General features: G+C 42.4%; 3 protein-coding genes across 10 annotated transcripts in view; 1 reads left to right on the top strand and 2 right to left on the bottom strand.

Moving 5' to 3' along the window:
* Positions 1–47,598, top strand: part of LHFPL4 (LHFPL tetraspan subfamily member 4) — a 57,851-nt gene extending 10,253 nt beyond the window's left edge. The window contains exons 2-4 of the mRNA XM_063292823.1: positions 37,995–38,231; positions 44,381–44,400; positions 47,530–47,598. Of these exons, the coding sequence (XP_063148893.1) occupies positions 37,995–38,231; positions 44,381–44,400; positions 47,530–47,598 (326 nt within the window). The remainder of the gene's footprint in view (positions 1–37,994; positions 38,232–44,380; positions 44,401–47,529) is intronic.
* Positions 47,599–59,800: 12,202 nt separating this feature from the next.
* Positions 59,801–126,059, bottom strand: SETD5 (SET domain containing 5). 8 transcript variants are annotated; one of them, XR_010067069.1, is made up of 25 exons: positions 125,887–126,059; positions 101,502–101,676; positions 98,516–98,621; positions 97,496–97,707; positions 96,562–96,620; positions 96,063–96,250; positions 90,250–90,288; positions 89,540–89,782; positions 89,160–89,308; positions 88,761–88,878; positions 88,223–88,332; positions 87,774–88,014; positions 87,513–87,593; positions 85,725–85,988; positions 84,809–85,135; positions 83,146–83,388; positions 80,650–80,779; positions 77,672–77,931; positions 74,080–74,136; positions 71,288–71,743; positions 70,533–70,807; positions 63,592–63,725; positions 62,427–62,512; positions 61,083–61,942; positions 59,801–60,183 (listed from the first exon to the last, which is right to left on the bottom strand). XR_010067069.1 is itself a non-coding variant. In XM_063291382.1 (24 exons), exons 3-24 carry the CDS (start codon positions 101,125–101,127, stop codon positions 61,370–61,372), a joined length of 4,251 nt encoding a protein of 1,416 aa, XP_063147452.1. In that variant the 5' UTR covers positions 101,128–101,166; positions 101,502–101,676; positions 125,857–126,059; the 3' UTR covers positions 59,801–61,369. The 8 variants fall into 8 exon arrangements, 7 of the variants coding, with proteins under 7 accessions (XP_063147452.1, XP_063147448.1, XP_063147447.1 ...); XM_063291382.1 differs by lacking the exon at positions 98,516–98,621 and adding an exon at positions 101,122–101,166 and having other exon boundaries at positions 59,801–61,942; positions 125,857–126,059; XM_063291378.1 differs by having other exon boundaries at positions 59,801–61,942; positions 125,857–126,059.
* Positions 126,060–133,315: 7,256 nt separating this feature from the next.
* Positions 133,316–143,212, bottom strand: LOC134488994 (probable peptidyl-tRNA hydrolase 2). The gene is made up of 6 exons (XM_063291376.1): positions 143,071–143,212; positions 142,899–142,973; positions 140,252–140,353; positions 139,363–139,460; positions 136,004–136,118; positions 133,316–134,854 (listed from the first exon to the last, which is right to left on the bottom strand). Exons 1-6 carry the CDS (start codon positions 143,164–143,166, stop codon positions 134,765–134,767), a joined length of 576 nt encoding a protein of 191 aa, XP_063147446.1. The 5' UTR covers positions 143,167–143,212; the 3' UTR covers positions 133,316–134,764.
* Between the last annotated feature and the right edge of the window lie 967 nt (positions 143,213–144,179).

Below are 144,179 nucleotides of genomic sequence, written 5' to 3'. Positions count from 1 at the left end.
CCTGGTGTTACCTAGATACTGTACAGCTTTTCTCATTTCATCTGCAATGAATTTATTTTGTGGGAAGGGAAACAAGATGGGAGACCACAGCTGGGCCCTTTGAAATGTTGTGCATGAGGCAGAGTGATGGTTGTTTGCTTGTTCAGTTCCTTCTAATACTTCATCATGTGATGGACATCGTCTCACCAGGCCAGTAGCTGCTTCTTTGAGTTCCTGTAAATTCATGCTCGGGTCATCATTAATAATACCTAGCCCTCTTGTTCTCAGCCCTTTTATTTATTTATTTTTAATTACCCTTGATTTTACAAGCATGAGGATATTCTCCAATGACTCCTTTCTTCACATTATGTATCCAAAATGTTTAAGCTTTAACTTCATTGCAGACCTTCCAGTTTGGCTTTGCTTCATGTAGTACTGAATGCTTCTTGCAGTCCATGATATTCTCAACATGTTTCTCTAGCATCACTATACAAAGGCATCATTTTTTCCTTCAGCCTTTCTGATGATCCAGCTTTCACAGTGCTGTGTTGTTGCTGGGAGGACCGTGGCCTTGATAACACCTACCTTCATCAGTGCACTTTAATAGTAATCTGTCACAGTGACTCATGCCCTCATCACTACTCAACTAGACTACTGCAGTGCATAAAAATTGTACCAGCCCTGAGTGGAGATTTTTTTTCCAGTAAAGCTGGGAAATAGGAACTTGTCCGTATTACTTTATGCAGTTGACTTGATTAGGTCCCGTTCCCAGATGGGCTTGCACAGACAGTTGGACAGCTATTGCTCTTCAAATTGTCTAATCGTGAATGCTGAAAAAACAAAGGTAACCAAATACAGAAATAACCAAATTCAGAAATGAGGGAGGGAGAGCTTGCAGTTTCCAGGATCCTCTCCATCCCCTAATAATCACCCCACTTGGAGTCACATGACCAGGAATTAGGTTGAGTTCAGAACAGAGCAGTGTTTCTCAACCTTGGCAACTTGAAGACATGTGGACTTCAACTCCCAGAATTCCCAAAACCACAACTGGATAATTGGGGAACATAATATAAAGCTGGTTTTCTCTTACAGATATTTGGGCATCCTTTCTACTGCTCCAGGTGGTTGGTGTTCTCATTATTAGGCCCCCAAAATAAAAACTGAGAAAGCTTGGGCAGGAATAGTAAAATTCTGGCATATGAATGGTGGCCGACAAATTCCCCCAATCCTAACTCTCCTAAAAACTAAGGGTTTTTTAAAAATCTGTTCAATTGTGTCCAATTCTCAGAGACTGCCTGGACAAGTCCCTGCAGTTTTCTTGGCAAGGTTTTTCGGAAGTGGTTTGCCATTGCCTCCTTCCCAGGGCTGAGAGAGAGTGACTGGCCCAAGGTCACCCAGCCAGCTTTCATGCCTAGGGCAGGACTAGAACTCACAGTCTCCAGGTTTATAGCCCAGTGCCTTAACCACTACACCTGTCCTTACTCATGACAACACCAAACTGGCTCAAAACCCAAGTTAGTCCCTTACTTTTCATGTTATGGAGTTATGGAGTTATGGAGAATTTCAACCCCTTATGATATGGAATTCTTTCAAAATAAGCTCCCCAGAACTATTTTAGGTGTACCCAATGGTACTCCTATTTCCATAAAACTGAATATTGAATGAATTTAGACAAGGAGACTCCACTATGGAGGTTAGCAAGCTTTGCATGGGCTGCTGCTAAATAGAAAGATGATTTTATCAAAAGTTCCTAATGCTTTTCTACTATTTTATCTGCTGTTTAAAATAACAATGTTTTAATGTTCTTACTGATTTTTGCACATTTTAAGGAATTTTATTAATGTTTGGCCATTTTTATGCAGGTTTTATCTTATTTGTTACAACTGGTGGTCAAAACAGTGAGAGAGAGAGAGAGAGAGAGAGAGAGAGAGAGAGAGAGAGAGAGAGAGAGAGATTGACAACTGCAATGCACTCTACATGTGGCTGCTTCTGAGACTCTCTGGAGCAACAGCTGGCCCAGAATTCAGCGGCCTTGTAATTGGCTGCTGCTTGCCACTCTGATCACATTACACTAGCATTTCAGGCCTTGCATTGGCTTCTGATTAACTTCTGGTGCAATTCAAAAAGTTGGTTGTTTCCTGTAAAACCATATATGGTTTGGCACTGAGCTACTTGCAGGACCCTCTTCTTCAACTGGAATTGACATGCCCAACATATGTGCTCTAGGAGAAACTACTGGTAATCCCCCACTTTTTAAAAGCATGAGGTGGAGCCAAGTAGGTACTGCATTTCAGTGGTGGTACCTATGTAATGGAATTGTTTGTCCCTATGTTGTTAGCTTTCCAAAAATTATTTAAAAACTGGACTTTGGGGGAGGGTTTATGGAGAGAGATAGGATATCCTTGATCGAATGATTATTGATAGCTTGATTATTATTACTGTTTTCATGTTTTCAGGGTTTTTAAATTTGTATTGTAGATTAAAATGTCACTGCTGCTGTTGTTTATGCTCTTACTTGTAATAAACTGCAGAGAAGCTGGTTGATTGTGGCAGATAGAAATTTAATAAACAAATAAGTCTTTCTCCCAAGCAGTAGAATACTTCATGGCTACGGTTGCCATCCCTCTGAATGTTTGAACTTAGGAAGAATTACTACTTCAACTTCTTCTCTGCCCATCTGCTGTGGCTTGGTATTGTTTGCTGACATAATCTTAATTTTTTAATTTTGAGCAACAGAATTCCTTTTGCACCCTCTTCCTTGCTTCCAGCCATCCAAGTGGGATCATTGTTTTTCCCAGAGGTGTCCATAGAATCTAGAGTTTTTGTCAGAACGATGATTTTTGTGTTGTGATGTTGCAAGTCAAGCCTCTGATCCTTGTGCATATGTGTGCAATGTCTGAGGCACATGGAGAAGAGGCAGAGTTTGCAATGCCATGTAGCCATGCATGTTTTGACATTTGTCCCCTTCTTGCCTTAGCAGTGTGATCTCAGGAGCCCCTGCTTCTTCTGAGCCTAGAACTGGCAAGTCATGTTCTATGTATTGTTGAGCTCTGGATTGCAAAATCTCAAGCATCATCTTACTGATATGGGAGATGAGTGCAGTTGTTCAGGAGCACAAGCATTCTTTAGCACTAGCTTTTTTGAGGCCACTGTTGTGTTTTCCATATCTGCCTACAAACTGCATCTTCAACAGTTCTGCTGACATTTCATCAACTCCTGCAGTTTGTTGTTAGCAATATGTTTCAAGCCCCATTTAACTTTACTTTCCAGGATGTCTTGTTCTAGTTCAGCATCCAGACTTTCATCAATATCATCAATTTTGTGGTCTTCTTGGTACAGTCCTTCTGTATATTGGTGTCATCTCTTATTCCTGTCTTCTTTCTCTGGCTGAACTTTGATTCCTCTGTCTTTTCTAGCATCCAAATTTACAGAAAAAAACTCCCTTGATTTCTGTACGCTTCTTAAATGTCTCATCCTTCCTATTCAATTGTCATCCTCAATTTCTTTGCACTGCTTATTTAAGTTTAATTCTCTGTCTCTTCTGGTTTTGGCTGGAACTCAGAATTCAGTTGAGCAAATATTCCTCTGTCTCTGTTGCCTTTTACTATCTGCTTTCCTTCAGGTTTTCAGCAGCAGACAGCCGTTTCACTTTCTTTGGCTTTCAGGGATATTTTTGTTTGCTTTATGTTTAATGATGTCATGAATTTCAGTCCCACGTTCTTCAGTCACTCCATCAAATCTATTCTTTATCTTCATCACATCATCATACCTAAGCCTTATTGGAAAGCATTCAGAGATCCAGTTCATAGGCTTGCCTCTTAGTCAATCTGGCTGATGATGGACATGAGAAATGGGGCCTTCTTGGGGGTTGCCTTAAAACTGCAGAACTCCCTGACCTCTAAGCTGTCTTTGCATCCAACTGTACAAATGTGTGAACTGGAAAACATAATGTATTTTTGCATCAAGTTTAAAATAACATAAAGAAGTTGCTTGAAACATTTAAGGGCTGTTCTATGTATTGCTCCTTTTTAAAAAAAAAATAGTGTTTATGTTTGTGTCAGATAATTCAGTGATTTTGGTTATATATTGTACTGCTATATGTTGCATGGGACAGCTTGCAAATTTATGCCCTGAAAGTAGCTTGTCATGTATATATAAATAAATACTGATGTGATATTTGTGTGTGAGATATGTGTTCATCCATTCATTCATTCATGCATTCCTACCTACCTACCTAGTTAAGGATGAAAATTGACTGGGAGACTTCGGGATGCTCCCATTTCCATCCTTAATCCTTCCTATTTTCTCCCCCTACCCATCAACCCAACCATTATTTCAGTATGGTTTATTTTTGGCTTTTTAAGGATAGAGATGAGAGGATGAGGTTTGGGGTCATGGGGCAAACCACTGGTCATCGTCATTTGTAAAGCTTCCCAAAGTTCCCCCAGATGGACTGAAATCATTCCTAAGGACTATAAATCTGAGTCATTTGCCAGGATTTGGGGGTGGTGGGGAGTTAAGTTGGAGACAGGAGTGGTTTCTCAGAGGCTTCTTGCTCCCACTGCCACTAACCTCCATCCTTAACTTCCCAAAACAGAAAAAACACGAGTGGAAAATGTCAGCCCCAGCCTTCCAGTGATGTCACTGGATGGTCCCCAGCATTCTCTGGAAGATCATGAGGCTGATAGGCAGCCCCTACCCTTGGATCTCCTGCAGGCCCTGGGCCAGTTGTAACATTTGCAGGGAGATTAAAGGCTGCCACAGAAGTAGGACCACTATTATGATCAGGTTTTTTTCCTTGTGTTTTTTTTAATCTGTGAATTGCTTACTGTACTTCAGGACTTGGATGAACTTTTCATCTGTTTTCCATCTCAAAATGGGGAGATACTGTATTGTTAGTTTTCAACAATCAAAACTAGAGGAGAGTCCTAGGGCCCTAAAGGAGTCATGAGCAGCCTGTTACTGGAGATGATTTGCTTCAATAAAATGGTTTGGTTTGGCTCAATAAAAATGTGGATTCCTAAGAAAACCACAACTGAAAGCTTCTTCCCCTTCTCCTAATTTATGCAACTTGGAAAAAATGCTGGGGGTAAATCCAAGAGTGGATTTTGTGGGAAGGGGTGGTGAGCATGTTCAGAAAACATTCACAAATTTCCTGGCTGAGCATGTGCCCAAAGGCACCCTGCTCCGTAACCCTGGGGCCTGTGCTGTGATGCTGTTTGTGGTCAGCTCTCATTGGTGCACATCAGTATTCTGGTAAAAAAAACCCAAGTTAAATTAAAATCCAGACACTCATAGTTTAAATAATTCATGCTTCACTTTGTCCAGATCTATGTTTTCATTCTGGTTTTACTGTGAATCATGTTTACTGTTGTACTTACGCTGCTTTCAGGGTTATGCTTTCATTATTCTTCATTTGTTGGCATTATGTTTATTATAAGCTACTCAGGTGAGTTTAGAGTTTGGGGTAGAATTCAGGTAGTATTTATATTAATACATCTTTTAATACATACTTGTGTATTTTTTTTAACTGCTGGAAATGAATGAAATGCTAATATTGTTGTTGTAATTGTATGGATAGTGTTCATAGCATTCATTTTTATTAACTTTATAGTATTTTGATAACAGGCCACTTGGAAAAGGTTGGTCCTGAAAGGTGACATATTAGTCTTTGAAATAAATGATGGTCTGGGGCAATCCCCATCTTCAGCATGTTCTCCATATCTAGGGAAAGACAAAAGCTTAGCTGCCTTCTCTGGGGCTCTCTCCAGTCCTTTCTCCAGATCTGTCCTGGGAAATTTGCTGATGTTGGCTTGAGGTGCTCCAGAGTGACTGCAACTGCCTCCAGCCCAAAGGCACTCTGAAGCTACTAGGTGGCTTTATGCAGTCAGCAGGCCATGGTTTGTTGAATAAACCGCAGCTGGAAAGTTCACACGGAGCCATGGTTTATAAATTGCAGTGGCTGGGCTTCCACAGCACTTCTGCATAATGACTTAGCATAATGCATGACCTCCATCAGTCTTTGTGATCCATTTTTTATTTGCTTTCTTGTTTTTGGCTGAGTATACCCTGAATAAATATACCTGCAGCACTTTAAATTCAATAGGAAAGGCCAAGCTACCTCCCTGCAGCACTGGATGGGAGGAAAAAGAGACAAGATGGCCAAGTGTTACTCTTCAGTGCTCTAGTCATTATATCCATCTGGTTAAAGCAAGGAGAGGAAGACAAGAGGAAAGACTGGATGTGTGTCCTTGCTTGTAAGGCACACTTCCAATACTGAGACTTGCGTACGGATGGCAACGCAGACCATCGATAGTGAGCGTGCTCTGCGTGTAGTGAAGGGAGGGCCCTGTCAAAACCACAGTTGCTATTTACACTGCTAGTCAAGGCACAATGTTCTCTTGCTTCCAACCTCTTGCCATTCATTTGTTCTCCTGCCCTTGGCATCTCCCTTCCTCCCTCCCTCCCTCCCTCCCCCCTCCCTTCCTTCCCTCCCTCCCTTCCATTATATCCTAAGAAGCTCATATCGCTGCATCAGGAGGAGATTCCCCCTCATTTTATCTTCCCAAGAACAAATGCTGGTATTTAAAAGTGTGGAGAAAAAAACAGCTGAGAAATGATCACAAGAGCAGAGAACCTTGAAGGGAGTCTCAGTGAAAGGCTGATGTACTCAGCTTTGTTTTCCATTTTTTGTTCTATCAGCAAAGCGATGCCTAGCAGATTGCCTTCATCTGTACAAATGTCTTTCTGAACAGAAATATTGAGTACAGATGATTGAAACAATTGTACCTTTCCTTCACACTACAGATACATTTTGATGTACTCCAGATTGCATTACTTTTCTCCTCTTTCTCTATCCATTTTTACCATTCCCTTCTTTTTTTAATCAAATGTTTTACTGATATACTGTATCCTTTTACTCAAAAGTAAAAGACCTCCACTTTATGACTTTGAGATGGATTCAAGGTGCTCTATAGTTAAGTGGAGGCTTGAACCCAAGTCTCCCTGGCCCCTGTCCTTGGCTGTTTCCCACGCTGGAGCAGGCATGGCAGGTGGAGGGGGCTGCAGAACAGGAGGAGGACTCTGGAAATTCCTAGTGGGTCTGTATTTAGATGTATTTCTAAGTGCGAAGATTACTGCAGATGCTGACTGCAGTCAAGAAATCAGAAGACGCTTAATCCTTGGGAAAAGAGCAATGACAAATCTCGATAAAATAGTTAAGAGCAGAGACATCACACTGACAACAAAGGTCCGCGTAGTTAAAGCAATGGTGTTCCCCGTAGTAACATATGGCTGCAAGAGCTGGACCATAAGGAAGGCTGAGCGAAGGAAGATCGATGCTTTTGAACTGTGGTGTTGGAGGAAAATTCTGAGAGTGCCTTGGACTGCAAGAAGATCAAACCAGTCCATCCTCCAGGAAATAAAGCCAGACTGCTCACTTGAGGGAATGATATTAAAGGCAAAACTGAAATACTTTGGCCACATAATGAGAAGACAGGACACCCTGGAGAAGATGCTGATGCTAGGGAGAGCGGAGGGCAAAAGGAAGAGGGGCCGACCAAGGGCAAGGTGGATGGATGATATTCTAGAGGTGAAGGACTCGTCCTTGGGGGAGCTGGGGGTGTTGACGACCGACAGGAAGCTCTGGCGTGGGCTGGTCCATGAAGTCACGAAGAGTCGGAAGCGACTAAATGAATAAACAACAACTGTATTAAGAATGGGCACTGGCAGGTGCCCAACAGTACCAGCATGTGGCATTGGGTTAAATAGCATCTTGCTTCAGTCTAGAGTGGAAGTGGGATAGTCTTGTTTCAGATTAGGCCAGATTAAAGTAAAGGTAAAGATGCCCTAGAATTGGGCTCAACTTCTGGGGACCACATTCTTGCAGAGTTGTTGGCAACATTACGGAAGTGAATCACTTCTGGAATGTTTCTTGACTTCCCAGTATAATCCCAGAATTCTCAGGTGTGAAAATCCATCCAAGTGCTACCCAAGCCCAACCTTGGTTAGGTTCTGGGATCAGCCAAGGTCAGCTAGGCACTGCCACTTCTTCAAGCAGGCCAAAACAGCTATTGAAAAGAAGGAAACAGGCATTAAAACAGCTATTGAAACCCTCAGGAAACAGGCATTATATAGGCTCAGTGCTTGGGACAGAAGTCTCTGCACACTTGGGATTGCTGTGGGGGCTGATCCCCTACAAACATTTCCCTCCCCCTTTCCTCATAGCACCCAAGGATGGGCTGAACAACTTGCCTGAGATCTAGAACTCCTTTGCTCTGCAGAAATCTAGAGCAAGTCTTTGCTCTATTCTGCAGTTTGCAGACACACTGAAGCCCAGAGAGCATGGGCTATTCTTCTTTAGATTACAGCTTGGTTAGACTAAGGCAGTGTTTCTCAGCCTTGGCAACTTTAAGATGTGTGGACTTCAACCCCCAGAATTCCCCAGCCAGCATGGGGAATGGCTGGCTGGGGAATTCTGAGAGTTGAAGTCCACACATCTTAAAGTTGCCAAGGTTGAGAAACACTGGACCAGGGAAAGAACCAAATTGCTGAAGCAAACAATGGATAAAGTCATCCTCTAGCTGGGTTCATACTAAAATCAGGTTTAAAAAGTACAATTGCTGTGTAGACGTAAGTCCCTCCGAATAAACCATATTATGGCTTAATATGATGGCATAATTCTGTCAACATGCTAAGGCAGTGGCTGGGTCCCCAGATCATACTGAACCACACCCATTTTACACTAGTTTAGCAGATAATGTGAATCTTGCTCTTCTTTGTCTGCATTGCACTAACCCATCTCTCTGGCTTTGCACTATCATTAAATCATAAACTAAACAGGCTGAGTTCGCACAACATGCTAAGCTACCGAAATGTTCATAATAAACTTGTTTTGGATGTGGCTCAAATGCATCTGATAGGTCCTTAACCAGCCTGTCAAGCAGGCTGAGGAAATAAGGTCTCTCTGTTTTTGATATTCCCTTTTTTAGGCCTACGTTTTCTCTTCCCCCACTCTTTCTGAAGCTGCTTCTTTTGGTATCTTCATCCCCATAAAGCGGGTGGCCAGGGAAAGGGTAGATCATTCTACCCAAAGGTCTGGATCAGGGTTTCCCAAATTGCACCCTTGGGGAGGTGCAAACCGAGTCCAGAGGAGGTGTGAAGAACATTTTAGTTGTACGTTGTTACAATAAATTCACCTTTCCCAAACTTTCATTGCATTGTTTTCATTGTTCATTTTGGTGTTTGGATTTTTAGGGGAGGTGTGCACACTAAGATTACACTAAAGGGGGATGTGATGGCAAAAGGTCTAGGAATCCCTGGCCCAGAGTGATCTTTTGCAAAAGGTGTTTGAAATTAGGTTGTGCATTATGTGACGTTAAACTGTAGGATGCATGTTGTACGAGGGGTATAGATTCTTCACCTTGCACTTCCAGCCAGACCAAGACCCATCTGTTTCTCTGGACCAAGACAGCTGTTCCAGAATGAGGCTTCCAGGGCGGCATCTAAATGCTAAAATCGTAAGAACTATCTGGCCAGAGTATGTCACAGAATCACTTATGGCATTCCACATAAGCCAACTCAGGTGTGACCACATGATGTCTGTGTGGTTTTGAGAGCTGCAGGTATTTTTTTTCCTGGGCTCTGAAACAGAACAGTGCTGGGTTTTCCTTGCCATGAACTCCAGCCTTCAACTAATCTAGCAGAACTCTCAAAGGGAAAGGTGGTTTGGCCTTTCTTCATAGGAACCTGTACTGATGTGTGGGAATGACCGTGGGAGACAGGCGGGAGAGCCACAGACTGGACGATCAGCATATAAAAGATATCTCAGCCCACAGAGGGACGGCATAGGAAGCGTTTCAGAAGGGACCCTCCCCAGTTTTCTGGAGAGTAAAAGGAGGGGAGGGGAAGGGAGGGGAGAAATACTTTCAGTCTTGCAAGATTGATGTTGGCCTTCGAGGAAGTCCAGACAAGAAGCACAGCTCTGAGTACTATCCTTATTGTAAGGTTACATCAACAGAATCTTGCAAAACTGAAAGTATTTCTCCCCTCCCCTCCTTTTGCTCTCCAGAAAACTAGGGAGGGCCCCTTCTCAGGCACTTCCCACACTCCCCCTCTCCTTCTGTGGACTGAGATGTCTTTTACATGATGGTTGTCCAGTCTGCTGCTGTTCCTCCTGTCTCCCAAGGTCATTCCCACATACCATTAGAGAACCACTCAATTTTTTTTTCATATGCCAGACAAATCTACATAGCATGAAGTAAGAATGTGGATTGTGTGTGTGTGTGTGTGTAATAGAAAGTATGCATACATGCATCCAAGCAATTATTTTTGAATGGGTGAGGGTTGTAGATCAACTTCAACCCACTTTTGAAGGACTCAGGGATGGAAGCAGAGGAGCTGTGGCAACATGGTACTGCCTAGTTCAGCACAATACAGGTAGTCCTCACTTAATGACCATTTGTTTAGTGATGGTTCAGACTTATGGCGGTGCTGAAAAAACCAACTTGTAACCAGTCCTCATACTTATGACCATCACAGTGTCCCCACGGTCACGTGATCACATTTTGGGCACTTGGCAATCAGTTTGCATTTATGACTGTCGTGGAATCCCATGGTCATGTGATCACCATTTTCAACCTTCCTGGCCAGCTTCTGGCAAGCAAAATCAATGGGGAACTGTGTGATTCGCTTAATGACAAAAAAGGTCATAAAATCGGTTCAGATTCGCTTAATGACTGCTTTGCTTAGCAACCGAAATTCCGGTCCCAATTGTGGTTGTTAAGCAAGGACTACCTGTATAAGCAGCTCCCCATAGTAATAAAAGCAGCTGCCTTGTGCCAAATCGGATTACTGGTCCCTCTTACCCACTGGGCTCTCGAGCAGCTTTTCTAACCAGTGATGTCCTGGCTAAGCAAAGACCACGTCGAGATGAGGAGGAAGTCTCTAGTGTTTTATTTAACTGCTATTGTAGACAGAAAATCCTACCAAACTGGAGAAGTGTGGGAAAACCCAGACAGATAAACCCCAGAACTCAAGGTGGGTCTGTTCTGGGTGTCTTTGAATGACAGCTCAAAGTCTCTAAACTATGCATGCGTTTTCCCCCCTAGATAATGGCCTCCTCCTGCTCATCATCCATACTCATGACAGGTGATCCTCCAAAGGCAGATGCTGGGGAGAATTGGAGGTTAGTCCAACAATTCCAGCAGACATCAGGTTGGGGAAGGCTGGTCTATACTGAAGAGCTGAAACTCTCGGGGCTGGGGGGGAGGTGTTTCAGTGAAGCCTTTCCCACAGGAAGGCCTGTGCAGGAGACATTTTGCACCCGAAGCACGTGTGGTCTGGCCTTGCTTCTGTTCCCAGGACTGACCCATCTGAAAGACCTGCTGCCTCCAAGGATGTTTGGAGCGACAGATGAAAAATTTCAGCTCCACGACTGGGGTCTTTCCTCTCCTTTTTTTGGAAGGAGTGGCTTCCTTGCGGTCTCTAAGGAAGTCAGGCTGTTTCTTCTGCCAGAGAAGCATAAAAGGCTTAGATGGACGTGGCTGGCAGCTGGACCTTGAAAAGGAAAGCGGGAGGGTGGAGGACAGCCAAAGCTGGGCTAGTTTAGCAGAGATTTCTAACTGCTTGCTTCGCATCTGTGAAGCTGCTCCCGTGCTGAGGAGGATGCTAAAGTTGGGGCCTTTGTTCAGTTAGACCAGGGTTGAGGGTACATAGACAGGCAGGAACTGGAGCGTATTTTTGGGAAAAGAGATTGGGGGGGGGGCACACAGCAGCCACCACAACCACAGCAGCAACACACAATAGAGCAGTGTTTCTCAACCTTGGCAACTTGAAGATGTCTGGACTTCAACTCCCAGAATTCCCCAGCCAGCATGGCTGGCTGGGGAATTCTGGGAGTTGAAGTCCAGACATCTTCAAGTTGCCAAGGTTGAGAAACACTGCAGTAGAGAATATCATGTTCTACCACCCACCCCAGTAACACTGGAAAAAGCCACCGGCAATTCTTGCCTGTTCTTAACCTGCTTTAGTCTCAGCAGCCACTTTGTCGAGAGATGCCGGGGGATGTATTTATTGCAGGAGTGGGGAGGCAAATAGATGCACAGACTCTCTGGGGATCCAGGGAATTGCTGGCAGCGCAAAGGAGCTGCAGTAAGAAAAGGAGGGGGAAGATGGTGTATGTGCGTGAGAGGTACCCATGCCCAGAACTGCTGAGTTGCACATTTTTCTCAGATTTCAAAGGTATTATTTACAATCTAGTCTCAACTGAAGCAGAAAAAACTTAATGTCCAGGGGAGAATAAGGTACGAGGCTGCCAAAGCCATCTTCGTCAAACAGAAGTAATATTTGTAATGATATTCTTAATATCTGCTTAGCATTCTCACAAATGGGACCATTATTTCCCTGGCTCTCTTTTAGACCATTTTTTTTCCCACCAAAGTATTTTGCAAAGTGTCTCATCCTTGGAATAACCAAGGCCCTGTAATGCAGCTGTGACTGAAGCTGGGATTTTAAATGGATTTAAGTTAAATAATGGGCTAATTTCTTAGTGAAGAAGTAGAATCCCTCACTGTTGAGGCTGGTGCATAAATTGCATTGATTTAGGGGTAAGCAGTGAGCTGGCCAAGTTTGCAGATGATACCAAATTATTCACAGTGGTGCAGTCCAAAAGTGATTGTAAAGAATTCCAGAAGGATCTCTTTAAACTGGAGAACAGTCAATCAAATGAGACACTGTTCAGTTTAAATAAGGTTGAAGTTATGCACATAGAGGCAAAACAATTCACTGTATACTGATGAGGTCTGAACTATGTCCCATGGACATTTCTGGTCATCACATCTGAAAAAGATACAATAGAGATGGAAGAAGTATAGAAGAGGGCAACCAGAATGATTGGAGAGGGGCTGTCGTTCACCTTCCCTAGGAGAAAAAGAATATTCCCCCTGACACAGCAGAGACACTTCCTACGTTTTCATGTTCTCAATTTGTTCTCTTAAACCAAAGTTAATGTCCTGTCTCAGTTCTGGTGAACTGGGTTAATTTGTTGGCATGTTATTAACTCAAGTCTCCCTCAAGCTTGATTCCTGATGATTTCATGGATACAGTATGTCCACTAAATTTTCTTGGAAACAGTGTAGATGTTGTTTGGCATAGTTTCCTCCAAGATGTTTTTCAACTTATTAGTTTAATCAAGAGCTTTTGCATTTCTTAGTGCTCACCCATCCAAGCCCTAACCAGGTCTAATCCTGTTTAGCTCCCAAGCCCAGACTAGGGTGGGTTACATGCTGGTGCCTGCTGAGCCTGTTGGAATATATAAGAGCCTTATATATAGGTCCTATATATTGAAAGGCAATGATTGAGTGGAATTCATCCTAATTATGATAAACCATTTTAAACCAGAGATGTTCACATGACAATAAGTCACCTATACATCAGAGTTGTTGTTGTTTTAATTCAGTGATGTCCAATTCTCAGCAACTGCCTGGACAAGTCCCTGCAGTTGTCTTGGCAAGGCTTTTCAGAAGTGGTTTGCCATTGCCTCCTTCCTAGGGCAGAGAGAGAGTGACTGGCCCAAGGTCACCCTGCTGGCTTTGTGCCTAAGGCAGGACTAGAACTCACGGTCTCCCGGTTTCTAGCCCAGTGCCTTGACCACTACACCAAACTGGCTCTCACATTATAGATTATGATAGTGTAAACGTTTTCATAAAACAACTTACCATTTGTAAATGCAGCCTTAAAGGTCTGTAGTCCCCAATCATATTTCTTGACTATAGGAATAGTGGTTCTGAGCTGGGTAGAACAACAACAGATTTGCCACAATCTAGGTGCCTTCAGTTAAACAGTGTCATCTATTGGGATCCAGGAAGTATACCTTCTCTGTCATGGCACCTGCCTCTGGAGTGCGATTCCCCCTGATATCCATGTGGCTCCCACCCAGAGGGCATTCTGGAGAGCCTTGAAGACCTGGCTGTTCAACTTGGCCTTGGGCTTTGTGGGGTTGGGGCCCCTTGTGAGTTCTCTTGTTGATTTGCCTTGTTTTTTATCTGCTTTTATTTATCTGCTTTGTTGGTTTTGTTTTGAATTGTTGTTGTCTTTTATCTTTTTTGTTACACTGTGAGCCACCAGGAGTCATTTGGAGTACAGTGGTGCCTAAACCAATGGGATGGGATGCAATGGGATGCAATGGGATGGGATGGGATTAAACTAAACACTAAACGCTAAACGCTAAACAAAATCTAATTAAATGTTGTGCAAACCTAGCCATTGTAGTTTGTAAGCCATTTTTATGGCCAAGCAAGTTGTGTGAATGTGATCAATTGTGCTTTATTCAATAAACTGTGGTTAAAACAAACATGGTTCACTGCAATAAAAACTGAGTCAGAAAGCCAGGTACTGGTTTGGAATAGTCTGGGAAGATGCAGGCATGTTATTCTTTTTTTCTGGAAGTGCTGTATGGTTGGACAATCACAAAGACTCGCTTAACCAAATTTTATGGATGGGGGAGAAACTCCTTGATCTCCCTGCTTTGCCACTGCTTCCCCTGCCCTTGTTTCATTCCACCAAAATATTTGCCAGGAGGAAGAGCGGAGTGGCTGCCCAGTGTCTTTTGACTGGTAGCATTAGGAATGGTTAGTCTGGAAGCATCCAGGGATGTTCAGCTCTGAAGTGGTTCCAAGTTGTTATTCATTGCTATTATGCATGCTGCATGTTGATGAGGAACGGGGCGAGTGGGAACTTCAAATTCAGCTTGCTGGGAAAGCCAAGATCTGTATTTAGAACGCACAAGGAGACAAATGTTTAATTGCTTAATTTATCCTGCCTACACTTTGTAGCTTGGGCCTTCTTTGATTCCAGAAAGCTTGAGAATGTATTGAGAGAGATGGTGTGGTGCCATTTATTAGGACTGTCATATCTGGGCTGCAAAAATCCAGAGAACCACTAGATGTCAGCAAGGAATAAGAGTTTTCTGTATCTCTTTCTTGTATCTAATGGTCATCCAGATGCCTACAGCTAGTCCTGTCTTTACCTTGAGACACTGTATTCCTTTATCATTCTATAAGGTAAGTTGGGGGCAAGATAATGGCTGGGTTTTGATACAACAGGCCAGTGTTTCTCAACCTCAGCAACTTTAAGATGTGTGGACTTCAACTCCCAGAATTCCCCAGCCAGGTTGGCTTGGGAATTCTGGGAGTTGAAGTCCACACATCTTAAAGTTGCTGAGGTTGAGAAACACTGCAATAGACGAAACCATAAATTGCTAGGTAAATGTATTTCAACCAGCAGTCATGCAAAACCACCTCTATGGTTATTTCATCATTCAGTGTCTTGTATGGATCAAGACAACTGGATTAATTTGGTACACCATAGTTCAGTTAATCATGGTTTAACTTGCTGGGTGCAAATAACCAGTTTGCCCAACTTCCTCCTGATAGCTTTAAAGCTGAGAAAGGATGTACAGATGAATCTGCCTACTCACACTTCAACATTCTAGCCCAGATATTTGTGTTCCCTTCAGGATGTACCTCAATCACCGTTCCAGGCATCATGGACAGCAGTGGCCATGCTAGTGGACATTGGGAATTGTACTCCAGTCACCCTGATGGGAATTGGAGATTCCTAGGTCACCGTGCAACACTAATGACTCTCAGGAGCTTAAAGCGCTAGTTTCCAAAGATCACCACAACCAGTTCTAATCATTAGCATGGAAGAAACCAATGTCAGTTCAAGGGCCCCATTGTGACCGCTTTCATTTTCAGGTTCCACCATTTGTTCTGATGGAGATTATGGGTGCGGGGGGAATGACAGCTCAGGGAAAGAATGCTTGGACAGCGTACCGATGCTGAATGCCAATTCACGCGTGTCTTACCAGACAGATCTAGTATTCAGATGCGTTTTCCTTGGAGGCAAAATTGTGGAATCCCAGAAGCAAGGGGAAGGCTTTGGAGGGAGCCTTCACTCGGCTCCTCTCCAGGATTCCAGCTGGAGGACACATCTCTGCAGAGGTTTCCCCACCTTCTCTGCCACCCCCAGATACAATTAGATCAGGCTGAAGCTGGGCAAACTGTTCAGCCTCTTGTTCTTTTTGTTTTCTAAGAACCCCTGTGTCCCATCTGGGCATTCTCTGAACAAAGAGGATGCTTGCAGCAGAGCAGCCTAATCTGCAGCTTTGAACATTAAAAGGATCTTCTGAAGCGTTGCGTTTAGCTGGGCATGGAACGTGGCAGACCCCAAGGGAGGGTTCTGCTCATATATTGGTTTTCGCTGCATCGTGATGCCCACCCCATTTCTGAATCCCGGCGATCAAGCTGTGGGGGCCGCCATCGCTGTCCCCGTGTGCCCTTGTCACCTCTTGAAGGCGAGAATGACTGGTGGGTTTGCCTCTCCCCACACTGGATTTGTTCTTTGAATTTGTAGTGAGGAATGAGGAATCTTGTCTTTTTTCCACTAGCATACAACTCATTTCCCCTCCAGTATCAGCAACTGATCTGGTTGTATAATGATGCAGGTTGGAGTTTTTCCTGTTTATAAAGCAAGAAATTCCCTGGATTTTTAAAATGTTGTTGCCAAGCCTGTATGCAGGTCATTCCTCCCACCTTAGGGCAGTATAGAATCACTGGACATCAGGCCTCCGTCATTTGCAGGAAGATGTGGAGGTGGGCAGGTCAAGGGGTGAAACAGCATTGTGGTGCTGTGATGCAAACCCCACTGCTTATGTATTTGCATAAGATGTCACGGGGCAAGTATTTGTGCTGTGATGTTACCATGTACATTTCCTCAATTGGGCATCATTGCGGTTGGGAATGGATGCCTGTGCTTTATGCTGGTAAATGGGCATCCCACGAGGAGCCTGCAACGTGGCTGCATTGTGCTTAGAAGGCTGGGGGTTTTTTTATCCACTCAACTGTGTCCGATTCTTGGAGACTGCCTGGACGAGTCCCTGCGGTTTTCTTTTGCAAGGTTTTTCAGAAGTGGTCTGCCATTGCCTCCTTCCTAGGGCTGAATGGGAGTGACTGGCCCAAGGTCACCCAGCTGGCTTCGTGCCTAAGGCAGGACTAGAACTCACTGTCTCCTGGTTTCTAGCCTGGTGCCTTAACCACTGCACCAAGCTGGCTCTTAGGTGGCTGTTATTCTCCTGCAATCTTGCTTTTTATTTATTTTTATTATGTTTATTGTTTTAAGAGTTTTAATTGTTGTGATATATTGTTTTAATTGTTGTTGTAACCTGCCCAGAGTCATGTTCAGTGAGATGGGCTGCCATATAAATTTGCTAAATAAAAATAAAAAATAAAACTATATCATGCAATGTTACTTCTTTTTTTTTTTTAATCGTATGGCATAGCAGTTTGGTGTTCGTGCTGCTTTTTTCTTGCTGGGAAATCCTTGTGAGGTCCAGCAGCCAGATGTGTAGACTATTTAGCTGTGACAAGTCACGTTGCCCAGGGTGCACCATGAGGAGGCTAGTCTACATTGCACCGAGCTGGGCTGAGAGAGCGTGACTGGCCCAAGGTCACCCAGCCGGCTTGCATGCCTGAGGCGGGACTAGAACTCTCATACCACGCCTGATTGGCTCTTGGGCTGAGAGGGAGTGGCAGGCCCAAGGTCACCCAGCCGGCTTTCGTGCCTAAGGCGGGACTAGAACTCTCAAACTCCTGGTTTCTAGCCCAGCACCTTAATTGCTAGACCAGACTGGCTCTCATGCAGTGTTACTGATTCAGTGAGAGTTGCCTTTTGTGCAAATTGATCAGTGCTGGAGGGCAAGGGTCAGTGAAATAGCCATGGTGGCAGGACACTTATGGGCAGTGTCTAATGTGCCTGATGTAAAGACACATTCGAGTGCATCTTGGGTCACATGCCTGCCGTCAAGCAATTGAATCTACCTTATATTACAGTCCCATGCACACTTACTGGGACAACATCATGCTGAACGCAGTGGGACTTACCTCTACATAGGTATGTATAGGTGTCTACTGGCAAGGTTCACACATCACACTAAACTACATGCCATGGGTAAAAACCATCAGGTCTGGGTTTACATGGTAAGCAAAAAGGTCAAATTATAGCCTACTGCAGTGTTTCTCAATCTGGGGAATTTAAAGATGTGTGGACTTCAACTCCAGCAAGCTGGCTGGGGAATTCTGGGAGTGGAAGTCCATACATCTTCAAGTTCCCAAGGTTGAGAAACACTGATCTACTGTGATCTGTGACCCAGCCTAGGTGTAAGGATAGATGACCAGTAGTAATCTTCTTTTGGCTTGCATTAGAATAGTTTTGGATAAGAGGGTCAGGATGGGAAAATAATCTGTATTTATCTTAAAGTTTCCATCTGCAAAAAGAATGTTATAATTGTACCATAATTTTGATTCTGTTTTTTCAATGAAGTACCTGTGAGCATTTCTTCCTCTAAAACAGTTTTTTCCATGGAAAGAGGCTCTTTTTTGCATTAGAGCAGGAGTGCCAGATGGGAAGTCAGGGGAGATCAGAGTCGGAAGTCAGAGAAGCCCATCTCATTTTATTGGGAGACATAAAATGTGATAAGCTTTAAAAATTCTGGGCTTTTGCCATTTCATCATAGCAGGTGACACTACCTGGTCAATCTTGCTGATCTCAAAATAAAAAATAAAATAAAATAAAATAAAATAAAATAAAATAAAATAAAATAAAATAAAATAAAATAAAATAAAATAAAATAAAATAAAATAAAATAAAATAAAATAAAATAAAATAAAATAATAAAATAAAATAAAATAAAATAGCTAAGTGAGACCAGAGCTGGTTAGTACTTGGACAGGAGACCTCTGGGAAATCTCAGGATTGTCATCTGTATGGGGATGTTGAAATAACATCTTGGAAGAAGTCAGTGGTCTTTTATATGGTTGCAAAGAAAACAACATGGATCTATCCACTAGGACTCTGCAGGGCTCTAGATCTGAAGGCAAAAATACCCAGTGGTATTACATGTAGCACCCCTCTGCAGGTCATTAAAACAGCTATGTCTTTTCTTTGGAATGTTTGGCAGATGCCTTGTGGTGATAAAAGCAGCAAAACATTTATTTCTCTGACCTTATTGGGTCCACAGAAAGCCAGCCAGTGGCCCTGTAACCCAAGTAACGCCTTCCCCAGGAGGGACCAGGGGATCCTCTGCAGGGTTGTTGTGAGGATTATTCTCAGCAACTGTTGGATAAAGTCACTCAGATTTGTTCAGAGTTTGTGACGGTACAGGTCCTGTGAAATTTACTGAGGCACAGTCTTGTCTGATTATTTGGAGGGAGTTCAAAGTAGATTTTTATCTTTGAATACAATGTGCTGCACAGGTTTGTCCCCAGGAATCAGCTTGATCTGAGGAAAGGTTTACTTTTACCTTTGGCATTTAGGCTTGAATATTTCAAAGAGCAGATTCTGTACTTCTCTCCCTTAGCTGATGCTGGTGGTGTGAGTAGTGACATACAGGTAGTCCTCGCTTAATGACCACAATTGGGACCGGAAGTGGTCATTAGGCAAATCCAACCCATTTGATCCATTCGCTTAATGACCTTTTTGTGGTGGTTGTTAAGTGAACCACATGGTCATTTAACTGAATCATACGGTTCCCCTTTGATTTTGTTTGCCAGAAGCTGGCTGGGAAGGTCAAAAGTAGCAATCACATGACCACAGGGAATGCTGTGGGAGAACCCTAAGTGTGAGAACCAATCGTAAGTCATTTTTTTTCAGCACCATCATAAGTCCGAACCATCACTAAACGTATGGTTGTTGAGTGAGGACCACCTGTAAAATGACATTCCAAGGGGAAAGTGATTTTTAGAGCCTAGGTATTGCTGGGTGCAGAATTAACTGATGTGTCATTTAATGATCTACATTTTCCACACGATGAATGTTGATCTTGTCTTAACAGAGCGTGGATCAAAAGGCCATTGTGGCAACATGGACAGAAGAAGCTGGGTAGGGAACTTGGAAGCAGGGGGACAAAGGAGAGAAACAGTCCAATTCATTGTGACTCAGAAGATATATGGAGGGCACGTGATCTAATCTTCCTTCAGTAATTATCACCACATTTCTCTTGACTGAGTGAATCTACCACAGCCACAGGGCATGCAGCTCTCCCGCCAACAATGTCTGTGGGCTCTTGGGCAACATGCTGGTTTTGTGCTCACAGATAGATTCTCTCAATGACATTTGAGAACTGCATGCTACTGGGTTTTTTTGAAAGGCACCCCTTTAATAATTAAGGAGCATATTTGTATGTTTTCTTACCCACTTGAACCCAGCTAACTGAAGATAAAATATACTCCAGCTTAGTTAAAGAGGAGAATGTTAGGATCCTAGAATCAGAAGGCACCACTGAGGCATCAAGTCCACCCACTGTTCAGTGTAGGAATCCAGATTAAAACATCCCTATCAAAGCACCCTTGTCTAGCCTTTGTTAAATACATTCAGTAAAACAGGACACACACACACACACACACACCACCTCTCTGGGGAATTGGTTCCTCTGTTGACTTGCTTTTGCTGTTAGGAAGATTTTCTGTCATTTAAATCCCTTATTCCACACCCTGCACTCTGGAATGAGAGAAACCCTGAACGTCCCTTGCTGCATCATTACAAGCAAACTGGAAACATGGCTTACCATCTTTTACTGCACTTTCCTTCGGAATGACTACTTCAAAGGGTTTGTCAGACACAGGGTGCCATCCAAGCCTTTGCGGACTTGAAGCTTTCGATGCAACCTCCCTTCAAGCTCCTTTTCAGAACAGCCAGCTTAACACATGGCCCTAAGCGATAAGAAAGTTGATTTGGTTTTGGCTTAGTGCAATGCCTGAAGCTGTCCAATGTAAATTAGAATTATGTACAAACCTGGCCACTGTCGCTTCTTCACAATTCTTGGTTGTTAAAATCCTGGCTTAGCTTTTTAAGCGAACAAAGCTACTCTGATTCCCACACAAGGCTGATTTCTCTACATTGGATTACTGTCAACTCAGTGTCTGATTGGTGAAAATTGAAAATAACCTCAGTGAAAAACACCTCCTGTAAGTGGCTATGAAAGTTCTCCACAGTGTTCAATCTCTGTTCGCCCATTCATTTACACTAAGAAAAGAGTACAACGTCAAATGCTGTCCTGCGTTTGTGAATAGCTGATTATAGATGGGGAACATTAGAAATAAGTTTCATACTGTCTTCTCCAGAGGGATTGAAAAGAAAACCTCCAGGTGTCCTTGGAGAGTGTGGTGGTATAGAAATGCAGTAAATTGTTCAAACCGTTTTTCTCCAAAAAGCATACAGGTGTACTTCCCTGCTCCCACACCAACTTATATCCTGTAAGCATGGGAGGGAGCCATTTTCTTTTTAAACAATCGGATGGGTGTGTTTAGGAGAGAATTGGATTCCCATTCCATGCATCGTGGTCCAGATACAGATAAGGCTACCAGCTGATTCAGCAAAACAAATAAAATGGGAGTAAGACAGCAGGCAATTTGCTTTTCATCCAGTTTAGCCCTAAGACACTTTGACTGAAACTGGCTCGTGGTTTTTAAGCTGATTTGCTTACTGAGAGAGCTTTGAATTGGTGAGTGTTGTTTATTTGTGTTGAGTGTGTTGCTTTCCTTTTACTCAAGTCTGTATTTATGGTTTAAGTACAATGCTGAATGTCATTAGTGTTTTGTTACGGTTAATTGCCTGAAGGATTGGCAAGGTAGGTCTAAATTCGTTTAATAGCTACACAGAAACATCGTACTGTTTTCTTAAGAGCAGACATTTCAGTCTTGTTCCTGTGTTTGAGTCTACATGGGTTCTTGGTGTGGTCTTTGGGAAGTCATTACTGAAGCCTCCATATCCTGAAAAGGAGGGAAATGGGGATTAAATCTCTGTTAGGAAGGAAGGCCAGAGAACCCACAACAAAGATTCTAGAAAATCTTCTTTAATGAGCCCTAGCCAGTTTGGTGTAGCAGTTAAAAGCACCAGGCTAGAAACTGGGAGACTGTGAGTTCTAGTCCCACTTCAAGCACAAAGCCATCCGGGTGATCTTGAGACAGTCCCTCTCTCCCGGCCCTAGGAAGAAGGCGGCAAGGGCAAACCACTTCCAAAAATCTTGCCAATAAAACTGGGTGGACATGTCCAGGCAGTTGCCAGGAGTCAACACTGACTTGAAGGTGAAAAAAAAAAGCCAATTATTTATAGGTGGAAACTTTACAAAGGAGGGCAAGAAGTACGCCACAATGATGTGTGCGAAGAAAATATAACACAAAGATGTAATACCAAAGGCTCGGAGATGACTTTCTTTTTAACTAATGTAGATGCATTCAAACTGCCTCATTTGTGTCCCTTCATCAGAGGAATTTGGTACAGATCTACCTGGAGAGTATGTTGTGTTGGGGTAGAGTGAGAGCCCAAAAGCCTCTAGAGCAGTTTCTCAACCTTGGCAACTTGAAGCTGTGTGGACTTCAACTCCCAGAATTCCCCAGCCAGCAAAGCTGGCTGGGGAATTCTGGGAGTTGAAGTCCACACAGCTTCAAGCTGCCAAGATTGAGAAACACTGCTCTAGTGGGTTGGGTCCTGCACTGAACAGGGATTTGGACTAGATCAGCTGGCTGGGGAATTCTGGGAGTTGCCAAGGTTGAGAAACTGGACTAGATAACCTCTATGGTCCCTTCCAAGGGATCTGCAAATTAAGGCTGCTCACTATTGCTCCAGATGTGGCTCAGCTTTGTGAGGCCTGACCCAGAACTCCCTTAGCAGTTCTGGTAAATGCCGTAACACAGAGAGACTTGTTTGGTGGCTGATAAAAGAGCAGCTTTCAGATCATACCCTGGATCTTAGTTCAGGTAGTCCTCACTCACATTTGTCTTTTATTATTACAGTATAATGGGCCATTTTAAACTCTTCAATCATTAATTTTTATAATTGGTCACTCAGAGAAACTGCAAAGGTTGCATATGTATGTCTTACAAGTCCTTTTCTTTAAAAAACAAAACTTTTGTAAGGATTCAGGGGGGGGAAAGATTCATTATGTCAAGCATGGAAAAAAAAACACTGAAAATTTTGAAATCCACAGGAGGGATGACCATCATTAAGACCAATCAGAATGTCATCAAATAGGGAGCAAACTTTTATGCAAGATGTTGGTGTACATTTTTCTGTAGAAGTTGCTCCTATAGTGGCCAAAGGATGAGGAGCAGATGATGGTTCTGTCTTCTTCATCTTTGCTCTCCATTGCCAAGATCTGAGTTCGGTTACTTTGAATTAACTTGGAGGAGCTATCATCATGCCATCTCTCACAGCTCCAGCCAATAGCACCCAATTTCAGGCTGATACATCAAAGAACCCCAGAGCAAGGAAAAGGGGGCCACATTAGGGACCCCCGATTCTACAGTGGCTCAGCAGATCTTGGATAATCATCAGAGTTTTCTTCTCAGAAAAAGTACCAAGTTGGATTTAACCTCTTGCCTAAGATTTTCTCTTGCTGTTTTCTCTCTGAAAACAGAATGGAATAGAGCATGCAGAGATCGATATGGCAAGATTAAGGAGAGCTCTAAAAGTAATTCCAGGCCTGTGGAATAGCAGACCAGAGCAGTCAAAGAGGCCACAGTGGGAGAGATCCAGATGCTGTGAGCTAGAGATGTAGGCAGCACCTCAGAAGAATGTGTTGCTTGCTTAGCGGGCAAATTCTGACTCCTCCAGACTCCCCAGGGTGGAGATTCATACTGCTCCCCCTTTTCTGATCTTTCATAAATTGCTTAAGACCTAATTGTTAGAATGGGGGTTGAGCCCCTTATTTGGTTAGTTAGTTACAGACAGTCCTCATTTAGTGACCGTTTGCAGTTATGACGGTGCTGAAAAAGTAACTTTGTGATCAATCCTCGCATTTACGACCTTTGCAGGCCTGTAAAGCAAAAGGAAAGCTGAAATAAGATCATAAGCACAGTTGTTTCACTTAGAGGCTGCTTCGCTTAATGACTGAGTTGCTGGTCCCCATTGTGGTCACTAAATGAGGACTACCTGTATTGGCTCTTTGGCTTTTGGGGGGTTGGTTCCAGTTAGCTGCCTTCTCTTGATGTATTTTGTTTTAATTTTTATCTGTAAGCTGCCCAGAGTTGCTATGGAGTTGGGCGGCCTCAAAATTGAAGTAATAAATAAATAAATGTTCCAAAGGAAGGAACCTTCAAAGAGTGAAGTGAACACAGTCTCCTGAAATTCTCTACATGTTTGCTGGCTGTGAAATTTGGGCAACTGTTCTTTCATGGGAAGAAATAATTTTTTCAACAGTTTTGTAGGAGCTGAGCTGCAAATTAATAGAAGTCAACAAAAGGTCTGAAATTACCTCTGTTCCAAAGTTGAAAAGGCTTGTTTTGCAACCAGGCCACTCAGAATGGCTCATTCCAAGGTCATAAATCTTGCACTTCTTTGCCCACTGGCACCGGTACAGCATTTTTCTTTTTCCTTTTCCTCCCTCTCTCTTAAAATGTTCTGTTTTTTTGCTCTTATGCAAGCAGGGACTAGGTTGACTCCACCATCATGCATCATCCCTGGGCACTGCAGGAGAAAATGGTTTTTTTTTAAAAATGCAGTAATACACTGCAAAGGGATTCTTTTTTTCCAGGGAAGGAGCAGGGAATAAAAAATCCCTGCAGAAAAATGGTATTTTGGAAGAAATTTCAGTTTTGCTTCATGAGAGAATAGTGAGCAGGATTAGGGAATTCAGTGGAGGCTTGGCCTGGCCTTTCTTAGGTTTTCATTTATAGGCAGCTGCCTAACATCTCCACGGTTGGGGCCATCCATGCATTGAAGCCAGCAGATTTGAGAGCAATGGTCTCTTGGAGGACGGAGGTGGCACCATGTTGCAGCGGTTGTGCTGCCTGCATGCCGTTGCCATGGAGAAAAGGATTAAGAGGCCGTTTGCCTGAGAAGTGTCTCTTTTTACTGACCCAAACCTTCTCTGCAGCCCATTGGAAGCACCAAAGGAAGAAGAACTGGCTAGTCACTACCATCATTAGGCCAACCAAACATTACGGAAGAGTTGCACGCTTTTGAATTTCCAAGCACACTTCCCCCAGCAGCATCAACAGTTGCTAGTTTGGATGGCTTTTTAAAAGGAGATGAGGAGGAGGAAAACATTTCTTGCAGGGGTAGAGCCAGCCGTGCTGATCTGCAGCAACAAAAAAAGAAAAAAAATTGAATCTAGATCAGAATTGCTCATAGCGAAATGGCAGATGCCGGCTTTGCGTACAAATGGTCCTTGGTCCAAGTCATCAGTTGACAGAAATGCTGAGTGAGACTTGATTCAGGGCCAGAGAGCTGTCAGAGCAGGCTGGGCTGGGCTGGATGGGCAAAGATTCCGAGCTGGAATGAGCCAGCTTCTTCTCAGTCTTGTCATGATCTTTACTGAATGACAGCCAAAGTCCACCTCTTTCCAGGAATGGCTGGCCTGTTGAGTAGCTCACACAAGAGTCATGAAGGCCCATCTCCAGTACCTTCCCTCCCCCAATACATTCTGAGAGGTATGCTTTAGAAAATTTTAAACTGGGGAAGGCAGCTGGCTGCCCTGTGCATGCTTACTTAGAGTTTTGGTTGCTCTCAGTTCCATCAACAAGCCAATGGTGAGAGATTGTCATGCCCTGAACCTTCCTGCACTAGTGACCGGTAACAACACGCAACCATCATTGGAGTGATACCACACTAACAAAGAGAGATTTTATATTGCTGCTATAAAGGTTGAATGATGCTATAAATTGCTAATGCAGAGAGGAGCTATATAAGGGAACTCATCTGGAGGCACCCAGTTACTTATCTCTAATCTTAGATATTCTCTTGCAGTCAATAATGCTGGGAAAATGGAAAGAAAGAGAAGAGGATGACCAGCAGCAAGGTGGATGGATTCCATTACAGTGGCAATGGGTGCGATGTTGGAAGATCTGAAGGGTCAAGTTGAGGACCAATCATCCTGGGGAAAGTGTAGCTTGATAGCACATACTCAATTTAAAAAAGTCTTAGATATATTGGTCCCCACTAAAGGCCAGATGCCCCTGCAGTTCACAAATACGGTATCAAGTTGTCCACCTGCTCCAATTATCTCCAGCATCAGATAACTAGATAACGGCTTCTCCACATGGAGGGAGGAGTTGCCTTTATAGAAACCTGCGATGCATTTGGAACACTATGTGCGCTTCTGATTGACCCATCTCTAAAAGGCGATTCCTGAGCTTCAGAATATGCCGCACAGAAACAACTAAAATGCTGAAAGATGCTACAGGCTGTGGTGCAAGAGAAGATAGAGAAAAAGAACTTTTTCCTTCCCTTCTCATAAATCTGGAGCTGGTGACTATGGGCTGTTTTTTTCTTTTTTGCAGCTTCAGGAGCAGAGCCGAAGATCGAAGGGCACGAGGCAGGTGGGGGGTGAAGGCATATGCCGGAGGGAGAAAGGGCTAAGGGTGAGCAGGCAGCCCAGGAGACAGAGAAGGGATGCACAGCAGAATCGTCCCACGTTTGCCCTTTTGCTGATGCTTCCTTCCCAGAGAACCAACATCAATAAACCCTTTGATGGGAAGAGGTGTTCTGGCTCAAGCCAGCTGCTTAAGAGGAGGGGACAGGCTTGCAGGGAGCTCCAACCTTGGCTTCATATTTCCTCTTTGCGAAGGAGATGGTCTCTTCAGCAGGAAAGAGCAGCCCCTTGAACCTTTAAGTCTCAGGTTTATTTATATATTTAGAAATTTTATATGGCCGCCTATCTTAAATATGTAACTCTAGGTAGCTAACAACCAATTTACAAAAAACAATATAAAAAGACCCCCCCCACACACACACACCATAACCACCCAAAGTCAAAATAATCCAATACAAAGAACACCAAGGCACCAGATAACAATTTACAGAACCGCACATGTAGATTGGGCTCCTCTAACACCTATATGGGGCCTTACACCTGGGGAAGCAGCTGAGTCTGAAAAGCCAAGAGGGTCAGGGCCCTCTGAGTTTCAGGGGGAGGGTGTTCCTTAGCGTGGGAGCCATGACAGAGAAGTCTCCTCAGTCCGAGCAGATGACACAGTTTAATAGAGGGGATCTGGAGCATTCCCACCCTGTTGGAACTGATGGAATGGGCAGAAACCCTTGGAGGTAGGTGGTCCACCTGGCCCCATGCCATGTAGGCTTTAAAAGTGATAACCAGCATCTTGAATTGCACTCAGAAACCTGCTGAGAGCCAGGGCAACTTGTATTGCAATAGCCCAACTGGGGGTGGGGGTGGCTACTGTACAGCATGAGCGGCAGAGAGTAGAGCTTCCCAATCCAGGAATGGGCACATCTGGTGCACAAGTCAAATCCGTGCAAAGGCCCTGCTGGCCACAGCTGCCACCTGCACTATGAGCAGGAGGCATGAGTCCAGGAGGACCCCCAGATTGTGCTCTAACTCTGTTTGGAAGAGTGCAGCCCCATGAAGAGTTAAAGATGTAAAATCACCAGATCCAGGGGGCCAGGATCTGAGAGGTACTTGGTTTTGAGCTGCAGCCCATTCTCTCCCATTCTGATTCTCCGGGCACCGAGTAAAAAGCTTGACAACAAAGCTGCTAAACCTCAACAGATTGGGTTGCTGCCTGGCCTCTTAAAAAGCAAGATGGGTGGTGGTGAGCGAGATTTTTTAAAAATAACAACAACTATTGTAAACCTTATTAATCTGCAGCACCTAAAATTTTCTGGCCCTGTGCAAAAACAGACCAGAAGACAATCCCTGCTTGCTAGGCACAGGATGGTGTCTCAGAATGGAGGAGCCAGAACGGACAAGAATAACTTGCGATTTTCCCTGCTGAATGTTTTAAATAGCTTTAGCTTTGATTAAAAAATAATAATTTGGCAATATTGCACATTAGGACTCAACCACAGATCTTTCTTCCTGGATACTGATTTATGGCCATCGTGCCAGCTTCTATGGTTGATGGTGAATTTTTAGCCATCCATATGCTCCCTGAAGGAGCAGGAGGAGGAGGTGGGAGGCGGGGGGGGGGGGGAGGCAGTTGAAATAAAGTCCCTGTCTCTTTTTCCAGGCCCTCCAGAGTTCAGAGGCTATTCCCTGTCCTGGACAGCTAGCCCTTCCACATTATTTCCATTCTGCATGCTCAGTCTCACCTCTTATTGCAAGGAAACTGTGAATGTGCTTTTCATGGCAACTTGCTGGCTATAATCTCTCAGGGAATATGAATATATTTTCTCTATCCACCCCCCCCCCAACTATTGAGAACCAAGCTTGAGAAGGAACAAAGAAAAGCACAAAAATGATGTATGCTGAGGGACAAAAAAAAAAAAAAGCGGGGGGGATGGAGAGATACTACGGCATTCTAAGAAGAATCATCAAGAAGTCAAGCTAAAGATGTCAAAAAGGGTCAAACAAAGCAAAGTATTACAGCACAATACTTGCATATAAGCAACAAAAATTCAAATCTTCACACAGAGTTCTTTACTGATACAGACTTAGCCTTTGTTAGATAATTGTAATAGCGATGCAAACTTAACATTGCAACCAACAAAAGCAAACATCAAATTTCTCTTTTGTTGTTATACAACTATTTAGAACCACAATTGTCTAAATAATTAAGATCATACAAATTCCATATCTGTTGTAAAATGAAAAGGAAAGGGGGAAAAGGAGAAAACAATGCCTAGGAATTTATATCACAGGCAAAACACCCAGAAAACCTGAGCAGATTGCTCAAAAGTCACTTTTCCCTCTCAAAGAAAAGAAAAGCACAACAACCCCAAAACAGAAGAGACACGTGTCCAATTCACCTGCTGATAAACAGCACCCTGGGTAATCCATGGCTGCAAATCAAGTGTAAATTGGTGTGTCTCCTGGTTCAGGAGGCTAGCAAAGCCATGAGGAGGAGTTTAAGTAAATTAACCCCAAGTCACTCCAATTCAAGGGAAATATTTTTCAGGCCTCACTGACTTCTTATCTGCCCTGCCTCCCTTTAAGATGTAGCCCTTTCATTAACTGGCGACTCAAAATCAAATGATTTCCCCAAGCCTCTGTGGGTTTCCCCAACCCACAGAAAAAAACCATGGGCTCTGAGTTTAGAGAACAAGAGGCAGATAAGTTTCTATAAGGGCCTCTTGGTCTAGCCAGTCTTGCTTATCTAGGGACAGATGCTGGAGCGACCGTTCTTATAGGGAGAATTAGCCTAGCCGGTACCTTCGTGTGCTGAACTATCCAAGGTCCTGAAAAGTGTTTGTTCTGCCAAAACCCAATTCTTCCACTCTCTGCATCAGCCTTTCTCGACCTTTTGACCCTGGAGGAGCCCTTGAAATATTTTTCAGGCCTCAGGGGACCCCTGCACATTCAGGCTCAGATAGAGGCCAGAAGTTACAAAATTATTATATTCGTTTCATGTGTAAGGTAAAGGTAAAGGTAAAGGTTTCCCTTGGCATTAAGTCCAGTTGGGTCCGACTCTAGGGGGCGGTGCTCATCTCCGTTTCAAAGCCGAAGAGCCGGCGTTTGTCCGTAGACACTTCCGTGGTCATGTGGCCGGCATGACTACACGGAACGCCGTTACCTGCCCGCCGAAGCTGTAGGCCTGTCTATATTCATTAACCGTGTTCTTAAACTAAAAATAAGGAATAAAACTTACCTCTTTAATGTGAAGTTGCTCAAATCTGAAATAATTTTTAAAATAAATTGTGATCTCCCAGGGAACCCCTAGTGACCTCTGGCAGAACCCGAGGGTGCCAAGGCCCCTGGTGGAGAAACCCTCGTCTGCATCAATCCTTATCTAGGTACTTTGAGGGCCTCAGCAAGGCAGGATATGAAGTCATCTTTTATGTGTTATATGGTCATTATTTTAGCTTCTCCTACTGTATGAAGCATCTATACTTCTAGACTCTTTAATAGATTCCAAATACTGGGATTACAGCCACAAAGAATCTAGCCATCAGGTAGTAGTCATGTTGTGGGTATGAATATTAGACCAAAATATGATAAGGGGGAGGGGGGAAATATATAATGCCAGATAGCAAAAGGAGCAAGTGAAGAAGGTACAGGAGGAAGCAGAAGGGTGTAGGACAGCATCCACTTTGTATACAGATGTGCTCCTTTCAATCAGACAGAATTTCCTCATGCAGGCTATTGAAGTAGGCAGAGGTTTGCTTGTTTGTTTACTTATTTATTTACTTAATTAAAGAGGAAGTATATAGGTGGCTTAGACTGGGGGAACCTGAACTTTTCCTTCCTTTGTTTGAACCTTGTTTCTGTTGATGGTTAAGTTCTTGTAGATTGCTGGGAAGTCAGAAGTCACTAGTCTAATGAACGGTGAAAAACTGCTTGAGACACGATTACAGCATCACTGTGAGAAAATCAGGTAAAATGCAATAGACCAGATTCTCAACCAGGGAGTTTTATTTAACCTGAGATTCACTGGGATTGGGGCTTGGACTTAGAACCTGGTTTGGGGGCTGATGCTCAGTTATGCAATCTGTAAAATAATACTTACAAAAGAACCTCTTAGAATGTGCAGAAGTTGACTTATATTTGAAGCTTTTCATTCAGAAGGTAGAAAATGCCACAAGAAGGGGTACTGGCAAGGCATGGTGTGAAAGCTTGCTGAAGTGAGCCGGGTATGGAGTGGCCAATCTCTGGATAGTAAAGGTGGGGACCTAAGAGATGCCACTATGAATTCCTTTCAGGAAAAAAACACCGCAGGATATAAATGCAATAAGTGAAATAAATTTATTTATCATTTATTTATTATTCACATTTAGCCACTGCCCATCTCCCCCAAAAGAGGGACTCTGGACTCTAGAGCACATTTGAGAGTGTGTGATAATGTGTGATGGAGTTTGATGTAGCCATGAATAATCAATAGAACTCCGAGTAAGCAAGCCTGGATGTAATCTGAATGAAGGTGTGAAGATGGGAGGGGGAGTAAAGGTGTAGGCATAATTTTGAATGAAAAGATTAAGAAGTACACCAGGAAGATAATGAATTGGTATCACTGTGTTGTTATTCAAAAGTAAAACTGTCTAGGTTGGTGATAGTTGCATATTATGTTCCTGTGAGGGATGATAATAGAAGAACCAGTAGTAACCTATGGGGAAAATACCGCAACATTCTGAATAAATGTGATTTAGGATTTTTTTTTTAAAAAGCATGCTAGGTAACATTAATCAATAGATAAGAATGAGAAGAGAGTGTACAGAAAAAGAAACTGTGCCATTTGTAGATCCAAGAATGAATGAGCATTATGATCATTTGGTGAGTATCTGCTTAGAAAATAGTCTGTTTCCAATATATGGATTAAGCTTAAATGTGGTCATGTGTAAACATGGCAGAGGGATGGATATAACTCTGAAAGCATGATTGATTTGTTTATGATGATCCTTTGAAAGAATTAGTGAAGGATATGGAAGAAAGAAGGTGAAAGAAACCTTAGGAAGAGAAAGTATGAGTCTTGTATGAAAAAGTATTACAAGATAGATTAATTGCCCAAAGAATGAATGGAAATGGGGGGGAAAGAGCATGTAGAAGCTGCTTGGAACAGAGTAAAAAGAATTATATTACTGCGTGCCACAGTACGGTGTGGAGTTTTGATATGAGAAATATCAAAAAGGATACTTAGGTTAGAAAGGGCAATTTTACATCATTTTGACCCACTCTGGAGAAGAGCAGTGGGGCCTAGCAAGGTAATACATTATAGCTCATCCTTATCCATAAAATGTAGCAAATCTACCAGATGAGGAAAGGAAGGAAGGGTTCTTTTAACTTAAATGCTTATATGTTGATGCACAGATTCCAGATCTGAAACAATGGTGTTATTCTAGAACTTTTCCTGCTGAAGATACTAAGAGGTTTGAGTTTACAACAGAACATAAAAACAACAGAACCTAGTATTGAACTTGCCAAATAAATGCTGTGCAGTAATGATCTTCAACAAGACATACTCAAGAAAGTGATTAGCATTTTATACTGATGGGCTGCTGGTTGTATAGGTATGTAAGTTATATGTCTCTGGGTCTTTGTATTGGAACTGAAATAAAACTATACATATTAATGGCATCTGATGAACATTTCCCACAGAGTTCCTACTGGCAAAACGGATGGATGAATGTTTTCATACCAGCATCTCTTTAATATCTGCACTTTTGGGGTGAAATAGGGAGATGAGAAGAAAGATTTATGTGCAAAATACCTTCAAATCTCTCAAAACCTGCCCCAAATCATTCTGAATTTCAGTGCTTAGCCTACCATTCTTATTTCTTTCCTAATGTTGGGAGGAAAAAAAACAAAAACACACACATAAAACTTGTACAGCCCCAAACTCACCATTTTGACACCGAATTTCAGCAACACCACCATTTGGTTGCCCACTCCTTAGGTTGCCCACTCCTTGTCTTGTAAATTTTAGATACGTTCCTCATGGCCAGGGATGTAGTTTAATAAAAGAGTCAGTTGGACATGATCAATGGTTACATGGCTTTAGAATGGGATTAGGACAAATTCACATTCCGTCTATTTCTGATCTTCATGGTAAAACACTATGTTCAAAGGCAGTAGATCTTTCAGGACTAGACAGCAATGGAGTGTTGCTGTATTTATGCCTGGCTTATGACTTTGTCAGATGTATGAGGTTGATCTGATGCAACACAGCACCTCTCAAGGTCCTACCATGCTGTTGCACGTGGATGGCATGATAATTAATCATATTGTTATTGAAGGAAAAAACACAGCATCCCCTTATATTGTGTAAGATAACATTTCCAGTCCCACTTCTGTTTCAACCCCAGTTCACCAAAACTCTCACTGTCACTCATGCCCTCATGACCTCCTATTTGGACTATTGCAATGCACTCTACATGGGGTTGCCCTTGAAGAGCATTCGGAAGCTTCAGCTGGTACAGAATGCAGCTGCCTGGGTTGTAAATAGTGTCGGCTACTCAGCACTTGTAACACCACTGCTTTGGAGCTGCATTGGTTGCCGGTGTGCTTCCGGGTGCAATTTAAGGTGCTGGTTGTCACCTTTAAAGCCCTTCATGGTTTGGGACTGGGATACCTGAGGGACCATCTTTTCCCATTTGTGTCTACCTGTCCAATCTGGTCTGGCAGGATAAGCATGCTCCAGGTCCTGTCAGCCAAGGAATGTTGGCTGGCGGGGACCAGGAGACATGCCTTTTCTGCTGTGGCACCTGCCCTCTGGAACATCCTCCCTCCTGAGATTAGGATGGCCCTGACCCTTTTGGCTTTTTGGGAGATCTTGAAGACCTGGCTTTGTGCCCAGGCCTGGGGCCCAGAGTGTGTGAAGGGCCCTGTTTCATGGTTGTGCTAGCACCAATGGCTTTTAAGGTCTCTCAGCTGTACTTATATTTATATTTAATTTTTTGGTATTGTTTTTATTGTTTTTATTATTGTTAGCCACCCAGGGTCACTGGTTTGAGATGGGCAGCTATAGAAATTGAATGAATGAATGAATGAATGAATGAATGAATGAATGAATGAATGAATGAATAAATAAATAAATAAAAGCTTCTCGTGTTAAAATTGCTGGCAAAGTCATAATCTCAAGAGAACAAAATAGAGACCGGTGGAGCAGAGGAAAACAATATATCTCAGGGCATCCATTTTGCATAAGGAAAAACTGGAGCACATCACTGACCATTGGTGTCATCTGTAGCAGAAAAAACTAAGACAGTCTAAAAGAATGAGCACTACAGAAAAGGATAAAAGAAATCAAAGCAAGACTGTCATCTTGTCTTCCCCGCCTCTGCCCAGAACTTCTTGGAAAAGATTTCCTTCCTCTTCCCTTTGTTGTACCTGAGAATATATATAAGCATCTGTTCAAGGTAAGAATAGCTGGGATGACTCATAAAGCTGCCTGGTTGAATCATAAGTGTGCTCTCCCCCCATCCCAGGTAGGTTCAATATGCCCAAAGCCAGTTCTGTTCCTGCCTCCTCATTCAATCCAGACAGGAATTCCACAGCTAATCTGTTGCAAAATAGTGGTGGTGCTATCAGATTCAGGAATGAACATTGGCCTAAGAGTCTGGCGTAAGTAAACCAACCTACTGGAGACCTCTATAGTGTTCTCAATTCTTTATTGTTGATTTGACTGAGGGCTGAAAAAGATCAAGCCTACTTATAATTACCAAACAAGCTGGCTCTATTTATAGAATTATATAAAGTGAGAAAGGGGTACAGCCCATCAGCTAATTCAGGGAATGGACCACAGGCCTATTTTCTGTGACCCTGAGATCCCTTGGACATTATGACACTGAAATCTGGTGACAATCCACCAAATCCTGAAGGCGCATTAGATGGCAGATTTGCAAAAGAAATGCAAAAAAGGGGGGGGGGCAAAGAAAACCCATCCCCAAAATATGAAAAACCCCAGCCCCCCCTATTCACTACAATGTCATTACATTAAAACTGTATCCATTGCAGCCTCAGGTGCTAAAAAAGATTAAAAAGTGGGACTTCCAGTGACCTAGAAGCTGATCACCCAGGTCTAACCAAAAGCACAGTCCTGAAGGAAATAGAGGACTGAGTCCTGTATCACCTAAGGTAGGGATGAGGTTGCTATGGTCCTCCAGATATTAGAAAACAGCTCAACTTATCCCTGAAATTTGGACATGCTGGTCAGCATTTTGACCAGCATCAATAATCTGGGGGGACACAGATTCCCCACTCTTGAGAAACATTTGACAAATACTATTGTGGAGTGAGAAGCCTGCAGGTTATTGAGCAGCTCTTATTTATTCTATAACCCACTGTCTCTCCAAGGAGATGCCAAAGGAAGGAATTCAGGGAGAGAAGGAGTTAAAAGTTGCTTGGTCCCAGGCAGCCACCAGCTGGAGGTTGATGTTCTGCTGAGCTCCAGTTGGCCTGGCAGAGCTGCTGTGGGACTGCTCCTCCCATCTGGACACCGGGTTCTGCCCATCCATGGCCATTTTCGCTATGACTGCCAGAGAGAGTGGATCAGTAAAGTCTATTTCTTTCTATTTTTTGTCATTTGGATAAAAGAATATCAACCTTATGGAATGCTAGTCTTCTATGAGATCAATATTCCCATTGATACCCCAAAATAAAGCGACCTTTATGACAGCTCCCCTCCCCCACGGTGCACCAAGTTCTGGCTTTATTGTGGCACTTCTACTGAGACTAGAAATCTCTCTCTCTCTCTCTCTCTCTCACACACACACACACACACACACACACACACACAAGTTCTATCCGTAGGAAAATCATTATGTGATTTTCAACTCCCAGCTTGGCATCAAAGGGATGCTGAGTGCCCAGCACCATATAAACATGAGGTCATGGCAAAGGATTTGCAGAGCGGCACCAAGTAGCTCCACCAGCAAAACACCAACTTCAGGGGCTGTGGCAGAAATAAATATTGACAATACTGACCAGGAGATGTCAAACTGATTTGTGGGTGGCCTGCCCTTAGCAGCTTCCTCTTTACTCCTGATGAAGTAGTTCATGCTGAGATTGAGTTCTTGTCAAAGGTGAAGGAAGAGGGACTGGGCTGTGCTTCCTTTTTACACTGGAGCAAACTAACCTGAGCAAGGAGCCTCTGAACAACTGCCTTCCAAGAATTAATCACCAACCACTTGTCCTCCCTTCCTTGGGGCAGCACAGGAGGCCAGTCTTGTTGCTAGGCTTGGCAGTGTGCAAGGGCATGCAAGTAATTGCCAGTTGCATGAGAAAATGGGTAGTGGTGCCCCAGCTGCAATGATGTAGAGGATGGTGGTACCACATCATGTGAGAAGCCCAGGTGGAATCAGCATTGGCACGTGGATGGGGGTCTGGTAGGAGGCCATCAGGTTGGTGATGCGGGACTTGGGTGATGGCTGGAGGGGTGGATGAAAATATGGGGGTGGAGCAGCAAAAACCTGGGGCAGCTGGATGGGGTCTTCAGTGCAGCACTGTTGAAAAATATAGGCTATTTCTGCCAAGGGGGTATCAACATCTGAATCTTCTTGGAGCCTGAGAGATTGATATTCCTGTGTTGATAGATTGACAGATAGACAGACAGACAGCTGGACAATGATCCTGTGTTGTCAAAAAACCAAGCAAACCAAACAGAAAATGCTCCACTGACTGTCTTGAACAGTGTTTCTCAACCTTGGCCACTTTAAGATGTGTGGACTTCAACTCCCAGAATTGGCTGGGGACTTCTGGGAGTTGTCCACACATCTTAAAGTGGCCAAGGTTGAGAAACACTGTCTGGAGCATAAAAGGGATAGTGGATGAAGGGGTGGGAGATGCCTGCAGTTCCCCATCTCCACCATACCACATTCAGGATAAGAAGTGGGGGGCAATTCTCCAGCAGGCAGGTGATCCTGGGAGGGAGGGGAAAGGGCAGCAGGGAATCCACCAATCGCTGCCTGGAAATGACTTCCTGGCTATAACACTGCACAACACACAGGAAAGAGGCTGTGAGTGTGGGGGCAGAGCTTTCCATACCACCAAATTCTCCTCTTGATTTAAGGACAGGGGGATAGCATGATGGTCTAGCAAGGCTTACCCTATACTCCTCTTAAATGGTTATGAAAGTTTCTGCTAATATTTAAACCTGGCTAAAGAACAAAACACACTGTATGAATGTGGTAGAAACAAGGATGGTTTGCAAAAGTAGGAAAGTATGCACTGGATTGAACAAGATTTAAGTATATTTTCTGTTATCTTGTGCCCTTAAGTTCTCTGGCTGGCTACTTCTTACTCCTTTTCTGTGTTTTACAGAATGTTGTTTACCCTAAAAGAGGATAGCTGATGGATATTTGCTTGTTTTTGCTTTTTTTCATTAAGAAGCTCAAGATTATACAAATATATACATGTGCATACATAAACTTGGCTTCTTGAGGTTAAAAATAATCACTTCTTGCCCTAAGCTTATTTTGGCATCTGCTGTCTGGCAAACTTTTGAAATATTAGAAAATTATTGACATGTATTTTCCTGTTAAATAGCTTTCTTCTTAAATAAGTAGAAACAGGTAGTTCTCATTTAGTGACCGCAGGGCCTTGGCCATTAAGTGAAGTGATTGCTAAGTGAAAATCACAAGACCGCAACTGTGCTTACAAATTTACTTCAGCTTTCCTTAGGAGGCAAACAAAAGCCTTCAGTGTGAAACTGATTAGAGTCTTGTCAGTTTTAGGGAGTAGCCCAGCCCATAAGCACTTTTTAGGGACCTGCTGAGCTGCAGAGAAAAACAGCTCAGGAAGAAATTGCTTGTTTAGGCAATCTCTCTGCCCTGCGAGGGTTGGGGAGGGGAATAAAAATGGGTCAGGCATAGGACAATGTGTACTAACTGACTGTAATGATGAACACCTGACTGAGAGAGCGATAACACTGCAAAGATAATAAATACAGGCATGGGTTGCAAAGTTATTTTTTTCAGCACCATCATAATTGTAAACGGTCACTGTCTGAGGCAGTTGCTAAACAAGAACTACCTGTAATCTTACCTTTTAGTAACTAAACATTTCCATTTTTACATTTCAATGATCATTTTCCAATTAATCCAAAGACACTTCCACACAGTATTTTGAAAAGTTAGCAGCAGCAGCAGCAGCAGCTGTTGTTGTTAAAATTATTATTATTGGCAAGCTTTCATTAATTTAAAGGAAAGCTTTAAAACACAGGAGTGATGCTTGAGCTAACTTTGCAGCCTTCAGATGAGGCACACTGCAGCTCTCCAAACTTCATGCCAGTTGGTTATGCTGGCTGAGAGTGATGTTGGTTGTAGTCCAGCACCCTGAAAGGCAACAGGTTGAGAATGGAGGGGAAGGGAATACTGTGCAATCTCCACCACCCCCACCCCAAGACAACATGAGTTGAATACATGTTCTTTTTGCATGGAAAATGCATTGAATGTGCATCATGGAATCTTTGGGGAATGAAAATCTCCCTCTTTGGAGGGTAGAATGAGTTCAAGCACAGACTTTGGTTTTTATTTAGAGACACTGTGCTAGGCTCTCTTCCATCTGCAAAATAGATCAACTGATGCAAGCGGTGCCTGGTTAACGACCCGTCTTCCTTCCTCTTTTCTTTGTCCAGCTCTCTGCCTGGTGCTGGGCTGCATGATATTCCCAGATGGCTGGGACTCAGAGACCGTCAGGGACATGTGCGGGGAGAAGACAGGGAAGTATTCGCTGGGCGACTGCTCTGTGCGCTGGGCTTATATCTTAGCCATCATTGGCATCTTGAATGCCCTTATCCTCTCCTTCCTGGCCTTTGTCCTCGGCAACCGGCAGAATGACCTGCTTCACGAGGAGCTCAAAACAGAGAACAAAGGTGAGTGTGCCTGCTTTGCATACACAAACACACACAGACACACAAGGCAAAGCTTCCCCCTGTCCCTTCTGCATGTGGCTGAGGCTGTGAGGCAGCAATCCTCACCTCAAATATTGGAAAACAAAATATTTTAGGGGTAACTATAATAGGCTCCCTTCATATCTAAACTATAAAATACATGTCTGGATGTGGAGGGACTGAAATTATTTTCTATTGCCTGGAATTACAAGCATTTAACTCAGTACTAGGGAGCAATGGTAGAATCCTATATATTCAGCTTTTACTCTGGGAAAAGGATAAGGTTCTGGCAGGTACGAATAGAGGATGACATTGATCCTAGATCCCAGTCTGTCTCTCACTGCTCCCTTCATTTCTGAGGTTTTGATGGAATTCTTGTCCACCCATTCTTCAGTTTGCAAAAAAGGGGGAAAACAGCTATTGGGAGATTGCTGCAGTTTCCTTTATTATTGCATTTATGCCCCACCTTTCTGTTTGTTCCAGTGCTCAAGGTGGCTTACCGCAATAGCAAAAAACATGAAGCATAAAGCAAGACAGAATGAACACAATTATAATCAGAACTCAAGTAACAATCAGTCATAAAAATAGCTAAGAATTAAATTCATGGCAAAGGGGATGTGTTTTTGCGGCCTTCCTAAATACTGGGAGCCAAACCATTCTTCTGTGGGAAGAATCATAGCCTGGACATCACATAAGAGAAGGGTCTTCTGCAAAGGGTCAAGTTTCTGCCAGAAGGAGAATCTTCAGAAGAGCCCCCCTTTGCTGTTTTGAATAACTGGGCATCTTCATACGAGGAGAGGCAGTTCTGCAGATAATCAGGCCTGCAGCCATTTGGGGCTTTAAAGATTAATCCGATGTTTTGAACTGTGCCCAGCAGGCAATTGGTAGCCAGTGCAGATCCTTCAGTACAAGAATCCCTGTTCCTTGCACTGGTCAGCAGCCTGGCCATCACATTTTGCAACAGTTGCAATTGCTGGGCACTGCCCAAAGGTAGCCCCACATAAAACACATTGGAGTAGCCAAAGAGGTGTAACCAAATCATGGGTAGTGGTCATTACATCCAACCAACAAAGAAAGGATTGCAGGTGACACACTACCTATAAGTGTGCAAATATGCTTGTTACCACAGCTGTCGCTTGCAAATCCAGGGTCAACTGGGGGCCATGGAACACTCCCAAACTGGGAACTAGTTCTTTCTGGGGGAGTGCAACCCCATCCAGAACAATCTTCATCTCCACAACAGAGTACAGCTTTTTCTTTACTAATAGCAGTCTATCTTGTTTGGGTTTAATTTCAGTTTTTTCTCCCTCATCCAGCCTATTAAATTGATTATACAGCATTTGTTTCCTTGATGTTAGAAGGTTGGGATGGTTTCATACAGAAGTCAAACAGCAGAGGATACAAGGGAGAATGCAGTAGAACATTGTATGTCAACAACCTAGGTATTGAAAAAGGTCCCCCACCACCACCTTCTCAGCCTAACCCTGATAGACAGCCAGGAAGATACCATGGTCAATGGAATCAAAAGTTGCAGACAGGCCCAAAAGAACAAGCAGGGTACATTCACCGTTTCCGGTTTAGGTCCTCTACCAAAGCAATCAGAAGCCTCAATACTATATCTGAGATGAAACCCCAGTTGAAATGAGTCCAGAAAATCAGTTTTATCCAAATGTATCTGGAGCTGTAAGGCCACCTTCTTAATCATCTCACTCAAGAATGGGATATTTGAGATTGGCATACAATTATAAAGATCTTCCAGGAGAAACTTTTTCAAAAAATGTCTTTTAATTACTACCTTTAAACATGCAGGGACACACTCTCCACTCAAGAAGGCATTAATCATCCCCCTGGTCACATGATCACGATTTGGGCACTTGGCAACAGGTTCACATTTATGACCATTGTAGTGTCCTGTGGTCATGTAATTGCCATTTTCTACCTTCCTGGCTGGCTTCTGGCAAGCAAAATCAATGGGGAACCACATGATTCACTTAACAACAATGTGGTTCACTTAACGCCCATCACAAAAAAGGTTGTAAAATCAGGTCAGATGTCCGCTTTGCTTAGCAACCAAAATTCTGGTCCCAATTCTGGTTGTTAAGCGAGGACTACCTATAATGAAAACTGCTCATCGCAAGTCTGTGTTCTGACTCCCCTCTCCTGACATCTTCATGGAAGAAAGGCTGCGCAGAATGGAGAAATACTGTTGGAGGCAGAAAAGTAAGACCTCTTCAGTACACCCATGGTTGTGGACTAGGATTTGGTCTGATGCATCATGAGAGCTCCTTCCCTTGCACGCCGACCCTCTATTAGTCAGCTCCCTAGTGCTGACTGAGCTTTAGAGGACAGAGATAATGTCATCTCAACCAGGTCAGCAGTACTGCTTGCAGAAAAGAGGTACATTCCCCAAACACATTTAGCAAATGTTCTGGATTCATCAGGCATCTGGTCGGGACCATTTTATTTTGTCATCCACCCTGCAGAGGTTTATAGCAGCTGCCAGGGTAAAACTGACCAGAGAGTTATTTGTGCAGGAGTTACAGCAAGTAACTCTGCCATTTTCATATCCCTTGGCCAAACGGAATACCGAATCCACCACATGCCATGCTGCCTGTGTGGAACCAGATACCAACTGGGACAGGTCCATAGTCATTGCTGTGAACATGAAATCTTGAGCCATTCCTGAGTGGGCAAGCTCCACAGGGATGCCGAAATCCCCCAAGAGAAGAGTCTGCTGTATCCAGTGTTAATTCAGAGATTGTTGTGCATTGGGGTGGACAATGCCTTAAGTATCACAACCCTGTCCAGTCTATTGTGCAGACCTCCCCTGCCAAATGAATAACCAAGTTGTTTGGCACACCCAGCATCTTCTGCCCCCATCCCTGCTATCACAAAAGGCAAAGACTCACCTCTAAGATAAAATCACATTCCCTGTGCATCCTTTCTTTTCTAATGGTGCTCAAATGAAGTTGTGCCTCACTTGGGGGAGTAGATAAAAGTGTTGGATAATGAAGAGACAAGTCCAGATTCAAATGTCCATTGAGCCTTAAAGCTCATTGGGTGACGCTAGGTCAGTCCTATTTTTTCCCACCTCAGAGAGGAAAAGTAGACACTACCTGCCTTTACTTGTGCTTCTCCTGGTCCTGCCAAGACTTCGATGAAAGCCAGAGAGCCAAAGGTGCCTAACTGAAAATTTAATTAATCAGAATAAATCTCCTGGCCTCTGGGTATGGTCCATCTGTTTGTATTAAGGAAAGGCAGACTTGCCAGCAAGAACCAACTGCTGAAACAGCAAGAAGTGATGCTGGGGCGGAATAAAGAGCTAAGCAAATCCCCTTTCCATTCATATGTGGAAAGACATCCAGAGATTCTGTTTGCAGTCTGACCTCGTGCATTATACCAGCATTCATCATTATGCAATTGCCAAGCAGATACATTCCACTTTTTAGGTCATAATCATAATATGATTTAAGGGCAACAAGTCAACTCCTACTTGCCACTCCCAAAAACTGGCATTTAAGGACATCTGACCAAATTGCCAACATCCACTGGATAATGGAAAAAGCCAGGGAGTTTCAGAAAAACATCTATTTCTGTTTTATTGACTATTCTAAAGCCTTTGACTGTGTGGACCATAACAAATTGTGGCAAGTTCTTAGCGGTATGGGAATACCCAGTCATCTTGTCTGCCTCCTGAAGAATCTGTATAACGACCAAGTAGCAACAGTAAGAACAGACCACAGAACAATGGACTGGTTTAAGATTGGGAAAGGAGTACAGCAGGGCTGTATACTCTCACCCTACCTATTCAACTTGTATGCAGAACACATCATGCAACAAGCTGGGCTTGAGGAATCCAAGGCTGGAGTTAAAATCGCTGGAAGAAACATTAACAATCTCAGATATGCAGATGATACCACTTTGATGGCTGAAAGTGAAGAGGAACTGAGGAGCCTTGTGATGAAGGTGAAAGAAGAAAGTGCAAAAGCTGGCTTGCAGCTAAACCTCAAAAAAACCAAGATTATGGCAACCAGCTTGATTGATAACTGGCAAATAGAGGGAGAAAATGTAGAAGCAGTGAAAAACTTTGTATTCCTAGGTTCAAAGATTACTGCAGATGCTGACTGCAGTCAGGAAATCAGAAGACGCTTAATCCTTGGGAGAAGAGCAATGACAAATCTCGATAAAATAGTTAAGAGCAGAGACATCACACTGACAACAAAGGCCCGCATAGTTAAAGCAATGGTGTTCCCCGTAGTAACATATGGCTGTGAGAGCTGGACCATAAGGAAGGCTGAGCGAAGGAAGATCGATGCTTTGGAACTGTGGTGTTGGAGGAAAATTCTGAGAGTGCCTTGGACTGCAAGAAGATCAAACCAGTCCATCCTCCAGGAAATTAAGCCAGACTGCTCACTTGAGGGAATGATATTAAAGGCAAAACTGAAATACTTTGGCCACATAATGAGAAGACAGGACACCCTGGAGAAGATGCTGATGCTAGGGAGACTGGAGGGCAAAAGGGCCGACCAAGGGCAAGGTGAATGGATGATATTCTAGAGGTGACGGACGCGTCCCTGGGGGAGCTGGGGTTGTTGACGACCATCAGGAAGCTCTGGCGTGGGCTGGTCCATGAAGTCACGAAGAATTGGAAGCGACTGAACGAATAAATAACAAAGCCTTAAATATGGCCAACAAAAGAACTCCATGAACTTGTGAGCAACTGCTGTCCAGTCCTTAGCGCTCTCTGAACTTGGTTGTTTGCTTGCAGACATTTTGTTACCTGACTAGCTAACATCTTCAGTAATCGAAGGGAGTGAGGTTTGCAGCCACAAACCCCACTCCTTTCTAGCACTGAAGATGTTAGCTAGTCAGGTAACGAAATGTCTGCAAGCAAACAACCACGCTTAGAGAGCACCAAGGACTCCACAGTTCAACCCTGAGCTACAGAGATTCTCTTCTATTGGTAACTGTTGTCCAGTTGTCTTTTACAACCATCTGAATTTGTGCCCATCACCACCTCTGATAGTGGCAAATTCCATAGCTTACTGTGTCAAGAAGTACTTCCTTCTGTTCATCCTGAATCTGCCCACATGTAGCTCCAGTATGGCCCTGGATTCTTATATTTTATCAGAGGAAGAAAAACTTCTCTTTTAACCCAATGCATGCTTTTATATACTATATCACATTTGTCCCCAACCCACTTTTATTCTAAACTGAGAGGCTCCAAATACTGTCACATTTTCATGAGGAGACTATTCTTACTCTGTTCAAAGGTTAGGGATTGGGACCCAGATGGTACCTGATAGCCCATAAAAAGCAAGATGCTTGTAAGACAATACCCAAAGGATAAACTCATGGCCTAGCCATGCTGCTGATTTATTTTTTTTTTTAGAAACTTCCACAAATGCTACTTTTTCCCCAACTAAAATAGCATGATGCCAAGCTGGCCGGTTTTCAGCCATTGCCTGCTGCAGTTAGTTGGCAGCCCTGATTATTCCTATGTTTTGCAAAACTTCACTCCTGCAGATTAAATTGCTGTTAAATTCACACCTAAAACAACCCACTGAAGAGCTGACAACTCTGTCTAGTCCATCTGTATTAGATTTTAAGTAGCAATGGTGGAGAGAGCTTTATGGCCTCTTAACAAGAGAAAGCATCAATTTTAGGAGAACAGAAAGGCAAAGGGGTTAATGAAAGAATGGTGGATTGTTGCTGTGAAGAGAGAACACTTTGCTTCACTTTTTAAGGACTAGAGATAAAGGGACCCCTACTTGAATTCTAGATGAAAAGTGGTCCCCATCCAATGCCACCTTAAGAGAACACTAAACTAAATGAGACTCTGTGGTCTTAAAACACATTTGCAAAGAAGCACATCCCATTAAAAACTACAGCCCTTGCTTCTGAATAATTGCTGTTTAGGATTTGATTGAACATCACAGAATTCGCACAAAGCAACCAGCGCTGCCACCATTGGCTGTCCCTCAGGTTACAGGCAATATTCAATGCATACTTCTAGCCCTCTTACAATCATGACAATCCAAAGGTTCTGAGTAAGGAATATGGGCCCAAGACAACGGTAGGAAAACAATCCTACCCACCACAATCCTAACTTTCTTTTTTTATATTTTCAGCAGATTTTGTTGGCACTGCGGTAAGTTCTCTGTGTTGGTGTGGCCTCACTGAGGTCTAGTCTGTGCTACCTGTGTTAATAGGGGCCTAATCCAGTCCTGTCTTGTCCTTGTTCACTAGTATGTAATTGTGTTAGGAGGGTATTACGTTGCAGTTTGTCAAATCCTTCTTAGAAGAGGAGGATTAGGTTGCAGAGAGGAAATGTGCAGGCCCACATTGATGTTCTCAAGCTCTCTTGTCTAGCTCATTCCTCTTTCCGGGGAAACGTTTGTTACATATTTAGGAACATTCATTCCTGTTCAACCAACCCCGTCTCTATGAATACAAGAATGGGATCTTCATGGCTGCAATTCCCCAGTCCCAATGCTTCCTTCTGAGACAAATCCTGAAATTATGGTCAGCCTAATGTCTTCAGAATATGGGGGAGGCCATGTTTTGGTCATTGTTTCTTTCCCTGGCCATGATTACAGGAAGTCTCCTACACTACTAGCATCCTCACCAAAACAAGTCTGAATACTTCACTTATAGCATCCTCAAGATCCTTGAGTCTGTTTCTCTGCCCTCTTTGGCTAAGAATCTCTGACTCACAGAACATCTTGGCCATTTCACTGCTGCCCAGGCCATGTGTCAAATCTGCTCTGCCACAAACCCTCACTCTGCTCTTGGGAGGCCAATTTAAAACCTAGCCAAGAAAGAAACAAACTCACACTGGGTGCTAAAAGAGGATGGATATTTGCTAGCCAAACTGCTCCAATATTCTGTTACTATGTTTGAAAAAAAATGAGGATGATAGTATAGTCATTTTTAGCTTCCTTGAGGAGGACCCTTAGGGCTCTTTAGCAGCTTTCCATTCCCTGTGGTGTACCCATGGAAGAAACCCATGTTCTCCAGCCTTGCCCTCAAGATTTATAGGGCTCCAGCCAACCCAACCCACAATGTTCACAGATGCAGCAACGTGTCGCAAAAATTATACTGTATATTGTATGTACAACTATAAAGAATTAAGCTCTCCCTCTGATTGAGAACATGCATGGTCCTTTCCTGATATTTGCAGGATGCACTACTGTCAGGTAACTGGGTTAGCAGATGTAACCTTATCTTCCCCTCCATCCTGGTGCACAGAGAGTGAAAAACTAGCTCGCTGTTTGTTATTCAGTAGCATGCAACCAAAGTGCTAATGTGGAACTGGGATCTGTCCATGGTTTTGTATTAACTCAGGATAAAACAGTCTTTACTGTACTAGGAAATTGCAGTCTCCTGGAATGACAAAGGACCTAGGATGTCCAAGCATGGGAATGGCATCCCCCAGGGAAGGGGGTCAAGCTGTTTCACACTCAGAACTGCTCAATCCTGGGGCCTTTTAGATGTTGCATTTCTACACTCAACATCCCCATGAAGTTAGAGATGCCTCAAATCAAGCAGCTTCTTTGGTGAGCAGTTAACCACCCTCAATTATGTCTGTGTGAATTCACACTCCTCTGGCAGTCACTTTTGGGGGTCTGGAAGCTGTTTAAGTGCAGATCCTACATTGGTGGAAAATTTCTTTCCATCTGGGAGACTTCTAGCAGGTGGTATCCTTGTCTTATTCCCAAACATATCTGCCTCAAGATAAGAGGACAACAGGACTCCCTTGAGTTTAAACCAATGTTCCCCAGAACTGTAAGTTTTGGAACAGGTTGCAGAGTTGATCTGTGTGTAAGTTGACATATTGTGTGTGCATGTGCAAGGACTCTCCCCCCCCCTACTTTTGCATTAAACTAGGGGTGGGTAACATTTAGTTCAGTTTTTCTCAACCTTGGCAACTTTCAGATGTGTGAACTTCAACTCCCAGAATTCCCCAGCCAGCCATGCTGGCTGGGGAATTCTGGGAGTTGAAGTCCACACATCTGAAAGTTGCCAAGGTTGAGAAAAACTGCTTTAGTGGCTGGACAGTTCTTTTCAAAACAGCTGAGATTTTCAGCAGCAATGATTAGAGCAGGGTTTCTCGCTAGAGGTTCCCTGGGAGATCACAATTTAATTTAAAAAATTATTTCAAATTCGGGCAACTTCACATGAAAGAGGTAAGTTTCATTCTTTGAGTTTCAGAACACTGTTAATGCATCTATACAGGCCTACCCATGAAACAAATACAATAATTTTGTAACTTCCGGCCTATATTTGAGCCTGAATGTGCAGGGGTTCCCTGAGGCCTGAAAAATGTTTCAAGGGTTCCTCCAGGGTCAAAAGGTTAAGAAAAGCTGGATTAGAGGGAGCCTGAAAGCTGAAAAACTGGGGCCCTGGGGTCACATGCAGCCCTAGGACCCCAGATTGCTCAGCCTTGAACTAAAAATTGGCACTCAGGGGGCACCTATTTAAAACAATCAGCTGGCGGGGAAAGGATGGGATACATTAACCCCTCCCCTAGTCCATTAAGATGTTGATTTTCCTCCAGCTTTCTCATCCCACATGTTGTATGCAGCAAGTCATTTATTTCAGCTTTTATACAGAATAGCTACCAGCGAGGGCAAATGCACACGCACAGGCTCTGGGGCTACTTGCACAGAGACTCCCAATCCCCCCCCCCCTTTTATTTTCTTCTTCTTTCATTTGAGTGGGAGCTGTTCAGAGAGATTTTAATAAAGGACTCAGGAACAGAACATCCTGCTCTGAACGGGCTGGGAATGGGACATCACCCCGCAGTGAAGAATGGAGGAAGAGCCACACTTCCAAGGCCCCTGAGCCGAGAGGCAGTTTCCCCCTTCCGTATGACTGGGGCTTCAGTCTCCAAGGACATGCCTAGTCAATGAATCTGATTGTAGGCACAGAATAACATTATTAATTTCAGTTTCATTAAAAAGAAGAGAGTGAACTCACGCGTAGCATGGCTTCTGGAATTCTTACCAATTCCTTTGCCAGCAGTGGCCATGGGGGGAGTCTGTATTTTCTTTGGTGTAATGAAGTAATATGTTGCGTGTGTGTTTGTGTGTGTGTGTGTGTGTGTGAGAGAGAGAGAGAGAGAGAGAGATGGGGGGGAGAGAAATTCATCCCAATTGTCAAATCAGGGAATGGGTATACCTGCTGTGTGTGGGTGCACGGGTCTATCTGTGATGGTCTTATCAGGACCGATGCTTATGGGCTGCTTCTGTGTTTCTGTTCTCCCCTGATGTTGCAGCCGTGCATGTCTGAGAAGCACCTGGAGAAGCAGGCAGTGGCTGCGTACGCTCTGCTCTGGGTCATGTGACCAGGCAGGAAGAGCGCTTACCATGGAGAAATCAGCAACTCCCCCAAGACACAGCCCAATTGCCTCTCCCATATATTAGGGAGTTTTTTTTCTGGATATTTTTTCAAACCCCAGCAGGATCCAACCCATTTTTTTTAACGCAGTCTTGTTTTGCTTCTCCTCTCACCCTCAAGTCAGTCCTATTCCATTCCTCTTGAGAGAGTTAGTCTGCTGGTGGCCAGAGAAACCACGTCTCTTTGCATAGTTTGCTTTCCAATATTCTGCTGGGTCAGAAAGACTAACCCCCCCCCACTAGCAGACTTCTAGCCCTTATGAAGGAAAACTTGAAAGACCCCCCCCAATAAAACCTCAGAAGCAAGAGGGGACCATAGTCCCAGTTTCTTGTCCCCTTTGGGCAGTAGCCAGAAGCAAGACCTCCCAAACTTTGCATGTTTTAACCTACGCAGCACAGTACAACTATTTATGGAATTCAGCATTTCCTGGACCAGTTAGGGTTATGTTGATGTAGACTGTGGACCCTGCTTCCTCCCGCCTCTGTGCAGATTATGTACACATAATAATAATGCCTATTACAGGTAGTCCTTGCTTAACAACCATTTGCTTAGTGATGGTTCAGACTTACAACAGTGCAGAAAAAAACGACTTGTGAGCGGTCCTCACACAGCAGAATCCCCAGTCATGTGATCACGATTTGGGGGCTTGGCAACCAGTTTGCATTTATGAGTGTTGCGGTGTCCCATGGTCATGTGATTGCCATTTTTGACCTTCCTGGCCAGCTTCTGGCATGCAAAATCAACAGGGAACCATGTGATTTGCTTAACGATCACATGGTTCACTTAACGCCTGCAGGGATTCCCTTAACCACTGCAAAAAAGGTCGTAAAATTGGGTCTGATTCGCTTATGACTGCTTCACTTAGCAACCAAAATTCTAGTCCCAATTGTGGTCGTTAAGTGACAACTACCTGTACGGACAACTGTGCAGTTTTGCGGAGAGTGTCTAATTTTTTTTTTACTGACACACGTTTTCTTCTTCACAGAGAATATAATGTAGAAGAGGCAGGAGGCCCCCTTTCACTGGTACCTGGACTGGACTCTCATCCTTCCCTCATCTCCCTCATGGCCTTTCTTTTGCGGCTGCCAACTGGGGGGAAACCCACCCCAATCCATGTTCTCAGAATTCGCCCACCTCACCTGCGTGCCGTTTCCAGAGACATGGTCACCCCTCATGATTTGCCAGCTTTGACTCGTATTCCTTCTGCTGATTGGCTGCTGATGGAGGGAAGGCGGGCCGAGAAACTCTTCCCCAACCTGCACTTACAGCTTCTAGGGAGAGGAAACATGCACATTCCAACTGTATGTTGAAAAAGGAATGACGTCCCTGGAATTTTTAATATTCCCTTTTTGAGATTTCCTCCTTTCTGGGAGAAGTGCCCAGCAGGGGCCTCAAGGCCATTCTTCCCGTGAAGCAAGAGCTGATGCCAAGATGTTGCTGCCGCCGCCACCACCGCCGCGAACCACTAGGGCGCCTCTGTGCCCCATCTTTCCCCATTTTTAACTTTTTGGCCCCTTTGCTCATCCCTGCAGCCGTTCAGTACCATGCAGTGCCCGAGGCTGGCCCATTTGATACTTTTGTGTGTAAATGAAATTGTCTCTGAACAGGGTAAGGTGAGCCCAGATCCCCTCTGCTTGGGGGATTTCAGCCACCAGAACTTTGCATTTTCCACTCCTTCTGCCCAGGTAACGCAGCCGCACCTTGAAGTCTACAAAAAGGGGAATAGGGAGAGGTCTGGTTTTTCTCTGCTCATTGTGGGATCTCTCCAATCTCAGCTTGCAGGATGAGTCCTTGCACACCGAATGTAATTCTCGGCTAGAACCCCCCATACTGGACAGTAAGCGAAGGAGCCAAAGATTGGGCCGAGGTTAGGGATGTCACCTGTTGGCATCTGGCTGGCCATGGCAGCAGCTCAGGTGTGAGGCTCATGCCAAACACTATTTCTCTCAAACATGTGGTGCTTCATCCCTCTGAGTAAAAGCAACGTTGTGACTCGGGGAGCCATGAATGGAGAGAGGAAACGGGGCATGCTACGATGACAGCTATGCCTCTTGTGTGGGCTGAGCATTCAGAGAGACAAAGGCTAGCTAAGGAAATGACCCCCCCACCCCAAAATCCAGCCACCACCCACTTTCACAGTCCCAACATCATTTAAGAACTAAGACAGAACTGTGCTGTCCTAAATGTCTCAACAGTTGTGCCTCCCTCCAGGAAGCAGGATAGCAGCTAATCCCTTGTAACTTGAGCTGAATTCTGAGATAGTTCCACAGAAGTAGCCATTTTGTCCTGGATTAATGGAACAAAGGTTCCCATCAAAACTAGGCCTCAAGCCACTTATCAGAGAGATTTCCAGAGTAGGAAAATGATCCAAGTTGGAGTCATAGAGACACATGTCATTTTAGCCCATCACACCCCTCTTTCTCACACTTCCAATCAGCATAGAGTATATTGGTACTATAAAGATACTATGACCATGAAACAAGCAATAGCAACCTTGACAATAGTCCCAAGAACATCTTGTTTCACAGCTAAGACCACCAAGGGCCTGAAGAGGGCCAAAATCTCAAGGCAGGTAGCTAGAAGTCAGAGAGGAGAAGAAAAGGAGTGTGGATCACAAAAACAAAAAGACAGATGGGCATGAAGAGATGAGCTAAGAATTTCTGGTGTCTGAGACGTAACACCCCAATGACATCCCCATGGCTGTCAAAATATCAGTCATGTAGCTGAGCATTTGATCTCCTTAAGGGTGCTCCACTTTCTGCAGTTTTGGTGGGTTGGCTGGCCCTCTTAATGGCAGAACTGACACTGAGCAAGTGGAATGAAGGTCCCAGTTGAGAAGTATGCTTAGAACTTGGTTGTACAAGAGTAAAGAGCACAAAGGAACCCATGAGATAGAAGAAAAAAGTGTGTGCAGGGGGGAACGTGTATCATTACAGATTTTGAAGGCACAAAAAGAAGTAACAGCAGATCTGTGGTCACATCTCCCACCACCTAATAGCAAGATGAGGTGGGATTTTGAATTAGGATGGTGGCATCTGAAGGGGGTTGGTCTTGATGAGTTTTCTCCCAAGTTGTACTTTTTTCCTGCAGAAAGAAAAGTTCCCTTTCACAGGGTAAATAACTTCAGGGAAGTGGTTTTCATCAGGGAAAAGACAATGGGTAAAAAGTTGTATCCCTGCCTCTCCACCCAGCATTATGTTTGTGACTGGAGTCACACAAAAAGTTGCTTTTAACTGTTAAAAACAGCAATTAAGAGCACGTCTAGCTTTACCCTGCGGGTAAAACAGTAAAGTGTGATAAACCGTAACTAATGGAGGCAGCCTACAGCCGTGATTGTGGCATGGTCATATTGTTGTTTTTGCCAAAGCATAACACTATGAGGCTACCAAGAAGCTGCCAATTAATGTAAGAGTGCTGCTGCTTGATAAGCAGCCATCAAGTATTGTGATGTAACTCAAATGTTCCAAGGGAATTAGCAGGTTCATTGAGGTACTGAAAAATGTTTTTATGGGGTATACCTTCCTCTCCAAATCCCCAGCCAAATTCCAAGATAAGGGGAAAGACAAGCAAGCAACAGACAAAACGTGGGAAGTCAATTCAAAGGTCATTCATCCAGAGTTAACTGGTCAAAGGCCAGTAAATAGAATGGAGTATCTTAGAGAAGAAGCCCAGAGCTCCATTCAGCTGGATTAATTGGTGGGCTCCCACACATAGCTGTGCCAGCTTACCACATTTCTAAGCGTGACAACGTAGTACACATTGCCATTCAACCCAGCTCCCACCATAAAAGCATCAAGTCCAGGACCTAAAGTTATTTAGCTGCACTGGCCTCAGTTCTTCTTGACATAAAGGAATCATTGCCAAGAGAAAAAACATTTAAATAAACCAGATTAAAGGCTTTTGTGCCTTGCGGGCCCAGACACGCATATTCTATTGTATTTACAGATCTCACTCCCACTTTCTTGTTATTTATTCTAGAAAAATAAAAAGTACCTTAGTAAAGGGTTTAGCAGTTGGGAACAACGAAGCAGCTTTAGTCTGCAACTCCACAAACTGCAAGGCTATTTAGCACAGCGCGAGCCATTGGAAAAAGATTATCCTGCCCTGGGGGTGGGGTGGGGGGGGGTGGAGGGAGGAAAGGCAGACAGGATGCACATGTCTACATGTTCTACAGCCATGTGCCAGAGAAATGGAATTGCTGTTAATGGGAAATGGCTAGATGGATGGAGAAAGGAAATACAGTAGCTGTAATATATATCTGTATTTTAGTACCAAAAAAAAAAAGAGTTTGATACAGTGTTTCACAAAACTTTAACCGGAAAACATAAAATTCAAGTTGGATTGGATTGGACCAGAACCTGATCGGACCAAGATCATTTTGCCTTGTCATCTGGGGGTGGAAAACCTTGGTACACATTGTGTACTGAGCAGCTGGATTAGGGAGGGTATGAGAGTATTTAGAATGTGGTGTTGTGTATGAGTACACACACACACAAATGCATGTGTACACACATCTTTAAGAGACTGCAAGTAGCATAAACATGAATAGTGAATGCTGATCAAATCTGCAAATGACACAGCCTTGGGTGGAATGATTAGTACTCCAATCTTGATAGAGAAATGGTCTGAAAATACAGGAATAAATTTAACACAGACACGTGCATTTGTTTCCTAAGGGCTCTGCACACAGACATGTGCAGAGTCCTTAGGAAACAAAAATCAAACCCACAAGTATAGAATGGGACATACCAAGCTTAATAATGAAAAATAGTCTTGGAAATAGCAGTTGATATGATGGCATGAGCCAACAGTGTGATGTGGTTGCCTAAAGCAATTTGAGGTTAACAACAACGGTATAATGTCCAAATTGTGGGAAGTAATTGTTATGGTTTATTCTGCTTTAGTCAGACCTCATCTTGAGTCCTATGTCCAGTTCTGGGTATAGTACTTGATGAAAGATTCTTAGAAATTGGAACAGGTTCAGATAAGAGAATTAAAGATAAGAAGAAGATTAGAAGCGAAGTTATAGAAAGAGGGAGCTGGGTATGATTAAGCCTTGAGCAAAGACTGCTGGGGGGGATAGAGAGCAGTGCACTTTTAAAGTATCCGAAAGGTTGTTGCATAGGAGGAGGTTGGGATCTATTCTCCATAGTGCAGAACACAGAAAGGATGGGGTTGAGTTAAAGGCAGTTTCCAATTGAACATTAGAAAAATTTCAGAAGTAAAAACCAATCAACTGCAGAGTGAATTTCCTCAGAGAGGTGGTGGGCTTCCCTTCCATCAATGTGTTCTAGCACAGGCTAAATAGCCAGCTGATGCTTCAATTTGGATTTCTGTACGTACTGAGAAGACTGGACTTGGCAGCCTACACATAGTCCCTTTCAACTCTAGAACGGCATGAACACGTACTTGGTCACAGGTTGGAGTGTACTCTCTTTGAAAAGGCAAGTGCAAGAAAATTCCATATTCAGCTACTATATGAGGATGACCTAACTGGTATATTCTGCTGTAGGTAAGTTTAGATACCTTTAGCACTTAGTCCACAACTTTAAACTTACATTATCCTTTGGTGTCGTTAAACCTGTAGCTATGCAGTAAACAGGAAAGCAGATGCCACTGGCCTAAGTGGGCTACTTCACTTCCATGTAATTCTGCATAGGGAATTCATTCTTGCAATAACAATTAGATGCTGTGAATTAGGATTAAGGCAGGGATTATAAGAACATGCAGCCATATCTTTCAGTTCTTCACAAGTTTTATTATACTGATGAAATCACCATGATGAATGAGAAGTGAAAAACTAGGCCTGCAATACATAAGCGTATGTTACATATTACACCTGTCCTGTGACTGGAACCCAAGTCCTGAGGAGAACACCTGTTAGAGGTAAGTTGGCAGTATAGCTTCTGGAAGGGAATTCCTGTCTCATTAACTTGTTTCTTTAAAGCCTCCACAGTACTGAGATAGGAGTGATCTGGTAAATACTCTGATCCTAACTCTAACCCCAAGTTTTTATCCAAGTCCCTTGCCTCACCACAAACTCCTTGCAGCTAAGGTAATCATAAAGTAAGAGAACTCAGCATTTCATGAACTGTTTAAGAATAGAAAGCAAAGAATAAGAATTAATAGTTCTCAAAACAGATATATAAGAAGGGACCCTGGAGGAATGAAATTGGAACCTGTGCTTTTTAATGTTAGAGCAGTGTTTCTCAACCTCGGCAACTCTAAGATGTGTGGACTTCAGCTCCCAGAATTCCCTGGCCAGCCAGCCATTCCCCATGCTGGCTGGGGAATTCTGGGAGCTGAAGTCCACACATCTTAGAGTTGCCGAGGTTGAGAAACACTGCGTTCAAGTATACAGTCTGAAGTATGCTATGTGAGATTTGCTGACATCTTACTTGGAGTGGCTATAAAAAATACTGAAAAACTCTGAAGCCTTTTTTTAATGTAAGTATGGGTATTAATAGAGCAAACATGGCTCAGTGTATACAAATGAAATGTGCAAACCAATCTGACTTCCCATGTTTATTGATGAGAACTGAATTAGCAACGGTGAATCAGGAAAGTATCTCCACAGATGGCAGAATCTGATCACCCTTGTCTAAGCACAGTTGGGCTTGGGTGGCACCTTGATGGGAGACCTGCAAGAAATATCAAGAATGCCAAGGTTGAAAAAAACATCCAAGAAGGTGTGAGCAAATGATTCCCATACTACTGCCAAGAAAACTACAAGGATGCATGCATGAAGTCAGCAGCAGCCAAGCTCAAACTGAAGGAAATAACTGTTTACCAAGAAAGTTCTTGGATCATAGTGGGCAGCCCAATGAAAACATCAGCTCAGCATGCTCAGCTCTTAAAAAAAAATGCAGCAAATTCCTTGCTACACAACACACAGAAAGGAATCAGAAATAGAATTGTCAATTTTATGATGCTCTTGTAGGGCATTTATGGTTGACTCATCCACCTCAAAAATGTAAGGCTGCCCATACAGCTAGTCCATACAACTCAGTATTACCTATGAAGTTGATTGATTGAATTTATAGCCTGTCTACAGGCCTCCAGTCTTCCCAAGCCCTAACTGTGAAGGTTAAATTTGGGACTTGGAAATACAAAGCACACACATCCGTATCCCAAGGAACAATGACCTTTAACAAAGATGGGACCACAGAGGTGGCACAGGTGCAGAAAAGCGGGGTGGGGGTAGAATGAACAGAAGGCTTGATTAATTGCATTCAATATGCCACAGTATTTAGGGCCCCCATTTAGAGTCAATATATTTTTTTCTTTTCACCAAGCCAAAACTGTTGGGATTGAACTTGGCTGTGGAGGATTCTACTCATGTACAAGCTACACTGGGATTTCTCATGCTCCAAGAAATATTACTTTGCCTCTCTCCTTGGCTGAAAATAAAGGTACAAAGTTGAAATAGAGACTTGTGTCCTTAACATGCCAGAAGTTCATTCAGTGTCTCAGGCTTTTAAAGATACATTGATGAAGAAAAAGCCAGATGAATAAAACCAAAGCTGCTTAACATTTGAAGGTCAATTTGAGCTTAAAATATCAGACAAGTATATGGTTACCTTGATTTGAAGTAGAATCAAGACTGCATCTTCTTCACATGGGTTGTGGGTGGTGGGTTGTGGCTTGGTGGGTCTCAATCCCAGAGACAACTGCTCTGCAGATGTAACCCTCCTAATCTGTTCATTTTACACGAACAATGAAATTCTCCGATGACAGCCTAATCATACGCTCACAGACAACGAACCTACTTTAACACAGATCGATCTGTGGATCAGTAGACAAAGGGGATGGCCTCAAACAAGCATCAGCCCCACTATATGCAACCCCCTCCCCTTTTATACAGCAGTTGCAAGAGTTAGAATTGAGATTTGAACATTTTGAATCCCCAACAATCATGTTATCAGTTTCGTATCAGGTGACCCTGCATCCTGTTGAAACCAAAATGTCATCACAAGCAAGGAATGTTAACAGCAATCTGCAAGGCTCTGGTTATCACCAAGCCATACACTGATTGATGAAAGTTTTCTCAAGTGTTCTCATCTTCTTCAGAGATGATCCTTAGAGCTGCATAATTCAAGGGCCACAGAAAAGGCGTTACTCCAGGTATTTCATCTTTCAATAACATAAATTGAGGTTTCTCAAATTATTATATACAGGTAGGCATGGAAATAGTTATTAATGCAACTTTCTGAAACCAGGTTAGTTGGGTCACAATCTGCCTGATTATGGAAGTTGCATTCTCATCAGACACGAGCTGTGTGGAATTTGATGCACACCAGCAACCCTCCTCAGCATGTCAGAGGATTTTAGGATGCGTGTGCAAAGGTCACAGCAAGCGTAATTATCTGTGATAGAAGGTGAACTAGCAGCTAGCCTCACTGTCTTATATCTTTTGCAGAAAGAAGTGGTAGACCGGAGGACACAGAATTCTAGACCATCAATTCAACATTCAGGCCAGAAGTTCTGAATGTTCTCCATGTTAAACACACGTCAGCATGCATACACACATACATCTTTAAAACAAAGTATGCAGTAGACTAGCTTTATCAAGAAAAGAGCTTTATTGTAACCTGCTTGATATTCAGACTCTCCCCCCCACACACACATCTCAAACATGAGGATTTCCTGTCTGTAATCTGAAGGGCTGCATTCAAAACACTGCCCCCTCATTTACATGTATGGAACATTTGCTGCTGGTATGTTGGTCTCTTCTTCCCAAAGTTTAGGGGAGCAATAAGCTATTTGCCTAAACGCCCCAGCAGGGATTTCTCTCTGGACTACCTTTTAGGCCACCCAGCCTCCACTTTCATCAACAACCAGCCCTCTTTGGTTACTCCTTACATCCCGTTCCTCCCCTCTCAGGGATGCTCCTGACTCTGCCCACCACACTGACTCAGTGTTACACCTTGAGCTGGTGCCTGCCACTGGCTTTCTCCAGCTGTCTCTATAGCAACCATGCCAGTGTAACTATGGAGATAGTTGATCATGATGCTGCTGGTGCCAAGGGCACGTACTAGTGGCAAGCGCAGGGCAGCAGGTTTAGAAGAATATTCTCCACGCTTTGCTCTCCTGCAGAGGCACAAAGGAGAAAAACAAAGCATCTGAATGCTGGAATCAAGGAAGAAGTTCCATTTACGAGTAGGTTAGTGACAAGAACTGGGTAGCTGCAGGCAAGTGGAATGCTGGCAGGCGGTCAAGCCCTAACTTCGTCAAAGATGAGTAAGGGGAATTACAAGAAAATCTTTCCTTCCCACTGCAGTAGCTTGTTTAATGTGCCATCTTCTAGAATATCCATTACCTCACCCCGTTCTCCCCCACCGCCCCTGCCCCCCCATGACACCCAGCCTTTGAGGTGATTGTTGGGCTGTTTATTTTTTGAGAGAATGCCCCTTTAGGACCATTCTTTGAAAGACTGTTTTGCATTCCTTCCTACTCCATGGCTTTTACAAGCATGCATGTTCTTCCCTTCCATATTTTCAGGGGTACGTTTTGGCTGTAGTTGTCAGCACTTGGACAAAGCAGAACAGATCTCTTCCGACCCTGTATTAAACGTGCAGGAGCACCTCCTTGAGATTTAGTTCACGTTATAGTTGTCAAGCTGTTATCAGGACACCACCCCTCTGGCCATGATACTTTTCGATGTCTGCTTATATGAAGTTATGCTGCATTCTTCCCCAAGGAGCTCACCACCTTCTAAGTCTAGGGCTTCCAAAAAGGAGCAGCAGTGCTGAAATCTGCTTTTGGTGGTTATGCGGCCATGTCTGATGCAACACATCACCTGCCCACAAAAAGGGACCATACCCAGCACCTGTTCTCTACCCTGACAATATGCAGGCAGCTCTTAGAGGTTATATCCATTTGTGGAATTTCCTACTAACAGGGGTGAAGGAAACCTAGAATGTATTGCTTCCTTCAGAATATATAGGGCTGTTTCTCAGCTTCAACAAGCTGGACAAGGAAGAGGCTAGGAATGCCAGGAGTTAGTTGTATTAACGGCAGCTTCCTGCAGTTGCAAAGAGGAACCTGTCTTTGGCTGTTACGAATATGAACTAATCAAATGCTACAATAACTTGATTCAGTTTTTATAGCTGAGACTATGAAGTTAACTCCACTTTGTGGATGGCAGCTATTGCCAAGATGGAAAAACGTGCAGTCATCTTACGCTTAATTACAGTAGTCCCAAGATAGATACATAGTGATATACAATTATAAGCAATCCTTAGTCTCAAGAGCAATCCTTAGAGTTAGAAAATCTGAGGCCTGGACCTTGGACGTCTCCATTTGAAGTGCATAGTAAGGCCACTCCTAATATTTATTAAAAGTCCATTCTCCTCATTTATAATGCCACAAAGGCTTTAAATTGACTGTAGATCTATCCAAGATAATTCAAAAGCAAGCCTGGCTGTATTTATTGAAGTTTACTCTTGGGTAAGTGTATATAAGATTGCAGCCTAAATAATGATGGAAATTCTATCAGCAATGCAGTTAAATATAATGTACAATATATATTGAAACTCGTGACTGTATGAGACTTAAAGGTAAAGGTAAAGGTTTCCCTTGACGTAAAGTCCAGTCGTGTCCGACTCTAGGGGGCGGTGCTCATCTCCATTTCTAAGCCTTGGAGCCGGCGTTGTCATAGACACTTCCGGGTCATGACGACTCGGAACGCCGTTACCTTCCCGCCGAAGCGGTACCTATTGATCTACTCACATTTGCATGTTTTCGAACTGCTAGGTGAGCAGGAGCTGGGACGAGCAACGGGAGCTCACCCCGCCGCGCGGTTTTGAACCGCCAACCTTCTGATCAGCAGCTCAGCGGTTTAACCCGCAGCGCCACTGCGTCCCTGTATGAGACTTAGAAATCTCAAAATTCAAATTAATGTTGTGGCACATGGAACTGTCACTGACCTCCTGACCTCTATCCTGGAAATAGAGAGCTGCCCAGCTAATTCTGGGAAGAAATCTAGACCGTTTCCCCAGGTACCCTCTAGCAATTTACAAAACAGATCACCGAGCATTACAGTGTGTAGATAGACACTTGCAACCCCTGACCCAACCTAAATAATTTGAACAGTAAAACTATTCCAAGTGAATACTTTATGATAAAATTGGTGCCAGAATGTGTGAAGCATCTAGAGTTTAAAAATACCTTAAGCTGGGCAATCAACATTTTAATATGGCTTGTACAGTATTACTTCTATTCTAATCAAAACACAATCAACCTAATATGAATTTCACTTCCTGCCTCAACTGTCAGACCAAATGTCTCAGAAGGTAGTGATGGAAATCTGCACATCAGTGCTGTGAATTATTTCAAACAGCCTGTAAAGGATGCCAGTCTGTTTCACTCCCAGTCAAGATGCATCTAAGATTTGTAGGTGAGATTATACAGACATGTGGCACTTGACATGTGGCACATGCATGCTACATGCAGTGAAGCTTCCCCTCTTCACCTGACAATTTCAGCATCCGTTAACTGTTCATAGATGGAGACTGTTATTTTTATATTGGTCTTTATATATCCAAGCTGTGACTCCCCACACACACACACACACACAATGTAGATTAATGCTTTAAAGTAAAACCAGAAGCATTAGAATGGTATTTTTAAAAACGAGGAAAACAGAATTTGTTTAAGTGTTTCTAGCTGCTCAGTTACACACTGTAATTGTTACAAAAGCTGCCCACCTCCCCTGCCAGCAGTGGTCTGTGGCACAAAGGGGGAGTTTAAGCAATCTTGCTAGCTAAGCTAGAAAATTAGAGTGTAATTTTCCTACCCTTCCCATTTCACTGAAATAAAACGAAAGATGATAAAACAGTGAGGCATCAACAAATGTATGTATTTCTACCTCAATAAGAACAACAAAATCAAAGTTATTGAAATACACAAGACCTGGGGGGGGAGGGAGAGACACACAAGAATTGTAAATAAACCCTTCCCAGTTCGAGGAGAAATTTCTGCCAGACCCCTCTAATGAGTTCCAAAGTCTTAAACAAACACTCAACCCTCATTTAAAGAAGCCAGCCTCTAATGAGACTTGGAATCTTGGACTTCCCACTGTGTTGTGTGTTGTAACTTTTTGATGTAAAACTACATCTCCCCAGCCAATAAAAGAGCATACCAAGTGATTTTCAAGTTAAGTATTTTATTATCAAAATTATTACATCTCTTGTGAAAGTTCAAATATTACAGCACAGTGTACAACTCCACTTGAGGGCAGCACTGCAGCCCCCCCTGCCCAACTTCCCGGTGGCTCCTACCCTTCCCAGCACCCTGAAGAGTGCTTCATCTCTGCCTGCTGTTCTCCAGAAGAATCCTTGCAATGCTCAAAGCACGCTCAACAGGATGGAAAAGGAGGCTGCAAAGCCCAGTGAAGCTGACACCCTTTTATACAGTATACAGGACACCCGCCTTCTGGGTGACAAGTTCCATCCCCAACACGCTCACAGCCAGATACTTTGAGGAAAGGTTTCTTTTTCTTCTCTGCTTTTGATATTTTTAAAAGTCTCCCCTAAATTGAATGAAGAACACCTGATTTCAGTGAGCTATAGAATCCTGTAACAGTCCTAATTAAAAATGAAAATGAAAAACCAAAAGAAGATTTTGCATCTGAGAAACGAGGGAAGACATGCTCACAGCATTATCTTGTCCGAGAGGGAAGGAAGGTCCATGGCAGCACTGGGGTTAGACCTGCCCGATATTTGCTAACCTACTATGGTTATAACTGAATATAAAATTAGATAAATAAAAACACGCGTCGGATAGTAAACAAGTGAGAAAAGCTGGCAAGTGTATGGAATTGGACAGTGCATCCGGTGGTCCTGGGAGTGCTCTTGGACCTCAAGGGGCGGTGGCAGGAGCCTCTCACACATACTAGGACACTTCTGGTCGCTGCCAGATCTGGCGTCTCTCTCACCATCGTCTGCAGACTCCGCAATCAAGCTACAGAACAGCACCCCACACAAAGCTGCACCCTCTGACAAGCCACCGTGTTCACATCATCGCACTGCAGAACGTGATGACGCTCCGACTGGCACCATCGTGGAGCACAGCTTGCCCAAGACTCAGTTCTCTGACTCGGCATGACTTTGTCATTCTGATCGCTTGCAGCAACCCTTGCTTGCACACCCCGCCCTCCCTCACACACAGACTCACACATGAGCGCACAAACATACACTCGCTACCACCAGCCCTGTCCCATGGGTCTCTGCCCAGAGCCTGGACACAATAAACGCTCTTGCTTACAACTGGAATGATCAGAATGGACTACACCACCCACCCTCCCCAGCCCAGAACATTCTGGGAACCCAACTCTGCAGAGAGCACTTTGGGATTTAAAGTAATGTCCCCGCCCACCCCGCCCTTCCCTAATTTTCTGATTTGCACTGTTTCATGTTCAAGCTTACCTACCTGCCCAGATGACTACAAGCTAAGGGCACTGGCAGGAGACAGAGGCCATGCCACTCAGCACCGTTTGCTTTCTCTACAACGTACCCGGGCATCGTGGAGAGGCTTTGCTACAGGCTCTGCCGCCACCGCCACCGCCGCCGCGTTCTCCTCCTTCCAAAGCCGGGGGTGGCTGGCAGTGCTTTCGCTCGCTTGTGCGTCCCGAGGCCTCAGCCCCTGGCCCTTTGCCATTCCAGCGTTCTTCCTTTCACGCTCCTGCTGGAAGGAACAGTAGGCAATTCTGTCCTGCCCTACGAAAGGCCCGTCTGAGTCTTTACACCCGACCCTGGGAGCGGCTGCAGCCTGTACTGGTGAATGCTGCTTCCTCCCCCTCGGTGCGGGTAGTGCTGTGAGTTGGAAAGTGCTGAGGCTCTGGAGCTCGGGTAGAGAGCGGGCTGCCCGGAAGCGGGAGGATTGATAGTCCGTGAGTCCGACTGAGAGGGCCTGGAGGAAGACGTGCAGCTGGCAGTTCCCGTGCAGGGGTGCGACCCTGATTCGGAGGACGGCAAACAGTCTGCAACGGTCGAATGGGCAGGACTGGGAGCAGCGGCCGTAGGACAGTTCTTCTTTGAGACTCCGCTGCCAGAGTGAAGCTGGTTGCCGTAATACCCAGCGGTCCCTGCAAACAGAGCCGATGAGTCCGTGGAGCCCGACGGGGCAGAGGCCATGGAGGATTCTGAAGAGCTGAGCGAGGGAAGGTGTCCTGTTCTCTGGGACTGTGACCGGTAACTGTATCCAGGGGATGGGACGGGATGTCCTCGGTATGGTGAAGAGCTCTGGAGAAGAGTCTGAGGTTCTGTGCGTGGACTGTCAGACTGCAAGAGCTAGAAGGAAAAATAATAAAAACAAAATAATATTACATTCAGCTGTGGCTCGGCTGCCTCCATAACCCTCTTAAGAAAGTCTGGATCGAGGAACCCCGAACTTTTTCAATGAGAACATCCATCTGGAATCCAGGACCATGACCTGGATGCTCACACAAAATGGCTGTGGCAGGTGGGTATGGCCGGTCACAAAACACTTTTGGAGCAGAAAGCAAATGGGCAAGGCTGCCGCCCACCTCCCCCCTCTGGCTCCCAAGGACGCACCCACCAAGCTCCGATTTACATTTTAGTTCTCAACAGGTGGGGTATTTCCAAAGAGCCACTCATTATTTATATTTTTTTAAATGCATTTTAAAAGAATTTAAAATGCGTTTAAAAGATCAGGAAAGGCTGGGTACCTTGTGGAAAACCTAGAGGCTAGACGCTTTGCTACGGGTAGAGACTTAACTACCCAAACTTCACCAGATGCTTTTGCTTCCTGTACCTGGTAGCTGTATCGAGAAGGACTGTAAACAGCTGGGCCCTTAAAGGAAGAACTGAGGGATTCTGATAAGTCTCCTTCTACAGCATCTAGAAAACCAACCAGAGAGGTGAGTGTAAGGAATGCATGTTCTTTCCTGGATCAGGCAATTAAGTGGTATCCATCCATCCATCCATCCATCCTGTATACCACTGCAATCTCTCAGACTCTTGGCAATTCACAACAAGGAAAAACATAATACTACAATGAAAACATTCAAAGTAAGAAAAACTATTTAAATTAAAACAAATTAATAGAATATCATAGCAAATATCCAATGGGGTCTTTCATAAAAATAAGGTGAGAAAGAGTTCCTGTGAGGAAATGCAACCCCCAAGAAACTTAGGGCCTGAGCAGTATTTATTTAATTACTCGTTTATTTGTCAATTATATGCTGGGGGTAGGGGTGTACCGGAGAGTATCTGGCTGTCATGGGAACAGTTGAGTTCATACTGCGCAGAGGGATGGGAAGGCACACTAGACCAAACTTAATTTGCCTTGGCCGGCTCTGTCATGTCAACAGGCACAAGGGGAATTACTGCTAGAACAGTAATAGTTCTAGAGCAGTTCACAACGATGAAAAGAAAATTGCTTTATAAACTCTGCCCTGCAGCTCATTTTGTATTTCTCTTCCCATGACCACACAATGTGGTGGAGCACGGGAAAAGGTATGTGGTTGGTAATGCACCCTTCGTTCACAGTGGTGCCAACCTGGACTGAGCCATTAGAGGTTTTTACACAAGTCTAAGATGGCTGCCCCCTATTTAAGTAGGGCATCTGTGACTGTGACCTGCTACTGTACGGGAACAAGTGGCTACTCCTGGTCAGCCATGGGGTGTCTTTATGATTACTGAGCGGAATGTTGTTTTTCACCATCAAAGGGTGGTTTTGCAGGCCATACCTTCCAGGAAAGTCTTCCCTTCGTTGCAGGAAATTCAGACTTAAGAGATGATTGTAACAGAGAGCTGTCTAGTACCTGTAGAAACCAGCCGGCTGCAAGTGGAGTGGACATTTTGTGTGGAAGTGGCACTACAGAGAACCGTGACTCCATAAGTAGAGTCTTAATGTAATTTCAGCCTTTCCAAGAAGATTCAGTCTCAGGGCTCTTTTCCGATATACCCCCACTTACCTACTTCTCTCTCCCCTATGCTATCTCGAGAGGGCGAGGGTTCTCCTCGCTGACATATTTTAGCACTGCTACGTAAAACCTTCTCCAAAATGCCACGTCCTTCTCGAAGTCGCTCCACAGAGGTGGGCACCATCCTATTACACAACAAATGAATGAAAGAATGAATATGGGAATTTCAAGTTTTTGTGAAAGTAAGCTGTTACTTACTATAGTTCATATAAATACACAAATAAATAATACATTTAAGGCTTGTATAAACAAAAAACTGCATCTTATTTACTGAGAACTTTCATCTACAGGCAGGATCAGAGCTGCCTCTCAATGGCTACAGATTTATTATTCAGACAAATTAAAAAATTATCCAATGATGACATTGCAAACTATACTGTGTGCATTATTATTAGGCAAGTTGTATTTTTGAGGATGAATTTCATTATTGAACAACTACAGTGCTCTCGGTCAATTCAAAATGTTAATAAACCTCAAACCTGAGTATTTAAGAAAGTAAAAGTGAGGTTTTGGCTTTCTTAGGAGCATATCTATGTGTGCACAATTATTGGGCAACTATTAGTGTGCAGAATTATTATGCAAGTAAATGAAAAATGAAAATTCCCCCATCTCACTCGTTTATTTTCATCTGTTAAAGTGAGAATAATAAACAAATAACTCAAAATTTACGAATAAACATTTCTGACATTTCAAACAAAAAATCAGTGACCAATATAGCCATGCTTCTTTGCAATAACAGTCATAAGCCTTCCATTCATGGAGACTGTCAGTTTCGTGATCTGTTGACGATCAACTTTTTGTGCAGCAGCAACCACAGCCTCCCAGACACTGTTCAGAGAGGTGTACTGTTTTCCTTCACTGTAAATCTCCCGTTTGAGAAGGGCCCACAAGTTCTCAATAGTGTTTAGGTCAGGTGAGGAAGGGGGCCATGTCATTATTCTTTCATCTTTGAGGCCTTTACTGGCTAGCCATGCAGTGGAGTACTTCGATGCATGTGATGGAGCATTGTCCTGCAGAAATATCATGATCTTCTTGAAAGATGCAGACTTTTTCCTGTACCACTGCTTGAAGAAAGTGTCTTCTAAAAACTGGCAGTAGGTTTGGGAGTTGATTTTGAGTCCATCTTCAACCCGAAAAGATCCAACTAGCTCATCTTTAATAATACCAGCCCATACCAGTACCCCACCTCCACCTTGCTGGTGTTTGAGTCGAAGTGGAGCTCTGTGCCCATTACTGATCCAGCCACGGGCCCATGCATCTAGTCCATCAAGAGTCACTCTCATCTCATCAGTCCATAAAACTTTGAAAAATCTGTCTTCAGGTATTTCTTGGCCCAGTCTTGCCGTTTCAACTTATGTGTCTTGTTCAGTGGTGGTTGAGTTTCAGCCTTCCTTACCTTGGCTATGTCTCTGAGCACTGAACACCTTGTACTTCTGGGCACTCCAAGTAGGTTGCAGTTCTGGAATATGACAGCACTGGAGGATAATGGGTTCCTGGTAGCTTCACGTTTGATTCTTCTCAAATCTTTGGCAGTTAATTTGTGTCTTTTTTTCTCAACACATTTCTTGCGACCCTGTTGACTATTTGCAACAAAACGTTTGATGGTTCTGTGGTCACGACCCAATATCTTAGCAATTTCAAGAGTGCTGCATCCCTCTGAAAGACTTCTTACAACTTTTGACTTTTCAGAGTCAGTTAAATCTCTTTTTGGCCCATTTTGCCTGAGGAAAAGAAGCTGCCTAATAATTATGCACACCTTGATATAGGGTGTTGATCTCCTTAGGCCACACCCTTCCTCATTACACAAATACACATCACCTGATATGCTTATATCCAATAAGCATTCAGGTAAATACAGCTTGGAGGTGGAAAATATGCATAAAAATGATATGGTCAAAATACTCACTTGCCTAATAATTGTGCACACAGTGTACTTCTAGTGTTAACTAGGGGAACTGATGGCAAATCAGTTTATTGTAAACGGCCCAGAGTCCCTCCTTTGGGGGGAGATGGGTGGTGATACAAATTTAATAAGTAAGTAAGCAAGTCCAGTTCACAAGCAAATAGCTTATGATTACTATTCAATAGTCATCTTAGCCTGTCAGCTAAGACATTTCAAGTCGTTATGGTTGAAACATAGATTAGAACTGCAAGAATAAATATAACCAATAAATATAACCAACCAAGATGTGAAGGTTGCTTGCACTCTAGGACTGTACAACAGCAACACTAAATGAATGTGTGAGTGGGATTGGGGTGTTGAAAATACAGGTCTCTGAAGCCCTCAACTTGCACAGAAAAAATGTTCAGTTCTTACACAACTGATAAGGATTTTCTCATGACTATATTTAAGCCTCTAAGAGCTGAACCTGCTGACATTTTTCTAGGTAAATCATTCTGAACTTTTATTATTTACCATACTTCTTCAGACAGGAGTTAAAAATATCACCAAATATTTTAAATAGCACACATCTATAACACCTCACCCAATCTATCCTCTGGGAATTTTAGCAGTTTCCTACTTAGGTATGTCTATCTTAGAAAACATTCCTTAGCCATATCGTAATCCTAACTGGAAGCTCAAATCCTTTTGTTGCGGCATAATCAAGATTAGTGCCCCAAGTTTTATCAACAAGTTTACTCTTAAATTGGTGTCTACATAGGTAGCTACATCCTGTGGGGAAAAGGGAGAGAAGAGGTGGAGTTCACATTTCCCAGAGGTGAATGATGGTATGTGTGGGGGCTGAGCTCACACCTTCACTGTTGCTACTGTTGGGCTCAAGAGTTGCCTGAAAGCAAAGAGAGGGCAGCAGCACATTTTTAAAAGCCTGCATTAGCAACTTCTTAGCGAATGAGAGAAGTTTCATTTTTTAAAAAAATGAAAACTGAATGTTTTCATGCATGATCTTGTGGTGTGTGATCTAAATTACTCCATAAACTGCATAATGTTTGAAGCAGGAAAAAACCCAGCTAATTGCGTGCGTGCGTGCGTGTGTGATTTATTTATTTTCTATCCTGCCTTTATTATTTTTATAAGTAACTCAAGGCAGCAAACATTGCGAATACTCCTTCCTCCTCCTATTTTCGAAAGCCACCTCTTATAAATCCAATGAAAGCAGAATTACAAGAATTAACTCAAATCCTGTGTGTGCATTTACTGCATGTACCAAAAATTAATGGGATGCAGGCCACAGTATATGGGTTTGCAATGTGGTCTCTAGATTAAAGATCCTACTAGCATTACTAGCATTAATATGCCTAAACCAAAATTGGTTGTATTTGGGTCATACTGGTTAAAGTTGGCCAACTGTCTGGAACAATCCTTACCATTAGTCAGAAATGCTATTATGTGATACCGGTATGATGAAGACTAACAGTATCCTAGCCTACACTCTTCTCTGCATTATTAAAACGTTTGTATGGCATGTGGGAGATTGCAACTTGGAATATAAGAGAAACAGATTATGAAAGAAAGAAAGGTAGGTTTCTGTGAAAATAAGAGAAGGGGAAGTATATAATAAATACGAACCCGGACTGATCCTGGGGCGTAAATGAAGTGTAGGTTTAATTGGGAACGAAAGGGCTAAAAAGGGCTAAAATTCAAATTCATTAATTGGCATTTGTTCCGAATTGGTGTTAGTTCCCAATATGGGACAGACCACACTTTTTGATAGTGTCAAGAGTGGGTCTTAGAAAAAAAAATGGAAATGGGGGAAAAAAAGAAATCAGTGAAAGAAATTAGAATGAAAGCTGAACAACTGCAAGAAGAGAAAGTTTGAGTCCTGTACGAAAAAAGTACTAACCTCCTAAGAAAGGTTAGTACTTTCATGTGGAAAGATGATGAACAGGAAAAAGAACAGATTTTTCCCACAGAACTTGGACCTGAGAGAAAATAATGTTTATCTTTACGGGAAGCATGAAAAAGACACTTCTCTCATCTTGCAAAATGAGGATGAGAGAAAGATATTATATAATGGGCAAAGACAAAAAAAGAAAGAAAGAGGTAAAGCAAGAAGAAAAAAAACCCCACACTTATGATTACGAGAGACAGAGAAATGGCTGACTGATTTCCATAGAAACGAATAAAATATTTTAGAAGTATGGAAGTAATTATTCCCTACTCTGTGGGAAATATGACAAAGGACATTTGGTGGAATGATGAACTGAAAGAGGCTGTGGATGAGAAAAACGCAGATGAAAGAATGATTTGCTGCAAGAAAGGAAAGTGAGGAAACACATAATTGTATTGTGTGTATAGACAAGGTACCTGCAAAGGATCCAAAGAGAGACCAAAGAATAAAAGGGGTAAAGAAAATGCAGTGCCATTTTGATAGAATTAAATTAGTGGCTTATTAGCTTGTGTGAAGGCTGCATCTGGGCCCAATGATTGGAAGAATGTTGTTATTCCCTATGCAAAGGGAAAACTAGCAAGAGTAAATGCAAAAACTACAGTGGGACTGATGTATTGAGTGTTCCTGGGAAGGAGGATGGCAGAATTTTGATTGAAAAACTACCAGAGGTGGCAATGAGTACAATCTGGGAGTGCAATGTAGCTTTATGCCAGGCGAGGGATACACAGATCAGAATTGTTTTGCCCTTCAGCAGGTCACGGACAAATGCATGGATGTGAGAAAGTATTGTATGAGTACTGTATATTTGCCAATTTAGAAAAAGGGCATACAGCAGTGAATGGGTCGGATTACAGAATGTTTGTATCAAGGTTGGCTCTTGAGCATGGTAAGAATGGTGCATAGTGGAAGTCAAGCATGAGTGACAATAAATGGAATGCTTAGCAAATATTTGGTTCAATGGTGAACAGGAACTAAGACAAGCATAGGTTGTTTAATGCATCTGTAGATAAATGTATACAAATGCTGTTGGAGCATTACATGCAGATGACGCCACGTTGTTGGCTGAGGACCCAAATGATTTGCAGTATGTGTTAGATAAGCTGAAAAATGCAGTGAGGACTATGGAACTCAAAATCAATATATTCAAGAAGAGCGAATGGATGAGAGAAAGGGGAAGTCATTTTGAATGAAATCAATGAGCTTTTCAAAAAGAGAGGCAAAGTTTTTAAAGAAGAAATGGCAACGTGTGAAGCAGTGTATGGGTTTGGTGGAATCCAGGATGGTTTGCAAGGATAGAATGATATGAAGAGGTAAAATGAATGGTTTGGTAAAAGCTAAATTGATTGTGTGCTGTCAAGTCATTTTTGACTCCTAGCAACCACCTACATAGATTTTCTCCATGACAATCCACCCCAACTTGCTATTTCAAGTCTCCCAACAGTGCACTCATTGCCACTCTGAGCCCATCCACCCTGCTGCTGGTCGTCCTCTTCTATTCTTTCCTTCCACCTTTCCCAGCATCAGAGCCTTCTCCACAGAGCTGGGTCTTCACATCATGTGTCCAAAGTAGGATAATTTGAGCCTGGCCATTTCTGCCTTGAGTGAGAACTCTGGGTTGATTTGTTTGATGATCCATTTTTTTTTTTTCCTTGGCTGTCCATGGTATTCTCAGGAGTCTTCTCTGACACCAAAGTTCAAAGGCATCAATCCTATCCTGTTCTTTAAAGTCCAACTTTTGCTTCCATAGAGTGTCACTGGGCAAACCACTGCCTGCACTATTTTCATCCTTTGAATATCTTTTCCAAGGCCTTCATGGCTGCTCTGTCAAGTCCTAGTCTGCAGCGCATTTCTTCACTGCTTGTTCCTTTACTGTTCATGATTGATCCTAAAAGGCAGAAGGTGTCCACCACTTCGGTATCTTCATTGTCCGTTCTAAGGCTGGTTGTTCTACCTGCTGTCATTAGTTTGGTCTTTTATATTTAATTTGAGTCCCATTTTTTCACTGTGCTCCTTGACTTTTAGTACTAGGGCTTGCAGATGCTCTGAATTTTTGGCTATAAGGATAGTGTCATCAGTACAGTGCAGGTTATTGATGTTTCTTCCTCCAATTTTAAAACCACGCTCATCTTCTCCCAAAAAACTAAATTTAGGTAGTCCTCAACCACTCGTTCTGCAACCATTCAAAGTTATGACGGCATTGAACAAGGACATTTACGACTGGTCCTTGAAGTTGCAGCCATTGCAGCATCCTCATGGTCACATGATTGGGATTTGGGTGCCTGGCAATGGGGAAGTTGGCAGGAAGCTGCAAGTCGTGGTCATGTGACACTGCGCTTAATGACCTGCAGTGATTTGCCTAACGACCACAGCAGGAACTGATATAGTAAGTGGGATGCGGTCAGGTGACTTTTCTCTTTATGATCAGATCGCTTAGCAACAGAGTTGCAGGTTTCAATTGCAGTTGGTAAGCGAGGACTTCAATTTATTATTTTTTACTCCCTTTCTACATTTTGCACAACGTTGCTTAACCCAATGGGTATGTGTGCACCTGGTAACTAAGTAACTAATTATGAGAGCTAACAGAACCTTTCAGCAAGGTTTGCCCTCAGTGAGGCAGATCACAAGGGGCAGGATATTCTGCCTAACCCTTTCACTGCTACTTTTGTATTCTTCTGGCTTAGATAGATTGCAACGGCCAGTTCCCAGCCACAGACTTCTACTCCCATCAGCTGTGCTCAACAACTCACTCTGGCTCTACAGAGTGACTTCTCTTGTGGGGGAAGATGAGCAGGGATGCTGGTTCCTGCAGGGAACTCCATCAGCTGCTTTCCTGCTGTACACTTGCCACAGAATGACGCACTGGCTACTGGAAAGCCAACCTGGCCCATGCCTCCTGTAAGGCATGCTTAGTACTGAGGGATTCTTCCTCAGTCTTAAAAGTCCTAGAAATAACCACTTGTTCAATAACGTCAGCTACGATGGACAGGATTATCCTGCTGCATTGCACAGGGGGACTTCTAGATACAGGATGTGAATTATACACATTTTCTTCTAAAGACTGAAGAACAAGCAATCACTCACCACCTACTGCTCATGCTGTCTTGTGATTTGCAGTGTGTAGTTGCTCTCGGTTCTGGTGGGCTCACTTCCTCTAGATGAGACAGGGAGGAGTGTGAGGGGGAGAAGCCATGTTGTGGAGAGGACAGTGTGTGGCCCCCGGAGCCTGGCACAATGCCAGCATCCACATCTGCCCCAGAGCAGCCGCCACCTAGTCGATTAGATGCCCCTGTGCATCGAGCAGAATCCCCTCCCTCCTTGGCTTCTTGCTTTCGTTTGCGGTACTCCAGCAGAGATACCTATGAGGGAAAAACTATTATCAGTCTAGCTGAGACTGAGTGCGGGCAAGGAAGGATAAATCAGGGTACGGTAACTATTTTTCACTACGAATGCCACAGAACTAGATCTGGAATTAGCCTAGCAAACTGATGTTTGCTCAAATTTCAGATTAGGCTGGCTCAAAACCTCCCCATTTCCTAACATGAGAGGAAGCCCATGAGCAAAAGCACAGCAGAAAATGAACAACGCGCATCCTACAAACATCTCCCCTGAACCTAAAGATAATGATTTATCTACCTTCATAAATTTCTCAGCTGCCATTTTTATCAAAAGTTACATGCTCATACGTCTTCCAGGAACCTCCAAATTGGGTATTTCTATAACCAGCTCACCCTTCTACTGTATGCACCTTCCCTTGCCCTCTTCCTTCAGGAATCATCTGTTCTTGGCATTAACCACTCTGCCCTCATCTTCTCCCTCCCCATTTCTTTCATACTCACCTTTTTCCTCTGTGGAGGGTTTGGGGGGCCAGGTTTAACTCCTTCACAAGTTCTCTCACTACAGTGGGCCACTGAGCCATGTACTGCTTCTTTAAGAATTGCCTGCTCATGCCTGCCAAAGTATCCCTCTGCAGGAGAACTGCAGCTGCCCGTATCTGGATTCAGAAGCTTCCCATCGGCCATCTGGGGAGATTCTCTTAATAATCCATCTGCCCGGGGCATAGCGTTCAAAGGGGAAAAGGCATACATTAAGTTAAACTCTGTCCGAAAAGCTTGGTCAGAGCTTCTGAGCAGAGTCTGCGTTTCCCCACTCTTTCCCAAGAAGCTGGTATCTGAGGGCTGGGATGCTGGGTCAGAATGCCCCGCGGTGAGTAACGAAGGTCTCTCTAGGCAGCTGTTAGCACCGGTGTCCAGGAATCCTGCCTTTGGCATGTCAAGGTCTGTCCTAAGGCAGAGCTAAAATAGTCAACAGGAGGGCATGGGAGGGCAGGGAAGAAAAGGATATCAAACGGGATAGAGAACCGGGTAGAAGGGGCACAAAGGGAGAGAAAAAGAAAAAAAGAAAGAAAGAGGCTGTTATCAAATCGTTCCCCTTTGGACAAACAGCATACACTGCTTTCCCACTACTTGCTCCCTGACCCGCTGAAGTCTTTCTGCTCTGTTTTGCTTTTTACCTGTTCCTCTACCTGTACAGTCAATCTTTTTCCTCTAGGCAGCAGATTCAGCAAATTTTCAGGGCCCCTCCCCGTCTGGGATGGAAATGCTAATGCTCAAAAACGCCTTGGTGTTTTTGCAAGGTCACCCATTTCACATATAACATCACAACCATTTCAATAAAAGGGGAAGAATCAACACAAATTTCAAGGCAAGCAACCGTGCCACACACCAGACGTTCTGATCAGCCAGCCACTTTACAACACAGCTATCACAACCGTACATCACAGGCACACCTTGTTCTCGCAACGCATCATTCAGAAATCTCAACACAGAGACTGACAAGTGTAGATGGCAGGGTACAAGAAGCAACCATTAGATGATGGAATCCTGGGTGGTTCTCTACATAAAGTAGGTTAGTAGCCATAATTACAAGATTCCTCCACCGGAATCTTTCCCAAATATCTGCACAATTGCTTTAAAGCAAAGCAGGAGATAAGGGGGACGGTGTGTTCTAATCAAAGGAGATGGCTCTTTTGCATCCTTTACTGCTTCCCTCTCTTCTATTGGTTTCAAGTCCCATCCCTATCCAAGCTATCATAAAAGGCCTCGTTACCTCAGCAGGATTAAGACACGCAGGGCTATAAAATATCTAGAGAGACTATCCATTTTACTGTTTAAAATTTTTAAAAAGTCTTTGAATTAATCTCTCCAACCTGAAGCCATGCAGAGGTAGTGGAGCACATTATCTCTAGCCCATTTAGTTTCCAGAGCAGCAGATCGCAGAAACCTACTGTAGTCTGCTGGCAGTGTGCTGCCTGTCATGCTTACACTACTACATCTCTTCTAGAGGTATATGCCATTTACAGATCAGAATCTGTCTCTAGCCGTCATCCATGGGCTTTTTTTTTTTTGCCACTGCAAAGTTTTCATAGAGCACTTCCATCCCAACACTTTGCTTTGCTTGCAGGCTTCCAACTTCAAATGTTAGCCCTCACTCAGCTAAAAGTGCCTCCCTTTTACATATACTCCGAGAACTGAGGCTAAGGTTCTTCATGCAACTCAGCCTGCTTGCAGTTATACTGAGATATCATAGTTGAAGAGGTGGGGAGATGAGAATTGCTCAGTAGTGGCACACTGCTAAGCGTGACTCAACGTTACCAGGCTTCTATTAACTATGGGTAGCCATCTTGGTTTGAAATAAGGGCAGACAAACATAAAAACCACATAGGGTATCTGGGTAGCTCACAGAACGGAGAACACCAAACAACAACAACAACAAATACGAAGTTTAGAATACAGGCACAGTGAAATGCAATCTTAAACAGCTTATTTTTTAAGCAGAAATATTACGGCTAACCCTTCTAACAGGCTTCCCTAGTCTGCTGGCCAACTCAGGCTTCTAAGTCATAGGAACTGAAATTCCAACTTGGTTGCTGGCCACCAGTTTGGAGAAGGCTGCCTTGAAAGCTTAATAAACACAAACACTGTCTTAAACATCTGACAATGGAAAGACCATCTTGATCTTCATATTATATTACCTGAACGTTTATTACAGAACTGACATAGTTCACTACTAAACATTAAGGCAGAGCTTAAACCTACAAACAGATTAATAGGCACCTATAATAAAATACCCCTGCATCCAACCAATTATCCCTCTTTTCCCTTCTAAATTCTATTACTTTTTGCCTTGGACTCCCCAAAAAACCTAATGAAAATTTCCTTTGTGTTGACTGATTGGCACCATTAGTCTGGATTCAGAACTTGTACCTTGAAGAATTTGGACTTGGGGGACAGAGCAGAAGCAGAATAATCTATGCTGCAATGAAACAAGGAGATGGGTTCAACAGAATAAGCAGGGGCATTTGAGCTTACGCTGTTTTCGTTTCTTTTTTTCTGCTCTAGGGGAATACTACTTCAAGATGGATGAACTAGCACGTGTCATGTTTCCCTGTCCTCTACCCAAACCTGCAGCTACAACAGAAGCTGACTAGCTCCTTCCTCCCCATCTACTTCCTTCTTCTCCTGCACAGCTTCCCCCCCCACCACTCCTCCCTCCAAGAACGCACATTTGCTCAACACACAAACCAATTGCACACACTCTCCGCCTCCAATTGAGATGGTGTGATAACTACCTCGGGCGACAGGGACTCGGGCCTATGCGCAGGGGTACTCTCAGGGGAGGATACGTTCTAGGAGGGAAAAGCATCTTGTTATTCATCTAATTTTACAAGTCAAGAGGCAAAATAAAATAAAGTAAAAAAGAACTCCAAGCATAGAGGTTAGCCACAGCTATTCTGGAGCGAAACAAAAAGAAAAATAGACTCTCCTGGGGAAGACCTCAGCAGTTGGGGGAACTAAAAACTTTACATGGACTTTTGAGACCTATGAAGTAGAAAGGACAGAGTTATAGTATCTCATGCTATTACTTCAGGCCCAAGTCAAAGGACAACATAGAAATCAGAATACAGTCTTTTGTTACCTTATGTCTGGGCCTCAGAAAGCCAGCCTGAGCTAGCATAGGACATTCTTGAGTGACAAAACCCCAAACAAGAACCTACTAATGCACAGCCAAGTCAGAGCTGACTCCACATAGCCTTGCCTTCAGGCAGGGTTTGGGGCAAGGCTGAGCGTGGGAGCTTACTGGATTGAGCCAAAGGCCTGCCCAGTCCAGCCTGGTGCTCCCAAAATGACTGAGAGGAAGCTTGGAAGCAGAACATGGGAATGCAACCTCTTGCTCATGGGGCTCAGAAACTGGTATTGAGAGATAAGCATCCTCTGACACTGAAGGCAATGTAGAGCAGTCGTGACTGGTGAAGTATTATGCAGGAAAGTCTGACACTTCTCCAACAGGCAACCACAGTAGGCGTGAAGTTAGCATACTTATTTCACAGTGAGAAGACGGACATGAAGCGTAAGAAAGGTTTCTTGGGGCATGCTGTTGCATCCAAACTCCCTTCATATAAGCATTAAATTATTTCAGGTGTATACAGTGCTGGGGATAGTCTTCCTACTATGAGATGTATGCCTTGGGGGACTAGGCTACCCTCAAAATCTGCTGGCAATCATGAGAATCATGGTGGTGCAGTGCATTGAGTGCTGGACTAGCAGTGGGGAAAGGCAGGTTTATATCCATCCTCAACCATGAAAGCCACTTTATGACTCTGTGTCAGCCGTCAACTTTATAACCTAACCTATCTCACAAGATTTGGGAGATGTCAAAATTGAAGGCTGGAGTACTATATATGCTGATTTGAGCTCCTATAGGAAAGGCAGGAAAAGTAATAAAATAAAAAATATAATCAGAAGACAAGAGCAAAAATAGCAAGAATTTGGACTCTATAACCTCTTGGTTACACTACAAGGGATGAGTTTCCACCTTCTTTACTTCAAGTATATCCCAACTGCAATGTTCCTAAAATAATTTAATTCAAATATGGGACCCAGGAATACATTATGTTACAAAAGAGATTTCACACTGTAGGTATACAGTAACTGATTTCTCCCTGAGCATACCTTTCAGGGTCACTCAAACGATATACATATGACATACAGGAAGACTTGCTTAAAACGACCTTGCCCTGCTCCAAGCTATTCTGGAGGTTTATTTCTTAACTGGGTAAAATGAGGGATCCGGCAAAATTTAGCTAGCAGCACAAGTTCAGATGACAAAGGAAGCGATCTCTGTCAGGGTCTTAACTATGGTAGTGTCTTAATCATGCAATATAGTGTTCTCTTCAGCTCAAGCATACTGCTGAATGTGACACTAGCTAAAGACTAGTTTCATCACATGTATCTATGTTAGCTGATTTTGTGCAGTTACTGTGTTTTGCATTTCTTGTGTACAGCTGACTTCTTTGGCTTGGTTTAATATATTTAATAATAATTTAATATTTAATAAAATAAACGTATTTAATAATGTCTGAATCCACCCCAGATCTCTCTTACACAGAAACGGGGTGGGGGGACAAAAGGCTGAGCCATACACAGTAGAAGCAGCAGTTTTGCTTCCACCAAAGATGAAAGGCTTTGTAATTGATCAGGGTTAATTCTGACAAATGCTCCTTTGGTGCCAGCTTCAAACCAGGAGCCTTTCAGATCAGAAGCACAGACTGGATCAAGATGCGACTTCCTAACTTCTCCTGAAGTCAATGCCCTGTAAAACTGGCTTGGTTAAGAACCGTCTGTTTCTATGTCTTCCAGTGAAATGCGATACTGCCTACAGAGCTACAGTACAAGCATATTTCTTTTTAAAACCTAAAACAAATATGCTTATACTGTAGCTCTGTAGGCAGTATCGCATTTTCTTCTTTTTAAAAGAAAAAAACAGTTTTAGAGGATTTCTTGGGAGCAATTTTGTGGTTCTCTCAAAAACAGATTTGAGGCTATGTGAAAAATGCATAATGAAATGTCAGAAGCCAGAGCAATTGCTGAATAAGAAACGTGATCCCCGACCTCTGGATAGCAGAAGCAGAATAAACCAGGGTTTCTCAGCCAGAGTCCCGTGGACCCCTCGGGTTCCGCGAGAGGTCACTAGGGGTTCCCTGGGAGATCACAATTTATTTAAAAAATCATTTCAAATTTGGGCAACTTCACATTACAGAGGTAAGTTCCATTCTTTATGTTTAGTTTAAGAACACTGTTAATGCATACATACAGGCCTACCCATGAAACGAATATAATAATTCTGTAACCTCTGGCCTGTATCTGAGCCTGAATGTGCAGGGGTTCCCCGAGGCCTGAAAAATATTTCAAGGGTTCCTCCAGGGTCAAAAAGTTGAGAAAGACTGGAATAAACCATGGAAAAACTAGTAAAAACTGCCAATTCTGGGAAAAGTAAGATTTTTGTTGTAATTTAAAGACAACAAATTGGGTTATGAAGTCATGGAGTATAGGTTGTTCCAGTGAGGACTTTTTTGTAAGTGCAGAGAACACAAACCCTAGCAGTGAGCAGGCTGAAGCCAGTTCATAAGCAATACTAAAATCTGTACGAGACTGGGGCCAAGACCTCTGAATCCTCAACGATGACTGATTCAGCAACCAACAGAGTATTATTTCCATCAAGTTCTATTAAGAGGAGTGGCAGATGCAAGGATAGCCACATCTTCCAGTACTGAAATATCAAACTGAAAGCCTCTCCACCTCACACAACAGATGGGACATAATCATGGGACACCTCAGAATGAACACACTGACTCTCTGGGTTATTCTGCAAGAAACTTACAAAACTGAAACGTCTTCCACCGCTCACATCTGCCTTAAAATCTAAAGTTTTACAAAAGGTTTGAAAAACAGAGGCAAACAGTGAAGAGAATGATAGACTAATGAACCAGTCTAACGCGGATGGCAAAACGTGGGCTCAAGTATTGCTGAAGTCAAGGTTCACTAGACAATGCATGCAGGAGAAAAGGGTTCTGTGAGGTTGGCGGTATCTTTGGAAATTACCAGCAGAGGAAAGGGAGAGAGAGTTCAAGCAGTGGCTAAAAGGACATGAGAGGGACCAACAATACCAGTGACTCTTTGCAGACTACAGTATTCATGTACATAGCAGTAAGGGAATGAATACTTCACTCTATTAGTATCTAATACTTGGAACTTAGAAAGTTCTCTTAAAAAATCTCATTCATACACCTCCTATATTAACTGTGCTTCTTCCAAGCAATTTTGATGCACATCTCCTAAGGTTTGCAAGCAGCACTGCTTCCCCCACCTTCCAGCTCAGCTTACCTCAAACTGTAGTGGAGTATTGCAGCGACTAGCAGCCAAGGAGGGAATCGGGGAGAAGATCACACCACAGCCACTGCGACATTCCTCCTCTCCTGGTATAGATGAGGAGGACGTGGTTGGGTGTGGGCTCAGCGAATCTGGAACCAAGGAGTCAGGAAGCGGAGGAGTGACTGGAGACAGCGGCCTCAGTAATTTAGTAACACTCTGTTCCATCAAATAGCGAGACTTCCACTTCTTCAGGGGGCTCAGTACATCTGAAACTTAACATACAATCTAGATGATGTTTGCTATTATGACGTTCTCATACGTGCTCAAAATTTAATCCCTCTACAGGTACCCATAAAATTCTAGCTTTGGCTCTTGTCACACCGACAATCACTCAGTGCTAATACGAAACTTCAAAAGAGGGACGATATTCAAAGAAGGACAATTTCAGCACTCAATGGACGTTACAAGAATGAGAAAAGTGCTCAACTGCAAGCAGTCAAATTCAGGCCTTGCAGTAGTTTTAAAAAAGGAAAAAGCAAAAAGCAAAAGCAAACAACCCCCAATTATTTGCTTTGTTAGGCTAATTCAGCAACAGAAAACTTCACAAGACAGAGCTGTAGTCAAGGGAGAAATATCTCAAGTCTTTACACAACCAGTCTTTCCCTATTCCATACAAATTCACATTCATTTTCCTTGCTTTCTGGGCTGGCGCTTGGTACACTCATTGGGCAGGTGGAAAAACTGCCACGGACATAAACTGAACAGGAACTAACAACTAATCCAACATCATGCTTTTAGCAGCCCATTTATTTACTCATTAGGTTTATATTCTACTTTTCCATCTCCAATTTTCCCCACAACAAACATCACATGAGGAGGATGGACTGAAAGTGACTGACTGATCCAAAGTCATCCAGTGAGCTTCCATGGCTGAGGATGTACTGGAACTGGAACTCCCTGATCCTAATCTAAAATCTTACCCACCATACCACAATGGCTTTTCTGTAAGTCACACTAGTCCTCTATTACTCTTCTGTGATTAAGTTCCTGTTACCAACAACCAGGCCTTGTTTTTGCACTCTTTTCACCTCCCAATTAATTTGAACTATCCTTAGTTATTTTGCTCTGTCGTTCCCAACCCCAAACTGTATTCCTCCTTTTTGAGTTCTTATTAATTTCATTATCTCATATTCAAGTACTACTGCAGTAGTATCTTTGGGATAATGGCAACCTCTTTGCACAACAGAGACCATGACAAAAGGACTTAAGGGTCCCCGCATCTTTTTCAGCGGAGGTTTTTTCCTTTGCACACACAATCTAAACTTTCACAACAGACCAAGTCCTTCATATAACTCAGTGCACACCTAAAAGTATTTTGGGGCTTGTTTTACATCCAAAACATTTTGTCTTTAGATGTTCCCTAAGAAAGGTTATAAGATCCATGCAGTCAGCCCAGATGTCCATGGTTGGATCATTTACAACACTTTGCCAGCTGTGCAGCAAGCTGTTTACAGGCTCCCATGCTGCCTATGTGGGAATTGCAATTTCTCCACATTCCAGTGAGGCTCGTTAACTCCCCACTGGCTGAAACATACAACTGTCCTCCCATCAGTGAAACCTGATTGTTCCATTGACATTCCACTGCTCTCATGTTCGTCTGTCTACTGAAAAATGATTCTCATCCTCCACAATTCAAACTCTTGCTCAACAGTGGCCCCTAGATACCTACGAATGGAAGGAGGGAAGTTAACTGCTAAGACGTCTTCGGTGGAATAGCCGCCCAGCCAAGTCTCTTTTTAACCCTGTTTCACTAATTGCTGCAAGTACTTTGAGATGCTGACTTTCAGTCTATGAACAATCTCCTCTAAACAATTACTTACAAAGCCGCCCAGTTTCCCTTTGTTCTTGGATCATGAAATCTCCTCATGGTTACCTACAGATGCCCTTCCCAACTATCTACCACACACTACAATACAATCCAATCCAATCCAATCTGAGCTGGAACAAAAGACAAATATTGTTGGGGTTTTTTGTAATGGCACCAGACAACTTCAGTGGGTCTCTTAGAAACCACTCCAAATTCACATAAATCTTTTAGATCGTGAGAAAACCTTCTACTTTTTTGCTCTCACTCAGTCAACATTGCAAATTTGCCCAGAACTAGTGCTTTGTCCACTTTAGATGGCTCTAACCTTTGTGCAACAAACAGTTATCTGTACACTGCCTAGGGCCTCGTCTGACGTCCTTGGAAAACTGATCCCTGACTTGGGGAGTTCGCCACCCTCTTCCTCTGCAAAGACAGATGCAAAGTTACTATTTTTAAAACTCAGCTTTTTTGCTTCGCTCACAGATGTAGCAAGGTAGCTGCTCTGCTGCAGAGTGGCTGCTCTGTAACCAGGTGCCCACTCGTTAACCAATTATCTCCCTAGAAAGCGTTAGGAGAGAAGCATTAAGCATAAAACTCTTGACTTTTCATGCAGTACACTTTCTGTACGAGTACCCATTTCTCGATCTTGATGGAGAAGAGGGCCCTTTACTCAGGCGTGCACATTAAGCTTGTTAATCTCACCCAAGGCAACCACCCAGCAAAGGGAAAGCCACCCATGCATCTTGCACAGGTTTGCTGCATGTCTTTATGGCAGCTTAACAGGTGAACTAAGAAATGCAGAGCTGCACAGGATCGTGGAGGGCAGGATTTAAACAACTGACCTTTAACACTCCTAAGCTCTCCCTTATCACAAAATCTGCATCAACAGTTAGGAGCACACTGTGCAAAATTCACATCCCTTATCTATATTATTATTATTGCTCATTAACCTCTAAGATCTTTTTCTTTAAGTATATGGTGGCCATAGCTGAGTAGCTGTAGGACTCTGTTTACAAAAGGTTATTTTAAAATAATAAAAAGGAATATTAGTCTTCAGGACTAAACCCAAATAGTTTCCCTCCCTATTAACATATCGATGAAGTGTGAAGACATCTCAACCAACCTGTATTTTCTGTGCAAATGCCAGAAACGCTACTAGTCTCACTGCTTTGGTATAGACACTGGGTTCTGTTCTCCCGGGAAGCAGGCGAGGTCTGAGTCATTCCTTCTTCCAGAGCCTGCTTCATCCAACGCTGTAAAAACAAACCCCATTGAATGCACATTCCTTCAGTGGCTTTCAGAGATTTTCAACAGACTACCTCGATTCTAGTGGTAGCGTTCACTGCCATCTTCTAACAAAGGTAAGTCAAACTTTTAAGCAGTATCTCATTTTATAGTCTCTCCCTTTCTCTCCTTATTTATATACTTCACATAGAATTCACATCTGAATTGGCAAATTATGGAACAGTGGAAAATAAGAATAATGAGGAAAGCAGCAGCAGCTTTTGTGTAGGAGAACCTGACTACATGGAGTGGAAGACAGAAGGGTAATCAGCACAGACCCAGACCTACCACTCCACAAACACTAAGCAAGTGACACTTCATAATTTCTAATGCATTTCTGAAGCCTTAAGAACTAGGCACATTTTTCATAAAGAGATGTGTAATCCACATCATTATCAGGGTTTGTGCTAATGAGCTGCCAATATTGCAATATTAAAAGATCACTCCTACATTGAAACTCTCAAGGTTGTAAAACCAGAGCCAAAACTTTCTCATTTTAATGAAGCACATAATATTGTGTTTATTAATGTTTTAAAAGCAGCCTTCCTTAACCTAGGGACCCACAAATACACTGGAATTTAAAGTGTCAAAATTCATCTTCAGACTCCAGATTGGTAAAGGATGCTCTAAATTGAAAGAAGAAATGCAAAGAAAACTACTGGTTTATGTCCAAAATCAATGAGCTACCTAGTCAACAATTTCACATGGAAATGTGAATATAATTCAGCAGGTGCAACTCATCCTCTTATGTCAGATTTCATACAGGCCAAGAGAGCTGCTTACCATCCAATCGTGGAAACTATTTCTGACAAGAATGCAGCATGAAACACATTGACTAAATCCTCAAACTGGGGCATGAAAAGTGGGCAGGGTGAAAGTATGTAAATGTTGGTTCAGATTCACCACACAAATGTTTGCTATAAAATGAGAGCATGCCTTCTTTTTTTAAGAAAGCAAGTGCTTAACATTTACCTTCAGAAAGTTTTGAAAATGCATTAGGTAGGAATGCGCAACCACTCTGTGCATGCAGTTTCAAGCATATTGGGCCTAGACTGAAGTATGCATGTTTTGTCTAGACCTAGAGCTGAAACATGTTCCAGACAGAAGTGTCAGGAGCCTGGGAAAAGGTAGGCAATCAATGGCAGCAACAACTAAGGTCTGGTAGGAAAAAGAGGCTGCTGGGAAAGTTGGGGGAGGATTGGAAATGATAAGCTTGAAATGGCTAAGAGGAGACAGGGAAAAGAAGGGGCTGGAATGATTAGTGGGCAGGCCAGCATGCAGACTGTGTGGAAAATGGTGAGGAGCACCAGCTTTGACCTACTTGTAAGAACTCTCCAAAATTTGTTTTATTAAAATGTTCCAAGTTTCACTTTGGCTAAATTGTGATCAGCCAGAACATCTTTCAAACCATGGTATGTTTATTTTGGGTTAAAAACAAAACATATTTTCCATTTTATGTACCTTCCTAGCATTAGCCTTTTAAAGACTAATCAATACAGGTTTCTGACACACAACGTGTCAGAATGTGTCACAAAACAGGTTTCTGACACACAATCTAATGTATAGAAGACTTTTTTTTTAACTTTTTCCCTGTAGCATTTTTTTTAAAAACCCTTAATTTATTCTCCCACTTGATCCTTGCTAAAATACCAAAAAAACAAAAAACAAAAAAAACAGTCAAATAATTAGGTTTAAAAAGTTGCCCTCATATTTCATGATATCTACTGTTAGGATTTCAAGTCTAAAAACTACCAATTAACTTTTAAGGTCAGGAAACGGAAGGCTTTAAAACAGCATCTAGGGCATTCTGGAAGCTGTAAGTAACATTCTACAGCTCAAAGCCTTCTGGACACCAAGGCTGCCAAGCATATTGTTACCTCATAAAATATGAAAACTGCTTTAGGCAGTCTAAGAGCTGGTACTGTCTCTTAATGCAAAATATAGTTAAGAAATTTAGATATACACTTCAATAGCCTAGAACAGCATTTCTCAACTGTGGAGGCTTTAAGATCTGTGGCTTTCAACTCCCAGATGGGGAATGCTGGCTGGGGAATTCTGGGAGTTGAAGTCCACACATCTTAAAGCCAAGGATGAGAAACACTGGCCTAGAAAATAAACAAAAACGTAAACTGAGTATCTACAGAAGTCTGATTTTGACTTAAAGCTGAGGTATCTATTCTGTGAGAGATCACCACTGATACATTACAGTGAGTATTTCAACATCTAATGTTGGGTCTTATAAAGCTCTCCCCCTACTTTGTTCTGTGTGTGGAATCTGTAGTAGTTTATTTTTTTTGAAGGGGGACTAAATGCATAGAGATAGCAGAAAACATACCTTTTTACACGAGCTGTAATTCCCATCCAGCTGAAACGGCTGCCTTCGCCTTTCTGGGTTGAAGGGAGAGCCAAAACGGATGTAATGTTTGGGGGTGGTACAAATGAGTGGGGAGTGAACAAGGCCCGGCAACATATTCAGGGTGGTAGCCAGCACAGTTGGGTCAGTTGTGATACGTAAAGGACACTCAATGGGGCACTCCTGCTTCTCTGCTTTGTCATTCAGCCACTCTGTAACTAGGTACTAGAAACAGAAACAGGCGTATTTTACTATACAAAGATATTAAGAATGTGCAAACATTAGTGAGACAACAAAAAGAGGAGGAAATACCATGGGTTCAGATAGGGGACTGGCATCTGATTTTTTTTTTTAATGTTGGAAGCTGCAGATATTGTTTGGAACTTTGTCTAAATTGGTCCTATCACTACCCTATAGCCCCATCACAAGCTAATCTCATACTAAAAATTCTGGATTACAGTGAATTCTCACAACCACAATGGTTTTTTTTACTGTCCTTCAGCCTGATCCTGATTAGAAAACAAAACCAACTCAGTATCTTATTAAACACCAGGTTGATTAATGGATTTCAATATAATTTAATTTTGTATGCAAATGTAATCTTTACTAATGTAGCTGATAATTATGTGAAATAATACTCCAAATGGATTTAATTCAAAGAAGAACATTAATGCAAAAAAGATCACACACTCAAATAAATATGCCAGTCCATAGGTCTTCAAGCAGCCTTCCAGACCTCACACAACAAAAGTAGCCTGATACATTTTTCCTCATCATGTTGTATTTTGTGTGTGTTATAGTATTTTTTAATATCACCATGTTTATGATGGATTCTATAATGCTGGGGCTGTAGATTTAAAATGTATTGTAATTTCAGACATCACGTGCATCATATTTAAAAAGATGGTTTATTAACTAAAATATGAACAAATGAGTAATGACTTTAAAACTGATTATGTAAATGCCATTTTTGATTTTTGGACCAGAAAACATGCAATTTTTCCTTGGCTTCAATATATCAAGTATAAGACTTCATCATAATACTTGCTTCATAATTCAATGATTCTGGGTTGGCATCACTTAAGATTATTCACTGTTAATAGTCTTGTGTTAGCTATTACAATTCATGTTTTATTTCAACCTACATTCCCCTTCATAATTCTGTGGGAAAATTCTGTACTGCCTTGGCCCCCCCCAAAAAAAAATGGTAGAAAAAAGTGCACTAATGGCATCATTTTTACTTTTTGTCTGCCCAACTTTAATAACCTTATTTTTCTGTATATAGATTTGTTGCAAATTCTGTGGATTATCAATACTGTCAGATACAATTCATGCATTATTTCAGGCATTTGGGTTTAGCTGAATGCTGCTAAACCACCCACGGTAAGCCTCTTAAAGCTTTTGCTTTTTTAGACTGCTGACTAGTTATGGAAGTCAGTGGAGGAAGACAGCGTCAAATCACGGAATATCTGAATTTACATTTTGCCGAATGTGCCTTTTTTCCTGTTTAGATTTAGTAAGACGTTTTGTCCATAAGCAAATGGACAAAAGAAACAAGCCACCTTATATGAGCTGCAAGAAGCAAAATTTTCTTCTTGGGGTCACGAGAAGGGATGTGTTAGCCACCCTTTCTCGCTCCACTTACCTTTTTTGTCTTAGGGTACTTGGGTGTTGCCCGGTTGGCCTGTGAGCCTGCAGGGGCCGTCACAACTGGATCAGAGTTCACCACCTGTTGTCTCCCCTCGCCCGGGCCCTCTACCCTGCTCACTTCTGCTGCCACCGCTGTGCCCACACCACTTCCTTCCTCTGGAGCAGCTTGAGAGAGTTCGGACTGCTGGGCGCTGGCAGCTTGTTTCTGTCGTCTCAGTCGCTGCGCCGAACTGCTCCGATAACGTGAAAACCGGCTCTTGGGCCTGGGCCTCGGCGCTTTTGGTGGTGCTGATTTAGGCACTGGTTTATCTGCACTCGTCTCCTGCAATGTAAATCACTGTTGAAGGCAAGGAATTCTTATTCTGCTCTCTGCTTTTCTACACTCTGCGAGGGCTGGCCATGCGGGCTGAGGGGATGAAGGCAGGGTCTCAAAGGCAGGGTCTTGCATGGAAAACATGCTCTCGTTCCCCCTTTTGAGCGAGTAAGACAGGGAAAGGCGAATGCACTGTATGTCCCAGGAAAGCATGCAAGGCAACTTTCTGAGTGAAAACCGTGCCAATTCCTCATCTTTGTAGACAGCAACTCAATCTCACAAGATGGGATAGCCTTTTTTTACTGATCAACGTGCCAGATGGAACTAGGGCTCCTCCAAAGCTAGCACTCATCTGGAAACAATGGATGTATCTGCGCCACCTCTGCGGCCAGCGAAGGGCTCCTAGCAAATGGCCTTGCTGGTTCAAACAGCAGGTTTGCTTGAACAGGAAAATTCACAAGCAACACTTGATGGGAGTCGGGTATCGCCCGCAACAGAATTGTATTCCCCAAACAAGCTGCTGGGCTTTTACCCTGTCAACGAAATCAACTTCACAATTTTACAAACTGATCCTCAACATTTCTAGGGTCCTTCTTACCCCAGCCTGTGAAGATCTCCGCGTGTTCACTCCAACACTGCTGACACAAGTTGGGGCGCTTGCCACAGAAACATTTAAAGCCGGACTGCCATCTTCACTTTCATTTGGCACAGGTTTTACTTCTTCTGGTTCTGGAGTCTCTGCAGTAACCACTATTTCTGCATCTGTGCTGCTCCTGTCTGATGGCAGATCTCTCCTCCTCTTTCTTTTTTCCAGGTTCTCAAACACGTGCATGATAGCTTCCACCTTTCTATCTTCTCGGGTCTGGCACACAGAAACAGGAATCAAGGTCAGCAGGACAGGCTCAGGGGGGAAGAAAGTGGGGGTGGTGCAGGAGTCAAACCACTGATCGTGGAAGGTACAGAAGGAACTGCAGAAATAACACCCTAATACTCAGACTTCCTGTTTTATTGATCAACTTGTCAGAACAGTGACTACAAAGAAGACATGTGCTTCTGCGTAACTTAGTATGCACTATTACAAAGTAACGGATGGCTCAATTAGCATACGGTTGTTCTGAGGGCAGGGAACACAGGATTGATCTTGTTGATTTGAAACAGTATAAATAAAAAATAGAGGGTTTGGTGTAGTGGTGAAGGTGCTGGTCTAGAAACCAGGAGACTGTAAGTTCTAGGCTTCCATTAGGCATGAAAGTCTGCTGAGTGACCTTGGGCCAGTCGTTTTCTCTCAGCCCAACCCACTTCACAGGGTTGTTGTTGCAGGGAAAATATGAGGCAGGAGTATGAGGTGTGTTTGTAGGAATCATCATCATCATCACATCGGCCTGCCTCACCCGATCATCCAGAGAGGTCATGTTACGGACCCCGTCTGTAAGAGAATTTCATCTGGCGGGGTCCAGGAAATGGGCCTTCTCTGCAGTGGCCCCCGCCCTCAGGAACATCTTGCCCCCGGAGGTGAGGCAGGCCCCCTCACTCCTGACCTTCCGGAAGGCCCTGAAGACCTGGTTCTGCCGTCTCACCTGGGGCGGGAAAGTGGGTAACCATTCTTGGGGGTGGCTCGCACCCTAGAGTCCCTCCCACCAGCCTGGATTTTATACCTTTCTTGGATTCTATTTATTTACTGTATTTTATTATAACTGTTTTTATGGGATTTTAATGTTTATATTTTGTCCTTGATTTTATCGTAAACCGCCCAGAGTCCCTCTTTTGGGGGAGATGGGCGGTAATTAAATTTGAATAATAAATAAAATAAATCATCATCATCATCATCCTGCTCTAACAGCTAAACCTGCAGGAAAATACTCAAGAGACTTTTAAAAACTATCTGGATCCAAAGCCTTCTGCAGCTGATTTTGCCACACGTTGTCCCACATGCGGTCTACGATGTAGCTGATATGAGGATCTACCTGCTCCTGACTCAATGTGAATATTCAGGTTCCCCATAACCACTACCTCTGGAGTCTTTACATCATGCTTGAGACAAGCTCTTTCAGCTCGAGTTAAGAGACCGTCAGGCAGTGGGATAATCAGCACTGCCACAGAGCAAACAGGGCCGCAGCAAGGCCCAACATATTTAACCCCTTTGCCATTTTGAGTAGACTGGGTACACTGCCACAGAGCCTGTGCAACCTCTATGCAATTTTCTGTGGTGGACTTATAACACTGCTATTTATAATAGCAACAACAACCAAGAGGCATAGGCCTAGGGAAAAAAGGACTATCTGGAGAAATCAAATGAGCAGCAACCTATCAGAAAATTCTAGGAAAATCCTGTGTCCAGTGGAAAAGACAACAGCCATCACAAAACAGTAGAGGAAAATGTACTTGCCCGTCTGCCCTGACTGAGACCTCCCAGCTCATTGACAGCGGTTTCCTTCTCCTCTTCTTGCTTCTCTTCTTTATCTGCAGCCTAAAGAGAAAGAGAAGAGGCCTCAAAAGCAGTCACAATTGTGAGAAGATATGAGGACCATCACTGAGACCTTTCAGCCTTTCCCTGGAGGTTTGCTGTTCTTTAATATTCATTCTGTGATCCAAGTTTATCTAGAATTAGTGACCAAATCCCACCGCCCCAGGATGATGGGGACATTACCTCATTATCACTCACTGCAGCAAGACCCTCAGAGACTTCCTCTGTTTGGGGATTGCTGTTCTCATCGGATGCCACCCCCTGCTGCTCCAGTTCCTTCCGACGGGCCTTCCGACGCCTGGTCTCTGCCCCGATCAGGGTGTCTAGAACAGGTGGAGGCAGCTGTTCTACAGGGTTCAGGCTCCGCTTTTGCACAGGGCAATTCCGGTTTCCTTTGTGGCAGGCACAATCCACTTTATAGTTGCTGTTCCACCACGAAAGATACAAGCATTTTAGTATCATTCTTCAAAACCTTAAGAAATTATGTGTTATTTGGGCTAAATGTCTGGGACAGAAGGGATCCTATCACACAAGATGCTGCATACGGTATTTTTTGAAAAAAGGTAGTAGAAAGGAATAATGCTGAGGGAAGGGTAGGTTTCCAACAAGCAAACAGCGCCAAGACAACTTACCAGATATTGTACTCGTAATCAAAGGCAATGGTGACCTCTGCATCTTTGGCAATGGAAGCAACCGCATATATACACAGGCGAATCATCCCATCCGCAATCACGTGACGGACCTTCAACACACAACAGAACTGCTAACACTCGATAATCATGCGTGTATCTTACTGCAAAGGTGAACATCCTTCATGACTGTAAAAACCAGCTCCTGCAGTGGCCGGCTGCTCCTGAAGAGCAAGACTGCCTTGCAACATTGACACGTGCACATGGAACTGAAAAGGAGTGCCTTGCCACCCAATATGGAATTTTATTGACGCAGAAGCACGTGGGTCAACATTTCACCTACTAATGACATCGTAAAGTACTAGTCCTTTTTTTGCTGCAGCAATCCTATGAAACAAAAATGTTCTAGAGCGTTGGCATTATAGAATTCACAGGGCATTGTCTGAGTCCTTTGCGCTCAGGGGGTTATCTCTGCTTGATTTGCACAGCATAAATTCAATCACATTTGCCAAATACTAAACGCCACATAGCACCACCCTACCTCCGCATTTGGTGTACAGGAACGCCTGATAAATCTGGCATCATTTCCGAAAGTGCGGGCATCCACACACATCTCAACGCTATTGAACTTGGAGTAAAATAGCACAAAGGGATACGGCCTGAGAAAGGAAGAACAGCATTTTATCCTCCTGGTACACATAACCCGTCCTGTGCAGCCTTAACAGATGACCTGACAGATCACCACATGCATCTGATCTTTTAGTTAAGCATAAATTCTCATACAGAAAAAAATGGCTCACATCAAGAGCATTATCTCCAACTAAGTGAAAACCTCAGAGGGAGTGTGTTGTGTTTGTTCTTCAAGAAACAGCAATTACAGAAACTGTTCCCCCCGACTTCGTAACAGGCCCCTATCATGCAATTAATTTGGGGCTCTTACTTTTTGAAGAAATGACCGTTGACCTCGAACTGTTGTCTGAGCATCACCTTCCCACGATATTCAATTATAAGGGTATCTGCAGCTAAATCTCTAGCTGCCCTTAAAATCTTTCGGTGCTTCTGAACCCGTGTTACTCTCCCCAGCTGCAGCTGCAAGGTTGAAAACAAGAACTGAGGACCCAAATCCGCAGAAAACATTTCCTACTTCTGTATTTGAAAATAACCCTATTGAATGAGGATAAGTAGGATAGGGAGAAAATTACTGTTGCTTCATGCCTCCCCAAACTCTTTCATGTAAGGTTGTGTACATCTAAAAGCTGACGAGCATTTCAGTAATTGCCCCACCTAAGCATATCACTGGGTTGTCTCCCACCACTTTACCTGCATTTGGGATCCAATAACTGTGTTGTTACAGGCCAGTTCAGTCTTATTGATTGTGTCCAGCACAGCTGCCTTGCCCACAAATTCTTTATTAGCATTTAGATGACGCTCTAGGAGATTTTGCACATCAGCGCTGTACTGGTTTGTGAAGGCTTCTTCATACTGATCGGTCCAGAGTCTAATACGGTTTTCCCACCCCTCGGTGGTATTCTCATCCAGGGCGTGGGCTTCTGAAGGAGAATTCTGTAACAAACAACAGAGTCAGTTCAATAGCTGAATGGCTGGGGGCTCTGTAAAAGATACTTAGGACTTTTTGAAATAGCCCTTCACTAAAGGACTATAGAAACAACCTCCTTATTCTTAATTAGCCTTAATCAACCACATTTTAAAAGTTCTCCTGCTCAACTGGTAATAAGTGAAAAATTGCTAGGAAATCAAGAACTGGAAGAAAGTGCTTGCAAATCCATTCCCAAATATGATGAAATATCATTATCACCAACCATCTTTACTAGTGCCTCATTCTTTCATGTTTAACAAGCAGGACACTGTAGCCCTTGAAAATGACTTACTAAATTAATGCTACCTAATTTCATGTTACAGAGGAGCTTTTAAAGTGAAGATACTGTACACAGATCAATGACCCACATATGTAGTATATTTGGGATCTGGTAGCAAAGGTTTATCAGGGTTAAACATGTAGTTCTACTCACCTTCATCCGCAAAGATTTCCGTGAACCTTCTCTAAAAGCCTGTCAGCAGAACAAGGGAAATGACCATCAGTATTTATATCCCGGACATTTGAGCTTCTGTTCAATAAAGGTTACATTTTCTAAAGTATAAAGGGGAGGGCCAAGAAACTACAATGCAGAAAACCAGAAAAGGCATTGATCCCTGTTTACTTTCACTGTACCCCCTCCCACAAAAGGTCATCCCTTCCAGGACTTCACCAACCTAGAAATATTGATCATTCCCTTTTCATTTATGCTGATCTTCAAATATATACCCTATAAAGCAAAATCAATTGGGCAACAACTGTATGCACAGAGAAGTATATTTCACTATATTATTCCTATGCAGCCCCCTTCAAGTCCTGGTGTGCTGCCTCATTGTGACAGTGGCATATTCCTAGGAGGAATGAGTGAAGAACACCAGAAGTGGATGCCAACAGTATGTGCTCCCACCAAGGCACAAACAATGTGTGAGGGTCATTCTAGCTGCCCAGTTAAAGGAAGCAGGTACCTGTATCAGGCAGCAGAGGTATAGAAAGATGCTGATTATTTTTGTGACAATGGAAAGACATCATTTTGAACTGTTCAGAAGAAGGTAATGGTGTATCACTCCTACATTTTACCAAGAAAACTACCTGAATAGACAAGATAAAGTGATTGACCATGTTGGGCTGGATGACTAGCCCTCAAGTTGTGTGGCATTCAACATGCTATTGAGGAAGAGCTGAAGACCTTTTGGAATGCTAACGGTGTTTACATCATGGAAACATTAAAGGTTTCGGAGCATCTCGCTGTCAATGTTACAAAGCAAAAAAAGATCTGAACATGAAGCATAAGAAGCATGAACATGGGAAAGCTCAACCCAATGAAAGATTAAATGAATCAAGTTCACACTGACATCTCAGGAACCAGTGAATTGAAATGGACTGGAATCAGACACTTTCAGTCAGAAGATCACGCTGTTTACTACCCAATATATGGAAATAAAGGAAGGAATGACACTGCTTTCATAGAAAGGATACAGCAATGGCAGTACTGGGATACAACACAGTCAATGACCCCATAATATAAATCAGACTTTGCAGGCAACCCTGTAATATGATGGCTAGCCAAGTTTATGCTCCAACCACTGTTGAAGAAGAGGCTGACTGATTTTATGGTCAAGTCCAATCTGGTTGAAAATGTGCAAACAATATATGTTGCTTGTGGTTGGAGACTCGAATGCCAAAGTTGGAAGTAGTAAGGAGGAAAATATAGCTGGATTGTATGGCCCAGGAAACAGAAACTAAGCAGGAGAATGACTATCCAATGATTGTTTCTGCAAATCCAATGATTTCTTCATTGCTAACACAGTCTTAAAACAACCCAAAACCACACCTATGTACACAGACATCACCAGATGAAATACAGAGAAATCATACTGACCATATTATTGGTACAAAGAGGTGGAAGAACTCTCACTTACAACAGCAAAGATGTGGCCAGGGGCTGACTGTGGAACAGACTGTGAACAGTTCATGTGAAATTCCAAGCCAAGCCAGGGAAAAAGAACAAAGCGAACCAGTTTCCACAATAGGATCTTGAGCATATACCCACCATTTTCAAGGAGAACCTCAGGAATCACTTTGCAGTGCTGAACCTCATTGATAGGGAACCAGAGGAACTGTGGAATGAAATCAAAGAAGTTGTTAAGGATGAACATGAAGAGAGACTGCCAAAGACCAAGAAACAGAAGAAAGCAAACTGGATGTCAGAACAGATGGTGGAAATTGCCAAGAAGAGAAGAGAAGCCAAAGCGAAGAAAGACAAAGATCTCAGGAAGGAACTTAACAAAGAATTTCAAGGGAACTGTTAGAAGAGACAACAAGCAGTATTATGACACCGGTAAATATACTGGATATGGCAATAGATATGGAAAAACAAGAAAAGTTTTCTAAAAGATCTCCAAAACTAAGAAGGACGTTCCAACCTCAAATTGGTATGTTAAAGGACACCAATAGTAACTGATTCAAAGAAAATAAAACAAAGATGGATGGAATATACTGAAATTATGTAGAGATGTTATCAATAATTTAGAAAACATACCCTATTTACAAGAACCTCTAGTACGAGTAGATTTAAGTCAAAGCAGCACTCCAGTCATTACCAGTCAGAAGGCTACATAAATTGATGGAATACTACAGAAATATGGCAAGCAACAGAAGAATTGGTAAAGGTTTTAACCAAATGATGCCAGCAAATCTAGAGAATAGTACAGTGGCTAGCAGATTGGATGAGGTTAGTCAACCAATACCAAAGAAAGGAAACTTAATTTAGTGTCCAAACTATCATATAATATACTTAATTTCACATGCTAGCAAAACAATGCTTAGGATCAGCCAATGTAGATTACAGTCCTATATAAAAAGGGAGATCCTGGATATTCGAACTGGTTTTGACTATTACAGACAGGCCTTCAAGACCACATCAAGCTGTGGGATGTCTTTAGGAATTCTGGAACATTTCATTGTCCTCATGCAAAATCCAAACATAGGACAGCAAGCCACAGCTCAGATATAACACGGCAAAATAGACTGGTTCCAGGTTGGTGAAGGAGTGAAATCACACCATAAACTCTCTCCTTATTTACACAACTTATATGCTGAGTATATACTCAGGGTAGTTGGGACTCGAAGATGAGCATAGTTTTAAAATTGGATGAAGAAACAGAATAACCTGCACGATGCTGATGATGCTATTCTGATAGCTGAAAATACAAATGATCTGCAAGCTCCAGTAATGAAAATCAAGGAGCACAGTGAAAAAATGAGTCTAAGAGTAAATATAAAGAAGACTAATGACAACAGGCACAGCAACAAGCCTTTGAATTAACAGTGAAGAAAGTGAAGCAATGAATAACTTTTTTTTAGGATTGATCAACAATAAAGGACCAGAAGTCAAGAAATACGCTGCAGACTAGCACCTCGTAGAGTAGCCATGAAGCCCTTGGAAAAGATATTCAGATGCCATGATGTATCTATACCTACAAAGATCAGGATTGTGTAGGCAATGGTTTTCCCTGTGATACTCTGTGGAAGCGAAAGTCGGACAGAAATGACAGAAAAAGTATTGCCACTTTGGAACTTAAAGAGAAAAAGAGAAAACCAGCAGCAAAGTGGATGGACTTGATTACAATGGAGATGGGTGCATCGTTGGGAGACCTGAAGGGCTAGGTTGGGGACAGATCATCCTGAAGAAGGTCTATCTGTGCAGTTGCTAAGAGTCAACACCGACTTGATACACAAATTTGAATCAAATCAGAACAAATCACTCATTGGTAAAATACCCAAATAAAACTGTTTACAGGATCAATAGCTTCTCCCAAATTAAAAGAAAAAAATGAGGAAAAGCTAAGATGGAGGGTGATAACAAGTACTGCAGGGGATTAGAAGACAGGAGAGTTCTTAGGGACTGAATGCTATGTTGGTCTGTATGTGTGTATGCATCGCAAAACACTCCCTACCTTCCTCCAGTCCTCAAGGACCCTTGCACATATGCATTTTCTTTCCCTAAATATACATTAGGGAAATACACAAAATTCTGTGTGTGTGTGTTTCAGATGTTTGGATCCACATACAGAAATGGGGTTTTTACAGGCAAAAGTGACTGGTGGAAGGGAAGAGCAGGAAGCAAACCAAGGGCACTGTCAGCAGCTGAGAAGGGAAGGGAAGGGAAGGAGGGAAGGGCAAGGCTGGTGTGTATCGTCCCTCTGTTCCCTTAGCAGCAACTAGGAGGGCACACTCCACACTTTCCTGACTGGCCAGCCAGCCTGCTTTCCCACATACTATCAACATCCTTGGTTTTTTCCTGCTCTCCCCCCAGAATATGCATGTTTGGGTCTGGACACAGTCACAGATGATGGGAGTTGTAGTACATAACACCTGATGAGAATCAGATATCATCAACCACTTTGTAAGGTTAGCTCCCCAAAAGGCTCAGTGCTTTTAAGCATCAATGCTTAACATAATTATAATAAAAAGAATAGTGTTTTGTTTTAGTGACAAAGCACGCTAGCCACGTTGAAATAATATCATGGATGAATAAGGATATTTTAAAAAATTCTCTCTGGAACAGTGTTTTATTTCTTGCCACAAATTAGATAGGTCTGCATGGGCACATTAGAAACACTTGTGATGTAACTACAGAGCTGAATTATTTGGTGCAAAGGTAAGTCACTCACCAGGCATCCAAAGATACTTCTGCTTTTACTTTGAATATTTCCAGATTTGAATAATTAGGCCCACAGAGATTAAGCTCACAATTTAAATGCTTTCAGTTACAACTGTTATTATTACATCTAATTTGTGCAAAGTCTCAGCAGCATTTCTATAACTTCTGCCCTAAGAATTCATCAAATTCAAATTATAAGCATGTTTAAAACAGCTAGGCTGAGACATTCATGTCTTTACATTCCTCTCTGCTCCTGCTGTGAAAATGCCATATTGCATATACTTATTTGCTTTCTAGCACCTACTGTGAACAGGAGAGGACACATCAACACAACACACACACACACACAAACAACACTGAAGAGTTTTTTCCAATCTGTTCCAGTACACTTCTCAATTCCCATCAAAAGTCAATTCTTTGCAAGTGATAAAGGCAATATTACAGACCCTTGAAGTCATTAAGTCTAACTCCCTGATTGGTACCAGAATCCAAATTAATGCATGTCCCAAAGTTGGCTGTTCAGCCTCCAGCTAATAACTTCCAGTGAAGAAGAGCCCTCCACTTCTCTGCAGAAGTGCTTCCTCTTTCAAACTTCTCTTAACATTAGGTTTGGCGCCTCTATTACTGCCCATAATTATTTCTGAGAGAGGTTTAGAGACATCTAAACCACGTGTTGGGCAATTTAAGAGTGTGGCTTTGTGTTTTGCAACACAGATCTCATTTATGTCATTCCTGGGCAAGTTACTTTTACTCCCAACAGTTTGCCATTCTGGGAAATGAGCAAGTGACTGGCCACAGCCATCATGAGGTAATGCTATGACCCTGACAGTAATTTTATGAATGGGCAATTCCCACTACCCACGCCACCCATATAGCAACAATTGTGTCAGCATGTCCAGAAAGTTGTCTTTAAATTCTGAATATACTTGCTGGCCCAAAATAATAAACTTTCAAAATTTGTATCAGCCATAATATCCAGTCTAGGCAAATTCAGATCAAAAGTCTGAAATATGGAGCTAAAGAGATGTTAACTAGGGCAACAGAGGGTATAACTAGGAAACATGTTGAAATGAGTTAAACCACCATTTTATTTAAACATATTTCATTGTGATACCAGTAACATGTTCAATAAAGGTGCAAAATGCTCAGCATTCATCTCAATGCCTTTGACTGATTGACTAAAATCTTACAAGTCACTTCCAATTTATTTTATTTTTTTTAATAAATAGATAAAATTATGCTTATTTCTTGTGGAGAAAGGCATTTTCCTTTCTGGGCATGCTACGCCCCCTGCCCTCATTTGCAGCCCCGCAGGAGGCTTAGACAGAACAGCATGCCACTTCAAGCCAAGACGAAACACAGAGCAGCCTTCCTGGGCATTTGGTCTGTGACGTTTACCATCAGTCTGCAAGAGGAGAGAGTCTGCCTGATCTAAAAGCAAACCAAAATCTGTGGATTTTCTTTTCTCTTTTGGTGGAAGGCCGGGCATCAGCACGAGGAAGACGGATGGAAAAGTAGAAGCCGATCTCCCAAACTCCTGCTGAGCAACTGGCTTGAGACGCCGACAGCCATTTCTGTTTACATACCTTGATTTTTTTAGCTTTGGGTGCAGTTCGAGCTCTCTCTGTATTCCTTTTCCTCTTTTTAGGTTTGGTTCTACAGACTCGATTGACTGTCAGCGTGATGCTTGTGGGAGTGTGCTGTGTAGCAGTATACAGCACTGTGGAGGGGGAAAGCTCCTCATCCCAGCTCTCTGTTGCACTGCTATCTCCACCTGAAATGGGAAATATCACACCGACAAGTTTCATACTTGGGAGAAATCTTCATACTGCTCTGCAGCGTAACGTTAAGGAAGAGATACCATGCCACCTGCCTCTCATGATAACAGCTTGCTCTGCACTGGTCCCCACAGCTCTTCAAATACACCTGACATGGGAAGCAATTTGTGAAATGATACAAAGAAGTGTTTTCCGTTATGGAAATGAGTTGTTAGAGGCAAGGAGGCATAAAAAAATACCCTCTATCGGGACGAACATAGATCTATAAATCTCAGTGATCTGGCTGCAGTAGACAGACTGAACTCACCTGACACGTTGTCTTGCTTCCGGCGGCGGAATCTGATTACTTTTCCCCTGCCAATTCCCCTACAAAAGAACGACAGAAACCTGATACTGGTGCTTTGAATGGCAGCACTGCCTAAAATGAAATGGGACTACAGTGGTTAGGGTCTTCAGTGGAATGCCAGGTGACTTCATCTTGAAGAGTTACATAAAGCTTACATGCCTTTAATGGCTATCAGAAGTTTAGGTACCAATACACAAGGCCATCTCTTCAGCTCATAATGGGTTATGTGACCAATGCACTTTCCATGCTCCCCAAGAGTTTCATCTTTTAATGTTAGAAAGAACACATTCTAAAATTAAGAGATAAGCTTAAAGAGTATATTCTGGGGTAGGGATAATCTGAAGGGACAGGCAAGACTCCTAAAGCTTTATTGCAGACTGTCCAGAGTCGTTCTTTGAGTAAGATGGGCGGTAGCTAAATTTAAAATATGAATGAATAAATGAATGAATGAATGAATGAATGACATGTCTCTCCCTCTGAAACTCAGCCTCCAGTTTTACATCTATATGAGAATCTCTGGTGACACCAATTTCTATTTACTTCTACTATTTAACTGCAACTGCTACTCTGTGATTAGGGGAATGTATCTAACGCCAGAGTAAGATTAGGAGAATGTCTTTAACACCGCAGAAGTCCAATAGAGACTGCTTAACCAATTATACTTGGCTGCTGAAACAAGGAAGTACCTTTTGCAGATTTCATCTAATTAACTTGAACTGCTTGGCCTCTGTGTTGTGAAACTCTGTCTTTCTTTTTTAACTTGCTGCCAATTAGTTCCTTTGCTCCATACCATAATAATAAATCACAGGTTTAGTCAATGGGAAGTTAAGAGAATGGTCATGAAACCTCCTTAACATTCCTCACCGATCTGGTTGCCCACCTACCCAGAACTTACCTGCATTTCTCACATTTGATGAGGAAGCCATCTTGGGAGAGACTGCAGTGACACCAGCTGGGAATAGATTCTGCCTCGGAAGAGCTCTCTGTGTCACCAGAATTCTCCTCATCATGAGAGTGCAGGCCATTCAGTTCTGCACGTGGGATAATGGTCTGGACAGGGGGAGAAGCAGGAGGGGTCGGAGGAGGAGGAGCTCCATAATTATGATCCTAAAAACAAATGTTTGCATCAGTGCTATTTTAAATTTAGGGGAAGGACAACAGTAAAAGAAGAAGGAATGACTTACAAAAATTTATCAGCTCTAATGACACATTCCAAAGCCTAAAGAAGCTCACAGAGGTTTGGGAGGTGATCAAACTATATGATAGCAAGGGTCATATACTTAATCTGGGATTCGTTCTAAGAGTAATTGGAGTAACTATTTCCTCTGTTCAACCCAAGAGAAGGTAAGTTTGAGTTTCCTGAAAAATTAATAATGAACACATTTTCCAAGCACCTATGCAAAAGAAAAAAAAGAAAAGTGTACTTTGGGAAACTTCAAGATTGGTTACACACACACACACACACACACACAGGCAAAGCTAGCACATTAGGAAAGGGAAAAGCCCACAAATCAACTGAATCAGGATGGTACGCAAGCAGTACATATTAAGAGGCAAGAATTTTGCACAATTCAACGTAAGAAGCCTGCAAGCAAAGTCATACAAACCTCGATTCTGAAAATATTACTGTTTATGATACACATAAACATAAATATTTTCATTAAAAAAATTTAAAAGCTATTAGAAATCCCACTATAGCTTTCTCTCAGTAAAACCACAAAAAATGCCTCTTCATCTAAGCCAGTATTCCATTTTGTAGTAAGATTTCCACAAATCCATTAAAAAAAAAATCCCAAACTATACAGCAAATGCCTTCCAAAGAAGGATCTCTAGCTCTATAAGGCTGAAGCTGGGAAGGGGAGAAATGGGACTGATAAAGTGCAAATCTACTGCAGATAACAGAGAAGGTACTCACTGCATAAGGCAGCCCTCGGTAGCTGTGCCTCTGGGAGGCCCCGTAGCCGTGATTTGCATACACATTCTTCTCACTAACAGCTGGGCTAGCTTCGACAGACTCTGGGCTGCAAAAAGGGGCAACAGCAGAACCCATCAGTAGAGGAAGTGGGTCTTTTTCCATAATTAGCCAGATCTCAGAGCTCTCTCATGATGCCAAACAACAATCTAGCCAAGAATGGACACACCTTGGGAGAACAGGAGGGACACAACCCACAAAAGCTATGTTGTAAAGAAGGGAGAAAAGGCTGATGACTGGCATACAGTTTCAAAGTTGGTATTCAGTAAGAGGTAACAGGTGAAAAAGGTGCTCATACCAATCTTTGAACTATTTGTTAGTTACTTATTCATTTCATCAGATGGTGGATTTTAAATTCTTTTTAACCTTTCTCATCTGCCTGACTTATTTTGTAATCGCAGCTCTGTGTCCATTCAGGTTATAAAGTTTATAGATCTCTGACTTAGCTGAACATTCCTTCCAGGCCACGAAGTCTACTTACTGCTTCTCCTTAATGAACATGAGGCTAGATACAGTTTCTTAGTGACAGAAATTTGAGTGAACTTGGCAAGAATAGATCCCAAATAGTTCATTTAGTAAAAACTGCGATGTGTAGAGTATCCTGCTTTCTAACACAATTATGTGAGGAACAGCATACCTGATCTCTACAACTGGAGAGAAACAGCAATTTTCTACCACAAGATGGCAGGAAAAAACAGCTTAAAATGTACAAAACCAGCAGTTAGTGAAAAGCTAAGGGAGTCCTTGTTACAGAAAAGGAAGCAGGAGAAGCTTTAGGTGAGGAAGCCAAAGCTGGAAGCCAGAAGGAGAAACTGCTCTATATGGAGGATGGAAGGGAGAGAGGGGGGAAGACTAAGGGGGAGAGCAGAGCCATTGCTGCAAGCACACATTGGGAATAAGGTCCAGAGAATGTCCTTCCTGCAACCACAGTGCATTTTCAAAAGCTATTCCTATGAAGAAGAGAGCTGTAATTATACCACGGTTGTTTACTTGCAATCCTGTCCCTCTGCAAGATCTCAGCATTATTTTTATCCCTAACAATCGCCCTGCTGTAGTAAATCATGGCGGATGTATCTTTAAAGCAGCTAATAAATCATATATGTATATAATGTTTTGTGTTGAAGCTCTCTGACAGAAGGAATCTACCCTATTATACTACTTTATCTTATTACTTTATCTATGTGGCGCTGCGGGTTAAACCGCTGAGCTTGCAGATCGGAAGGTCGGCAGTTCGAATCCGCGTGGCGGGGTGAGCTCCCGTTGCTAGTCCCAGCTCCTGCCAACCTAGCAGTTCGAAAACATGCAAACGTGAGTAGATTAACAGGTACCGCTTCTGCGGGCAGGTAATGGCGTTCCGTGTAGTCATGCTGGCCACATGACCAAGGAGGAAGTGTCTACGGACAAACGTCGGCTCTTCGGCTTTGAAATGGAGATGAGCACCGCCCCCTAGAGTTGGACACGACTGGACTTCATGTCAAGGGAAACCTTTACCTTTACCTTATAGCTATACTTTATCATATCTCTAATGCCCATACATTTTGCTAGAATAATTATATAACTTGTCCTGTTTTCCAAAGTGTGGCTTCTATCTGGCTGAAAATAATTAATGGATCATGACAGTATGATGAACTATAGGCTGATGGACCCTATGCCTGCAAGAATGTGAAGTTTAGTGCTACAGAATAATATTATCACAACTACTATTTGTAGCCACCATTGTTTCTACCTCCATAATTCCAAGAAGAAAAAGGATAGGAGGTATAAGAGAATGGCCTTCTCAGGCCTCTTTATTCCAGATGACAAGATGCAAAGCCACTGCAACTGGCAGTTGTCATGACATGTGACCTCATATGCTCCTGGGCAGCCCAGGACAAAACACAGCAAATAAAATGAATCATAGTGCAAAAAACCCCAACAACACCAACAACCAGTATTAAGTCAACCTTTGTGCTGGGAAGAAAGATGTGTATCTGAGCTAAATCTAGCATCAATCAGTAACAACATCAGTCAGGATTCTAAATGGATTTTTTTTCTGCTGAGCACACAACTGAAGCTGCAGTGGTTAAACCCTTCTTTCTTAACTATGCTTATCAGATTCGTGCTATGAAAAGAAACCAGAAATAATGTCCACTCATACTTTGCATCCACTAGAAAGAAGCAAGGAAAAGGAAAGCTCTGTGTATGCAGGGGCCTCACAAAAGCCTAGCGGAGAGAGGCTATATACACATAGGGATTAGTCCGCCTTGAGTACAGACTGTAAAGCAGATGGCTTAAACAGGATGTCTGGCTTTCTAAGTTACAGTGTTCACTCTAGTGTCACAAATTGCTGAAGACAAGTCTAGGAACAAAGAGCATCCATCTCAGTTCTGGCCCTCCCCTTTCCTGTGGACACTTGATTTGGGTTCCTGTACCAACAGCTACCAGAGGATGTTTCTTGCAAGCAACTTAATAATCCTCCCTCAGGAAAAGAACACTACACTAGAAAGATGAAAATCCACATAACAGTTTGAGATAGGCAAGAGGCCTGATGCCTGAAAGATCCTCCTTACCCACATTATACAGCCATCTGTATCAGCAGCACCATGCAACTTAGGCTACAGGAGAGGAAAAGAAGAGTACTGTCAGGGCTCATTTCTTGCAAGGCACCTATCAACCAAGGCATGACACAACAGAATGTGAATTAAAGACCTTTGGGAAAGCAGTATTCTAGCAAAGTGCTTTTCCTTGAATGCAGTTTGGAGGATGGAGAACAGCTTCTCCTTGGTGTTTCATCTTGATCTAACATGTATAGGATAAAACAGTAAACTGAGGCTGTACCTGTTGCAAAGCTAATTGCTTTCTATTATCCCAGGCTCACCAGAATAGCCAAGATCTGAACACCAAGTTCTGATTCCATACCCTCCACCTATTCAGACAAGGAAGCACTTACTCAGATCCAGCAGCCATATCTGAATAAGATGTATCTGGTGTAGTGACTCCCAGAGGGATTGCAATGCTCATGACGTTTGTCAGGGATCACGGAGTCCAAAGGATAGTGACTGGCAGCTCCAAGGGCGGGGAGCAGCCGCAAAGCCTCGGCCAACACGTCACGGACATGGGTAAACCTGCCAAAGGAAAAAGAAACAATGCACTGCACTTGTATTCTTCACAGCCACAGCCATGTGATCCTGCAAATCATGCTGAAGTTGAGAAGAGTGAGTGGAAAAGAAAGTAGTAACTTCAAATGATGCATGTAACTGCCTGAAGATCACGTTCACATAATTTTCACTCTCACATGGGCACCAATTTCATACACAGATTTTCATATTGCCTCAGAAGAGACTGCTGAACAGAATAAAAAGCTTGAAGGCCTATCCTGCAAATGTCAGCCATATGAACAAAACTGCTAATATGGGGATGGAAAAGGACAGGCAAACATTCCCAAAGCGGAAGCAAACAAAGGAATGTATTTATTTCTACACCGTATTATGTTAGAAAAATGCAATTACTTTAACTGGAAAAATGCACAGAAGCAGATATCAGGAAAGGAATTACTTCCCATTTTTCATATATGCTGCTGAGAAAAGCAGTGATAACTATACAGCATTCAAATATGGCGTGCTATTTTATAGGCATTTACACCTAAGTATAAAAAGGCCAAGTGAGAAGAAATTCTGAAACAGGCCAATGGAGGAAAAAGAAGGAAACAGTATGTTGTTAAATGGTAGCAAATGAATTCAATCTCTCTGTACCTGCTTCTAAGGGGGGGGGGGTTGTTCAAGCGAAGGAGAGGAACCTTGTTTGTACCTTTCAGGTGCAACGACAGCAGGAACTTTATTAGAAGGACTAATAAACTGCAGTGCAGTTGCAGAACTCTAAACGCTTGTGGGAATTATTTATTCTGGAATGGCAACAGGAATGCATGGATTGCACTAAGGTCATTTGTAAATATCGCTCATTCTAAAACCACAATGGCTACATTGCCTCAAATTGTTTTGTCAAACAAATATTTTTCTAAGACATACAAATTATTAATAGTTTGTTTATGGGGCACAATTTCTACCCCTCTGAATAGCCTTGCAAGAATTTCCCTACCTCTACAATCTGCCTACATGCAAGGCTAAAATTTGTGATATAACAAACAGAACTCGCATTTCTATTCTGTCCTAGATCACAGCATTTCCTTCCAGTTCTTTAGGCCAACTGAGCCTGTACAGACATTTGTTCAAGAAGCCAGTTTTTGGATTCTTTAATGATTCCTAGCATAGCTTGGTATAAATGCTGAAAACTGGAACTTCAAACACATCCCATCTCTCAGCACGCAAGACACGTCAGACACAATATCACTTTTCTGATAGGCCAGCCTAGAAAAGGCTGTTATTTGTTCTCTTCTCAGTGAGGGTGGAGACACGAGATCACATCAGCCTGCTAAGAGGGCTGGGAATTCCCTTCAGGACATTTCTGCACAGTTGAGAGCTCTCTGCTGCCATAAAAGGAACACCCATGCTCAGGGTCTACACTGGATCCTGTTAATATTTCTGAAAAGAAAGTCTTTAAGTGGGACATTAGAGGTGTATTTGTAAATATGTACGCATTTACGTGATCAAGGCATGTGAGACTGCAGATTCTTTTTGAAAGCTCTCTGTATATCACTAAAACTGTAAACGTGAGCTGTACTTACAGTCTGAGAAAAATATTACCTCATGTATACTACAGGGAAAAAAGTATGAAAACCCTAAGAATCTCCTTCAGATTTGGCAAACAGCCCTAATATGGTGATCAAAACAAGTAACTTTGCAGTCCTATCAGAGAATTGGCTACCACCTGAGAAAAAAAGGTCTGCTGTTATCATCCAGAAATCATCAGCTAAATTCAAAGGAAGGAAGGATATCAAGCTTACACTTCAGAAACAAATTAAATGCATAGTATCATATCATAGGGACCTTTGAAAGAAGTGACAGTTGAACCAGCCAGTCTACATTGCCAGTCAATCTGGAATTCAAATAATCTACTAGGTATTAAGCCCAATACCAAAATAACATGAACTATGAATGAGTGCTCAGAAAACAAAAGTGACACAAAGGATAAAGGAGAAGAAAATGAATAGGTCTGGCTCAATAACAACAGCATTTTCTGGCTCTTGCAGGTAGAATGCTGTAGAAGATACCCTTGAAATAGCCAGTATGACTACACTGGCTGGTGTAGCCCAACTCAAATTTATCAGAAAGCTTTACCGATACTGCAAAATCAAATTATGCAATAGCATGGATAGCAGCTTAGCCAGACTGTGCGTGTATAGGTAATGGAGTTGAATGGAAAAAGGTAGTATCAATTCTTTCTCTATACAAATGGTCCATAACCATTTATGGGCCTTCCATTAAACAGGTCTACAATTATCAAATCTGGGGCTGCCACAGTGTTCAAGATATAAAACCAACAGAATAGTGTGATCTTTGTTCCAACCTTTATTCTCCATTGGGGGCAAGACGATGAGCTGGCTGAAGTGTTTTGTGTATAAAAACAATAAAACAATGAAGCTGGGTGCCCCTTTGCCTAGAATAGTCTGAGTTCAAACCAAAAGAACTGCTCTGTGGGGGATTAATCCCTTCTGCGAAATCTCACAAGCTGTATCTCTGAGTTCTCAAAAAGAAGGGGGCAGGGTTTCCAGCGTAGATTGAGCCTCAGACAGGACAACAGAAGGACGCCCAGTCATTAGCATTCTCTCGTGCCGACAGAATGCATTAAGCACAAAGCACTATGTTTCTTAGAAATGTTTAATGTCCCACAAAGGGTGATAACATCCACCTTTTTAAAAAGACTGAAAAGGGCGTCTTTCCTTTAAAAACTATACTGCCAATCACAAGGCATGGAACTGGACATGGATCATGATGTATTCTCTCCTGATCAACCACAAAATGACATGGAAAAAGAAAAAATGTTAATCTATGTACAATTTCCAACACTGATCTCACTTCATCACTTTCCATTATCTGCAAAAGTCCTATAATGCAGGGGGGTAGGCAATTAACGTAATTAAATGCAGAGAGAAATCTTGAGAAATCTATGTAAAGCATGAATCATCATAAAAAACACAGATCTCACAACACAGCAATTTACTTTCTCATGAAAGGAAGAACTGAGTCCACCCAAGATTTATTGTCATGAAAAGCCACTGTGTGATGTGTCATGTATTTTTTAAATACTTTTGTTTTGAGGTTGTGACCAAGGACATGTAGCTTTCTTGGCAACAATATGGAAGTGGTTTATCTACCTTCTGAGATTTTTTTTCGACTTCCCAATTTAACATGCAGCCTTGGGACTTCTCTGACGTTCCCATTCCCTTCTTAGGTTTTTAAGAACTACCAATATTAGGTGATGTCCATTAAGCTACCAAACATGAATCAATGAATCATAAATGGTCAATACATTCAAAACAAACACTTCCTCAAAATTATTTCCAGTAAGACCCATGTTTTCAATGCTACCACATAAAATGACAGATTACTTATTTTATTTTTGCAAGTGTATCACATCTTCATACAATAAAATGAAGCCAAAGCACGATTTACAAAGTCACAGAATTACTTGGAAACATTTACAAGTTTAAAAATTCATCATTCTAATTTCTACATCATGGTCAACACCAGTAGGTCAATCAAGTGGATCCTAGTATTAAATTCTGGGGAAAAAATTTAAAAAAACCCCACCAATATTAAGATGCCATATCTCTAGTTGACTATGACCACTATGTAAAGCTATTGTGGGTGGTAAAATTATACCACTGGGTGGTATTAAAATCATATGCTTCTGTAAGTTAAGAGCTTTTAAAAGCTGTTTTTTAAAAAGACGTATCCTTCTACAATTTACAATTTGACTCTAACTGAAATCCTTGCAAATATTGGCATCCTTTCTGGTTCCAGGATCATTCCCAGTTAACAGCATTTGGTGCTGGATGACACATCTGGAAAATATAGAGCTGAAGATGCAACTTTTTACTTTATCACCCACAAAAACTTCCACTAGAAAATTTTGGGAATAAACTGGGCCTCTCAGAATATTATCACTTTGTACCTATTAAGTTCATGAAGCATTATCATAAAACTAAGTTTCACTGCAGTTAATTCATTTGGTTTTTTGAGACAGATGTTATTCCTGTTTTCGATGTTTGGCCATCTACTACAGAATCCACTGATGGTCCTAAACCGATTTTTATAATTAAGATGAAAGAATTATGCAAAAGTTTGCATAATTTCGAATAAAGTTCTAAAGTATCATGTATTCATCAGATTTTGGGCTATCTAAAAAGATTTGGAGAAGTTATGAGAGAATGGTAGTCACAGATCTAATTTTATTTTCATTTTCACACACTACCTCTTTCACAGCTTGAGCCAGACTTCTATTCTTATTATCTACCCTTATTTTTCTTTTTTCTTAAAGTTATGTCACCTTTCAAAATCTTTCAAGTAAACAATATCCTGATTTTTGTCTCTAAATCTTATGTAAGGACTTTTTCTAGCCATACTCAATATATTTCCCATTTTCATGTCCTCCTTTTCACTCAGAATTTCTTATTTCTCTGTGCACAATGAATACTTTTTTTTCTCCATTTTCTCCTTGCCTAGAAACTCTTGTCCTTTGCTGATTACACAGCATTTCTCTTCTTCCCAGATCTCTATAAGAATTCTGTGATATGCTGCCACCCCTCACCTTTGAAAATTTGGTCCATGGGAATTTTGTTGATATGGCATGAAGCAAAAGTTAAGTGGGACGAAGTCTTGATGTAAATGTCATACAACCAGTACTGTTGTTTATGCACTCAATTTGTGCAGAAGCTGGAGGCCTAGTTCAATATCAACACGTATCTAAGACAATCTGAACTATTACACAGTATTTAAATAGTAAAGCAGTAAAACTCACACAAGGACAATGTAACAATGGAAGAGAATTAAAAACTACTAGGTCTTAATGTCCTTTCCTCATATAATGTGATCCTAATTTAAACTAGGGATATTAAATATCTCAACATATTGCAGGACAACTCCCATCATCCCCGATTAACGAGGTGGACTTGATAGGGGTTGGAGTCCAGCAACATTCTGTGGATCCATTGGTTCCACAGACACTGAGGAGAACTGTGGGGTTTTATCACATCTACCAGAAGGCTTGGTTTTATATGCAATCATATAAATTGACTGCATTTATATGCAATCAATGCAAATTATCTGCTTATTTTTCAAGCACTGAACTCACCCTTACACTCTGAAGAAAATTTTTAAAAACTAGCACTTGAGGGCCTTATGATCTTAAATTTATTATCTAATAGAGACAATGATCTTTTAGTTGGAAGTAGTTTTACATTATTTTACTATATTTTCATTGCATTATTTAGATCAGTATTGCCTGCTCCCTAAGAACCTGAGGGTGATATATATTTTAAAATTATATTAGTCTTGAATGTTTCAGCAGGATAAATGATTTGTTGAAACTTTTAGCGCTCTTGAAAGAATGTATTTTCAATTATTCAGAATCTCAGAATGCTGTGCTTACCAGGACAGTTCCATGACAGTTACTGAGCAGGCATATATTAAAAATACCAATACTGAACACCACAATCTAATCACATAAAGTGCTCATGTTCTACAAAATATTTACTATATATAGACAAATCACTAATGCAAAATATGCTCAGCTTGTTGGAATTTAAGACTGAGAAATATCCAAGGACTGTTCTGCTTCAGAATTTAGAATCGCAAGTGAGTGTTTCTCCATGTCGTATTTCACTGCTAAGTTTCCTTATTTCCTAACCAAACTTAAAACCCAGCCTAGAAAAAACATAAAACACGTGGGTCTATCCAATGCTTCAATGCACATCTTTAATTCCCCAGGTCTAACAAAAATATCTCATTAGATACTAAGATCGATATATCTGCAGAAAGACTTTTAGAGAGAAGTAATCTGCAGACAAAATATCTATCAATGTAAACTTCAATACAAATACAAAGTTCTCCTCTTAGAAAACAATAGGTATATGATGCCGGATACTTGGTTGGCAATGGTTCTTCTAAAAAGCTTGCTGAAATAGTATTTATTTACAAACCGAAAGAAAGTCAGCAACTATGATAAGTCTGCAAAAAAGGCAAAATTAATGTTAGGCTGTATCGACAGAAGAATCTGGGGGGGAGGGGGGGCTAGCAAAGCAAAGCGGCTCTGTATGCATAAACATGGAAAGTTGGCCAGGAGCAGATTTCAAAGCAGCTGCGTGATCCTGGAAAAAAGATGAGACTGGTTTAACAACCCAAAAAAGTGATACTTCATGTGCATTCCCATTCACTCTAGAGCACCTCTTTCCAAGGATTTGCACTGTGCTAGTACAGGTAGTCTCACATAATGACTATTTGTTTAGTGATGGTTCAGACTTACGACAGTGCTGGAAAACCAACTTACAACCGGTGCTCACACTTACAACTGTCTCAGTGTCCCCAAGGTCACATGATCACAATTTGGGCACTTGGAAACTGGTTCGCATTTATGACTGTCACAGCATCCCATGGTCACATGATTGCTATTTTCGACCTTCCTGGCCAGTTTCTGGCAACCAAACTCAATGGGGAATCATGTGATTCACTTAATGACCACTGGGTTCATTTAATGGCCACTGGCAAAAAAGATAGTAAAATCAGGTTGGGTTCACTTAATGACCGCTTCACTTAGCAACTGAAATTCTGGTCTCAATTGCAGTCATCAAGCAAAGACTACCTGTAGTACTATGATCATGTGTCAGTCAGATTCCATTTCTAGTATTATGTCCACTTGTGAACACCACAGACTTCAGTCAACTTGACAAAAATTCAGAAGAGCAATGAAAATGATTAGGGAAAAGAGATAAAGTCTTATGAAGAGAGTTAGGTCACAAACTGTTCTATATCATCCCAGAGAGAAGACATGGAATAATGGCTTAAAATTATAGGAAAGCAGTCTGGCTGAATATTAGGAAAAAAAATCTTAAAGCATAAAAACAGAAAAATGTACCCAGTGAGGTGCTGATATTCCACGGACAATGATTTTAGAGTAAAGATTTGTACTAAACAGCCTTAATAGCTCCCCCCAGCCTTAACATGTTAGGTTTATAATGCACTGCAAAGAGAAACCTGCTCCTTCAGCAAGGTTTTTTACTTCTCTCCTCTCCCTTTTCTTGCAATTTCTTGCATGGTCTCAGAGTCTGCTCCTGAGGGTTGGGGTATCTTCCAGAGTAATTTTGAAGAGATGCAGAGGACTGCAGAGAAATCACTACTGTCCTATTTCCTCTACGAGGAAAGCCCCATCAAGCTGAAAAAGTCTGTCTGTAGTTGAATAGAGATTTGAAGCTGCTGTCCAACTTTCAAATCTAATGATAATTTTTTTAAAAAAAATTCTGCAGAAATAACCATGAAAGAGACACAGAAACAAACTGGTTATAAGCAGTGTACTTTCTACCAGATATACTTTAAAAGTACTGTTGCAGTCGTGATAGCTCTGCAAAATCAATATGAGAAACAGCTGTTACACACAAGCTTGAGCTTCTTTGTCAAATTACTTCTGAAATGTCATGCTGAAAATTGTATGAAAGCATACAACAGAGTGAAACTGAGAAAACAGCAAGAAAAGATCAGAATAACTAATACTGTGTCAGTGACCAAAGAGAAAACATACGTGCTGCTCATACTAGATTTAATTAGAATGAAAATAAAGAGCAACTAGCAATTTTAGATACAGCTCACACAAAACCCACTATTTCTGGATTCATTTTCCCAAGCCACACTCAGAAAGGAAACTATTAGTTAAGGAGGAGGCCAACATAAGGCACATTACTACTTAGCTTGATATCAACTACAGTATAGCAACAAAACAACTGGACTGATGTTAAAATAGGCATTAGATCATAAGCATGTTCAACCAACATTCAAGAACATAGAGCAAAGAACAGTCCATAACTTGACTTGAACTTCTATCATCTCTGACATTATTCATATTTTTTTCACTCTAGCTAATCTTACATTTGCTCTCAGGGACATGAAGATGGGTCTTTTGTAATGCAGAAATAAATGCCGCATGTTCTTATTTTTTACAACAGAAAGCTAAAGCTAGGATCTGTTTTTTACATACAGGTATTAGGTGCAAAACTAGCTGTTCTCACATTACATAGCCCCATATGTTGATCCACATGTACTAAACCATATGCACAAAACCAGTATAAGCAATTAATACTAACTTTCCAAAATGCTTTAAATTAGAAATATATAGGACAATGACACTGAATCTGAGGTAGGTATCTTATTAACTATAGCCTTATAATTCATTCATTAATGTGTAGCTATTCAAGATTGCTTGCCAATAAAGAAACTGGCATTAAATGAAGTAAGAAACTAGAGTTGACTACAAATCAAAGACAAAAGCACAGTCCATGTTCAGATGAAACCTATAAAAAGGACCGAGCAATTTAAGTATCAAAGACTGAGCTGAAAATATATTGTATGCTTGAGGACTGCAACTAATTTACATATTTGAGCTCCATTCGTAATATAGGAGACTACAGTGCTACAGCATACTGCATTCATTCTACATATCATTTACAGTGTAACCAACTGTACCAGAACTGAAAAATGTGAGTAATTTCCTAAAAAATTCTGACATCCTGATTAAGAATTTAATGTTGGATAATATATTTTGGTGTTTTATTTTGCTTTTTCATTTCTAATGTTAAAATATTAGATACTGCATGTTTTGTGGTCACAAGGCAAATGCCTACATTTACAAAATGAAAACTGTAATTTTAAAATTGTAAACATTCCTGTGTCTCAATCTTTTAGGGAAAAAAGCCTGATGCACAATTAAAAGGCTTTCACAGTCCACTGGATCTTAAGTAATGGACTATGTAACTTGGCTGGCATCAGGAGTCAACAAATCTGTCCATTTTGTCTGGCAAGGTTACTACTAATTTTCTCAGGGACATAAAAGTCACAAAATTATTGCTAAGGAGTAACATCACAATTATTTTAAAGTTCATTTAAAAAAAGAAAAGGATTCCAAATGCAATCAGGGAAAACGCTTTTGCTTCTCAATATAATAAATTCCACCAGGGAGAAAAAGCATATGCGGCTAATAGCAAGAGTCAATGCAGGCCTTTGCTTTACTATTATTTTTACAAATATGAATTCCTTAAAAAAATCAGCAATATAAGAATGAATCTGAGATAAAACCCATGCAATAGCCTGGGTTATACAGAAATGCTGCAGTAAGCTACGACTGAAAGTCAAGTTCTTATTAGTACCACAAGAATTCCTCATTCTGGCCATAGCAAACTATTAGGTACAATGCCACCAACCATGATGTACACATATTCTATGCCCTCTACAGGATTGGTTGCTAGACTGGAAAGGAAAAGGCTCTGTATCTATTAGTCTGGCTTTGGATTTTTCATATTCAAGGACATCATGTGACAGGCATACTGCTTGCTTGGCCACTCCCAGAAAAGGCAAACAAAACAGCTCCAGAATAAATTCCAGCAGGGATTTCAAAGACAGACATTGCATCAGCCAGGTGTACAGGAAGCAGCTGGGATTCGAAGTCCAAAGGGCATCTGACCCACTGAGAGGCTCTCAGAGCGAGCTCTCTTTCCGAAGTCCTGTGGGAAGGATGAGCAGGAAGGAGGAGGGCTTGCTTCAGTGACAGAATAGGCCGCATCTGCTTCACGAAGTCTTTGTACAGTGCTCCGGACCTGGCTGCTCTCCCAGGGATGATGCAATCCCGAGGAACAAGGTCTGCACCAGAGAGAAGTATTCACAGCCTATGCAGATGGCAAGCCAGCCAAGAATCTCTGATGACAACATGCCCCAGCCAATCCAAAAGCAGCACCCTCCCTTCCCCATATTACCCCACCCCAACATTTGGTAGAGGACGGAATCCCACATTTCATGTCATCAAACTGTGACTGAGGGAGGACCAGAGAGGGAGGAAGTAGAAAATTTATCTGGTCTTAAAACGTTTCCCACCTCCTAAAGAAGAGAGAAAGGAATACTGTAAAAACATGCAATCTGGAGTGGGAAATGCCCAATCCCTGGCTCTCTGCGATCACTTCCCTGCCAGTACAGTCTAAACCCCCTGAACACGTACACAGCAGCACTGCTGTGACTGGCTGCCTTGGCCCCATTCTCGGAAATCATGCAGAGACACAGGCATCGGGAACCATAGCAACACGACACAGTGCTGCAATTATGGAGCAGTAGCAACTACTCCATATGTAAAGTTCAGCCCCTGCTCCCATTATAAGCCTGATTTTAACCCTCACCCCTGACAAAAAGTCAGCTACAGACAGTCCTTCAGCTTGATCAGACTGATTGTCTATGTTCTGCAGATGGCGGAGGCAAGGAAAAAAGCATAACCAAATACACATACTTAATCTCTCTACCTCTCGCATAACTTGTCCTGGTCTCACATGCCTTTCAAAGGCTTTGATATTGCGCATACACAAAGTAATGCATGGTTCTCAGGGTCAGCATATTGCTCCCCCCACCACTTTTCCCCACAAAAGCCCTGTGGGGCAGGTTGAAGTGAGAGAGCACGACTGGCCCGAGATGCCCAGTGACCTTCCAGGGTGCACTAGAACCAGGGTCTCTCAGTGCCAGTCCTAGCCAAGGAGACCAAGCTTAGCTTTAGAGATCAGCCACAGTCAGGTAGATTCTGTCACTTGCTGAGACTCTGTTCAGCACACTTAGAAAGACTAGACTTGTCCCACTAGCCGAAGAGGAAGTGACCACAAGAAGGAGGTGATATAAAGCCAAGTTAAATGCTGGCCTCTGGTGAAAGTTTCTGCAGGGTCACTCTTATAATTCTGCCGAGCATTCATGTTTTAACAACATTAACCCTTTCTCTCACCAGCTAGTTTGAAAAGGTTCCATTTTTCATGGAGCTGAAAGGAGGTTATGCTGCTGACAAATGACTGCCTAAGCACTGCATTCTGGTCAAAACTGTATGTGAAAGTTTAACAGAAGGGATGTGCATGCACATGCATGTAAAGACAGCTACTTCTAAAAAATTCACGCAAGTTTTGCAAATGACATGATGGGGTTATTTGCGATTTGTATGAACTTACGTAATAGCAAATCGTCAGTTTGGAAGGTTTTGCACTTCCCTATTTCATACAGTTCTGCTCTGAAATAATAAAAACTTGCTCTCTTAAACACGACTAAAGCAGCGATAATGTTTGCATGCAGTTAATACAGCCATGCAACTACTTACAGCACTGTATTGCAACCAATCATGAAAAAACTGCTCAAATCAGCTGCTAGCAATTGCGACAATGTGGAAACTAATTTTCAAAGACCTTTTAAGCAAAGGCTTGGAAGGCATGGAAGGAGGGTACCTATCCAAATAAAAAATAACCTCTATAAAAAAAAATGCAGGGTGTTACCCAAGAAAACTTCCTTATAGTGAAACTGAAATGATAAGGAATCTACGACTCTCCAGATGCTGCCACCACTGAACTATAAGAACATAGCATAAGCAGGGCCTGCTGGATCAGACCCCTGGCCCATCTAGTCCAGCAATCTGTTCTCACAGTGGCCAGCCAACCAACTGCACAAGGAAGCCCACCAGTGTCCCAGCAGATGGCCTTCAGAGGCAGTTGCACTGCCATCAAGGTTAATAGCTGTTAATCATTATCAGCATCCTTATGTATATGTATATGTTGGACAGCATACAGTAACATCCAGAGCAGGGTTTCTCAACCAGGGTTCTGTGGCACCCTAGGGTTCCATGAGAGGTCACTAGGGGTTCGCTGGGAGACCACAATTTATTTAAAAAATCGTTTCCAATTCAGGCAACTTCACATTAAAGAGGTAAATTTCATTCTTTATGTTTAGTTTAAGAACAATGTTAATGCATATATGCAGGCCTACCCATGAAACAAATATAATAGTTTTGTAACTTCTGGCCTATATTTGAGCCTGAATGTGCAGGGATTCCCCAAGGCCTGAAAAACATTTCAAGGGTTCCTCCAGGGTCCAAAGGTTGAGAAAGGCTGATCTAGAGGGTACAACCTCCTTACGTCCGGATTGGGCCAAAAGTTACACTAGGGCTAGAATTATAAAAGGAGACAAACCTTCTGTGCTGCAAAATGTCAATTACCTATGCATCCCTTAAGTATTAAAATTTTATATCACTCCTCCCTTCCAATCATATTTTTATAAACAATTAAAGATTAGAAAAGGTATCATTAATAGAGACTATCCTTGTAAGAAGTGACTTTGGAAAAGTATCGCCAATGCCATTTTGGATATTTCAGCTTCTGGATTATTCTGAAATTCAAACTTCTGAACTAAACAAGCTTTTAATCAAGTTGCAAAGGATAACAATTATGTTTATATCATGGTTATTAAAATAAGATGCCGTGCAAATATTTCACTACAGAGCATTAAAATATTTAGTGATTAATCGTATGTGAGAGTAATTGGATAGCTATGTTGTTTTGATGTAGTTTCTTTGTTCTCTCAGAAGTTAGCAGGGGTCAATCATTTATCTACAATAAAGAGGAATGGGCCCGGTTTCAAGGTATGTACTTTACAGTATTTCTAAATGTAACCTGTTTTGAAAAATGTATGATTGATGGAAACAGAACAAATGTGGTAAAATTAATGAAACAACAAACAAAAGGGCTATAAAAAATATCTACTGATTGCTGAAGCTTAAATGCAAAAGAGAATACTGTAGATGGTACATGACCAAACTGCTAGCAGATCGTATGCATGTAAGAACAGTTGATTCTCAGAATTTGGAGCTGAAGGGCGAAGCATGGCTACAACTCTGGCAGAACTGACACAGCATGATCAAAGCACCATAAAAGGAACAGCATGAGAGAAATGAAGACTCCTGAGTCCCAAGAAAACTAGTTCTAATGAAACTGGCTGGACAAAAATGCTTTTTTCTCCTAAACCTATGGTGAATCTAGTATTGCTACCTCAAGATCTTCAGTGACTAGACAGAAAAGGAGTCAAGTTTAGGCTCAGAATATTCATAAGATTCAGGCTACCATCCTCATTTTCTAAGGGTTAAGTTCCATTGAACAACATGGAGGCACCAATCCAAATGCAGGCAGAGGCATGGTGGAGATAGAAGCCAAAGAATTCAAGGGGGTCATATGTCCACTTACCATAACCCTGACTCAGTTCCTCTCCTGGAACATGGACAGACCAAGGCTAATCTATGGTGCAGATTAAGTACACCAATAACAAGGACTAACTATTGATAGCACTACTAGAACTTCTCACCATTAACAGTTGCTAAGCAAAACATTTAACTTATTAAGAAAAGCTCTGCTGAATCAGACTGAACACTATCCAGTTGAGCATTTTGTTTCCTACTGTGATAAATCAGATGCCTTTGGAAGAACAAGAGAGCACTGGCCCTTTGGTTACTTCTTTCCCAACAAATACCATTCAGGGATATGCTAATACTAGAGGAAGTACTGTATGTATCCATTATGATAAGTAGCCTGTATTTTCCATGAAATTGTCTACTCCCAGTTTAAAACCAGCCCAAACATCCATACACTTTATGGATGTGCTCTATGAAGCACTTTCTTTCGTCTGCTGCCATTCAGTTCACCAGGTTACTGTGGATTCCAATATAATAATAGATGAAGAGCTCAAAGTTCACATTTTACAGTGCTTAAATATGTAGTGTTAGCTATCATCTGATTATTTAATATCTTGACCCAAAGCTATGTCACTCATCATGCTTATTCAAATTAAACTAAAACAACTCTGAGATCTGGAAGGAACCTGTTTATCCAATGCAATACTGCACTATATCTTCTAAAAACTAGTTTCTTGCTTACATCAACATTTTCACATACACAATTTAAGGAAGGCAATTTCATAACTGAATAGTTATTTCACTTGCTTTCAAAATAAATTGTTCATTATACAGTGCTGAAACTTAAGCTAGAGAAAAGAGGCTGCATCTGCCTCTGCTTAAAGGCAGACTGTTTAGCTGACTGATGTTCATTCTTAACTATATTTGGTATTAGGAAACTACATCTGTCACATTAAAACTGCTTCCTTTCTGCCATCCCTGGAGTACAATATATACTGCCTTCACTTTTATATATTTATACCTATCACACAACAAACCACATCTCTAAATAGTAACCAGGTTCATGTTTCATTTTAAGGCATGCTTACCTAACAATGGTCTGATGAATATGTCACAATCAGTTGAGTTCATGGAATACACTAGGCCATAAACTGCATTAAAACAAATTATGTTTTGGCTTAATGAAATGAGTGAACCCAGCTTGAGGGATTTTTTTTTCAATTCTAACTCAGTTTCTTTCACATTTCCCCTTAAAGCTTTAGTAAGCAGGTATGATCATGACTCAATCTCTTCTACTGTTATCCAATATACTAGTCCATTTAGCTAAGAGGATTGAGACTTGTGATACCATACAAATACACACAAATACATAATAGTGACTGCAAAAGGATGAATTTACTTTTTAAGAGAGAGCCAGTCTGGAGTAGTGGTTAAGGCATCAGGCTAGAAACCAGGAAGCTGTGAGTCCTAGTCCCACCTTGGGCACAAAGCCAGCTGGGTGACCTTGGGCCAGTCACTGTTTCTCAGCCCTAGGAAGGAGGAGGCAAGGGCAAACCACTTCTGAAAAACTTTGCCAAGAAAACTGCAGGGATTTGGCCAAACAGTCCTCAAGCACTGGACACAATAGAACCGATTAAGAAAAAACTTTTTAAGAAGGAAAGCTAATTTCTGCATTCTTAGATAAGATTTCATCACACACAAGTCTTTGCTGTTTTCTAAATGGAAGTATTCTGCTCCTTGGAATGAATGCTTTTTTCCTGGGGAGGAAAAGCCGCCACACTTCTACTGTAGCCGCTACACAAGTACTGACTGTAAGGCAGTCAATGAACTAGCACTTCCTAGTCTACTTCCTTACCTATTCTGACATGGTCTCATTAACTGTGCCCTCATCTAGTCAAAACACCCAGGGGATTTCCAAACCTCCAATGTGCATTTTTTTTTAAGCCTGCACAGAAGTCAACCATCCTCATTAAGCTCAATCACTACATGACTGAAAGATACGGGACATCTAAAGTTTAGTTTTATCAAAAGCTAGTTGGGAGGGTTATATGGACTTTGATATATGTACCTCCCAGATAATTGTGATATTTTACAGGTATTTCTTGTGATATTATTTGTATCTCTTTGTTTTAATGGTCTGCACTATCAATGCAGTAAGCAAAGAGTAAAAGCCACCTGCTTCACTTATCATAAGAACATCAACCCATAGTCACTTTCAAATCCTCACGGAACTTTAAGAATGCTTTTTGACTGAGTAGTACCGCAGACTTTATGAGTCAAAAGTTGAAAATAAACTGGCATATAGGCCATAAACGTATCAAATATACACGGCAGGCTAAAAATGTAACTTTTGAAAGCAAATGGTCAATATATTTATATTTCTTAAATTGGATATGTGCAATAAAATTCACTAGGCTAGGTCTTCATCACCTCTGAATGTTAGCAGTACATTACTGAATGGTAAGAACTTTTAAAAGGTGGAATGTAACCTGTATTTGTACAAGCAACTTGTCTTCCTTGCTCTCTCGTCCCAATTTAAATCCTCCATCCCTTTAGCCATTCTGTGCATCTGATGAAGCTTATGCCTTTTAATAAAATGTTAGTCAGAAAAGGTGCTAATATATATTTTTTTATTTTTGCTACCAGAAACTAACATGGATCTCCTACAACAACAATTCTATTTAATTCCCAACCATAAATAACTATAATATGATATAAAGTATGCATTCGTTTGTAAAATAAGGATTTACTTTTTTGGATGTTTGTGCAGAGTTAGGTACCCTCAATAACAAACAAAGTGAGTAGTGAAATAGACCCTTGTGCAAAAAAGTTTAGGCCACATCTGTTACATCTTTAACAATAACTTTGCTGACTAATTTTCTGAAAAGCAAGTTACATCTGATACTAAAATTGCTCTTTCTTTAACATTAATATCTTACAAGTCACAACTAAAGCCTAGACAAGATTTGAATGTGATACACCACTGTCAAGCAAATGGTTGGTTTTACTTCAGAAAATATGAGCCTACATGTCCCAGCATGCAATAAGCTTTAAGGTGGAGTTCAACATGCTGGGATTTGTAGTGAACATTAGCCAAAAATGCAAAGGGAAAACAAGCTACTACAGATCTGCCCTAGAAAAATTCTAGTATAACCATCCTTTACATTTAATCTTGTTGAAATCGACCCAGTGCAGGGCTGATGTCCAATATCCCAGGCATCAGTCCCCACTAACCAGCAGGGTTAATGGTAAAAAAAATGTAAAAACTGTAGTCTAAAACATCTGGAAAGCAGAAGGTTGTCAACTCATAAACTCTAGACCTGTTTCAATATCTTCATCTACTTGTATGCATAATACATAATGAAGTTTCTCATATGAACTGAAAACTGATCTGAGAAATATGTTTATAAACTATTGAAAAAATAAGCCAGACAAGCAATATTTTCACAATATATTAATAGAATGAAATGTTTGTTTCACTTACAGTAAACAGGTCCAAAATCTTAACTTCACTTTACTGGCACTGAACACAACAAGAGAAAACTCTAACCTACACAAAGCAGGTTAAGACAAAACCATTTTAGAAGCAAGTTGGTTTGTCTGGCATATTAAAGCTGACAAAGCTAGAAACTGGCATAGCTTGTCCAGAAGCTGTAGCATTCCAGCAAACAGGAAATGTTGACTAACAACTACATAAATCAATTGGTAGATTTGTTTGAAAATGTATTTCTGTTTTAGCAAACCTATTTTAATTGTAACAAATCAGCTAAGAACAGATTTAAGCTAATTTGAAACAAACTATTCTTAACATCAAAATAGGCTATCCAAAACGTTAGACAATACTGCCAATAGTTAAATATAGTTCACTAAACCAGAATAAGTCATGATACTAAGAAACTAACTTCAGTGTCAGAAACTAAGTTCCAACAGGCCCTGGTCCTGAAAAGTTTTCTAAAAATGTTTACAGCTTCTTTAACACAATTTCCTTGCTACCTTGATAAAGCTGTTCATTTTTTTCTGATTTTCAACCTACATTCAAAGAAATGTGCAAGCTCATATATGTATTAGACTCTAACCTATACTATTTTACCTGTGTTTGCAAATATAAATGGCAGAACTGTGAAGGCACAAAAATCTGAAGATAGATTCTAGATGGTTCCTCTAATTCTTCACTTTGCTTGACTTTATAAAAACATGCAGATACTGTAGTACACAGTGCGATCCACTGTAGTAACAACAGGCATAAAATTAACACACTTTGCCCAAATCATGAGTTTTGTGATTTCAGTCACAAATCTCGTGATAACATTCACAAATAGCTCTCTTTTATTTCAAATTCAAAGTGAGAATTACAAGCTACACTACATTACAATGATGGAGAGGCAATGTAGATTGTCATAAGTCATTCAGGAAACTTAGCAAGAATTTTGAGGTAGAAAGGAAATAACAAAGATGTGATCATTTTTGTCAAAGAACAAAGGAACTGACTGCTACTCACTTAACAGCATGCTTCTCAAAAACAATTTAGTACGTGATAAAATAAGGTATATTTCCTGGACCTCTGTCCCAAATTATCACACTTGACTTATGTGTAACACATTAAATTACATAATATAGGTTATAATATAGATATTCAAACTCTGTATTGGACTAGACTTTAGAGGGGGTACATAGGAGACCATGAGCATGACAATGAAAGCTAAGTGCATTTTCTTTTTCCTAAAAACAACTTGCTTGATTGTGTTATGGCCTATTCACTATCGATAAAAATTAAAATAAAATTTTCTAAACTTTATCAGCTTAGATTAGCTAAAAAGTTTACCAAAATGCATATGGTTCCCCACATCTTGAAAGACTGGCTATCAAATTGCAAATGACCTTGATTTGCATGGCATGTAGGAAAGTTCGGGTTAGACTATGTGTCTGACCTATGGCTGAAAACCACCATTTTCTAATCTGAGTTTATCTGAAGGTGTTCTCAAGGCACAAAAATCAATTCTAGCACACCCTGAAGTTCATGAGCTATGGAGAATTTTAAGTATATTTTTTGCATAAAATAAAATCAATTAGAATTTAAACATCTTTAATTACTCCTAAACAGTTCCCTTTTAATATTTAATTATTTAGTTCAGCTTTCTTTCTCTTCACAGTGAGAGTTTTCATTGAGAGTAATCAGAGAGTTTTACTCTTTTAAGCTACAGGTTACTTTTTTAAAAAAGATTTTTCAGTAAGAAATATTGGAACAGAAAACTATGCAACAAATTTAATCTCTGAGGAAGGAATATGAATGCACAAGCCTTCCATACAATGTATTTGCACAAGAAAGGCATCTATGCAAAAGTTAATCATGAAAACGTTAACTTGAATGTTCTCTATTATCTGGGTATGTTCTAAAAGTACAGATTAAGATTCCTAGCAACTTATTCAAGTCCTATCCTTAGGGTGAGTCCAATGGGACAAAAGTTACTGCTGAATACTGTCAGTGGGAATCCTTTACAATAGAAAAATGCCAAACTTTCACCTCATTTCTGTGACCTGAAGCCTATTCATCTACCTACCAACAGACTGAAAACATTTAAATACCTATATACCTCAGTATGAGGAAATTGTCTATTTTCAGCCACCTGTACATATAGAAGAACATATTCCAGCTCGCAGACAGATCAGATTTAGTTGCTACTTAGTTATTTTCAAGTTTGTTATGAGATCTTCTAAGTTCCTACTACAGTAACAGCTTTTCATCTATACAGTGGAACCAACAGCTAGCGAATATACAGTAAAAGATGGCCATTCCCGGAGGGAAACATCATAGAAACAGACAGGAAAGTTCTCCATTAAGAGTCCTATATCAAGCAATACACCAGAAAGATACAGCTTCTTCTTGCACACTGTTACATCTTGCCATATCAAGATACAAATACAAATAACACTCTCTCAAAATGGAATTTCCTACAGTTGCTCAAAGCTATCCAACATTTCAGTAGCTCCAATTTGCAAGTACTCAAGATAGGATTCTTAATTTAAAGCTTAACACAAAATTTAGGCCACATCATTTGCTTAGTGTAGACAGCCCTGGTAAAGAAGCTCACACAAAAATGTGGTAATTATAGTAGGAAAGTAGAAAGCTGCACAGTATGTTTGTTTATTTTTAAAAAGTCAACCAAATTTAAATAGACCTTCAGCACTAATCTACCATAACTTTTGAACACTCATATTTAGCTAAATACTTGAGATTTTCATTTAGAGTATTCCAGTTTATATTTCAGATCTTGTAAACCTGTTTTTTCACTAGGATGTACTTGAATTAGATGTACAGGTGAGCTACAATCAACTCTCTAGGTCTTCAACAGAAACACCCCAAACAGTACTTCTGCTACTATATTGTACTTCCATTACAGCACTGCATTCTCTGGATAATAGAGAAATGTTCCAGAATTGTCTTTAATATAAATAAGATATTTAGGGCAGTGAAGCAGAACTAACTTTTCAAATTTCCAAACCTATGAATTTCAAGTCTTTTATGACGCTTTGCTGCCAAAGGCAACATCATAACAAAAATACTTCAAAGCTAGTTCCTTGTATACCCTGTCTTTATCAATTTCATTTGGTTCCTCATTCCTTTATGTTAGAAAAAAAAATCATTATTAATATCATTTCTACTGGTTTCCTCTATTTTAATTTTTGTAAACACACTTAGAATTCCCAAAACACTGCATTGTTATAGTTTCAAGAATTATGGTGTCCTCAAAAAGGTGTGTTTAAGGATTTACTAACGACATAAATAGGCTTTTGGACAAGTGGGTACACCTGAATAGTAAGTGCGATGGGTGTTCTTACAAAATGGCTGCTATGTGAGTTTCCCAATTCACAAGTGGTGACATAGGAAAGTGGCCTGGTCCTCAAATATTCGTTTGTTGGGGAACACAAACTGGTGACACTGCTGTCAACTACTTTTCCTAGTCCCCAAGGATGCAAATTATTTTTAAAACAAAGCTTTAGGCTGCAGCCACCCTCCATTTCAAATTTCTAAAGGAGCCTTGAGCCATTCTTTGAAGTAAATATCAAGTTAGAGATTCATGTTTTGCTCTGCAGAATGTAGCTGAGGCAGGGGAATAGGCAAGCACTAGGGAATGAGTCAGTGGCCATCTTGGTATTAATGGGCATCAGGCTGCCTCCCACAGTTAAGAACCTCATCAACTTTTCTTTTTAAGTGTGCTAAAATAACCTCATATTTCATTTAACATTTTTTATTGTAGTGCCTGTGATTTCAGAACAGAAAACTATAATTCCATTTAAAAGATAAGTGACAACAGAGATATAATTTAACCAGTATAGTCTTCCTAGTAAACTGTTAATTAGTGTCCATGCTGATGAAAACAAGAATGTTCATTATGATTAAGAACAACAATAATCCACAACAGGGGCACCAAACTCAAGGACTGAATTCCTCTTCCAGCAGATCCCCAGGAACCAATCAACAACTTTCTCACCAGGTATTTATCCACCTGAATCACACAGTCATTACTCCTTCCATGCATGTCATTTTGTTTTTTACATTTTTAATGACCAAGCATAATTTCTAAACATAAATCTACCTTCCATTATAAAAATAAACCAGAAACAAAGCCCTAAACAATAAAAATAGGGGGGAAACCCTACCAAATGCACTGTACTGACACCTGCTAGTTAAGGAGGCAGATATGGGGATAAGGCAAGAAGAATATGATGACATGATGACAATGTTTTCTTTGCAATGCTTGATAGCTGTTACAAACTGACCTCTAAAAGTTAAGGCTTTATTTCTGTTGCCTCATTTACTGCACATTTTCTTTTTAAGTGTGCTAAAATCAAGACACTAACAGACTGCAGAATTATATGTTAAGTTATGCTATAAGTAGTTCGATTTTCAATTTCAACAGAACAGGGAGCCACTCACACCATTTCAATAGCATTTAGAAATAAAACAAAATTGAACACCAATTTAAACCCTCCAACGCTGTCAATTCAAAGGTTTCACTGAAGCTGTTTTGGAGAAGAGAATGGAGGTTCATATCTCTAGTGCTATGCTTGTACGGCTTTACTGCAGTTTTCATAACCGCTTAAGAAGTTATCTCCAAAAAACACTGATACCATTACTGCCTGCAGACACCCTCCCCCTCTCCACCATTCCCATCGTGAAAATCAGGCAACTGCCTGTGCTTCATCATCTAATAGGCACCTCAGCACTATACCTCCCGATAGATAGACTAAGCAGGCAAGCAAGTGTCAAGGAGGGTTCAAGATTCCCTTAGCAACTATCAGAGCTTTCTTAGGAAAGTCTGCCCTACCTTATTTGTCTATGGAATGAAACTAGGAGAACTATCTGATTTGGAGACTCTTGCACAGTAAAGGTCTACAACACTTTGCCACTGGACAGTAACACTGAGCATCAGAAAGATACTACTACAATACCATTGTTTTGCACTAATGGGATAAGGAAGATATCAGATATAAAATTCAGCATATACTCTTGTCTAGCCAAGTGGATAGGTGTAGCTCCCCTTCACGTTCATGAGAATGTGTTCTCACGACATTTGGAAGGCAAGATGTGCCATATTTTGGCTGCACTCTCCATGAATGGAGAAAATCCTCTCAGTGCAAGGAGACTGGTGTCTGCTGTACACACCCATTACACAAAGCAGAAATTCCTCTCAAAAGGCAAGTGAGGCCCAGGCAATGCAAGGGGAGGAAAGAGACCTACAAACAATAAGGAAAGCATCTGGCTCTCTGTTTACTGGAGGGAGGGTAAAGTCAGAGAGATTGCAGCTACAGACCAGAGGCTGCATCTCTCTCACTTTAGAAATACAGTATCTGATCAATTCTCACTGCCTTGGATTTTCAAAGGCTGCCAATGAGAGGGAAAACATATCTTGATTTCTAAACCACATCCTGATGAAATTCTGGGAGATATTTGTGTGGGGAGTAGGGACAGGACCCCTTCTGGTTCAGAAATTTCATGCCCTAATGAAGAATCCCTTTTCAGAATGTGAACCAGCCATCTCCTAAGCGCAGCACTAATGGAGGTTGTGCTGCTGTCCTTCCCTAGAGACAGCAGCCAACACTACTGAAGCTTCTCACGTAGCAACCAAAGCTCCAGAGCCAACATTAGCTGCCTGTCACTGCCTTGAACACACACCCACAGGATACAAGGCAAAACACCCTCAGTCACCTCTGTGCTGTAGGAGACAGCTGCAAAACCTACTTCCTAGGCGAGCTGTGTGCATGTGTGGGAGGGGTAGTGTCTGATGTCACCTTCATAGGTGGAAAGGGATAATCCTACACACATTAGGGAAGTAGTACAACTTTGTCTTGCCATGACCCATATCCACAGTCCACACAGAAAGCTCAGTTAGAAAACATTTCTGCAAGCCAAAACAGATATTTGTAAAAAAAAAAAAAATCATGATTTTTCAAGCTGCAGCCTCATCCCCCTACAAGACAAAATCAATACATTCTACTGTTCAGTGCCTCTGCCTATGAACCTTTACTACTACCAGGGACAGAAATTGCAGGAGGCCACCCTGCAAGGGCTTCTATTTACTTAAAGAAACACCCGCCTAAGCAGAAGGAAACTGTAGTACAGTATATTTTTGTTCTTTTCTGCAAAGATCTCACTAAACAGGGGGTGTGAGACAACTACTTCTTGAAGTACAGGAATCCCCCAATTAATCGCATGCACCAAAACGTCTCCCAACGACGTATTTCTTAAGGAAAATCTCTTGCCTTTCTCTGCCCCTACAAACCTCTTCCCTCAACACCAAACAAATCATCTTCCTCAAATTCCAAAAAGGATTCATCACAAACGCAAGACAGCTCTGTCTCAAGCAGTAAGCTGCTGGCACCCCAAGGACAACTGCTGGAGACAGGGGCTTGACGACCTTGCTTCAGCCCTATTGCTGTGTTTACAAGGAAGCAAGCTGCCAGTTAAGTGCTGGGATCAAGATGTGCCAACCGAAAATATAGCTTGATTTAAAAAAAACACACACACAAACGACAAATAATGAAAAGCAGGCAATAATATTTCCTTTGAACAGCAGAGGAAGAAAAAGAGAAAGGGACGATTAAAGTGCTCCACCATGGCTACACAAGCACCATGAGAAAGCAGAAAATGCAGGTCAAACACCTCCTCCCCCATTGCCTGAAGGAGCCAGCAAGTCAGAAGCAGACAGCGAGGAAAGGGAGGGGGAGGGAAGGAGCAGCTCAGGGGAAGCTGTTTCAGCACATGGAGGAGGAGGAATGGAAAGAGGGGAGGCCGCGGTGAACTCGCACAGGAGTACCGACACGCGCACCCGCATACACTCTTTCCGGGCACACCAGCTGCTTTGAAGTGGGACCTATCGTCCCAAAGAGGAATTTTCCCATATCCTCACTAAAGGCCGTCCACAAAAGATCGGACTGGCTATTTTCCACCAGCACCTCCTGCACCGAGGAATCCTGTCTGGGAACCGAGATACAGAGCATTCATTAGATTCCCTCACCCGCCCCCCCCCCGCACATCCACACACGCCCTTTCCACCACCACCGGCTCCACCAGACTCCCAAATCAGGGAGGGGGAGGGCAAGGCTGCCATGACGCCCCGCACTCCTCCAGCTCTTGGCCCCGGGCAGACTCACCCCCACCCCCACTACAAGGAGGGTGGGGGATGGGTGGGAGCAAGACGGAAAGCAGCCCTACCTCGCCCCCCCTCCCCGGCTTCCCTCTGTGCGGGGCTCGGCGGGGATTCCCCCTCCAGGCCCCCCTCCCCCCTCACACCCCTCTGTCCTTGCACCCAGACGCCTCCCAGGCTACGGAGACGCGGGGATATCGGAGGCAGACAAGAGGAAGGGAGCACGACCTCTCCCTTCCTCCTCCTCCCGCACAAAAATGCAAGAGGCTCCATTTCCCCTGGAAAAGCGACTCTTAATACTTGGCTCCCCACCCCCGCTCTGCCACACATATAAACCCTACCCTTCCTCAAGCGCGAATTCCTGGGGTTGGGGGCAGTGGGAAGATGAAGGCGAGAGACAGGGAGCGTAAGGGAAGCGGTCTGAGTGCTGGAATAGAGGAAAGATCCCGCAAAAAGCCCCCTCTAAGTTTCCCGCCCCTCCCCCTCCATAGCACCACTCTCCAAACAGTGGCCCCTTCACCCCACAGGCACCTTTCCTCTTCTTCAATTGCTTTGGCTGACCTGTCCGGCCCGTTGCTCGGGCCCCCGGCACTAGGCCCTGCTCGGCGCCACGGCGTTTCCTAGAGAGCTGGCCGGACCGAAAGCTCAGCTCCACAGAGCAACAGCTACGGCCCCTCCCCCTCCGCGGCAACAGTGAGCAGCCAACAGCTCCTCCTCAGCAGGCCGGGCGGAAACGGCACTGAGCGCACGGGGATTCCCAACGCTGGCGCCAGGGGCGCCCCAGGCACACCCACCGGGTCGACTCATTGGCTGGCCTGTCCGCACGATCTCCACCCACTTCATTCTCTCAGCAACACCTCCTGACTCTTCCCCGCCTCCTATTGGCCACGTTCGTCCTCCTTCTCTAGGAAAACTAGCCCCTCCCCTCCGGTTCCCTGTAACCCGAGCGTCTCGGGCAACCTCCTCCCCGCCTTACGGAGCCATGACTTCATTGGTTATTAGGACTGCCACTCTTTCGCGTCCGCCTCAGCAGAGCTATAAAAATAAAGTGCGGGTTGTTCCCCACTTTCACAACTGAGCCACTGAGGTGAGCGCCTGGTTGTAGAGTAAGGCGGAGGGTGGAACTCGCTCTCGATGGAGAGCCTGGTTTGTCTCCGCGCGTTTGCGCACGTGGGACTGCTGTCCTACGTGCTCAAGGGCGAGGCAATCTTCTGATTGGTTCGTCATGGCCAGTCCCACGTGGGGCCAAGTGCTGCTTGGGGACACGTGGCATGGGGGAGAGGGGGGGCTGGATTCGGCACTGGCTTTGGAAAGGCCTCCGTGCATGCGCACTGAGAACTGCCCCGGGAGGACGAGCAGACGGCGCATGCTTAAGCCTGGGTGGCAGAGCCGGAGGCGGACGGGGAGGGGGACTGCGGGGAAGATTCGCGCCAGGAAAAGGGGTGTGGGCTATAGGTTATGCTGGACGCGCATTTTCCTTAGGAAGGCAGGTTAGAGCTTGCGTTGCTGCCGCAAAGCTTCGCGAGTCACCCTGAGCGGCTCCTTTTCGACGGTCCCCGCGTTGTACCAGGGCTTTACCGCCTGCGGGCGACGCGCCACTTTTCCCCCATCCTGAGCCTGCAACTTGCGAGTCGGTGCTGGCGTAAAACACGTTTTTTCGGTGGTCCTGTGCGGAGGCCCCTTCGCCTTGTTGCGTCCAAGATGGTAGCCCCTCTGGCATTGCCCGCTTTCCCGGGTGCTCCCCTCCCTTTCCCCCGTCCTCTGCTCCAGGCCCGCTGGGCGGAGACCGGCCCTCGGCGGGGGCCCGCGCACACCGAGGACGCCGCATTTTTAAAAATCATCTCTGCCGTCGTCGGGGGCGGGCGGGGCGGAGAGCAGCTTGGCTTCCTCTTCTTTCGCACAAAGTGGAGCTTGAGAGCAGCCTTCCGATAACTTGCAGTTCTTCCCCCGTTCTTGGCGTTGCGCTGCAGCTGAAAAATCCTCATGGGCGTGTCGGGTTTGAAATAAGCACTTTCCTCCTCGATTCGGCCATCCAGGGCTGGGCCTTTCTAAGGCGGAACCTCATAAAGATGTGGCTGGATCCATATGAAACGGGACGCTCTGTGAATCCGGGCTACGCTGGACTAATCTCCCTGAAATTTATGGCAACTCCAAATAGAGGTGTTGTCTGATTCTCCTAATAGACATTGCTTGGCTTACCATATTATGGGAACCCACTCAGATATGCTTTAATCTGTTAAAGCATAGCTTGCTGTACAGTGCAAAACTAGGTTTAGAACCATGGCAATCACATTTATTCACTATCCGTTTTAGTAATTGGTGAACTTTGCCTGGTTTGGTTGAGTACCTCTGTTGTAAGTGTGCCTTATGCTGTAAGTCCTTTAGCATCCAAAATAATAGAAGGGTTCAACAATTGACAGCTATGTAGAAACATGCCACACTTTTATTCTTTAAATTGCTTTAATTCCAAGAAATCTATTCTATTTCAGTTGCAATAATTCCAAGAAATCTTAAAACCGGAAGTCTGTTGGATTACCAATTAGAATGAGGTGTTTCTGAGTAGATTATTTAGCCAGAGCTTATGCTGCTTGGCATTTCAATAAGACTTGCATCCACGTAAGATTGTTAAGTCATCCTAAATGCTTACCTAGGAGGTCCCCCCCCTTTAAACCCATTGGAATTCACTGCCATATGGACCTCTGTGGACTTGCATCCAGATCCATGATTTTGTAGTACTGTAATTTGAACTGTGACTTTATCTCAGGGTGTGTCAGGCAACCCACTTCACAAAACCTTACAGGTGTTACTTTGAAATCCCAGCCCTAGAATGTTACAATGCTATAATGTGAAAACTATGTGCATTCTATGTTTTTAAAAATTTGCAGGAGGAAAGCCAGGGAGGAAGTTGCAGTTCCGAAAAATACAGAATGTAAACATGGGAAAATAAGGACTGGGAGGAAGATGCTGCATAGCAAGCTGTGTTTTCTCAGTCAGCCATTTTCTTTTCTAGGGTTGTCTGTCTCCCTTATAGCTGTGACCCTAGTATTCTGATGGTGGGCACACTGTACTTAATTGTGTTTAAGAAAACAAACTTTCAAGAGACCAACAATTCTTAGCCTTCTGCACTGAGGTTCCTCTGTCGATGCTTTCCTCATATATAGTAGTTACCTTGTGCTCTTTTGACAGTCTTAAAGCATAGTGTTTGGAAAACCAAATATGCAGGCTGCTAGTGATTATATATGCACGATGCAGGATATAATGTGTAAGGCAGTTCTTTGTCTTCGTGGGCTACTGCTTTTTTTAAGCTAGAAACAAAGTCAAAACATTTTTTTTCCTACCCTTTTATGTGTGGGAGGATATACTTTGGAGGGGGGAACTGATATTTCACCTGCTAAAAGCCTGCACAATCAGGGCTTGTCACTATAAACCAGGAAGCTACAGCAAATCTTAATTTAATGGCATATGGAGTAATGCACCTTAAAACAATAACCCTCTTTTTGGTACACATCTCACTATACAAATGGGCGGATGTAGTGGCCTTAGGATCAGTACAGGAAATGCTAAAAGGCTGCCTTCTGCAGGGCTGATATTCTGTACTCCCCCTCCCTTTTTTTTTTTAAGGGGGAAAAAAAACCACATCAGCCGCGTTCCTCCTGTTTCTGGCCCACAATGCAAGAGAGCCTCTACTGCCGCCAGGATGTGGTGAACAGGAAACTGGCACAGCTGTTGACCATAATCTGTGGCACAGCAGAGGCGAGAGACATCTGGTGGCAGAAACATTTTCATGTGCAGCAGCAGATCCAGATCATTTTGAAAGAGCCCAGATTAGTGTCTGCCTTTGGGAAAAGTCACACTAAATAGGTTCTCTAGTTTTTCTTCGACAAACTACCGATAGCATGCATATTTAATTATATTCTATTGATGAAAGCAAATATCTTCACTGCCTCTTCTGGTGAGTTCATGTTAGTAAGGGGGCATTCTGGATCTGGGATGGCCTAAGGGTCCATCTAGAGAGCCACCGGTGTAGTGGTTAAGGCACGAGGCTAGAAACCGGGAGGTGGTGAGTTCTAAGCCAGCTGAGTGGCCTTGGGCCAGACCCACGCGCTCAGCCCTGGGAAGGAGGCCATGGCAAACCATTTCTGAAAAACCTTGCCAAGAAAACTGCAGGGACTTGTCCAAGCAGTCTTTGAGAATCAGAAACTATTGAATGGATTAAAAAAAAAGGATCCATATAAATTTGTCTTCCCAAATTCTAGTGTCCTCCAGAAACGTCTGACAATAATCAGACTATGCTAGGGACTACCTTGCACTATATGGTTCTGTGATGACATCTACTGGGTCTGCTTCAGGCCCCATCTCCATGAGAAGGACAAGAAACAGAAACTAGGTCCATTCCCGTGGTTGCCTCCACATTACGGAACACGCTGCCCTCGGGTACACTTAGCCCTTCTGATTCAGAAAGGTGTTGAAAATCTTTTTAATTGGACTTTTGAAACCAAGCAGGATATCTGGTAAATGATTTTTTAATTAAACTAGTGCAAAATGCAGTGGACATGGGCAGTTAGGTGTGCTCCTAAGAGGACACACGTTACATCTCTACTTTGTGAGCTGCATTGGTTGCCAGTCTGCTTCCGGGTCCAATTCAAGGTGCTGGTTTTGACCTTTAAAGCCCTGCATGGCATGGGGCTGGGTTATCTGAGGGACCGCCTCTTCCCGATTACATCTACCTGTCCCAGCAGGTCCAGCAGGAGAGGCATCCTGCGAGTCCTGTCTGAAAAAGTTCCATCTGTTGGGACATTTTCCACAGTACCTGCCCTCTGGAACATCATCCCTCCAAGGTGAGGTTAGCCCTAACCCTTATGGCCTTCCAGAAGGCCCTTAAAAGGTGGTTTTTTCAACAGGCCTGGGGATCCCCTGATGGTAGGGAGCCTGCGTGTTGGGTGTATCGTGTGTGATACTGTCCCACTTACGGATTTGTTTTTATCTTATGTTTACTGTTTTAATTGTTTTTGCAGTATGTTTTAATAGGTTTTATTGTACGCTGCCCAGATTCACTTTGTGTGAGATGGGCAGCCATATAAATGTGATATAAATAGTTTATGTTGATGTTTCTTGTGTAGTCTTTCGAGTAGGTGATATAAAGACTACTGTAAGTAAAATAAATGCAATCCTCCTCCCGCACAGCACCAGCATGCCAGGCTAGTTGGATACTCGGGGTACAGCCCAGGGCACTGAAGGCAGTTTCCAAGGCACAAGCTCTTTCCCAGAATCTGCTACCTGATTCCCTTGCCTTATTCTGGGGGGAGATCCCACTTAAATGCATGCAGCTATGCCCCTGTTCTACTGGAGCGATGGGCAGGCCTACCCCTCTACTGTTACATACTCCCTATTTTTTTTTTTTTTAGTGCTAATATGGCCTCAGTGCATGGTCTGAGACCACATGATGCGTCTTTTTGCTACTAAACAGATCCGGGCCTGGACGTGAAATTACACTAAATGTATTCAACCTCCTACAGCGTAAATAAGCAACTCTTCAGCCTACGCTTAGCTTCAAAAAGAAAACTGGTTCTTGGGTGTGTGCACATAACATACCTTATCCTGTCTAGCACTACCATTGAATAACTAGTTTATCTTGTGGCAGATATCCAAAGAAATCAAGGCTGGGTTCAGAAAACATCCTGGACCTCGGTTAACATACAATTGCTGTGTTCACAAATAATCCTCTGACCAAATTGTAATTTAATAGGGTGGCTTGGTTCATATAACCTGCTAAACTGATCTTAGCTCCATCTTAGTCTAATGTGCTGTATGAATCAAGCCTGGGGGGGGGGGAATAGAAAAAGACAAGCAGCTCTATCAGCAGACTTTATTTTTCAGGCTGCTTAGGATGCTGTTTTCCATACTGCAGACTGAAATAGAATCCTCTCTCCCAGCTGTATGTTAAACCTTGAGTACAGAGGGGATTTTGGGCCTTGTGACCAGAAAGGTCTGGGTGCCCAGGATTGTACAATGTTTTGAGACCACTACTGATCTGGCTAAATACATCTGGTGAATGCAACTATTACTGCAGTGAACAAGGTTCGTGCCTTGAGAATTTACTACTGTAATCAGTTTGCCTAAGTGCACTGTGACCACATCTGTTTGGTAGCTTTCAAGACACCATGCCATCTATCAAGTCTTGACAGGCATTAAAAAAAAACATTTCTAATATTTGCAGTTGTTTAACAGTAACTTCTGGAAGCTTGCACATATTTCAATTATTTATGCTGTACTGACCTGAATTTGGTAAGGGCTAAAGATTGAAGGCTCCAGCAACACCATCCTGCAAGTAGTGAGAAATGTGTTCAGAGGCCACATTGTGGCCTGATTTAATACATCAGTCTGGAGTACAGCCTCCCATTCCCTTTGCTGCACATTACCTACCTCTCCACTGTAGCTAGCACAATCTCGTACAAAGGGTGTAGCATCACCTCTGCTAGCAGTCACCAAATAGTAACAGCTACATTGATTTTCCAAAGTGCTAATGTTTGTATTACTAAAAGGGAGATGGCTGCAGTGGTGCTGTTCATACACACCGCCCTCGTGTTAAGGAGACAGGAGCAAGTTCAGCCTGTTGTAGGAAAAGGCAGTGAAAAGGTGGGGAGAGAAGGACTAGTTGTAATAGCAGTGACCACAATTCTACTTGAGTGTATTTGGGAGTAAGCTGTATTATTCCAAGTGGGATTTCTTCTCATGTACAGGTATTCCTCACTTAATGACCACAATTGAGACTGGAATTTTGGTTGCTAAGCAAAGCAGCCATTAAGTGAATCCAACCCGATTTTATGACCTTTTTTGCAGCAGTCATTAAGTGAATCACCATGGCCATTAAGTGAGTCACACGGTTCCCCATTGATTTTGCTTGCCAGAAGCCGACAGGGAAGGTCGAAAATGGTGATATGCGGCCACGGAACACTGAAATGGTCATAAATGCAAACTGGTTGCCAAGTGCCCAACTTGTGTTCACATGATGGGGGGGGGGGGAATGCTGCAACAGTCGTAAGTGTGAGGATCAGTCATAAGTCAGTTTTTTCAGCACCACTGTAAGTCCAAACCATCATTAAACAGATGGTCGTTAAGTGAGGACTACCTGTAAACCTCAAATTGCACAATGCTCGTAACCTTGGCCACTAAGAAAACCTGAAGCATCGATGGGTCACCAGGCCAAATACTAGATTAATGTAAATGTTACTGATTTTTTCTTAGCCTTCTTTGCACCTTACGTTCTTCTAATTGCCAGCTTATTTGCACTTTCCTGAACTAGTCAATGCTTCAGAACAAAAAAGGCAAAGCAGAGGGAATGCACCACCCCCTCTCCCAGCTTCAGCAGCCCCTAAATAGCTGAGGCAATTTGTTTCTTTACTTTGTGGCTTCATAAACTTAGTAAATTGCATACCCACCAGCAGGACTTGCTCTTACAAGTCACTCCAGACCATCAGGGGGTTTATGATTCAGCCGTAAACATCATGTTGCCTTTATTTGAAGAGGCTCTTAACCTAGTTGCAGCTTTTTGTCTTCCCTGTTGGTCGGCAATACGGGCCCCTGCCAATAATGTGTGTCATTGTGTGGCAAAATGCTTGACTTCAATGGTGTGGTTGGAAAGACTGCCTAACAAACATTGCTATTGGAGGACAGAAAAAGGACCCCCCTCCCCAACAGCTTCAGCTTCCATATGATCCAAGAAAGAGGGCCAGGGTAGTGGGCCCAGTCACAGCACTATGGCATGTTTTGAAGGAGAAAATGCAAAAACAGCAAAAAAATCAGCCTTATCCAAGTAGAGTATTTGTGCAGCTCTATTTGCCACTCCTGTAAGCAACAGCTAGTCTGTTCTTCAAACTCATCTGATTGCAAGGTGATGCAAACTAGTCAAAGCCCCAATGTGCCTGGGGCTATATGGCCTGGGGCCAATCCACAGATAACACTTTATAGTTCAAAGCCATTCAAATGGAGCTTAAATTTAGAGGGTTTGTACTCTTATTTTCTGAACCATTGTACAGCAGATTGCACAGATTTCATCATCTGCACATAACTATTTCATCAGCATGCATTAAGAGGTACAAGGCATCACAAAATGCATAGTGTGTCTTGACAGTAGCATCCAGAGTAGCTGTCTAACAAATGCAAAAATCCAACCCTTAGATTTTCTACAAACTGGGAAAAAATGACAAGAATTCAATTTCAGATTGCCAGGTACTTAAAAGATACAAGAACTCTGCCAGGGAGAAAAACTTCTTAACCACGTTGGAACACACCACATCAGACTTGATCAGCTACTTGATCAATTCAGCCACTTTTTAAACGCTAACCTAAACTATGCAATTTAGGTTCTCCTGAAATTCCCCAGGTTATTCCTAGTGTCAGTCACATAAATCTAGAATTACCACCCTTGGGGATCTATGCAAAAATTAGTATTGGCAAAGAAAAGAGTTATAGGACCAATGTAAAAAGGCCAATTTAACAAAGACATAAAAAAAGACACTGTAACAGACCTGCTAAATAACAACCTTTTCTTGTTCTTAGTCTTTTGAGAATAGAGAAACAAAAGTTCTAAGATGGGAAATTCTAGACTTTCATGTTGCTGAACAAAACCTCTGCCAATGACTACTATTGCAATTCTTTAGTTCAGCTATTTGTTAAGAGAAATGTCGGGATAGGGCTGGCGTTTCTTTGCAAATCGTTTTTCAAAGCCATTTGGAAATCTGACACAAAGGATGTCATAAAGCAAGAAACAACCACTTTTGGAGCTTAAAAATAAGATACAAACGGACCCCGCCAATTGCAATATACACTTTAGCTAAACAGAGAAGTTACAGCATTCTAAACAGGAACAACCAACCTTTGGCTCTCGAAGAGAAGTCCTAGCAGACAAGCCACAGATGAAGCTCTCCAAAGATTGCAACACTTTTGTTCCTTTTGACATGACGGGGGGGAAAAAAAGCGGGATACTCTTGGCACAAGATACCCAAATGGTGTGAGAATTTATACTAGAGTAACCTGCACCTGCCTGCTTGGGGAAGATGGGGGTTGACCATACTTGACTGGGGTTAATGAATTACGCTGAATACATCTGGAGGGCATCAGGAGGGCAAGACAACCAGGGATGATGCTTGCAGTTTCCCCCTAAACTGAAAACGCTTAAGCATTACTTGCACAGATCAGCTGGCTTATAAATGGCAAGAACAGAGGGTCCCGTCTTCACACAGCCACTTGGGAGTTCATTAAAAATCTGGATCAGGAGAATGGTACCACTTCCGTTGTCTAGAAGAAGGCTGCTCTTGCAAGGGAGAGCTGTCCCTTGGGGTTTCTGTTCTACTCGGGTGTTCTCTGAGTTGTTGCCAGAGGCAGCCGCAGCGGCTCAGGCCGTCCAGGGACTCCGCAGACAGCCAAACTTCAAAACATCTCAGTTCATCAGTTTGAGCTGCCCAGTCACCTGATTCACCAGCTCTTCTTCTCCCATGATGGCAAGGACTGTCTGGGACCCGGCTGGGACCTAAGGAAGGAAGGATATTTTTCAGTTGGGGTACATGCAATATGTATGAGAGTACAGACCAGCTGTAGCTTCTCTCAGCATACTGTGTGCTAGCTCAGCATTGTGGATGCTGTGGGAACCTACTCTGGTTTCCCCCGTGCTCCTTAACTATGACTTGGCCGATTTATACTGGTATGTAAATGAATTTGGGGGACATAAGATAATTCTTACTGAAATATCCCTGCAAAAGGGGATGGTGGTGGTGGACAGTGGAAATCCTTCTTAGTTTTATTCAGTGCTTCAGTTACAGATACTGTTTGTTTGTTTATTACTGCCCATCTCCAAAAAGGGGGACTGTTGAATGCAGGTAAGTTTGGGGATGGGAAAGGAACAGGAAAATCCCCAAATCGCAGTTTCCTCAGCACCGCTGCCTTGCCCGTATATCCTCAAGAAGCTTGAAGACAAGTATCTCAAGGTGAAGAAAATGTTTTTTTGAATTTTGAAAATCCAGCTCCATTTGAGTATTTGTTTTGCTTTGCAGTTTTTCAATTTGAGGGGGGCATGCTATGTCAAGCCTGGAGACATACAGCTGGTGGTACGATTTGGTTTTCAATATCAAGTAATAGAAAGCTGCTTTCAAATGCATGAGTAGGAGCTGAGCTGTTACGGTTCCGTCCTTGTTCAACAGGGTTGATAAACCGCTATGCTCTAAAGAAGTAATTATGCTAGAAAGTGATAAAGAACTACAAATAATTTTTAATTGGAATATAACTAATAAGTGCCAGGTTTTTGTTTTTATTGCTTTTACATGTTTGGGCAGCTCACACGAGTTGTATAAAACCAGAGTTGTGTTTCTTAAGGTAGGTGACCAGAGAAGTCTTTTAGATAAATAAGTGCTAAAACATCTCCGTCCAGGCGAAGTCTTCAGTTGCTCTACACCTGCTGCCCTGAACGTATTTCTCCTAAGAGACTTTCTAATTACAAAACAGGCAAAAAGTTTTAAGCGTTCTCCTCAAGTTCTGAAAATGTCCTTAGTCTGGCATAATTCATAACCCAGGGCAGGAATTCCAAGCCTCCCCTCTCCCCACAGAACACTAGAGCCAGCACTGTTTGCTTGGTTCGGGAACAGACATCTTTGGAAATAGTTTTTTTTCAGAATAGCTGATTTACCTGTGTCCTTCCAGCATCCTGCACTAGGTATGTTGGCAATTCTAGACTCAGGGCTAGCGCGTGCAGTTCCAGCAACTGGTCTGTGTTGGCTCCCTGAAGCACAACTTTCTTTGCACTAAGAAGGGCAAAGCACACTTCATTGTAACATCTCTCCATCCTACACATTATCTACCTGGCTATGAGTCTAACTAAAGCAAATTATAAAAGCCATTGGACAAAAACTTGTATATCCTGGAGTCTACAAGTTTTGACTGGCAAAACCAACCCATTATCTTGCAGAAAAGTGGATTTGCACATTTTATGTCCTTCAATATTACATAGTTGGTTTGGTTGAGCAAGTTGCTGCAACCAAACCACTGTGGGTTTTACATCTTAATTTATGGCTTAGCATAATGTATGAACCAACCACCCTAATACAACAAACCAGAGAAGGTCCCGACACCACATTTGTGCCCCTCTAAATCAACCCTGAATTAGGGGCAAATCTCTGCCCCCCCTTTTTTTAATATATGGGGCTTAAACCATGTAGAAGCCCTTTCACCCCTTAAACCACCTTTGCCAAGAGTCAAGCTGATTTAAGAAGCAATATAAGCTGCTGAAAGGCTTACAATCAATTTTTCCCCTTAGATCCCAAAAGAGGGGCCCTAAAGTGGGGTTCACCCACTCCTACAAGGCCACAGAAGTTAAAAATGCCACCCTGAAAGTTCCCATAACCCGTTTAGCCAAATCTTACCAACGAGCACAACTGACCTGACTGTAAATCGTGGTTTACGAACTATAGTAGCTGGGCTTATACCACATACTAAGCCAAGGCCAACCACGCTGCATTATTTCTTATGAAAAAATTACTTCTTATGAAAGGTGACAGGATTGACCCTAACCAAGCTTCATTTATGAACAGAACTGAGGTGGAGTGTAAAAGAGGGGTGGAGATTTGAGCCGCTTCTATCGATCTCTCCATTTCAGCTGTCTCTCTTGTAGTTCAAGAACAAGGCAGAATGTGTGGATGGAAACACAATGGGGTGGAAAGGAAGGGGGAAACTGGCAAAAGCTGTCTTCCCCTTCCGCTGCTGGAAGTGTTCTGGGAATGGAACTCTATTCAGGAACATTCCCAGCAACTGGAGTGCATTTATACTGCATTAAAATTATATATAGCTATTACAGTATTCTCTAATCATATGGACAAAACTTTCCTCCTATCAGTTCTTCCAATTAGTGGGCACTAATACAGTCTTCATACACATTTTAAACAAGTCACACAGTCAGGCCTGGAAACTGGCTAGGATGAGGATTGAGCTGGGAGGCTTTTAGTCTGGCGCCTGGAGGGAAGGGTGCTTTTGTTTTTATCCTGTTCTTACTGCTTGCTGTGCACTGCCTAGAATCATTGTATGAGATGGGTGGCCATATAAGTTCTATAAAGAAACAAACAAACTGAAAAGATGAACAAGGAGAATTATGACAACTCTTCAACTACCTGAAAGAATAGCACACGCGGGAGACATGTTCTCCATCATCCCCGAATACAGAATAGATGAATATTAGAAAAATATTCATCATCACTGTAAGAGCAATTTGATGGTGGAATCAATTACCAAGAAGACCGGGGGTTCCCATTTGGTGGAGATATTCAAGAAAACATCAGCATGTCAGGATGCTTTACTTTGGATGCCTGGGACAGGACAGAAGATTGGATTCCATGTCCCTTTCCAGCTCTACAATTTCTTCCAGTCCCTGGATGACTTTATAGCCACACAAGTCCAGTTGCCATACACAGCCTATGTGACATTCCATATTTCTCCCAAATTAGTGTATGCTAAACTCAAATGTCACCAGCATTAATGGCTACACACAAATCTTCCCTCAAGGAACAAGCTATGTAGGAACAAAGATGTAATGCAGAATGTATTGGACAGTAGACTGCTGGTGAAGGTCCACATACCAGAGCCCTTGGCCAGGGGAAGCAAAAAAAATCCCATTTGGGTTTCCGGCATAGACCCTGAACTAAACAATAATATATTGACCCTAAGTCATGGTTTGTTTTCACCCTAATTTGTGGAATGTAAAGGAATTATGAGGTGACCTTGGCAAGGATAAGGAAGAACCATTAAGGAGAGAATTGTAGAAAAGATGATACAGTCCAGAGCCTTTCTCAACTTTTTGACCCTGGAGGAACCCTTGAAATATTTTTCAGGCTTCAGGGACCCCTGCACTTTCAGGCTCAAATATAGGCCAGAAGTTACAAAATTATTATATCTGTTTCATGGGTAGGCCTGTCTATATGCATTAACCATGTTCTTAAACTAAAGAATGATATGTACCTCTTTAATGTGAAGTTGCCCAAATTTGAAATAATTTTTAAAATAAATCATTATCTCCCAGGGAACTCCTAGTGACCTCTCATGGAAACCTAGGGTTCCACGGAACCCTGGTTGAGAAACCAAGGTCCAGAGATTGAAGCAAGCAAGAGAAGCTCAAAATAACCCTGCCTTGATTTTGTTTAGCATGAGATGGGACAGAGAGAAATTTGGACAGACTTTCAAGATACTGCTACTGTATTATACCCTACAGCAATAAAGTGGCGTTCCTGGAATCCCTGCAGTGTCTGTTTCTTGACTTGGCCTGTCTCAAAGGGCTGACAAGCCACAATGGCTGAGTTCACATATTATGCTAAACCAAAAGCACAGCATGCTCTCGCTTAGCTCAGTGTACAGAGCTAGCCTCACCTCTTTCCATCTTTACTTACAATTTTATTATTGGTATTACTATGCCACTCTCTTCCAAAATAGCTACTTGGGGAATGAACAGTGAACACAAGTTGATGTTTCTTGATTGCTCTCATAGAGTGACTAAAGGCTGTTTTCTCTGTTCATCTCAGATATTAGAATGACATACTGGCCAGATTTGTATAACATATTAGCACTAGGCAAAAATGGGGTTGGGTAGGTTGGGAGAGATCAGCCATTGGAAACCAGTCAATTAAGACATAATGTGGTTTGGCCATAGCATATTATATTAACACAGACATTCTGTTTTATTAACCTTGGTATCAGCTTTAGCACATCATATGTGCCCATCCACTTGGAAATTTAAGTTGCTTAATCCTAAACTCTGCTCATTCAGTTTAGTGGTGTCATTAAGTGGTTTGTTTGGTTCTGGCTTAACATTTTATGTGAAGCCAGATGTTGTAGTTTGTAAAACAAAAGCTTTCCATCCTGTGCAAACTTGAAACTAATTATAAACTAATGCAATAAACACACACACACATACACACTCTGTGTGTGTGTGTGTGTGTGTAAAAAGTTAAGCAACTAAGTTTAACAGTCTGAGAAAGATGGCCAAGTCCCCTCTCATTTCCTTACCCATGCTCATCCCATTGGTTGATCATGTCCCTCTGACCTGGTTTTTCGTGCACCAGCTGGAACAAACCAATTGCTGCATGCCCCACCTGAGCAGCAATCTGGGGAGGAAAACACTCAAAATTAGGGAGAACAACTTTTTGCTTTGCTTCTGCTGAAATAATTCTGCTGTGACAGATCTACACCTCTAGGGAAGGGTTCATCCACTACCTGCAAGTTATAGGTAGGAGTCTAGTTAGAAATCCTGACCAAACTCATCTTGTAAACATGGATCAACAGTACTCAGAGGACTTAAGCAACCAACCATTCACTCTTGTTACTGAGCCACAGTTTTCATATTTATCATATTAGAAGAAAATAAACCAAGAGCTATTCAAAGGCTTTTCAAGTTATTCAAGGATTCTCTAGCTGACTACAGATAGTCCTCGCCTAACAACCACAATTAGGACAGGAATTTTGGTTGCTAAGCGAAGCAGTCATTAAGTGAATTTGACCTGATTTTACAACCGTTTTTATGGCAGTTATTAAGCGAATCACATGGTTGTTGGGCGAATCACGCAGTTCCTCATTGATTTTGCTTGCCAGAAGCTGTTCAGGAAGGTTGAAAATGGCGATCATGGGACACTGCGATGGTCATAAACGCGAACTGGCTGCCAAGCGCCCAAATTGTGATCATGTGGCCATGGAGATGCTGCAATGGTCCTAAGTGTGAGTACTGGTCATAATTCGGTTTTTCCAGCACCATTGTAGGTCCAAACCATCACTAAACAAATGGTAAGTGAGGACTACTTGTATTGCTTTCAGCCTTGGATTTACGCTCAATAATGAAGTCGGATCAGAAACTAAGGGCAGTTTAAAAGGCTAAGAGGCAATAATACCCTGAAGAGTCTACCTTTCCAGCTCCCATGGAGAGTTCCATGTTCACTACAAAGACCATCTTGTGGTATCTGCTTGGGAGAAGATTGACATCACTGCCCTGTGCCTCATCTTCATCCTGGGAAAGAGAGTTTGATGGCAATAAAGTTTTCTGTTGTAACGAAGCGTATGTGAAATGATGCAGCATGGAGATTAGTGTGTCAGGCTAGGACTGGGGACACCCAAGTTCTCCTGGCTCATCCATGAAGTTCACAGGATAATCCTTGGCCAGGCACCAGGACTGTATCTAACTTACTCATAGATCAGTTGAATAATGTGCAGAGGAGCAAGAAGAATTATGTACACTACTTTGAGTTCCTTAGAAAAACAATAGGAAGCAATTATAATTATCTGCTCAGCTTCAGAGGCCCTGTCCCTAAGAGTCTGGCAAATTGGCAGGCAGAAAAGACAAGGCTTTTTGTGGTGCTTCCTGATAAAAGGCCTCCTGCAGGGGGCACACCACTTATTACCTGTTCACACAAGTTGGCTAAACCCAGGTAGTGTAGTTTGAAAGCTACATTCTATAAACCATAAACTGAACTGTAAGTAAGCGAACCTTTTATGTGCATTTGAATGTAGTATTTTCCCCCCAAAGCGTTTATATTGCTATTGTTTTATACTTTTTCCTCTATAAACAACCTTAAAGACTCCTGAACAAAATTTTAAAAATATTGATTTCTTGAAACAAATATGAAAGCAGGTAACTTGGTAGAGCTATGGCCAACTTAACTGCAACTGTCTTGTACCGAACTGGACCATTAGTTTAGGTACTTCACAGACCTGCAGAGGCCTTCTGATGCTCCAGACAAGAGACCTTCCTTGCATTACTAGAAGATGCTTGGAGCTAAGCATGCACTCTACTACTAGGCTATCATTTTCAAAGTTGCAGTTTCACACTCAGGCCCCATGTCCCACAGCCCTTAATGCCAATGAATTTAGGTTCCATTCCTTTGGAAGGAAAAAAAAAACCAGGAATCCATGTCACATATTCTGCCCTCCCCATGAGCAAAGCAGATAGCACTATTACAGTGCTATTAACCTCATACAGTACAAAAATGTATTATTTTATATAATAAGTTTCAAGCAGTTAATGTGCATATTCAGTTCACTTGCTGCACTCTCCCTCTTGGAGCCTGTAAGATTACAGTCCACCAATATAATTATTCCAAATCAGGTTTCCTGGGGCTAGGGAGAAGCATTTCCTGCCACTTCAGAAAGGACAGATGATTCTCAAGGAGTTTTAATTCATACAACCTTAAAAAAAAGTCCTTGGTATTTCTGAATCCTGCATTGGTTTTGGAATAAGAGTACATAGATGGCTTTGCTTCTTTAGATGGCTGGGAACTTGGAGGTTGCACTCTGAAAAATTCAGGGGCCACAGATTTCTTGATAGAAGCAAGACTGGACTTTGGCATTCAAACTAAGTTTATGTCTGTGTGGGTGTATTGTTACATATATATGCATGCACAATGAAACAGCCCTTTAATTAGCACATGTATATTACTATTAAACTGGCATGCAATTCAAGCCTTGACCTACATGTCAAAGCATTTATTTCTAACATCCAAGAAATATAACTTTTCATTCCTAGCAAACAGCATCGTCCATATACTCTTCAATATACATCATAAGTACTCCAGTCATTCATAATTCTATGAAGAAGCTTAGATAATTAATACTATAAGTATACTTATTTTTTACAGTTTGGAACAGACTTGCGGACATGTTTCAACACATTTTATTTATTCACTCCATGCTGCTTCAAGCAAATGAACTCGAAGTAGGATACAATTTAAATCTTTTATATTTTAAATCTTTTACATTATAGTTTTTCAAACAAAGCTATTCACAAGACAGGGATAGTGATAGCTTCTTCTTTTTTTAGTATGATAAGGACGACTTGGAGTAAACATCACCTTTATTACCCACAAAACCTGATGCCATAATAAATATGTTCATCTTTTAGATGCCACTAGACGTTTGATGTTTTGCTACTACAAACTAACACCTGTATCCTTCTGAAAATGCACTAATACATAGGCTCTCCCCTCACTTCCATTAATGGTTTATAATTAGGAGTTTCTATATCCCTACAAATATGTGAATCCTTTTAGATCTGTGGAGTCCTTGGTGTTCTCTGAGTTTGGTTGTTTTCTTACAGATGTTTTATTACCCGACTAGGTAACATCTTCAGTACAAGAAAGGAATGGGGTTTGCTCTTTGTTTATATATAGTTTGCCCTGCCAGTGTTGGTGGGGGTGTTGTTCTCTCCTTGGTAGTTCCTTGATTAGACTGTTTACTGCTCGTTTGTCTGGTGTTAATCCTGATGTCAGCCAAGCTCAGAAAACACCAAGGACTCCACAGTTCAACCAGGAGCTACATATATTCTCTCCTGTTAGAACTATCATCTCCTGCAGGAGAAGTTTTCTGCCTCTGGGCAGCAAAGCAGGGTGTAAATAAAACATTTGATCATTATCCAAAACGCTGTCAATAATATGTAGGGCAGGCTTGCCGATAGCTTTTAAGCTCCAACCTGACGGCGCAGGCATTAGAAGAGGAGCTAGGCCAGAGACGGATTTCCAACTGGATCAGAAAGAAACTGAAATCAGGAGCGTAGTTGATACCTGGGAATCGAGACCGCTACTGAAGTAAAGCTGCGCCGCCGCTTCAGCCGAATGGCCCCCCGTGAGCGCCAAAGCCTGGAGGCGAGAGAGGGAAAATTACAGGAAGAAATAAGCGAGGCGAAATGGATCCCAACCCATACCTGATTCCGATCCACTGATAAAGACGACCCACCCTCCGCGCTGCAGCCTCCGGAATCCCCAGGTCCAGCAAGAGAGCGAAGAGAGACTCATCCACGTTCGCGTCCGAATCAGGCGATTGCGACTCCATTCCTTACAGCTGCCGGCGCTCTGCCCGCCTATTGGCTACCTCTCTCGTTTCTCGACCAATGAAATTATAAGTGCCCCTTTCGTCATCGCTTTGTGACCAATAGCCCTGCCAGTTTTTTAGATTACAACTATTATCTGCGCCCGTGGTGGAAGGCGGTTCACTTTTAATGGTGCTGATTTCACGTGAATTTCCAGGAGCAGGGCCTGTACGCGCTGGGAATTATGGGGGTTGTAGTTCAACATATCTGAAGGATCTGGATCTCCGACGTGCGGAGAACCAGACTATTAAGTGTGTACAGCACACCTCGGCTTTAACATTTCTTTGATTCCAAAAAATCCATATTAGGGCTGCAGGTCGGGGAAAGGGTGTTGTGGCCTTTGGTTGGCTGACCTGTATTGAAACCTCTGTCTAGATCAGTGTTTCTCAATCTTGGCAAAACTTTAAAATATGTGGACTTCCACTCCCAGAATTCCCCCCAGCATGCTGGCTGGGGAATTCTGGGAGTGGAAGTCCACATATCTTAAAGTTTTGCCAAGATTGAGAAATGCTGGTCTAGCCAATTGGTGGGATGGGGCATTTTGAGGCAGTAAGTGAAAAACTAGCTTTCCCTATATGGCTTGCATTACACGTGTAAATATGAGACAATGTAGTGTGATGTTAACAACTTTTTGAAAAGGATACTCAATGCGGTCACTGCCCACCACCAATCAACTAGCACAAATAAATTATTTCCCTGATCTATGAAGACTTGCAGGGGGGAAGAGAACTGTTTCCCAGCTAGGAAGCTACTGGCTGGTTTCACACACTACTTTAGTCTAGATTAACATGTATTTTGTAAGCTGTGGCTCTCAGTAACCATGACTTAATGTGTTTTTTATTAACATAGCTGTATAGTGAGGCTGTATTTACACAAGAGGCTGAATATGTTGTGTAAACTTACCACCCACATTTTATTTAGCATGTTCTGCAAATCCATCCCTTGTGATTAGCTTATGGTACAATGTGTTGTGCAA

This window comes from Candoia aspera, chromosome 2, assembly GCF_035149785.1.
Source record: "Candoia aspera isolate rCanAsp1 chromosome 2, rCanAsp1.hap2, whole genome shotgun sequence".
In the NCBI taxonomy this organism is placed as follows: Eukaryota; Metazoa; Chordata; class Lepidosauria; order Squamata; family Boidae; genus Candoia; species Candoia aspera.
The sequence above is the reverse complement of the archived record's forward strand: the minus strand, read 5'-3'. Positions and strand labels throughout refer to the sequence as shown.

Excerpts from the sequence above, each read along its gene's own strand:
- LOC134488994 (XM_063291376.1), bottom strand. The coding sequence starts at position 143,166 with ATGGAGTCGCAATCGCCTGATTCGGACGCGAACGTGGATGAGTCTCTC. Across the intron at positions 140,354-142,898 it reads GTAGCGGTCTCGATTCCCAG|GATGAAGATGAGGCACAGGG; the intron begins GTATCAACTACG and ends TCTCTTTCCCAG. Across the intron at positions 139,461-140,251 it reads TCTCCATGGGAGCTGGAAAG|ATTGCTGCTCAGGTGGGGCA; the intron begins GTAGACTCTTCA and ends TTTCCTCCCCAG.
- SETD5 (XM_063291378.1), bottom strand. The coding sequence starts at position 101,572 with ATGAGCATTGCAATCCCTCTGGGAGTCACTACACCAGATACATCTTAT. Across the intron at positions 97,708-98,515 it reads ACCGAGGGCTGCCTTATGCA|GATCATAATTATGGAGCTCC; the intron begins GTGAGTACCTTC and ends ATTTGTTTTTAG. Across the intron at positions 85,136-85,724 it reads GGAGATCTTCACAGGCTGGG|GAGACGAGTGCAGATAAACC; the intron begins GTAAGAAGGACC and ends TTTACATTGCAG.